Here is a 144,179-nt window from a genome sequence, read left to right on the forward strand (position 1 = left end):
AATATCTTCCAGTGCACATAACGACTGATAGTTAATGTAGCTGACTTCCTTTGTAAGGCAGTCTGAATACTGGTTCTGAATTCTGAATCAAGTAACCATCAATGTAATAATATACTTTTCCTTTCTTACGCATTGGGTTGTATCATATTCACCCTCCTTCCAAAAGGTCCCAAATAAAACACCTGGAACTCTGATAGCTTTACTAACAGACTTTGTTTTTTGCTGTACCACTTTCTGTATAGATTTTCTTCTTTTATACAAGACAAAAATTTACTCATCTCATTTTACATATGGGACAAAATCTTACTCTGTTTTGATTTTCTTGAGTTTCTTCTTTACTTTTTATTATTTCTTCTGGTCACTTTCCTATTTCTTTTCCATTTTAGTGTCACTCTAGGATCAGCTCAGTTGGTTAGAGTATGGTGCTAATAATATCAGGGTGATGAGTTCAATTCCTGTTACAGGCCATTTATTTAAGAGTTGAACTTGATGATCCTTGTGGGACTTTTCCAACTCAGAATATTCTTTGAATCCTTATCAACACTTTCTGTGAATCTTCACTCTGCTCATCTCCTGGTTTTTCTCATATCTGAATTTTCATTTGATCTATCACAGCCATTTATGCAGCAAAGCTAATTCTATTTGACTGTAGGAGCTTGACCTGTATCAGGGATGTGTTGGAAAAGGGTTTTTTAAATTGGACAGTTCAATACTGTCATTATTGATTCTCTAATCTGTTTTCTGCAAAAATTATGCTAACTCTGTCCTCCAAATTTTTATTTGACAGTGTAAGATGATCCCACTGAAAGAGATCTGTTGATACCCAAAGCCTCTTAGCACAGATAACCTGGTAGCCATGTCAGGTAATCCTTCTCATAAACTTCTTTTCTGTCTTTCTCATTTACCCATTTTCATTTTGTTCATGCTCAGTTTCAGTACTTCCTGTTCGAAAAATTCCACACACATGTAGTACTCATTCTTTATTTTTATTAAATTTCTTCTTAGGGAAAAGAGTACCAAAACCTGTAGGATTTTAGGATGTATTTATTAGATATAAAAAAGACCACAGAAAACCAGCACCTGCTTGTGAGTTTTAATTTTCAGTAATTTTGTCTGCCTGTTTAAACATCCAGCACAATATTTATTTTTTTTTTTAAAAGATGTCATAGCTATTAGGTTTGGCCAATCCCAACCTTATTATATTCCTTATTATATCCCTGTATTATATCCTTTCTTTTTTTTAAATTTTCACTTTTCAAATTTTTAAAACTTTCTTTTCCTTTCTGTCTCTACTCCATTCTGTTGGTCCCTGCTAACACAGCAATTTCCACTGACAAGACATTCAACAATATGTGCATAAGTGTGTAAAAGTGAAATTATTGCAATTATCATTTGCCATATCAGACATCAATATTTCAATATTTCAAGGAAAATTTCTTCACTACCTCAGTAACCATATTGAATTCATTCTTGCTTGTCTCCAATTTTGTATTAGTGGTTATTTTATTGTATTATTTTCCTGTGATTGTCACTAACACATTTCAATTTGAAACAGCATTAAGCATTAAGTAAGCCTCTTCATTTAAATATTTATTTATTGGAATGATACATAACACTTTATCACTAAAAATAATATAATTTGCCACACACTCTATGGCATAGTCTCATTCCAAAGCCTAAAGGGGTTTCCTTTTAAACATTTGGCTCAAAAGTTTCCAAGCAGAGGAAATTTAGTAAGTAGTTCATTACAAGAAAGATATCTTGTAATATAAAGTTTCTATCTCAGTCATGTCTCTTTTTTGCACACTGAGAATTATACTAAGTAGACCAGTGGAGTTAAAAGATTTCTTGGAGGTGATACAAATGAACAGTTGGTCTGAAGAGTTGTATTTCCAAAAACATAATTCACTTAACTAAGATAAAAAGGGCATTTTGGAATTTAAGAATTGAAATTGAAAAGAGCTCTGTTACTTGTTGAGAGAGAGTAATTTTTTTAGTGGTATATTGGAAAATATGGTGAAATATCCATACATTAAATAATGCACACCAGGCACACTGGAAAATGTACTTCTGTAAAAGAGAAGAAAATATGTTTCAGAAATATGTAGTTTACAAGTTGTTTTATGGGCTCATTTAGGGATTAGCTGGGGAATTTTTTTGCGATTCAAGAAATAATTTTAAAAGTTCTTCATCTCCAAATCCACTGGTTGCTTTCCTTAGTTCAACATTTTAAGGCATCAAAATCACATTATTTAAAAAGCTTTTTCTCTCTTTTCTACTTTTCTGCTGTAGCAGTTAAAAAATCTGAGTTCCCTATTTAATTACAACATAAAATTATATAATGTCACAGAGGTCATTATAAATTGTCTCTGAAACTCCATTTTTCATTGCTGTTCTTAAGAATGGAGTTGTTTTCTTTAGGAAAGAATGGAAACTGAGGGTAAAATCAGAAATTGATAAAGATAGGAAAGTTAGCTAATTTCCCCTATAGACCATTTAAATGTCTTAAGGAAGTCAGGTTGAAAGCTGAAAGAGTCAAAGAACTGATATAATCAGAATATCCTGTAGAACAGGAGCCCAGAGGACTATAAAAGCTAGAAAAGAAAGGAAGTTGCTGGAAAAGAAAATAAGAATGTCAGATCCAGTTTCTATTATTCTTCCTGAAGTGTAGTTACATGATGTGAATCAAATTAATGACAGTTTAACTGCAGCATGAAATAAAGATTTCTGAAGGCAGCAAAGCACACTGAGTGCAATGCTATTATTTCTTGAGTTTCTGCACAGAAATATGAAGCACCATAAGACAGATTCAAAACTTCAGAGACTGATTAGATCTTCAGTAGAACTTCTCATGCTGTGCTTATTTTTAAAGCATCAGTGTTTTACATCTGAGGAATAAAGCAAGCAACATTTTCTTTTATTTGTTTGTTTGAGCTAGGTATACCAATAGCTTTAAACCATCTGGGAAGCAGAAGCACTTGCAGCTAAGATTTCATTGATTCTATGTTTAACCCAGCTTAAATTTTTTCTAATTTTAATGCCAGTAAGAACATTAAGATTGCTAAATCAAACCCTCTGATTTAGGAAATGTCAGAATTAAGATGCAAGTTTAATTTGCTAACCTACTTTATGATATAATCTTTAATTTTTTTGATACAATCCTTTGTTCTACCACAGGAAAACTGCCTCACTCAGGGCACATATCTATACCTTAGACAATTTTTCAATATTTCTCTTTTCTCTTATCATTCAGTATGTGGCTTTGGAGTTTATTTACCACAAGTTATCTTGACTCTGCACTGAAACATGATTATTGACATCTTGATTTTTTATGTATTTCATTACCAGAACAGCTGGTCTTTATAAAACATTAATCAATTTGTCTTCACAACACTATTTTCATAAATTTTTTCAGGGTGGACCCATCTCACTTTGTCCCTTACCTTCTTGCCCTCCCCAGTCATCCCAGCTTTTTGCTCTGATTCTTCCCCATACTTACTCTCTTCTGCTCCAGTTTTCTTTCTCCCTCAGGAGACAGGACACTCCCATGCTACTTCTTCTGCATTGCTCTCTGAGTGCCAGCATGTTTTCTTCTTCCCCTCCAGGCCACACAACTCTCCTTTGTTCCCTCTTCCCTGTTCCAGACACACTCCTCACTGTCAGCACAGCAGCTCTCCTGCTTGTCTTTATGAATGTTGTCTTCTACCATGGCATCTTGGAAGCCAGATTCATATTTGGAAGCAAAGTCTTGGCCAAATTCTGCAATGTAAAACAGATCCCACTTTCAGCGAATTTCATTGGCAAACTTTAACAGACCTCTACAGCTTTTTTAAACACACATAAGGCAATTTTAGGAAGTGAGAAAATCAGGAAAAAAAAATGAGGACAGCAAAAGACATAATCTGCTGGATGATGGAAGGTGTTCCCAAATTAGCATTAGTACAAACACATACTGTGAGCAGTCCCATGTCTCAAGACACCCTTGTAGCCAGGAGTTTTATACAGCCCTATTTCTTTCAGGCTCAGACTTCCTCCAGATATCAAGAGAAACTCAAACTCATCACCACAAAGCAGGAAAAGTAGAATTCCTCAGGTAAACAGCAATACTTTGTAAAAAATGTATCAGTCCTTCAAGCCTTTTCTCAAGAAAAGATGCACAGGTTTTGATGAATACATTTCAAAAAACTGAATATAGAACAGTTCTGGTTAATGTTATTAAATTTTGGTGTGTTTATGGCAAGCATAAACTCTGAAAATTTTCCAGAAATTTAAACATAGGTGTTATTTCCAAGTCTTCATCTCATGCAAGTCTGAATATGATTTCATGTGTAGAATTGTATTAGTTATATAAATCCAAACTGGGAGGCTGGGACTAGAGAGAAAGTGTGGGAGGCAGGAAAGGAAAGAGGAAAGGAAAGGAAAGGAAAGGAAAGGAAAGGAAAGGAAAGGAAAGGAAAGGAAAGGAAAGGAAAGGAAAGGAAAGGAAAGGAAAGGAAAGGAAAGGAAAGGAAAGGAAAGGAAAGGAAAGGAAAGGAAAGGAAAGGAAAGGAAAGGAAAGGAAAGGAAAGGAAAGGAAAGGAAAGGAAAGGAAAGGAAAGGAAAGGAAAGGAAAGGAAAGGAAAGGAAAGGAAAGGAAAGGAAAGGAAAGGAAAGGAAAGGAAAGGAAAGGAAAGGAAAGGAAAGGAAAAGGGAAAGGAAAAGGGAAAGGGAAAGGGAAAGGGAAAGGGAAAGGGAAAGGGAAAGGGAAAGGGAAAGGGAAAGGGAAAGGGAAAGGGAAAGGGAAAGGGAAAGGGAAAGGGAAAGGGAAAGGATCCACATTGGACTGACAGGGACAGTACAGATCATGATCAGCCTTGAGTCAGACCCAGTCACAGATATTTTGATTCTTACTCAGAAGGGGGAAAGCATATTATTATTCAGCTTCACCAGGGAGTGTTTTCTTGAATAAATAAAAGTCTGGAAGGAACATTAAGCTTTGCAGTCAGCCCAGAATGAATTACATGAATGTAGCACCAGACATTGCACATGCAGTTTTTGAGTGATATTCCCACAAACCAGTGGATTTCAGTTATATCTCTAAATACTTATTATGTTGGGAGGGGAAGTGAAGAGAAGGATACCATATACTAGCAGTGTAGTTTTCTCCCAGATCTAATTAGAGGTTATTTGAGAGCTTCCATCTTACTCAAAGCTTGGAAGAAGAGCAGGCACATATCACTGGATTGTCTATGGAGTGCAGAAATCACAAACTGTCGACTGGGTGCTTTCACCCTACTTTGTCTTCTGGATAATATTGTCATCTTTACCTGTTGTTCTCTTTTTATTACAGGGATTTCAAAACGTATTTCTTAGACTGACTATTTATACAGACTAAGTGACTTAGGAATCTAAAAAATACAAATTATAGGATGCACAATTATAAGAATTTTAAAAATAGCCTTACTTTAATACAAAGATGACTATAGGAAAAGAACATAAGACAAGAAGAAGGGAAAAGGTTGGTGTTACTCACAATACCCAACTTGAGAAATTGATCATCATGGAATTTTCAGTCCTTTGTAATTCTGAGAGCAATATAAGGTTTTATTGAAGTTTTAAATCTGATAGATATCTTATGAATATAGAATTAACCAAAGATTCATAAGTTACCTGCATTTAAATGAATCAAAAGAAACTTTTGGAAATTCTTACTGACTGACAAAATAATCAAATTCAACCACTACAAATGGCTTTTTATCTTTATGGGACAGGACATTAACTTACTCAGAAAATGAGTCACACTCAGATTAGTAACTCTATCTAATACTTATTCTGAACCACGAAAGTTTTCCTTTCTTTTGTGTTTTTGGCCACTGTGAACAGAAAAAGCCTCACACAAAATTTGCTTGAAACTGACAGAATATACTAAGGCTTAAGAGTCTTAAAAACATATTGTAGGACCATTACAAATAACATCTAAATAATACATCAAAAGAATTTTTCTCTCCACCAATTGAACATATAGATATATCAGTGCTCTACATATTAATAATTTTAGTATGAAAACTGATAGAAAAATATATTTACTGTATACTATTACTGTGCACTTTAGGAGGTCTCCACTGAATTTTCTAACCCTTTAACATAATTTCAATAAAAACTTCTATGAATTCCCCATTCCAATCTTTTGCTAATTAACTCTGAGCAAATGACACAGAGATCAGAAGAGAATATTAAATTACAAAGGAGGCAATCCTTACAACTTTGTAGTGCCTTATGGAATATGATTAACATTTCAACCATGTCAGATCTGTGAAAGTCACCTTGCACAGCCTGAGCAGCAGGAAAACGTGAACTACCACCTTTAAAATGTAGAATATCACTGAAAAATAACATCCTCCAAGTAATATTTTTGTATTAATATATTGTCTGATATAGGCAGAATGTTTTAAAGCAACCTTTAAAATTGCAAAGGAATGTACTTAGATATTTCTCAAAGCCTTTAAAATTTTAGTAAAGTTAGACTTAGACTCCTCCCACAGTCTTATGCTGGAAGCAAGTCCTGTTATTCAGGAAAATACTTCTCCAAAATTTTTGATGGTCCAAAGTAAGACTGCAAGATTGTTTCTCTAGTAAATCTCAACAACTAATTTAACTATATAACTAGAAATATTTATATAATTCTCTTTGTATTTGCTATAAAGTTCACTCTGATGTTCATTAAGCTGGACTAGCAAATTAAAAACTGGTTGCCAAAATAATAATAGAAACCACTTTATTGCTAAATGGGCATTTAACATTTCTCTACTCCATTGCTGTGATTCAGATAATCTTTATCTTATTGTCCTTTCTCACAACATCTTGTCAAGAATGTTTCAGGAATTCCCAATAAGTTATTTTTCTTTTCCCTTTTTCTTTTGAATGTTTCAATTCCTGCAATATTCTCATTGAAGATATAGTAAAAAAGAACAACTTTTTCACAATTAGAGCTAATCATAATAAATAAGCTGAGTTTATGAATATAACATTCATTTTCCCCAAAAATACCAGTCTTATAAATTCTACTGAGGCACATATATTTTTTTCTTTTCTCCAGTCCTTCATTCTCTAATTTTATTGCTATTAAGAAAGAGATTATGCAAGCTAAATTAGACCCTAATTTACACATTCCAAAATTATATTTTGGAAGACAACCACAAGTTGATATTACTTCCAATAACAAATAACGTTTACTTTATTTTGATTTTAGAATACAAATAAATAGGGCATAAATTCCCAATTTTTTTAAGTGAAGTGCATTTGAGCAATTTTGGATTTGATTATTTTAAAACACATTGTATTACATTAAAATAATTTGGCCAAGGTTTGTAGTTTTTGGTAAAAATATTGCATAAATCTAGTAAACTTTGTCAGTAAATTGCTTATTAAGAATTATAAATTTTAACAGAAAATCTGAGAGCATCCATATAAGCATTTTAATCCTGTACTTCAACTTCTCATTTTAGAGTTAGTATTAAATTTTAGATTGTTTTGTAAGTAATATTCTAATCTCATGGTATACAGTGTTTAAGTTACTTTTGTAATATTAGGTGTTTTTTAATTCTTGGAGATGTTCTTTCCAGTTGCTCTGAAACTAAAAAAAAATTGTCCTCAATTGTTCATATTTCCAGTTATCAGCTTTCCAGGACACTTAGAAGTATCAACCCCCCAAATCACTAATAGGTGTCACCATGCAAAATGAAATAAAATGGAAACATAAGACACCAAAATTTTACTGTAAATTTGTAAATTAGGATTTTATCCTTTTACCTCCTACATGTCATATGTACAAACAAAAATGTGTGCAGGGCACTGTTCATCAGGTCTGTTGTAACATTATGCTAATGAGTAGGTGTGTTTGTGAAACACTCCACTCACCTTTGGACAAGAAGAGAGTTTGGATATAATACACACATTAAAAAAAAATATTTATGAGATATGTTTTATCAGTGCAGCATGTCTCAATTCTATGTAAATATCTTCCCTTGAATTTTCTTTTCATTTATTGGTATCTACAAAATATATCTGAAGAACAAGCACAATTGTTTTTTCCCTGTCCTAATGGTAGCACCTACTAGTAAACAGTGTGTCAAGTCCAATACAAGCACAGAAAGAAAAGTCAGTCCTTTCCACAAAGATTTACATTCACAGTATAAAACAGAAGATAAACAGAAATACTGCTGCAAAGTACTTTGTCTAGAATTGCAAAATACTTATTTTTCCTCCCACTAAATGGTGAAATAAAAGGTTGATAACGGGACCTCTATTATTATTGTTGATACTAATTATTTTTTTCATTATAACCACTGATACTTCTACTGCTACTATTATTTAAGCTTATATATAGCAGCTCACTAAAATAGACATTAATTGCAAGCAAGGAAATGTTGCACATCCGTAGTAACACATAAGCAATAATTTGTGTCCACCTGATCTACAGAAGGAAATGGATTTGTTATATATGGTATATCTGTTCTGCTGCTGATAGCAAAAGCAGATTCAGAAGCAGCAGTATGGCATATATTGATCAGTTTGCCATGGTTTAAATGTTGACAAAGGTTTAAATGTTTTGAATACTTAAGTTCATGCTGCTAGTGGGACAGTTTTAGTATCAAGGTGGTTGTATATTTGTATTTAGAGGAGGTAAATTGACATTTATAAAGGTATGTCTAAGTAAAATTAGAGCATACTCATTGGAATAATTTCTGTAGCCAGTAACATTTTAAGTGTACTCTACTCCCTCTGGGTCAGGCAGAGAGTTTAATTATCCAGCTGTTAACTTTTCTAGCAGATATAAACAGACTTAAAAGTAATTTCTTAATCAGTCTGGTAGTGTCTGTCCAGATGCATGATGATAATTTTTTCTCTTTTCTTACTTTATTCTTTCAGACTGGGGGTCATGAACTGAGCCTGATCAAAATGAATCCCAGAAGCAGAAAGATTTGTCCTAATGCCATTATCTAGTCAAAGTATTGTTTAACCTACACACTGCTCCTGCTTTTACCTACTTTCAATTAGCATGATTACCTGACTGCTTTACTTGATTTGTTCCTTCTTTTTGTCTGATCTCCACTATAGTGAGCTACAGGAAATCTTAATTCCTGTTTAAATAAAAACTAATATTTGCATTTACCCATCTTTCAAATTTGGAAATCTCAAATCTGCAGAGAGTTTGTGCAGTTTGGTCTATCCCAACTGCTGATGACAGAAATAGAGTTATTCCTCAATTTATTGTAAAGCTTATTGTAATACCTATGTATCTTCTGAGCAAAAGTAAGGAATGCTGCTAAAGAGGTTGCTGGTGGCCTTGGTGCTGCCACTGATATTTCTGGACTGAGAATTTGCAAGCTTACACACTCCTGAAGGATTAAGTTGGAGAAAGAACAGGATCTCAAAGAAGAGACTGTTGCAGTCAGAGGAAAAAATACAGATTTATTTCTTCTTTTACAGAAAAAACTATTCAACTTTTTCCCGACATAATTTAGACAATAAACAGGAGCACAGAGAACAGTACTGCTTAAAATAGTAACTTTACAAGTGGTGGAGAAAATGTTGTAATCTCCAGATCACACCAAAAGACAAGTAAAATACAAGAAGATCATTCAAGAGCTGCATCTGACAGAACCAGGAAAACCCCCTGGTCAGTAACAGGTAATAAGTAAAAGGTGGACAAACCCACATCAGATCTTATGCTGGAATTCTGGAGTACATGTATTGCTCTTCAGTCTCCCAGAATCAAGATGAATGCTCGCAGGCAGAAAGGATCTAGGAGAGCAGGAGGGGTGTAGGGACTTTCATGGCAAGCAAAAATTGTAAGGCTTCAAAGGTCTGGGCATGACAAAAGCTGAGACAGAAACAGGAGGTGGTCCCCACAGTGGTGGGACAGTCTTTGAGAAGCTGTTGTGGGGTGAAACAAAGAAGTGTGCATGATGGATAAAATCCTGAATGAGAACATCAATTTCTGTGCAAGAGATGTTGATTTGAAGATAAGCACAGCTGCCAGCTTCTGTGCATGTGAACAGCACATTCAGAAATTAATTCCTGTTTTAGATGTAAGAATTACTGCATATATTAGGAAGAACAGTACTAAAAAGAGAAACTAAGTACTCTGTTTGGGGTTGTAAGTGGATGGGGATAAAACATTACATGAAAACAAATAGGATAAAAACATCTGAAAATCTGAAATGGAAAAAGTACTAACCTTCCTATTTATATATGCAAATAACCAAGAGGTTAATGTTAATTTAGCTTTATTGTAATTTTTGGAATATTATAACCTTGTTAGGATGTCTCAGTAATTACTATGGGACCAATTCTTACTTTTTTAGTTGGATGGATCAATGTTTTTCTCTTTGAAGAGCCTTGATAAGGCCAGGTCCGTCAAAGTTCTGTTTAAACTCAATTATATTTTATTCCAGCTGAAGCAATATATCTGCACTTTTGAATTTTTTCATACAATATTCCTTTGAACATAGGTTTAAAATTAATTGAGATTCACATACACATAGTCTTGCAGATCATGAAAAGTGAAGGAAAGTCTACAGTATTAAATAATAAAAAGAAAAAAAGTATTAAGATAATGAAGCAACATGGCAAAAAATGCAAGGGACAAGGATTGATCACAGCCTTTATTAATGATGTTTAAGAGGACAGTCACTAGCAACAGCTACTCTTTCCAGCAATATAACTGTATGGAGAAGAAACAGCATCTTGAAGGGAAACAGAAATCTTTGTTTCTATTCCTCTTGGGTACCAGTGTTAAGTTGTTGCATGAAGAAAGAAAAACATTCCAAGAAACCAGGAATGGCAGGAACCTTAGAATACATTAGAAATCTAAGATAACTTAAATCAACTGAAGTAATGCATGTTTGTGTGGGCTAATTAAAGCACTTTAGAGTAAAAGGTTCATAATAGAGAACTAAAGGTGTATCATAGAGAACTACAGTGTTACTTTCTTAAAATGCAAATGTTTGGCAGGCAGTGCTGCTGTGATGAATACACTCCTCTTCTGGCTGTGGAGCTTTTTTCTGTGGATTCTGAGGCACAAACGGGGCAGGGAGGTTGTGGGGAGCAATCAGGCTGTGAATGAAGGCTGCAGAGTTTGAATCTTATTTTCTTCCCCCTCAAGGTGTCTATTTTTATTTCTCATTTACTTGTCTGGTGCCTCAGAGAAAGTGCAGACAGTATGCTTAGTATATCACAGCACGATCTGTCTGTGTTTTAATAATTACACTGTCTCTGGTAAAATAACTTTACAGTCGATTACCAAATTGTGCCTTCAGACAGCCCTGCCCTGCTCCCCCATGCAGAACCTTCACAGGCTGCTGGGATGGCTCCACATCACAGAGATGCCCTCACTGCAACAGGGAGCATCCATACCTTCAGAGGTCCAACCTGCAATACTTTCCCAGTCTGCTTTAAATGTGAAATCCCAAATAAGACATTGATCCTGACTCCAAAGAACATTTTACACCTGAGGGCCAAATTTCATCTAATCTTTCAGATGCACCAGGTTCCCTGACAACAGCAGACCTGACAACAACAAATGACAAAGACAAATAGGGGCAAGGGAACTTCCTAGTTAAAAAAAAAAAAAAAAAAAAAAAAAAAAAAAAAAACCCGAAAAAACCAAACAAACCCAAAAAACAAACAAAAAAATGAATGAACAAAAAACACCAAAAAACAAAAAAACCCCAAAAAACAAACACCCCCCAAAAAACAAAAAAAAGAAACAAAAAAAACAAAAAATAAGTAAAATAAAATAAAATAAAATAAAATAAAATAAAATAAAATAAAATAAAATAAAATATTTAATAAAGATGAGATTCTCCTATATGCTGACAGTGTCTTCTACAGATCCATACTTGCAGCAAGAATTTTGTCATTAGTGCATTGTTTTATTGCTTTCTGTATGACATGTGTCTACATTAGTTTTTTTGGTACCTAAGTAGGGAAAATCAAGGAATATAGTCACTGAATTATGACAGCAAAGATTGTCTCCCAGAGCACTACTCCACAAATGCTGAACAAATTCCCTCTACTATAAAAGCAAGTTATCTTGTTTAAATGCATTCTCTTTGATGCTGCAGTATTTCAGGAATTTGGTCACAGGGAAAGAATTCTCCTATTGCATTTTTTGTCAATTTGTAATCTAAGTATTTATGGGAAAGCAAGATTTATGCATCATGTACTTATAAATGTGAAAATGCTAATGCATTTCATTCTTCAAATTGAAAAAAAAAAAAAAAAAGCAGGCAAAATTCCACCTGTCTAGATCATTTCATTGACATATGCAATATAAGAAGCAGTTTACATTACTCACAGGACTGAACACTGTGAAGATTGTATAGATTTAGGAAATATCAGGAACATCAATCAACATCATTTCTTTTAAGTCTGCTCTTAGGAAAAACAGACCTAAAATATATTACTTTAGCACTAAGAGCTGATGTTATAAGGCAGAATAAAAACATTTCAAGAAAAGAATAAAGCAGACTAAAACCCACCTAAACTAACCAAACCCACAAAACTGTGTTTTGAAACATTAAAAGATGAGAATGCTACCCATGTATACCTGATCAGGATAAAAGATGGACTTCTTAGAAGCATATGAAACCATTTGCCTTTTTTTATGCACTTTTGATTGGCAAGATATAAATTATATTACTACAATCAGAAACAAGGTGGTTGCTGGTGGAGCTACCATTAAGTGCAGAGCATGTTGCATTTTCCCTCCAAAACCACTCATAAGTCATGTTCACCTAGAGTGATGATCCCTGTTTTTTTTCTTAGTGTCACCATAAAATGGTGACAGAATAGTAATAATAACAAATAGCAGTCTTTTGAGCTGACATCTGCCATATTTGCTGCTGAGCTCTTCCTCTGAGTTTTCAATATGAACTGGATTTGACCAAAGTAAGCTTTTTGTTCCCCTTTAAATATCCTTAAGATTGTTTAGCTTCCTGTATTTGAATTAGTATCTTATATTTGCAGGGTAAGTATATTTATAAGTACCAAATGAGAAAACAGATTGATTTGGATAAGGCCAGTGAAGATAATGATGCTAAGAACACAGATCCTCAAAAAATACCAAACAAGAGAGCAGCTCAGGAGTCTTGCTGTTGCTGTTGTTGCTGAGTATTTGCAGCAAGTTATTCACAAAGTCTCTTACCAGGACCCTTTGCTGTGTTTCTCCAACCCCAGCTACCCAGACACTTTCCTGGGTAGCACCAAAATTCCAAACTAATGTGCAAAGCCCATGACAGCTGGAGCACACACCCAGCATGGTTCTATGCAATTGTACTCAGTACTGGCAAATATATCTGCAGATATAACTTATGTATCAGTAAAAGACATTTATTCTTGCTGTGTCCCATTAAATTTAATTACCTTAGTTTTTTGAGGATTTTCCCCTTTTAGGGGAAAAGGAGGTCTACTGTTAGCTTACATAGACAAGTTCCTGGTAGAGGAACTTCACTTTTTTTTTTTTTTTTTTTTTTTTTTTTTTTTTTTTTTTTTGAGAAAAATCAGCAGAAAACTGGTTGTCAGTTAGCTGCCTGTTTTCCCTGTTTTCAGCTTTTCTTCTGTTTCAGTTTTTCCCATCTGTCAGACAAAGAAAATTTCTTTCAGTCTTAAAAATCAGGTTACAATTTTGATGCAGTCCAGTAAAAATAATTACATACACACTTTCCTTATGTCAAAACACACTATGATAATTTTGTACTTGGGAAAAAATTTAGAAAATACAAAAACAAAAGCAAAAGGAACCAAAATTCAGCCTTTACATTAGACTTGCAGAGACACTGTTGTGAGTACTCTATGCCAGAGACAAATGGAAGCATGTAAAAAATAGAATTTAAAAAATGTCAATTTTCCCTAGTAATGCTGCAGACTTGCAGCTTGCCTTAAACAAATCTTTAGCAAATTTCTGTTGTCTAATTCTGACATTATTATTCAGAAACAATGCTAAATGCAAGTGACATCCAAATTCTTCCAGCACATTTGGCTACAGACTTTGTTCTGCACCCCTAACTCTAGTGCCCTAACCAAAGCATCCTAATTAAGAGGTTAGTAGCTCTAGGCTCCTTTGCAATCTAGAGAGACAAGGACAGACTTTTCTGGGACAAACTACACCACAGGCAGATGCTTTTTTAAATAGTAGACTTTCTATATAAGTTCATTTTGGAGGAGTTTCAGCTTTGCCACCTGCTAGGTCTTCCTAAGCAGGTGGATGTGGATGTCACTGTTGCTTGCTGCTTCTTATTCTGGTCTCCAACACAACTGCTTAGCAATGCTATTGTGGGGGTCTAGGCTACAGAGGAGGCAGAAATTTGTATAAAGATAGGATTAAGAATTGAAGCCTTCCTCCTGGGTGACTTCAGTGACTTCTCTTCTTTTCCTTTCACCTTTTTGAGACACATAATACTTCCCACAACCTGGGAGAGCACAAGCTTGTCTCTAATACTCCTGGAGGACAGGTGGGATTGGGCTATTCCAGCATCTAATGTCTTGATGCCAAATCAGAATGCTGATGTTCAATCTTGATGCAATCAACATCAGTACTCGTATGTCAGGATGAAGGGCAAGACAATTCTAACCACCAAGACTATTTTATTTTTTTCTGGCGAGATTAGCATATTTCAGTGGGGGAGTGGAAAGCATGTGTGATTTCTTGTGGGACTAGTTTAGTATTCAGTATAGTAGCATGCCAGTCTGTCAGTCAGTCAGTCTTTGCTTGATAGAAGTGAATTTCCTTGGAGGGTTCTGGTTGAGATTGTTTGTTTTGTTTACTTGTTTTAAATATAATTTTACATAAATATTTTCTATCATTTCATATGAACAGGAATTCTACCAGTAATAGCTAAACACTCTGTTTAGACTTGGCTTCCTGAGGAGAGGGGAGAGATAAAGCAAAAATAAAGGCCTTTGTATGACTTCTGTAATCAATGGGCAAGGGCCACAGATGTCATTTATCTGGATTTCTTTAAAGCCTTATATATGGTCCCTCCAGAACATCCTTCTCTATAAATTGGGTGGGTTCAATGAGTGGGCTGTTAGATAAATAAGAAAATGGTTGGACAGACACCTCCAGAGAGTCATGGTCAGCTCAGCCTCCCAATGGACATCAGTGACAAGTGGTATCCTTCAGGGGTCTCTTCTGGGACCATTTACTATCCTCATTAGTGACACAGATGCAGGTATAGAGTGCACCCTCAGCAAGTTTGCAAACGACATCAAGCTGTTGTCAACACACCTGGACACACCTGGACAATGGGATGCAATCTGGAAGGCCTGGACAAGCTTGAGAACTGGCCATGGGAATCTCATATTGTTTAACAAGAGAAAGTGAAAGGGGCTGCACGTGGGTCAGGGCACCCCCCAGTGTAAACTCAGGAGGAACAGATGAAGAATAGCCCTGCCCAGAAGGACTTGGGGGTGCTGGTGGGTGAGAGGCTGCACCTGAGCTGGGAATGAGAATTTGCAGCCCAGAAAACCAGCAGTGTCCTGGTTTGCATCCAAAGCACTTGAGGGCAGCAGGGTGAGGAAGGGGATTCTGCCCCTCTGCTCTGCTGAGACCCAGCTGCAGGGCTGCCTCCAGCCCTGGGAACACGGACACATCTTCTTGGAGAAAAGGCTGAAGGAACTGAGATTGTTCAGCCTGGAGAAGAAAAGTTGTGGCCCTCCAGTACCCAGAGGGAGCCTACAAGAGAAATGGGATAAAGAGAGTGGGTTGGTTTAGATCAGATATTAGGAAGAAATTTTTTGCAGTGAGGGTAGTGAGGCACTGAAACAGGTTACTCAGAGAGACTGTGGATGTCCCATCCCCGGAAATGTTCAAGGCTGTGTTCAAGGGAAGTTTGAGCAAGTTGATCTAGCAAAAATTGCCTGCCAATGGTTAGAAATAGATTATATTTAACATCCCTTCCAACCCAAGCAATTGTAAAATTCTATAATTGTATGATTCTATTTCAGTGTTTGAGCTATATGACTTCTCCTCATGTGCCTATCTCTGCAAGCAAGCTGGGTAGAAACTGAGATTCTCTAAAATTTGATATCACATTGTTTCTGAGCATTATAACCCCACTCCCAGAATTTAAGTTTCAGTACTTATTTGTCAGATAAAATTTCTGCTTTAAAGAAACTGCCTAAAGTAAAAAGAAATGAAAATCTGAGTAGACATTTGTAAAAAGTCGTGGATATACTGAATAGTAGGGTCCTATCATGATTCCTTTATTTGTAAGGTATTTTTGTATATTATTACTGTATTTAATGACTTAGGAATCCTTCACACACTTAGAAATTGTGTTTTCCTCCTGCTGAAGTGTATCAGAGAACCTGAAATGACATTATTTCTAGTGCATCTAAACTAATGGTTATCAAGATAATTTTGGATTCATCTGTATTCAGGGGGATGCCACACTCTCCTCTGTCTGGATTCCTTTTATAACTGCTATTATAAACTCCTCCACTTTCTTCCTATTTCCAAAATTTGTGTAAAAAAAAAGGTTGAGTAGATTTCTTTCTTTCCTTCTTTCCTTCTTTCTTTCTTTCCTTCCTTTCTTCTTTCTTTCTTTTTTTTTTCTTCCTTTCTTTAAGGAAGACACTTAAGAAAACCTTACCTGAGAATAAACACAAGGTCAAATGTCAAAATCTGAAGATTCATAGAGGCAGGGAAGAGATGCAGGAAAAAGAAAAAAAAAATCCTTATTTTGATCTTTAGGCAGTAGTCCATTCCTTGTCCATTGTAAATCATTCCTGTTTAGTGAATGAGTGGCTGTACTCCCTTGCATGCAGACTTTAGTTCTGAGCTGCTGATACTTTCCAGGAATATTACAAAGGGTGAGTTTTGTGTAGCCTTTACACCAACTAGACAATGAAAACCTAGAAACCCCTCAGAAACCAAAATATCACCCTTTGAACACTGACAACTGCTTTCTACTTAATTATTTTTAGAAGAAAAATCAGGATTTATTAAAAGGAAAGGGAAAGAAAAATGGTCCCAGATCAGATACTATAATTCTCACCTGATTTTGATAGGTTTATTGGAATGCATAAATCAAATAGAAATTGCTGAGGATTGCTCATAAAATTGTATTTGTGTTTTGTTCAGAAGGTCAGAAGTTATTAAAAAGAAGAGGGAGAAATGATAACTTATCAAATTCAATGGATACACAGCCCTTTAATGTGTTATCTAATAATAAACTGAGAAACAAAAATAGTACAACATACTAACCTGTAAATCAATTAGTCTTATTGTGGGAAAAATAAACAAGAGGTTTTTTCATTAGAAAACAGATAGAAATCGACATTTTGGTGTATTGTGAGAATTATTAAATCCCTTTTTTCTTCCAGAATGGAATTCACCTACATACAAGTTTTCAGGAACTGATTGGCTTCAATTATTCTTTTGAACATCTAAGAAAGACAAACCATAGACATAAAAAGCTTCAGATATTTTGCATATTCATAATACCTTAGTGAATCACCAGGAGTGGCCATACTGCTCTCTGAATGTTAATGTAGAGCCAGCAGACAAGTTGAAGGGCAAAGTAACATAGAAATAAACCAAATTTTCACACTTGAATTCACCATTTATTTGTGAAAACTTCTTGTGTGTTTCTTTTTCCACTGTTACCACTTCCTCCCTTATCTTTTTTCATTAAAAATCTAATTATTTGATCTACAACACATATATGATAACGTGACTAATTTCATAGGATTTTTATGTCAACAATGGTCTCTACAAAAGATGTCATTTTTAGTGAGAAAACCAAAGATCCTCAATGATTGCAGACTGATGCTTATGTCTTAAGGGTTACTAGGTATGCTAATAGCATGGTACAACATCCCTTTTTACTCAGTCTAGCAAAGAATGCAGGCTCACAGCAGGAAATCTTAATCATCGTTTATCAGAGTAGCAGGTAGTTCTGTTTTCAAAATGTTACCTTCAGAGGACATATATCTAAACCATTTCTCAGAACCTATTTCTATTTTAGAATAAAATTAATTAGCCTTTTAGTTTCACTGAATATATTTCAGAATTTAACATGAAAAAGATGAAAAATGTACTTGATCTCTAATAGAGCAACATTTTTACACACAGATGAAAAAGAAAGCCAACACTGCAAAACAACTCTTTAAAAAATTTGAAAAGCATTTTCTTTTATGTCTGACAGCAGCTGTCATTTCAGTGATGCTTGGGAGGGACACATGTAAATTCAGGGTCATACTGTTTGCAATTCATTCCCTCAGATAACTTTGCAAATTACTAAGGCTTATTTAGAAGAATTCTCTAGAAGGGCACTGAGTATCTCAGAAGAATATATGTGATGAGTGATGGAAATGCTACGCTGGGCACTAACTGTGCCATTCTAACAAAGGGAGGAGCTGTCTCAGCCCCTATATAAACATGAGAACCCCGGCTTACATCTGTCTTAAACAGAAAACATATTTAATACACAAGTCAGGCTGAAAAGCCATTTACTGAAAAGGGTTGTGTTGATGAGCAGGCACTAAGAGCTGTGCAGTTTAATGGAGAAGAGTTTCAATGAGGATGTAAGGTCTCATTTGCCAGCTGTGGAGCACAAGCCTCTTCCAAACACACACAAGAGTCCTGTAGGTTTGATGGCCAAGTCTTTGCAAGTTCAGATTCATTCCATTCTCCATTCCAGAGGGCATCACAAAATATAATTCTTAGCACTTGCACCACAGAAAATTGTGGAAAGCTTTACCCAAGATTGTTACTAAAGTGATTAACATGATTCTTTGAGGTGCTGAGAGTCTCCCTGGAAATTTAATCAGAAGCAGAACTAAATTAATCTGTTCTGGTGCTTTGTGTCCTGAGGCTCAGTCATCTCAAGTGGCTCCTGCTGCCCATCTTAGAGCTACCCAGAAATGGGTTGGTATAGACCAATCCATTTCTGAGCAGACATTGAGTTATGCTTCTTTCTTGGACTTAGAGGAAATTTTGTTCATCCTTTCTAAGTATTGGCTTAAAAGGAGTGACATGATCAGAGAAGTTTATATGAGTGGGGTTTATCTGTAAGAAGTTAGGAAGAGCCCCACCAAGCTGGATCAGCAGAGCCCTGCAGTCTCAATGCTTCTGGCAATGGCAGAAGGAGAAGAAGGGTGGGAAGAGCACATCCTGCCTGCTCTGATTGTGTCTGCATTCCATTTCTCATTGCACTCCCCAGCATCTAGAGTAATTTTAGGGGTTTTAAATAGTAGATCCCTGCCTAGTCCCTTTACTTTCTGTTTGTTGCTCTGTCTTTCAAGGAGTTTATCTAATCCTTTTCACAACTAGTGATGTTTGCCTTTACAGCAGCCTACAGCACCAAGTAACAGAGATTCATTACATGATGTGAAAAGAAATGCTATCTTTTCCATGTCTGAAACTGAATTTCTGCCAGTTTCATTAGGAGAAGGGTGCCTTCAGTCCAAGCATTGTGAAAGTTGATGAATGAATGGTCCAGCATAAGCTTGTAAACCACTGTATTGCTTCTCAGTTTTTTCCTATATAAACTGAAACTCCCATCCCTGTGAGTCACTTTGTAAGTCACTGGATCACTTTGTTTCATCCATGCAACATTTTATTGACCATTTTTTACATTTTATTCATTTCAGATTTAGGTACTACTTCACTGCAAGTAATAGTGTTAACACAGCATAATTTTTGGTAAACTAAGACACTTCCTGAGGACCCCTAGTTATATCTTGAGATTTGTAAACTTTATATATTTGCAAACTCCAAAGTAGATTTATTGGTTTTGCTACTCAAAGAGTTCTTGTTTCAGCTTTCTGTTGGAGAAATGTCAGCTTAGGACAAATCAGATTTGTCTGTGACAGTATATTACAACCAGCTATGAAAGTGAACTTACTCCCCAGCCTTTTTCATGCACTGGGAAAGTACAAGCCACTCTGTGTGGGATTCACTGCAGCTAACTTTAGACATCTATAGTTTAGTCGTCTACATCTGAATTAGTCACTTTGGGTTCTCTTTATAGCTATCAGAGAGAAAAGGCCCTTTAGAGCATGATTCATCTGACCTATTTAGATATCTACTTAGGAATAAGATGAATCATGTCCTATAACTTTCTTCCCCATCCTTTGACTACAGAGGGAATTAAAATATTGACTTCTGCAAATAGAGTTCATTGCATATATTCCTCTCTATGTTATTTTGACACCATTTTCCTAACAAAAAGTTAGTCTGGGCATCACAAGATGACTCAATTTTTTCAGCAAGTTTTCAAGTGAGTTTCTGCTAAACTGCAAGCCACTGCTACAGCTGCTGTGGCAGGTATGATGCATTCAAGGACCTTCACATCTTTCTTAAATGATGGGACCCAGAATGCACAACAATCAAGGTGAGGCTGCACACTGAACAGAGCAGAATAATCACCTCTTTGATAAGCTGTTTGATGCATTCCTCTTTCAACCTACCCCTACAGGCAAGGGTAACTCAGGCACTTGTTAATAGATGCCTTGGGGAGGATTAGAGTGAAGTTACACTGAATGATCTGTGTTTTTATATATTTATATGCATGTATATGTAGGTAAGGCTTATTTTAGAACAATTTGGTTGAAATGGAAAGGGCATACATAGCCATTTCAGTTATTAATATCTATAGTAATACAGAACTAGAAAACTATAAAGATATCACTTAAGAAATATATACAGAAAAGAAAAAACAGGAAATTGTAAGAGGTGATACTGGAGATGAAAACTGTAACTATCCGTGGATCCACAATGAGACTTGATGCTGCATTTTTGATGTCTGTTGGTTGAAATGATGGTCTTGATCAGCCATGGGTGGGGGAAGCCCACAAAACACAGAATTTAATGGGTTAATATATGTCCAGGTTTTGGTGAGAACACCCAGGTACCTTTATGAACTAGAAACAGAAATAAAAGCTGGTTTGTTTGTTTGTTTGTTTGTTTGTTTTCAGATGGACTATCAGATAATATCAAACTATGATGAGTTTCAGTGAGATTTTAAAAGAATCTTCAGAGCTAATGGTGATATTGTATATATTAGTACTGGTGCCTACAAAGTGTTGTAGTGCAGAATAAGTCTTGCATATTTTTTCCAAACACTGTTATTTTCTCTTCACTCTTGTTATTTAGTCTTAACCTGTAAAGTGTCTTTTCTGTTTGTGCACTGCAGGACAGGTCCTGAAAAATCTTTGTGTCCAAGGTATCTCCTTCTAACAGATTTTAGACTCTTCAGTCTGGCAAGACAATGTAAGCATGGCCCATTCTTAACAAACTTCAATATACTATACATTTGCTTGTCAAATTCCATTCTTTGTTAAAAGTTACATCTCAATTTTATTGATCATTTTCAAGATTTAATTTTTTTCATTATCTCATCTGCAATAGATCTCTTAGGTCCAAACAAAGATCAGTCTGAAGACTTCCTGGTTCTTTCCCTTTCTGTAATAAGTATTTATTTTAAAACTCATCCTCAATTTTTTTGCATTGGGTGCTGCACTTCACATTTCTGTATAGGGAATTCCATGGCTAGTTTTCACTGCCTGACCCAAGTGAACACTGTCTAACAAACATCAAGAGCTTCAGATCCAGTTATTATAAGGATTGAAGCTTACTACCTTTTCCTTTACTTTCATTCATTTCTTGCAGTTACTGTTCAAAGAAATGTCTAAATCTTCTGTACTTGTCTTCACATTTCCAGACTTACAGTGTTGGTGAGACCAGGATTCTTCTTTTCAGAATATCTTAGTAATTTGCTTTATTTCTCATTATCACTGTTAAAAAAATAGTCAGAAGTGTCATTCCCATACTTCCTGTTTGGCTGCCATTCTTAGGATGACCTTTGGTTTGGCATTGTGACCCACAGAGCCCCTGGCTGATTATTGCCCCTTTGTGTTACCTTTAACAATCCTCTTTAACACAGCCTCCTTTTTCTTGGCTAATTCATGCCTTTTCTATTTTATGCTTTTTCAGGTGCAAAGCCTGCAGACTTTGGCCCTAAATCCATATTTAGGATTCCTCTTCCATTTTCTCTCATTAAAATCAATATTCTGAATGAGTCTCTATTAACTAGTGCCCTAATTTAGTTTTTCCTTTGCTCTCTTGTTTAATATTTTTTCCTTTCATTCATTCATTCATTCCAGCTATATCTCTAAAAGCTGATTTTCTGTTATTTAGGGACTTAATTTTTCCTAATTTTTAAATGAACTAAAAGATCTTTCAATACTTTCAGATTTCCTATAAAATGAGACATCTTTTAAGTTAATGTATACAGCACCAAGCAAAAAGATTTCGTGCTATGTGAAAAAAATTCTTAAATGCAAAAAAATTATTTTAAAATATAATTTTTATCTTATAAATATAATCTAAATAATAATAATTTTATATTTTAAAAAATTGAAATTAAATATTTGCATATTACTTTAATATTTCATTATTTTTAACTAACATCAGTAATCATGTGGTATTTCAACTATTACAGTCTTTTCTGTAATATATTGTCCTCTATCTATTATTTGGATAACCAGCTCAGAAATTAACATGAAAGACTAATGATGTGCAGACAGAGATGGAACTAGACTCTTTTCCCCACCTTTAAGGAAGATCTTTCAGTTATTAAGTGGAATTAATGGATATTAATTTGTGCACATTCTCTATGGAATGCCTGTACAAATTAAGAGCAAACAATGAAGGAAACTGCCCCTCTTCAAAAATAATAAATATGTCTAATTTGTTAGCATACCCAAATAAAAGAATCTGAGAGTTCTAATTTGTAAAATATTGTTCCTCAATAAATAAATGTTATTATATTTCACTGAACAGTAATTGGTAGGCATATTCAAATCACTGTTAACATTTCTCCTTCATCTTTTGTCATGACTCAATGAAAAATGACAATTATCTCTGTGATTTCTTCAGAAATTTCTGTAGGTTAAGGCTTATGCCAGTATTTAGAGTTTTGCATTCTAATGTGGATGAATTTAAGGTAATGCAATGAAACACAATGGGGTCAGGCAGAAAGTAACACTTTTAGTAAAATAATATAGCATAATAACATTTAACTTGAATTAGACTGAAGTGTCATATCTTACACCCAAAAGTGGCCTCCTTCCTTTTACCAGATTTTGAAGGACTACACACTGTTTTATTTAGCATCCCATCTTTGCCAGTCACCCTGGGTGCTCAGTTATAAATAAATAGAATTAATTCTGGTGAGGAACACATGTCACCACCAATTGGAAGATATATCAGGAAAGTATGAGCTGAACAGCAGCTCTGCTCACTTCACCAGGTTGTCTAACATTTCAGCAACTTTCAGTGTTTAAAATCTGCTAACAGTCAGAGGAATCTAAGCAAATATAATACCAGATCTACCAGTGTTGTGCTATCTGTGCTGCTTTCTTCCTGTGATCCTATTGGAAACCCATTTTACTAAACCTAGATTGAGCTGGGCTGTTTGAATTTGAAGAAGGACCATTTCAACAGTAAACTCCCTTGAAAAGATAACATTAAAATATGCTGGGAATTTGGCTTGGAGGTTGTTACCTATGCAGACTCCCTGGTTTGATGAATTACTCTTCTTCTACAAGGTTGTGACTGTAAAACTTTTCACAAATTACTTTTAGAATTAATAATCCCTCTCAAACATGGGTCGTGATGAGATTATTTCTGGGTAAAACCCACTTCGGTTCTTGTCCCAGTAAAGTCAGAATACTTTACAATCTTTTTTAACAGTTACAAAAATATTTCTACATATGTGCAGTCAAAACAATAGAGAAAGGCATTATGAGATTTCTGTCTGTCTGGTTGCACTATTCCAAAAACACACCCTGTGACCAGTGTGCAGCGTTTCCTTAGTCAAAAAAGGAAAAAGAATCTCAGTGAGACATCTCTGCTGCCTTGATACCAGCAACCAGTAGCATTACACTGTGTAACTTTGTCAGTCTAAAGGCATTGTCCATGTGTGGTGGAAATGAAATTACTCCTTCATGAAGTGGATTGGGTTCCACTCAACGTGTTGGGCCATTCAGTGTCTTGTGAGATCCTCCTCACATTGTCAGTGAGATCAGTGAAAGTTCAGTGAGCTACTTTGAAGTCTCATCACTTTGTCCTCTCCAAATATACTTCAGATATTACTGCAGAGAAATTTAATTTACTGACATTATCTGTTTAATTCTCCTGTGTGTCAGTCCTGTATGTCTGTGGTGCTCCCTGATGGTCATATTTTCAGGTTTGGTGGAACAGCTAGCTGAAAAGAGCCCTCTTTTGGTTTCCAGTCATTAAAAATGTGAAAGTACTGCCATGGTTCCCTTAAACAGTAGCTGATGTTCTGGGGTTTTATCATCAGAATAATTTTTTCCCCTTTATTTTCACTTTAACTGTGTAAACACTTAACATCAGTAAAGGAAAACATGGGATAGAGGACAAGATCTACTATCAAGAAACAGTTGATACCAGCTTTTATAGCTTAGAAAACAGAATTACTAAAGTGGGAAAATACCTCTAAGATCACCAAGTTCAACCATTAACCTAACACTGACAGATCCACCACTGAACTATGTCTCTAAGCAGCTCATCCACAGGTTTTTTGAGCACTTCCAAGACTGATGATTCCACTGTTTCCCTGTTCCAATACCTGACCATCCTTTCAGAGAAGAAATTTTTTCTTAGATTCAATCTAAACCTCTCCTGGTACAATTTGAGCTATTTCTTCTTGCCCTATCCCATGTTGCTGTCACTCTGTCATAGAAGGAGATGAGATTGGTCAAGCAGGACCTGCCTTTCACAAACCCATGCTGGCTGGGCTGGTGCCCATGTCCATGCCTGGCACAAGCAGACCTTGGGAAGTTTCCTTGAATGTGTCAATAGCTTTTTTGCAAGTGATTGAGGAGCCAGCAAGAGGTGCAATACTGGACCTGGTGCTCACCAGCAGCAAGAGCTGTGGGGAATGCACTGCCCCAAGGCAGCAGTGCTGCAGGACTGTGAGATGGTGGAGCTGGAGCTCCTCAGGGCAGTGAGGAGGGCCCACAATAAGCTCCTTGCCTGCAATTCAGGAGAGCAGCCTTTGGGCTTTTCAAGGACCTGCTTGGCAGAGTCCCATGGGATAGAGCCCTGGAAGACAGAGGGCTGGTTGAATTACAAGGATCACCTCCTGCCATCACAGGAGCAATGCATACACACAAGGTGGAAATCGGGCAAAAATACCAGAAAGCCTCCAGGGATGGATAAGGAGATGCTGCATACTCAGAGTGCAAAGAGAAGCTTGCAGAAAGTGGACATAAAATCCTATCAGGGTTTTACCAGGGTTTTCAGGAAACCTGAAGCCACACAGGTAGTGCCAAGTGCACTTACCTATGTTAATTGCATGTGAGAGAGGACTGTGTAAATTTATGTTTCCTAAAGCTCCCTCCACAAACCCACTTTGAGATAAATTTTCCTACTGACTTCATATTCGTTAAAGAGTCCTAACCTTTATATGGAAGTGCATCTGGGAGTAAGGTCTTTTGGGATTTTCATCTAGCTCACTGTGACAGGATACTTCTGTTTGAATTACACGTGCTCCAGGCTAATAAATTTTGATTGCTCTGCATTGTTAGCCATCTGCTCCCACCCCTTGGGATCTCAGTTCAAGATGGAAGTTAAAAGACAACAAACTGAACCCCCCAGCAGACATAGGGCAAGAGAGTTTGTACAGAAGATTAGCAAGCAAAGGAGCTAGTGAAAAGTGTTTGATTGAGACATGTACAGATGTGCACTGGCTTTTCACAAGGTCTGCGGATTTATTAGAAGTAGAATAGTACCTATAAATAAAGTTTTATATATCTTTATATTATACTACACTGTTTTCATATTTTTATGTATTTACCAAATTTTAAACAGTGGAAAAGACAAGGAATGAACCTTAAAACAGAGAAACATATGGGAGGCTGAACCGTAAAAAGAAACTCTCATTTATAATGCCAGCAAAAGTGGTCTATATTCCACTGCTTCCAGCAAATAAATTGGTCTGAGTGGCAAAATACATAAATAAACATCACATGTGACCAGCCAACTGGATTTAACTTCATTCCCCATCACTCTCTAGGCCCAGCAATCCAGACAGCTTTTTACCCAGCAAACAGTGCACCTGCTCAAGCTGTGAACAGTTTCTCCAGGAGAATGCTGTACAAAATTATTTTAAAGGCTTTACTGAAATCCACATAGACAACATCCACAGCCTTTCCTCTCCCACTAACAGGTCACTTTGGCATAGAAGGAGATCAGGTTGGTCAAGCAGAACCTGCCTTTTGTAAACCCTTCTTGAATGTGCCTGGTCCCCTTTTTGTCCTGCATGTGCCATATGGTAAATAAAAACTGTTTATTCACTAAATGAGATATAAACCTTTGGAAAATATAGGGTATTTCATGGTGTGCCTGCTATGTATTTGCTCATAAATGAGAGAGCTGTAGGAATTTATTTTGTCAGACATTTTCCATGACTCTAAAAGAATCCCCAGGAGACACTATTTTACAAAGAGTAGTTATTACAGTTTTAGCATACTCTCTAGTTTAAAGGAAGTAAGATAATTTCAAAGACATTAAAAGGTCATTGTATAGGGTTTCTTTCTTCATTGTGTAATGTACTCCTTGATCATTTTTTCTCACATTATCCTGTCTAAAATGAAAGATATAAAAAGGGGCCATGTTTTCATTTGAAACTGTTTTCATGTGTGTGTGTGTAACAGCTGATTACAACCCTAAGACCAGATAGCATACTGCTTGCTAAATAAATAAATGCAAAAAATAAGAACAGTAATGAACTATCATCTTTTTATCATCATGTTCAAGAATAAGTGTCTGAAATTGTGTTTAGTGGGGCTTTTTCTCTAATTGCCAAGAAAACCTCTGCCATATAGCAGTGTAATAGGAGTTAGTTGTTAAGTGATAGCTGGAATTTAGGAAAACTGTCTTTATGATACTTATTTGATGACTTAGATCAAGGAGAAATTTATATGGAATAAGTAAAGATAAATCCTTAATAAATTAGACCATTTTTATTTTACAGGCTTTACATTAATAGAAAAAAAAATTATTTTTAAACCTGCTTCCCTTTTGGGAGACAATGGAAGCAATTTTAAGAAGAATTGAGGTATGGGTTTTAATAAAACATAGAATTGTAGCTAAGAACTGAGTAATAACAAAAATATTTAGATGAATTGATTAACTAGGAAGACACAATTTGTTTTACAATTAGACACTTTGCTGGGCTATCACATATAATAACAATGTGCAAGGACACCTCATAAATGCTACTTTTCTTTCATTTTGTGCCTTACCTCCAAAAACCAAAGAAAGAAAAGAAACCAAACAAAAAACTAACCAACTAGCCAAACAAAAACAACCAAAATAATCCAAAAATCAAAAAAAGCCCAAAACCAAAAACCCCAAAACACCAAAAAAAACAAAGCCTCCCAAAACCACACATATACACACACAGAAAAAAACAGAAAACAAAAACACACACAAAAAAAAAAAACCAAAACCAAAACAAAACAAAAAAACCCATGAAACAAAAAAGAAACATTCCAAGAGCACTGTGCATTTTTTTTTTATGTGGTATAGAGATTTTAGAGAAGTTCATAAATAATGACTGTAAGCTTTTCCTTCCAAGATATTCTCCCTTTGTCCAAAATACTCATCCACTGTAGAGAGTAAAGAGGTGATATAAGGTCAGCATTAATATGTGGTTTTGAAACATTAATTTTAGAAAATTAGGATTTTAGTTACCTTGCTGAAAATAATTAGAAGTTAGAAGGGAGTAGTTACCTGAAACTTAAATAATTGATTGTCTGTCATTTCGTGTTTGCTCAGCTGTGCTTACAATGGGAAAAGACGAAACTAGTGAGGAGATCCAAAGGAACAGAGACAATGCAACCAGAAACCCATGCTTTGAAAATTGGACTATCCCCAGAAATCATTTGTATTGTCTTTGATAGAAAAGGTCAAGAGTTTAGGGTGAGCAAGACTCACCTTACTTACTCCTTTTAAGACCCCTCCCCACAGAAACGACCCCAGACTTAATCTAAGAATTCAATCACACATGCCTAATAACTATTCCAGCTAATTACCATAGGAAGGGAGGGATGGGAGGGATGTTATTATGAATATGTATTTGTTTGAATCCTTTGCTGATAAATAGACTTTGTGATCACCTGTGATTTCACAGTGCCTATTAGAGGATTGCCTCAGGCTGCTGCCAGCACTGAATAAACACACACTTTAAACTTTAAATTGTTAGAGAGTTTTTTGTCCCTCACAGTTGAGTATTGGTATTAGACCAATGCTCATATTTTGGTAAATCAGTTTACTCTATTTTCTGAGGGTTTTTTCCCCATGTTTTTACTTAAAATTTCTGATATCTGCTACCAAACTTTTAAATTATGAATTAGTGAAAAGCAAAATCTTCAGAAAAGAGATAAAAACTTTCAAATTAACAAGTAGGTTGTTACAAATTAATTTTGTTTTAGAGTGGAACACAGATTCTTGGTGAGTTTTTTTTGTTCTTTCAATCACTTCTACTGGAAAAAGGGAAGGGAGAGGAGGAGAGGAAAGGGAGAGGGAGAGGGAGAGGGAGAGGGAGAGGGAGAGGGAGAGGGAGAGGGAGAGGGAGAGGGAGAGGGAGAGGGAGAGGGAGAGGAAAACAAAATGTGACTTAAATAGTTACCAGAGATATTTGGCTGCTTACATTTGATCCACACTGGGTATTCCAAAATACAAGTTATGGCCTTATTCAAGACTGTACACATTTACTTGCATTATAACACAGCAGATTTTATTCCACTTCTATATATACTAAATAAAAAAAAAAAAAAAAGGAAAGGAGATTATCTAGGAATCACACTAAACTTTGATCTATGACCCTAACTGAAAGTGTTAATTAACACTCTTGAAATGGTTTTTCTGTGACTCAAATCCAGAGGAGCTTTAATACACCTTAAATATATCACAATAAATAAACCACATTTCTCCTGTGGTCAATAGATGGCACAACCATGAGAAAAAGCAGGATGAAAAAATGGTAAGTATGAAAAAGGCAAGGAAACAAAATAGGATGAAATTGAACTTACCACTTATTCTTTAAATGTGGATTTTTGTCCCATTAAGCTATTCATCCCCTCCCCTCCCCACTCCTCCCCCCAAAAAAAAAAAAAAAAAAAAAAAATTTTAGACATTTGAATATCCTTTTAGAGGACCCTTAGAACTGGGCATTGCAGTAGGCTCCTATCCCAGCAGCAATGATTTTGAATGAAATGTTATGTAAATAAACATGCAAATGCAATAGAAAAAAGTAATGTAAATTTTTGTACATCTGCAGGAAAATCTTTCCGCAGAGGTTGTAAAAAAGGGTATGTTAGAAATCTTCAGGTTTAGCAGCAAAACTGAGCTACATTTCAAACTTTGGACTTCTGCTGAGTTAAAAAATTTTAAAAAAGAAGATTAAATTTTGTGCAAAACTAGGAAATTGCAGGGAATGGTGGCCCAAATATGGATGGATGGACCTTCTTTATATTCTACTGCTGAAGAGGAAGGGCTGGTCCCAGAGCAGGTGGTTACATTGACCTCACCTGTGGAGAGATCAGTGCTCTCATGTCCATTTAAAAGGCAGTTCAGGCAATCAGACCTCTGCAGGAGTCAGATCCCAAATGACTGTTTCCATTTGGTGTTTCAGATGAAAAAATGAGATGGGGTCATGAGAATATTCCCTTCTTGCAATGGCCTGTGGAACTGCAACAGCAGTCAATGGCTTTTTGGAAAGCAGAAATTGCATCTTCTTTTTTTTCTCACTCTTCTCAGGGTGGGCCATAAAAAGAAACAGCCCAGTGACTTCATAAAATCTCAAAGGAAAGTTTGTTGTTGTCATTTACTCTCTCATGAAAATCTTCACATATATTGTTTGCAGATGACAGCAGAAAAGCTCAGGACAGAATGACTGATACATAGCTGCTATAAAAGCTCTGTCTGTGTCAGCAAGAATGCTTCATGACACTTGGAGAAGTGAATTTTTTGCACATTTTTGTGGATACTACCATAAAATAATTTGATTTTAATGAATTTGGGAATATTTTATTATGTATTTTACTCCTGTTATTTGAGAGACAGGAGAGAGAGTGGCTGCACTGTAATGAAAAGAACATGGTACACTTAACACTGTTTTTCTACACTGATGTTTTTGTCACATGTATTATTTATTCTCTATCTTTCTAAAATGGCTCCTTCGTTTGAGAAACATGTAATGCTTATCTTTACTGCTCAAGTCCTATGTCACCTGATTTTCTGGTTATTCTGTTTTGCTTACATATGACTTTGAAACCAAGACAGCTTTTTGCTCCTTTGATGTCTGGATAGCATATATTATAAATACTTGAAAGACCTATGCCATTTGCATTTTAGCTTAATATTTTTTATTCACATTTACTTAACTAAAGGTCCCATTAATGCAAAAATCTCAAAGATTCAGACGAGTGGAGCAGTTTTATAATACCCACAGATTTATCTTGAATCTTTTCAGTGAAGAACTCAGCCATCTTTTTATATTATTTGCCTATATTCAGAGATCTGTCGAAATTTATTGATCTACTGATATAAGTCAATCTATTCAGACATGATGCTCTTAAATAACAGTAAATGCAGGTTCAGAAATTGTTAGTATATCGGCCTAATAGGATAAGTAAATTGTGTAATATCTGTATAATTTTCACCACATATCTCTCAAAAACAAGAAATGCAAAGCATCCAGGTTTAGCAAAGACGATTTGCTAAGGGGTTTAGGAGAGTGTTTATAGAAGCATACTGAGCAATCACTATCTTGTGGTAAATGTTTTAGTTCCATCACAACTTTCCCAAAATCAACAGACACAAACCCAGACACAGAATTCGAAGAGCGTGAAAAAAAGCCTGAGAAGCACGATTTCATGGAATCATACAATGTTTTGTGTTGGGAGGGACCTTAAAAGACTGTGCAGTCCAACTCCTCCTGTCACAGTCAAGGACAGCTTTCCCTAGATCGGGTTTCTCAAAGCTTTGTCCAGTCTGACTTTGGGCACTACCAGGATTCGAGGGCCACCTCATATTCAGCCTCTCACCCACCAGCTCCCCCAGGCCACTCTTGGCAGGGCTGCTCTCCATCTGTTCATCTCCCAGTGCATCCTCATCCATTAGAAACTGTTTTTCTGTTCAGTGACTCTTTAGCATATCATATAGATTTCTGTCCATGCTGAAAAAAGTAAAGGTGTGCATACAAAATAGATCCTTTGTACCTGGAACTAACATGGGGGAAGTTGAGACATTTTTGACTCAAACTGCAATTTTATTACCTACATCCATAAGTTTTTGGAAGACCACTGCCTTTTGGAAAAAATATTTAGCATGTTCCAAAAAATAAGTAATATCCACCAAGAGTTGCTAAGTCACTTAAATATAGAGAGTTTCATGTTTTTTCAAGGCACTTTTGGAGGCCTCAAGAGACAGGCTCAGAGCCATAACTCAATATTTTATACTGGAGTTAAAGTTACTGAGAATGAACTCAGCTTCTATATTTCTTGCCTACAGTTATTTTTCAGTTATAAAAGAAGAAATCCTGCACTTGCATGTTGTTTGATTTTACTTTTTTTCTCTTTATATTTTTAAACAGCTCTAGTGCCAGAACAATTACAAGCAGAAAGCTGAAGCTTGACCTTCACTGGGAAGTACCTTTGCTCCTGCGAAAATCGATTTTGCTTTGACAAAGGGATTCTACAAATTGCAGTTCCAAAGAGCAAGCAGTTCTTTGTGTACAACTTTAATACTTTTTGTCTGACATTTGTAGTTAAACAAATTAATGGCAATTATGGCACAAGGCTTTCTGAGCTAAAACAGTGATATGTTTTCATGTAGCCTTCTCTATTTTAGTCTGTGGTTTCACTGGCAGTTTTCTTCTTACAATTCTAGTATCAGATAATTCTTTCTGGTTCTTTAAAGCACAAATTTAAAATGAAGATGCCAGTTCCTTTCACCTTTGATCTACAGATTTCTAGTCATGCAAGAAAGGTAGAATATTAGATCTGAAATATACCACACAAAGTTTTATACAAGTTTTGAGTTTCAAAGGTATTTTCAAAGACAGTTGCAAGGCTATTCATATATAACTATCACTTACACAGGAGTCCAGTACAAATGTACAAAATAAAAATATTTTATGCTTGAAATTGCATAATATTCTAAAAACTATTTTGTTTATCTTCTAATCAATTCAATTCCTTATTCCTTATGTGCTTCATGAGTAACAACACAAATACCTCTGTGAACAAGAAAAATGCCTTCTGGCCTTCTGTTCTTTCATATGTGTGTAATTGTCATAGTAACTAGCATGTTAATGAGTGCAAAAGAGGATATGGATCTATCTGGGTCTGAAGTGATAGTATTATTTTAACTTGTAAATTTGATAATGAAAACATTGATGTAGAGAATGTGTTTCTAGAAACAAAAACTATATATAAATATTTATGAGGAATAGTTCAGCAAGAACAGCAGAAAAACAAAATTCACCCTGCCTGCCGTTCACCCTGACTGACACTAAGAAATGAGAATTGTAATATTGAAATAGGCTATCAGAAAGACTAAGGTATCTTTTTATGTTACTTAAAACAGTGGGGGAACAAAAGGAAAGTAGGTAAATATCTGAACATTATGTTTCAATAAGCTTCACTAAATAATTTTAGTGAAGATTTTATCTGTTCATTGAGGCTTCACTTATTATTAAAGAATTGATGTTGGAAAAAACCTTTAAGAGAATGGAGTACAACTGTTAATCCAGCATCACCCTGTTCACTACTAAACCAAATCCCCATGTTTCACATCCACACATCTTTGAATGCTTCCAGGAATGGTGAAACTTCCCTGGACAGCCTATTTCACTGTCTGACCTTCCTTTCAGTGAAGAGGTGTTTCCCAAGATCCAACCTAAAACTGTCACTTGTTACCTAGAGAAGGGACCCACCCCCACCTGGCCACATCCTCCTTCCAGGTAATTGTAGAGAATGATGAGGTCTCTCTTCATCCTCCTTTTCTCTTGGGTTAACAATCCCAGCTCTACCAGCTGCTCCTCTTGGGGTTTCTGCTCCAGACCTTTCTCCAGCTCCATTTTCCTCCTCTGGACAAGTTCCAGCATCTCAATGCCTTTCTTGTAGTGAGGGACCCAAAACTGAACACAGGATTTGAGGTGTGGCCTCACCAGTGCCGGGTACAAGAGATCAAGTTTTGATTTTCAACTGTAAAGATCAGTTTTGATTTCCTGAATAACTATCTATTCCAATTTGCTAGAAACAAGTCAGCTCAAGATCCTAGGCCCTAAAACATGGTAGGTTTGATCATCAGTGATTTGGACTAGATTGAAGCAGATAATCATGTAAGACAAACATACAGCAAAAGCTTGATAATTTCAGTGTGGGTAAGCTGCACTTATACTTTTGGTTTTCATATTTTGATTCTCTTAACTAGGCTACATGTTTTTTCCAAAAGCAACTTTTTCAGAATATGATATGGATGTTTATTTAAACAACTAATAATCTATTTTACTCTACAGCAGAACAGACACAGCAGCCAACAAAAGAAGTTGATTCATTTTTAATAGCATATCAAGAAAATTCAAAATTCTGTAATAATGCCTGGATATGACTAATACTTGTCTAAGATATATTATTGCAGGATGTTATTCTCATATACTCTGAATTGCACCACTGACATTACTACTCAGCACTGGGAGCTCAATCAGCTGATGATGGAACAGTAATTCCTTTGAACTGATTAGCACTTAGAGATATATCTTCCCACTTATGTTTACAAGTAACTCCCTTATTTTTCATTAATGGGGGAAATACTGCTGGAAGATAGAACAAGATCATGAACTGGCTGACTTAGGATGTTCAGGCTGTAGCAATTAATTTTGTCCTATTGGATGCACTTCTTTTTACAAAAAACCTTGAATATCTGTGTCCAAATATGCACAGTTTAATATTGCATAAACCTCCCAGAGCTACTTACTCCACGTGTAGAGAAAAATCCTTCCTGTCTTAATCAATGAATCCACATGAAAGAACAAGAAAAATTATTAATTGACATGCCATGTTAGATAACAAAGTTTTGAAGGTACATAAACCACAGATTTTTCTTTTTAAAAAGTTTATAGATCAGGATGAATTTAGGACAATTAGTTCTAAACAGTAGTGGAGATATTCCCAAAAGCAAAAATATTCTCCCATATTCAAGGCATCATGTCCTATTATCTTCAAACTTGGAAATAATGTTTCCTGAGGACAGAAACCATGTGCAATCATTAGAAAATAAAAATCACAATGTGAGTGAAAAATAAAAAATATTATTTGCTGAGTTTCTGCCACAGCCTTTCCCAGAATTAGGGCTTCAGGGTCTAAAAGTCTTTATATTAACTTATTTTAGACAAGGAAGGCCATTGCTGAAAGTTTAAATTAGAAAACTATATAATTAAGAGAAGAAAAACAAAATATTCTTTAAAAAGGATACATTCATCCCCTCAAAAAAAACCAAAAAAAAACCAACAACAAAACACCAGATTATATATTTCATATTTTATAAGTCTTATACAGATTTCTTCTCTTGATTTGTCAAGGCATTTATTTGTCTAAAAATCAATTTGGAAGCACTAAAACAGCTCCAATGAGATTTTCCTGTGGCTTTCCTTCCTGATTTGTTGGAATCCAGCCAACTTCCTATTGGAAAGCTCCCTTTGAGACATCTCCCTATGCAACAATAGATCTGCCTGCTCAAGGAACCCTGGCAGATTTATCTTAGAACAATGCAAATTCCCACTGCAAGTTCCTTCTTTAATTGGTGCAAAGGGAAGGCACTGGTGATGTCCTGTGATTTCCTTTCAGTCTTTGTGGAAGGCTGGGTCATATCACACAAGATTCCTTTACCTCAAACAATAACTTCATAGTATCAAGAATACAAAATTCCATTGAGAAGTGCAGACTTTGTCAACACTTAATTCTGTGGAGGGATGTCACAACAAATCATTGTGACAAGGCTAGGAGACCAAACTTTTTGTGATTTACAAAAACTTATTGCTGTTGTTCACTAAATCTTGGAGCATCTCCAAAAAATGGATTTCTACCATTCTGACATTCAAACATCATAGTCCTGAAAACTCTCAGAATTATTTCAGACATGAAGACTTACCTGAGAATAGCAGATGCACCCTGAGCAGCTTTTTAACAGCAGCACAGACTATGTGACTGTTTCAAAACCAATTTCAGAAAATCCATATGAATATCACTGTACTGATAATTTGTGTCTCATCTTTGCTTTTTCAACATTCTCATTCTTCTTTGAGATCAGTGTATCACAGTCAGATATATTGAAACCAGTCACACTATGTACTTTCCTTTTCGACATTAATTTGGTTTCTAAAGGATGAATGACTAAAAGACTGACTAATCTGTCCTTTTACTCTATTATAATGCAATATTTTTCTCTTAATATGAATTTCTTTGTGATTATTCCATATTTTCATCAATGTAATTGACAGTGACAGTTTGCCCAAGACACAAACTTTTTTTTTCACCAAATCCTTTTCAATATTTCTAGTCTTTAAAGCTATGCCAGCATTTTCTCTCTATTTCACTCTCCCCCTCTCTCTCTCTATTTTATTAAAGCATCCACATTTTTAATAAGCTTTCTGCAGACTTAACTACCTCTTCCCCCAGGAAATAATTCCTGTTCTTAAGCCCCAATGATTTATTTCAGTGTTTCCATGGAATAATCTTGTAGACATTTATTCATGGCCAGTGAAGTCAGTAATGCATTTTAACTGCTCCATCCACCCCCATATCAGAGCAGAATATTATTAACACCTGTATTTCTAGTTATGTACATATTTCTTCCACATCAGTTCCACTGCATTGCTCCCTTAGGATCAGACTAATAAAGGTAGTGTAATGTTTACAAATTCTAAGAAGCTTTTCTCATATGAGTTTCCTAGTGATAAGCTAAATAATAAATGAGCATGACCTTTATGAATTTGAGTTGGCTGCATTTCCTGAAGAACCCCTTTATGCTCTTTATTGTGTCCTGATTCTCGGTGTTACTCCAATATGAGCTCCAACAAATAAAGCAAAGTCATATGAATTACAAGAGCAGCACCTGATATTGCCTTTCTTACAAATGCCAGGCCAGTGAAGGTGAGTGAGGTCAATGCCTCCAACTATGGATTTGAACGAGGCCTCTTTAAAAAGTGTAAATCTGTGATGAACAGCCTGCAGGAATTATTTTTTTCCTTTGGAAAAAAAATTGATGCAAATGATTAGGGAGACTAGAAATTTCTGTAATGCAATTTTTCACTCTAAAGAATTCGTAACATACAGACTACAAACCATTGTCTCAGTTGTGATCTTTGCTACAAGACCAGCTCACAATCCCTTATTCCCCATGCAGTTTTGTACATGTGGTGAATTAATAAATGTAATCTGACCATACATTCAATTCTATATCTGTCTTGTTAAAAACTATAAACTGTGTTAACCCACATCTATGTATAAAGATAGTTTCTACTTATATAATTTCTGTCTACCATATGTTTCATCTTGGCAGTCTTGTTATTTAATTTTAGAGTGTGTGGTTTCATAGTTACTGACAAGAAATGATACATATACCTTTTTTTGACTATTTGTTTCCCAAACACATATATATATAGTAGAAAATCAAGAAATGTAATAATAATTTGCCTTACCTATTGATATTTCTGACAGATAAGAACTTATGTAATTGAAATTCAGATACAATACATATAGTACTATCACATTAGTAGAAGTCAGCATTTTGTGAAGAGTGGTGCACCCCTCAGGGAAGTGACAGACAGATTGTAAACTGGTTTTTTTATTATTTAACATGATATAACTTAGTAGACCCATGTCATGCAGCAAAATGTGCTCTGCCTTTAGCTTCCATCAACGATGGGTCATACACCAAAAATGCCTTTGCCCATATCTATATTTCATTAAGCTAAAATACATTTATCTACAACTCCCTGATGTTTATTCAAACTCTACAGAATTAGTCAATAGTTCTTAAAATAAAATGAGTCCTAAATAACTTTGTGTAGCTTCTTTTTAGTAGCTGGCACAGTGCTGAGTTTTAAACTTAATACAAGAATAATGTTGATAACCCACTGATACTTTAGTTGTTGCTGAGCAGTGCTTACTCCTAATCAAGGACCTCTCAGTTTGCCATGCTCTGCCCATGCAGGTGCACAAGAGATCAGGACACAGCACAGCCAGGACAGGGGAGCTGAGCCACCCAAAGGGACATTCCACCCCACAGAGCACCATGCTCACCACACACTCTGGCAGGATTGTCTGGGGGTGGCCAGAGACAGACTGGGGTTTGGTCAGCAAGGGGTGAGCAGTTGTGCCTCTGGGTGTTTATTCACCATCACAACCTTTTCTCTACAATTTGAATAATTACTAAGTGCTAGGAAGCAGCGAAAGAATACAGCAATACAACTCCTCTTCTAAGTAGCAAGAAGGAGAGATTTATTGAAATGCCATGGCATTTATATAAGGGAGATCACAAAAAACCAAAATGGAAAAGACTCATTGGACAAAGAAAGCAACACCCCTTTGAAAAAATTCTTTCTGCAAAACATCACGAGACACTCACACAACTTGGTGGTCAATACCAGGTGTCTATCTGTGTTTTCTTTCTACCTTTCCTTGTTCTCTGAGAAAGATTTCCAGCCTGGGAAAGATTTGGGCTGGAGCTGAGAAAAGTCAACAACCTGGGAAAAAAACCAATTAGGTTCCCCACGAGCATTCAGCAGTGTCCACATTATTATTGCTATTTTTTTGTTTTGTTAGGGCTTTTTTTTTTTGTTGTTTTTCTTATCATTACTGTTAGAAATATTATTATTATATTTTATTTTTAAAAGATTATTAACCATTCTTTTATCAAACCATGAGTTTGACTTTTTCTTCTCCAGTTCTCCTCCCCACCTGTAATTCATTGCTGGTTCAGATTAAGCCATGACAAACTTGATTAAGCTAAGAAAGTATATTGATGGTTGAAGAAAAATGAGGAAAATGCAATTGAAATTTTAACATTAAGACTTTTTTTCTCTTTTGCATGGTTTGATACAGAACTGCAAGATAATATCAATAAATGAGTAAATGAATAAAGAAATTCTCCATGATTTCGTATTTTCCTCCATGAACTCCCTCATACCTCAGTTTTATGCCCTCTTCTCACAAATAGTAATTCTTAAACCACCTAGGTTTCTAAGCTCAGGAATAATGTCTATACAATCTAACTTTACTCAAAAAATAAAGTCCAGATGAGATAACCACAATATATTAAGAATTTCACTGACTAATACTTTAAAAAAATAGTGCTTTAGAAGGTAGCATTAAGAGAAATTATTTCAACTGACAATTTCCAAGGAAGTTTTCAAAATTTGATCAATTGTAAGAGAAAAAAAAAAAAAAAACCACTGAAAATTGTTTTGTCTTGATATACATATTGTGATTTGAGGAAAATAAAGCATTTTTCTTAATTTCAAACTTGAATTAATAAAGATTTATAACTATTTAACTAATTGTAATGAGTATTAAAATGAGTTCTTATTATTAAAAATAATTTCTTTCTTCAAGTTCTGAAATGGGCTCAGGGTTGAAAAGAAATGCTGTTACCTATCTGTGGTTGGGTTGAGACTTGTAATAGCATACTTATCTTTTAGCTTCCTTGAATCAGATCTTTGATCAGTATAAACCAAGGAAAAAGTACTGATGACAGTGGTTATATATGGACTATAGATGCTGAAAATCCATGTTTTTTGAGATCAGAAAAGGTCATGAATTAAAAAAGATCTTCTGAACAGTACAAGCCATAGAACTTCATGCAATAATTGTGGTAGTTACCTCAACAATTTACTGTGATGCCTCTTTTAAGACATCATCACATTCTGTCCCATTCCATTTTATTCCATCCTTTCTGTCTTGTTCTGAGTTCTGGGTTTTTCATACTGAAAATGCATAAAATATCACATACCTAGAGTACTGTTCAGTCCTGATTTGTATCAATACTTTTCCTGGTGACTACTTATTTATCAGCGTTAACTTCACTGATGAGCTGTCAGTCCCTTTCTCGCTGTGAAGGCAGAAAAATCATAGAAACCACAAACATCTTTGATACTCCAGGAGGTTGTTTCAGTTTAAAGCTTGTATTTTTACTGAAAATCAAATCTTGGAAAAAAAGATAATCACCAAAGCAAATATACTTGCTTGTTCTTCTTATATTACAAAAACCTCTATAATGTAGTTAAAGCAGCAAAAGAATGTTTTTGTCAGAACTTTGTGTCAGTTTCTTAAAACAGTTAATATATATACATTCTATTAATTTATTTTATCATTATGCACATCATACCACATTCTACTACCCCAACACAGAAAAAAAAGTCTCTCTTGCAAAAAGTTTAACAAACACTTGAATAAAGTAGAAAGCTTTCTTTCACCCTAATGAATTTTGGCAGAGAGATTATTCCCTGACAATAAGGAATTCTTTCCTATGCCAGAAATGTTCAGAAAGAAAATGTGACATTTAACTACAGAATAATAACCATGAAAATAAAAACTGAATTCACAATTGCATTGCTTTTAGAAAGTGATTTTCAAAATTATTATAATGTAAAAGTAAAGCTAAAACCATAGCCAGCAATTTTATGCACTATGTCAGCATTCATCAGATATTTCAGAACAGTGAATTATTTAAACTTTAATATTTAAAGTTTCCATAGACTTTTTAAGAAAATAATAGCAAAGAAATCAATAACAGAAAATTGTTAAATATAATAGTGAAACAGATTGCAGGTCCAAAGGAAAGTTGAAGAATAATTACAGCTCCAACAAATAATAATTGTGATTTTTCTTTACTTCAATCAATTAACAACTGATCAACTTACAATTCTAGGGCAAAGATTAAATATTTTAGTCCTTTAAAAATATCAGCATTTGTGGAGGAATTAGATCATTTGAAGACGCTTATTATGGAAAATAAACGTCTAAATAACTGCTAACTTTGGGCATCTCCATTTTTCCTCATTTCCTTTTCTAAATCCACCTTAAACCAGCTAAAATTAGACATATGAGTTCCACCATCATAATGTCCCAACTCCCCACTTCTGCTGTGTTAGAGAAATCCAGAGTAGCAGGGATAACTAAGGTTTCAGCAGCCTAATCACACCTAATTTCTACTTTTCCTTCCACCAGCTTATAAATTATTTCCCATTATAGCCCTGGAAAAGAGTTTGCAACACATGCCTGATAAATTCAGAAGGTACTGGCAGGCCAGCAGAGGCATGTTAAATAATGCTGCTTTTTATAAAAGTGACCTGCGTGAAAGTGCATAATAAAACAACAGAAAGATTGTAAATAACCCAAAGAACAGCAGAAACATTGTTCAGAATGGTATTTTATATTTACCATGCATCTCTCCATGACAGCTCAGTAGTGTGTCACGTTAATTGTGTTGATGACCCTTGGGCAAATGCTCCCATTGTATCTAACAGATTGGTTCCCCAATAAACAACCTGAGGTCAGAGGTCTGTTTTCATATCCTACAAATCTGCTTTTGAATGTGTGTTTAATTATTATTTTCATGGCCAAAACCACAGGACAAATAACAGAGATTAAATTGAAACAAGCAGATTAATAAAAACAGCATTATCTCAACAGTATTTATACAAACTGTGAGTGTCTATGAATAATTAACATGTTTTCGAAATCAAGTCTAACCAAAACCAAGACAAATCAGCATGAACTAGATTGCAGTTCAAGAACATTTGGGGTTAAATCCTTTGGGACTCTGGTCTGTTCCAGGGCATTTTAAACTCTGTTACCTTCATTCCTTCCTGCTGAGAATGAATCTGATCTCTGACACCAACAGCTGCTCAAAGCACTTAGAGCTCATTATTTACCAGTTTAATCAGTAACAGCAATGCACCACTGGACCCTGTGCAGCCCCACATGCCATGATCCTTTCTTTGTCCCAACCCAAGTCTCTCTAAATGATGCCTTCATCTGCTTCATGTAATTTTACCACAGGGCTCAATGGGTACAGAGGTGCTCACACTGGCCCTCACAGCACAGAAAAATGCTGCTCAAGAATTAAGGTATTTTTCACAGCAGACTGCTAAGCATTGTCATTCTTTAACCTTCAATCTCTTTTCATGCTTACTCTTCAACTTTTTAGAGCAGTAGGTCATAAAAAAGCTTGAAGCTGAAATACTGCCTTAAGCTGTTTAATTGTGATTTTTAATGGGTCGCTGTGCTTTTAAACTTGCCATGTACATAGACTAATAAAAAAAGAAGAAAAAGTTCTAGAATTCTCTTATTAAAAAAAAGCCTGCTTTTTAATATGATGCTATGGTTGGAAGATCTAATGAGAGAATGATGTGAAGGAAGTGGCTGAGGAGGTGACAGAAAAGCTTCAATTGGCATAAAGGATGCCTTTACTGTGGAGAGCACAAGTGGCTCACATGGGGAGACTTTTCTAGGTAAAGAAGTGTGGTTGCTGTCCTAAGAAGGGGATTTTTACATAGTCATGTCAAGAAACCAAGTTTCTTATATTCTGCTAAGTTGTTTCTATTAATCTTGAATAAATTATTCTCTAAAGCAAGGAAAGGTGTCCCTTGATGCTATTGTGCAACTCAGAACTTTTTTTCTTTCTATTTCAAAGGACGCCCTGTGAGTCACTTGCATGAAATCACATTCTTCCAGCTTATTAAGGCTTCCTCTATAAAGAAACCATTTCAGAACAACTAACCGAAAATCACTGTTCTGAGTTACAAGATAAAAGATACATTTATTTGCTTTTAAGTAATGTGTTCTTTGTTAAAGCTTTACACATTCATTCCAACAAACAATATTTTTTTAATTTGCACATTTCTCATAAAAAATCCATCTAACCAAAACATTTAAATTTCTTCTACAGCTTTTAATGATTTAATATATTTATTTAAATGCATTTTTTAAATGTATTTCTGTGTATACAAATTGTTTTAATTTTGTCCTCTGTTCTCATTAATACATATGTAATGACATTACAACAAGGAAATTATAGGAAATAAAAAGGTGGGAGAGTGTTTGATCTTCTTCAGATCAATTTATCACCCAGTCCAAGGAGCAGGAGCCTGGCATGTAGCCTCAATTTCTGCAGAGCTTCACTGATTTCCACTGATTTTTCTGTGAATGCAGAAAATATTTCATTATTCTAGTTAAAGTAATATTTTTCCCAGAAAGAGGAAAGTTTTCTGTTGAAAATAAACAAAATACTTAGCTGTTTTTAATTATAGTAAAGTGAATGTTTCATATTATTAACCACAGAAAGTTATTTACTTTTCTGCTACTGTAATGAAACTTGACATGGATTGCAGAAAAAAAGCCTTATACTATATGGTGTTATTCTAGATTGAGGATGGGTACAACTCCAAAGGAGAATCAGAATTATACACTGGAATTGAAATTTGCTTTTTTGGCTTTCACAGCTGGATGGATCTTGAAAAGCTTTCACAGCTGACTGAATTCAAGGGCATCCTAATGTATGAAAACACACAAAATTTTTTTTTTTTTTTTTTTTTTTTTTTCTTTAAAGGAAGATGTTTAGTAACTAATTCTGTAGGTCGAATAAATCTCCCTCTGCTGGACATGCACTATGTGAGCCTGTTTGGACACTTCATAATAACTCTGGAGCTCTTTTGTCTTTACTGAAAGAAATAAACTGCAATTTTCAAGAGTTGTCACTTCTGTCTCTCTCCCTCCCTCTTTCACTCCCTCTCTTTCCATGCCTTCCTTTTGTTCTCATCCGAACAAACATAATGTGGGTCCCTCTGAACACTCTCCATGTTCTGTTGAACTTCTCTTGTAAATATTAAACCCTTTTGTCTTTCTCTGTGGGGATTCCCTTGCCTCCAAATTTCTTTATGCAGACAGAAGTGGTCAAATTATTTTGCAGAAAATTTTTGTCAACATAATCTCCCAGTTTACATATCAAATGTAAAATACAATTTCCTTTTTTCTAAGTAAGTTGTTTGAAGACTGTATTTCAAGATAAAAATCCAAGTGAGAGGTATTTTCTCCAAAACAAAGAAGCAAGAAAATGACAACAATTTCTTTATAACCATTCTTCGAGTCCTAGATTCTGCATATATATTAGTGTCCCAAAATTTTAGCCGAATAAACACAAAAATATAAGCAAGTGTCCATGCAAAATGGACCAGAAGGTCAACACAAAATATCTTGACATGCCTTCCTTTTGATACACCATCTACTTGAAAGAGACAGGGAAAAACAGTTCCACTTCTTGTAAGAGAATTTATAAAGTAATGCATGGAAATCCCTGGAAGTTTTCAAGGCCAGATTGGATGGGATTTTGGGCAACCTGACCTCGTGGAAGATGTGTCTGCCCATGGCAAAGGGGTTGGAACTAGATGGTCTTTAAGATCACATTTAACTAAAATCATCCTTCAGTTCCATGATCAGTGGTTAAGGAGCTCAGAGGAACAAAGCTTGTACAAAACTGTGCATAAGAGGCATCCTCATAAATTTAAATTCTTGAAGACACATAAGTGTTCCACAAATAAGAAAGAGCAGTAGAAATGATTCAGTGTATTTGGGTAACAGTAGTTGATTCCGTAAGAAGTCGTACTTTAATATTTCTAACCCAAAACAAAAGTTAAATTTTGTATGATAAACACTATATTAGAATGTTATTATAGAAGAAAGCATCTAGCTGTGAAATCTGATGAATGTGTATGGAATTAGCATAGTACTGCAGGATGTCAGAATCTGTCTTCTAGCGAGTCTTCCACTGGGTCAGGTTTAATACAGGATTAAAGGGATCTTAATTTTATGACCTCCTGAACACAATTTTGTTATGAATCTTTTTATTATGTTTTTGGGGTTTGATTGGTTTGTTGGATTCTTTTGCCATCCTACAAGATTGCTTCTGTCTTTCAGTTTCTTAAACTTCCTACTCTCCACAACAAAGTCTCAGCCTGTCGCTTCTGATCAGATTTGTTTTCAATACACTTCCTTTTGCTCTCCAGCACTCAGGCTTGTCCTTCTAAATGTTCATCAGTTTGACCTTGTGTCTTTTTCTTGTCTGATTCTTTGCCTGGCATGTTCAATTCCATTTAAACCAGTACCTTCCCAGTCAGTCCAATTGATCATTATAGGTCAAAACTATAAACTTTTTTTGACTCAGAAAACTGAACAGAAAATATAATATAAGTATTTCATAAATTTGTATTAAAAAAAAATCATTATATCTATATAATGGGAGATTCAGCCTCCAAATGGGACTAATAGTTCATTCATCAATGTTTCTGTGGCACATGCAAGAAATTAGACAAACAAAAATTGCTTGGTTCAGAAATGGCAAGAAAATGTCTGATAGTTAAATATAAAAAAAAAACATAAAAAGTATTTTACTCACTGTTTTCTATTATTACAGTGAATAGGGATATACAAAGAAAAATAAAAACTTATTTTTGTATTAATATTTATCTCACTAGATGTGTATGTACTGATATGTAGAATCCAGTTCCAAGACTTCAGTGCAATTTTATTTTCCTATTTTTATCAAAACCATTAGAATTTTTTTATTTTACCTAAATAATTACATTCTAAAAGCCACTGGGAAAATGTCAGTTTGTACCCATACAAAATTGTGACATTGTTTAATTTTCTGCTACAAAGAACAGAAAAAAAGGCTTGTGTGCTCCAGTAATAATCACAAAATAAATTCAATAGGAAACTGTCTACTGATGCTGCAAGCATTCTGCAAAGTCCTCCACAAGAAAGAAAGGCAATAAAAATGCCTTTCAGTAGGTCAACACCTTTAACACTAAACAGATAAACACATTCACTTTCTGTCTATCACAGAGCATTTTCTGATGGATCTTTAAAACACTGGCATGTAAAACCTCCATGTCCTTAAAACTGTTAAACATTTGGCAGCATGTTATTAGCCCTGTACATACCAAAAATAAACCTTGTTCTTTCCTTCCTGCTTTCATGCTCACATATTTCAAACAACCAAAGCATATGTAATAACATTGCAAAGGGTTAGAGTTTAACACAGCATATTATTGTTAGCATTCTACCTTGCATATATTCCTTTCCTCATTTTGCATCCTAAATGCAGCAAGACATGGGTGTGCATTCTGAAAGAACAAAAAAACTACTAAATTAAAGCCAAATCATGTTTTACATTACTCTTTGATGACATTTTTCTGTATAAGGACCTAAAACTTCACACTGAAACTGTGCACATGCATTTATTTTTTTGTTATTTCTCTCCATAATTTAATCTGTAAGAGCATTGCTCAGCAATAACTAAAACATCCCTTTGTTCCCAACACTGGTTTTGTCATGAACCCAAATCATAGCCTCATGCAAACAACTACCAAGAAAATTACGACTACTGTAGTCAAAATTAAACTCTAGGTTTTAGTTAAATTTTAATGACTGTTCAGTAATGTTGCTTTGCTGTGACTTAGACCACAGAGATTCACTGCAGTGCAAACAAGTCATTGATACCTCTATGGGCCAATGGACTGTGGGACACTTTAATGCTGAGGACAGTGTACGTACATGGTATCTTTCTGTAGTTTCTGAGATCATCTCTATAAAATCTCTGCTCAAATGGGAGAATCTACTGCCAGGCTGTTCATTTTCCCACCTTGCAAAGTAGGCCTGAGATTGATTTATATTTTCAGATATTGAAAGGAAATGCTCAAGAAACTGAGAATATTGCTGCCTCTTGCACCACCTTAAGATATTGCTTGGTTATGCACAAACAGTTACTTATCAAGGTAACAGCTAGTAAATTGGCCTTAGTATGAGTGTGGGCAGCAGAGCACTACTTCAACATTTACATTTAGTTTTCACTTTTATTTCCATTGCCTCTAATTATGGTGAGCTGGTAACAAGAGAGAAAAAAAATAATTATTAGCTGTAAAATCAATGCTGTAGAAAATGGATTTTAAAGGACAATCTAAATGCAGTGTTAGATGCAGTTAACATTTGAATGCTGAATTTTCATTGCTAAATGTGATAAAAATGTATTAGCTCATACTATCCTATATATAATTAGACTAGCACACTATTAAGGAGTTGTACAAACAGAGTCCTGTTGGGGTTCTTCAATATTTTTAAGCTATTGTGCTCTAAGTATAATCTGTCACTTGGTGATTCTCTCAGTTCTGTAGAATACCCTGATAATCTTGCTATTCTATTCCATATACCTTTGTCATAAAGCTCTATGTGTGTCTATGCTTATGACAGAGCAGAACATCTTTATTTTTATATATCTGATAATCCCAATGGAACTGCTTTGCAGATCTCCTTGTAGTTTGTAGTTTCCATATTTTTCCAAGCGTAGTCAGTTGATTCCTTACTCATCTGCTACACATAAAAGGTTGCTAATAAATTGCTGGAGGGAGCACAGCCTTCTCAGTTTGCTTTCAGACATATTTGCAACAAAATCATTGCAAACAGTGACCAAGTCCAATAGTGACTCCTGTCAATATCAAGCAAGGGATCACTATTAGAGGGAATTATGTATGTATTTCTAAAGGAGCAAGTATTCTAAGATTTTAAGAAATCTATTAAAAAAAAAAAAAACTAGAAATTTTATAATTGTAAGCCAAGATCACATGTCCATTAATTCTGGAAAATCACAGACTTCATGTTCATCAGGAAAAGGACGTTCTCAGAAAGCACTTTCACCTCTTGATTGAGTTCTCCGTTGGTTTGCTGAAATGTTCTTATCCTTAGTCAATGACGTAATGTCTGTACAGCATCTTAAACAACTTTCTAGATTTGGCTGAGTGAGTTGGGAATAGGGATGTATGGTGATACTGGACTTGAACACATTTTTGTTGGGTCTTAGTTGGTTTTGTGTTCATTTTTTTGTTTTGGGATTTTTTTATTTGCTTGTTAATAAAAAGAACAAAGTAAGCCATCACTAATATCACACAAAATGTTGATAACTGACCTGATACAGGTTACATTAATACATTAGCAATAAAAATACCCAAATTTAAGACATTTTTTCAAAAGTAAGACAACCAAAATAGAAAATAAGTTGGATACTGTGCAGACAATGTCAATCAATAGGAAGCTAACCAGAGCAGGACCATGATCATAGAAAATCAAATTCAGTAATATAAAAATAATATTATCATAAAATAACTTTTTCTTGCAATAAAACACATCTTTTAAAATCGAATCTTACATTTTTATAAACATGGAAGGTGAGGAATTGTCAATAACAGTGAAGGAGTTTGATGGTGTGGTGGGCTGATGTTGGCTGGATATCAGGTGTACACCAAGCTGTTCTATCATTCAGCAGAAAAATGGGGGGCAGAAAATGAGAGAAAAACATCAGTCCTCATGGATGTAGATAAAGACAATTTTAAAAGCAAAATAAAAGGTCAAGCATAGAAGGGAAGGAAAATTCTGTACCTCTCATCAGCAGGTGATGCCCTGCCACTTCTGAGAAGCAGGACTTCAGCCCTGCAGGAGCTGCTACAAAGGGAAAATATCATTACAGTAAATTTGTAGCCCTCTCCTCCTCTTTTCTCAGCATTTATATCTGAGCAGACATCATGTGGTATGGAATATCTCTTTGCCCTGGGTGTGTGCTCTCCTAGGATCTTTCCCACCCTCAGGTTACTGATGGAGGGAATGATGAGAGTCATTCTTGGTGCTGTGCGAGCCCTGCTCAGCAGCAGCCTAAGCTCTGGTGTGGTATCAACACCTTTCCAGCCACCAGTGCAAAGCACAGCACTCTGAGGGCTGCTGTCCATCTCAGACAGACTCAGTATAGGTGCAAAATTTGCTATCCTAATTTTAGCAATTATTTTGTATACATAATGAAGACATTTTCTGTGAAGAGAATGAAGACCCAGAGAAATAAAGAAAAATTCTGAGACGTTATCCTCTCCCAGTTTACAACTCTGAAACATCTTAGCTTAAAAATGTTTTCAGAATGAAGTAGAGAATTTTTATAGAAGCAGTGGAGAGAAATTTCCTCTGAACGCTTCTTCCTAGGCAGGTGTTCCTTCTCCACCCTGTAGAGACAGAAAAAAAAAACCAAACAAAAAAACTTTAAATGAAATCCAAACACGATAATGATTACTTATTAGCTGCTGTTTACTCACCCTGCAGATAGATGCTTCTATATCCAAAGTCATTCAGCCCTCATGAGATAATAACAATTAACATTCCTACAGCAGATTAAAATTTTAATTAAATTTTTTTAAAAAGCTGAAATGAGTGAGCTGAACACAAGTGCTAAGGATTACTTTCTATGATTCTAAGGAACCTAGCCTTTGCCAGTCTGTTGCTGTGAGATTTGTGGGAAAAAAAGTTATGACTGTTTACTTTGTGATTTAACTGTAATTCAAAAATTGCCTAGATTGTCTTTTTTATCAATATTTTATTTCAAATTGAAAATCAAAATTTGCGTAATTTTAATGCTATAAAAACAGTGAAAGCACTTAAATAAAGTTTTAATTTCTATAAGTTTAAATACTTTCAAAAATACTAAACTTATTTTATCTTTACCAAATAAACAAATATGTGATATTTAATGTATGTTTTACTTTTTTCTACTATACACAAATGAATTAGAAATAGAGTACAGTTTATTAAGTCTGTTCTTTACTTTTTCTTTTTTTTCTCATCATTATTCCCTTTCTAATGGTGAGAATAATTTGTGATAATGACATGAATCTCTTGTTTGAGTTATTCCCCTTTCATCCAACCATTTAAGCACTTCTGTTTTATGTGTGGATAATGAGAAATAACAAGTAAAGATTTGCAAGGATGAGCAAATACATGTACTGTCTGCCTGCTCAGACACAAAAGGAATATTTTCAAAACTGTAGCTGAAAATATTCAATTTATAATTCTGTATCTGCACAAAACAATTTGCACATTTTCTTAAGAAAAAGATAAAAAAAGAAAAAAGAAAATTTGGGGGCGAACACAAAAATGGTATAGGGAGGAATCCTTTAGGCACTATGTATATTCAGCTGCTGAAGAATTGTGTGACTGAAGGACTTTCAGGATTTGAATGGTCAGGTGTGAAGTATGTATGTTTAATTTTGAAGGAAATGTTTTTGCCTCAGGTTTTTGTTCTAGTTTTTCATACTCCATTGTGTTAAGCAAGAATTATTTACAGTTTGTCCATGAGGTATGTTGAATAATTTTAAAATAAGGAAAAATTTAAATAAAAATATTGTATTTGCTTTTCAAAGTATTCCGTCATTGACATCGTTGAGATTTGCAGATGCTCCTCAGGTTGTAGAATTTGTAATGCTCTGGGAAAAAATCAGAATCAGAATAGGAAAAAAAATAGTATGTATTTTTGGTGGTGATAAAGTTAATTTATTCATGGTAGCTGCCTTGGTGCTGTGTTTATAATTTGATAACATGGATGTTGTAGGTTCTGCTGAGCAGTGCTCACACAGGGTCAAGGCCTTTTTCACTTTTCACACACCCAGGAGCGATCTGGGAGTGCCCAATGAGCTGGGAGGGCACAGAGCCAGGAAAGCTGGCCCCAGTGCCCAGCAGGATACCCCAGACCATATCAGGGATCAGGGATCAGGCTCAGCAATAAAAGCTGGGTGAAGGAGAAGAAAGAGGGAGACACATCTGGAATGATGGTTGTCTTGCCAAGCCCCTGTTATGCAGGATGGAGATCAGCTTTCCTGGAGTTTGCCAAACTGCCTACCTTTGGGAAGTGATGAATGAACTGCTGACTTTGCTTGTGTGCACAGCTTTTGCTTTACCTGTTAATGTCTTTAGTGGCACTCATGAATTTTCTCAATTTAAACTTCTTTTTCTCTCATCCCACTGAAGGGCAAGTATTGAGCTCTTCTGTGGGGCTGAGCTGCCCACCTGGGATTAAACTACAAAAATATGGTAAAAATGGCCATTTCACAGGGAACTCCAGAAGAAAATTAGACACATTTTAAAAACTTTAAGTAAAACTTGAATATTTGTTTTGGGCATATATATTTTTTTTTTTAATTTAGCTCTGGTGGAAAGTGCAGGTACCATAAAATGCCTTATCTGTTTTTAAATCCCCTGTTCTTTTATCTAAAGGGGAAGATAAATCTATCACACTGTTCCTTTATGCCTGATCTCTTTTGACTTTTTCCAGCTATTTCCTGACGTTGATCCTCATGATTAATATCCTTGTCAGGAACAGCACTGCTGTTTTTCTTTGTGCTGCCATCCCTTTCAGCTTTGGCTGTTTATTCTCAACATTCCCCCACTGATGTGGGGCTCTGAGGAGCCACTTGTGTCCAATGTCCAGAAGTTGCTGAGGTGCAAGTGACCTTATCAGTGAGTCAGACTTCACTTGGGAGGTGTTAGGCACCACACTGATTTTTAAAACAGATGTTCAATCACACAGGCACATCAACTGAGATGGAAGATGGAATTGATAATAGGTGGCTGTCTACCCCTGTGGCATTTCCACTATGAGATGATGGTCTACTTATATCAATATATTTTCTGTATCAGAACATGTTGAAATCAAGAGCACTGAGATACACTCTCATGGTAAACCTTTACAATTGTTTCAGCCAGATCTTGCCTTTGTTACACACTATTGAATTTGTATGTACATAAACACATGACAGAGATGACAGAGGCAGAAGGAAGTAGGAGGTGGAAAATAGACAGATTAGTGGAAGAAAATATAACAGGACACAAAGAAAGCAAAAGCTGAGGGGTTTCTGGTATCTCACTTGGTTTATTTTTTTATATATGTTAGGAAGAAGATTAAGAGTCAGAGAGTTTCAGAGCAGAGGATGGTTGGGGTTACACAACTCTTTAGAGTTTTGTGTGATTACTGGCTGCAGGAACAGCAGACACCTACCTTGTCTCACTTTTGGCACTGAGGGCAGGTGACAAAATCAGTGACTCAGGACTGTGCACCCTTATGTAAGCTCTTGGCCTCCTGTGCTGGTTCCACATGGAAGGGTGGAGGGCAGAGCCACCTGGGGGAATGGAGGGGCTGTCCCCCCTCTGGGAGCTTCCCCTGTGGGATGCAGGACCAGTCGGAGGGCTGGTTTGGTGGTTGTTATCCCAGGTGGCCAATGAGAGAGTTGTTTTGTTTTCATAAATCACATTGGCGGCAAGTGGGCCGCTCTTTCGGCTTCCGGCCTCCCTGGAGGTGCGGTGGCTCTGGCCGGGCCCGGCCCCCGGCCCGGCTCCAGGCTCGGCCTCGGGCCCAGGCCCGGCTCCAGGCTCGGCCTCGGGCCCAGGCCCGGCTCCAGGCTCGGCTTGGCCTCAGCCATGGCCTGGTGGCCCCCGGCCCTGCACGCTCCCGGCTCGGCTCGGCTCGGCTCGGCTCGGCTCGGCTCGGCTCGGCTCGGCTCAGCTCGGCTCTGCTCTGCTTGGCTCCCCTCTCCACGTGGCGTGGCCGAGCGGGGGGATCGGGGAGCCACCAAAGCTCTCCCTCCCCCTGCTTGTTCTGAGAAAAGAGGCCTCCAGCTGACCACGGGGCTTCTTCACATTCTGGATGCAATTTTAACTCTTTTAATATCTGGATAAGATTCTCGATCTCCTGAGCTCCCCTGAATGAGAAGAAATATAGCATGGAGTCTACAGAGGTCAGCGAAATGAAGATACAGCTCCTGGTGGGAAGAGATTGAAAAGATGCAACTGATGAGTAGCTGAAAACCATTTTTTTTTTTTTTCTGAGGCTATAAGGGGACTGTGACTTCACTAAAATTCCTTTAAACTGTGAAATATACTTGGGGAGGTTTGGGTGCTTGAGAAGAAGACCTTTTGCCTCAGGGAAATGGAGCTCTCTCTGTTCTGGGACTGGAATATGAACAGAGACATTTGATAGAGAAGGAGATGAAGAGAATTTTGATTTTCAGCAGCCTGCCTTTAATAGTGGCACCCCATGTGTGCATCATAATCCATAAAACGGCTCTGGAAGGACTGTGGGAATGGGAGGAAATCATAGTTTACAGGTCTGGGCGGATGCAAATTGTGGGAGTGGAAACATCCCCTAAGCCTAAAGCCAAAAAAGGGACTTTTCTCTCTAGAGTGAACTGAAATGATTATTTAAGTAGATAAATGACTGAAGTGTTTTCTGTATGTTGTTGTTAAGAAATGTGGAATGAAGGGAGGAGGGAATAATCTAGAAATCTTATTCTGAATTATTTTTGTGTTATTAATAAATTTCTTCTTATATCTTTTTAAGTTTTAAGCCTGCCTTGTCTATACTCCTAAACCTATCTCTAAAGGAAACTAAATATATTAAAATTGGCAAACCCAAGTCACACTGTGACACCTCCTCAGGCACAACCAGTCTGCACATCACCACCTGCTCAGATAGACTCTCTCAGGAGCCAGTTTGCCTCCTGTGTGCCTGGTCTGCTCTCCATGAGATGCTGACAGATATAGTGGCCATGGACATGGCTAACAGTGGTTTTGCTCCTACTTTATTAGTACCTATAGGGATATTCCAAAGGTAAAAGTACTATGAAGAATTAATTAATCGGTTATGTCTATGATATATGTGCTTATTTGTAAACTATGAAGATTGTATAAAATCCACAGGGATAATGGCATTCATGTATTTCTCTCTCTCACACACACGCGCTGCCCTTACACACCTCAAGGAGAACTGTATTATTCAGTTCAATTTATTTCTCAGAAATCTTAATTTCTTTCTGTCCGATTTACAATATCACCTCAGAGATTGTTCACAGTAAGTTTTACACTTTTGTGAAATTCCATGGAGAGAGATTAATTGGAGGAGACTCATTGCAATATATTACCCCAAGAAGAAGACAGATACTTTATTACTACATCAGTGTCAATTCAGAGTATCCTGCTTTTTCCAAAATACAGGTCAGCTGAGTATGTGGCTGTTTATTATTTCCTCCGTGCTATTGCTACTTTCCAAGTGTAACATCTAAGTTCAAGCACAGAAAACTCATAGCTTTTCAGAAAAGCCCAGCATGGGGAACAACCGCTTCCAGAAATCTGGAGCAGTTGTCCTGTCCTGTTTTGAGAATGATGGAAAAGTATACTCTGAGTTCTCATGTAAGAAACTCAGGTTGGATGTCACTACTGATGCTGCTTCAAGGAGACTTTCAAAGGGTTGCTAACAGATCTAGTTGACTTTGACTTCACTTCAAAAATTTGGGGTAAATAACCACAGGATCAAGCATTAAGAGATATATAGAGGAAGAGGTAATGGCACATCAGAGGAAATGTTACAAGATCATTTGCATCTTGATGTCACAAGAATTTAAGCAAAATTCTTATGTCAAACACGTAAATTTATTTGAGGAAAAACAGATGACATAACAAGACAACAGTGATAAATGAGTAGCATAACCAAGCTAAGAGGCAAGCAAAGATGTTAAGTAAGATAGTGTAATGCCATCTTCAGTTAATCAGTAATATTTTTAATCTGGAACTTTTTTCCTTCATGTTTCAAAGAGAGAAAGACAGAGTGGAATTATATTAAATTTGCATATTTTACCTGGTAAATATAACCTTGAATAAAGCAGTGCAAGAATAGCATCATTACACCAGAACCCAAATCACATAAATGTAATTTTTTTCATTCAAACATTCAATCTATTTCAGGGAACCAATTTCTGATTTCAGATATAACACTGTGACTTCAGCAGCTTACCCAAAACGAAAAAAATATATTTTTAAAAATCAAATTATACTTCTTTCTTATTATTCTTTAGCTGCGACTTATTAGTAATTGCATATTAATAATTTATACTAGTTTAGTTCAATATGCTTTATCAGTCATTTTATTCTTTTAACCAGGGGATCTATATGTTCTCAGTAATTAAGGTTAATCTCTGGTCCCTCATCTTTGTTTCTGTTAAGTATTTGTTTCAAATTTCCAAGGCCACACAGCTGTGGTACCTAGAATTTATTTAGATTAGTTAGATTTAGATTATAAAATTTCTTAGTCACCAGGATCACAGAATAATGTAGATTACAAATGGTATATGATTCAATAGTGTTGTGGTGATGGGTGGATGCCGAGCAGTACTTGAGTTTCTTCAGAGCCATTTGCTTGTTCCCTCACCCTTGGCGGGATCAGGGAAGAAAACAGAAGAACGAAAGTGAGAAGACATCTGATTTGAGATAAAGATAGATTAATATGTAAAAGGAAAGGGGGAGAGGGAAGGGGACAGAGACAAACACATGGAACAAAAGAAATCAGACCAACATCTAGTCAGTCTCCAAGCAATAGCCTACTTGAAATCCAAAATGTTTCTACTCCCCCTCTCTGTAAGGATGAAATCATATGATATTAAATGTCCCTTTGGCCAGTTTGGGTTATTTCTCCCAGCTCTGTTTCCTGCCAACCTATTACCCATTCATGCTTGATAGGCAGGGAGCAGAGTAAGAAAAAGATAAAGCCTTGACACTGTGTCAGTACTGTTTGCAAGCATTGATGTGTTACCAACACTGTTTTAGCCAAAATATCCAAAGCATACAGGCTGCTATGAAAGACAACTAGCCCAGTCAGACCAAGTGTTTGGGATCCAACACATTTAATCCAAAACAAAGTGTGTTTTCCATCAATTTATTCAGCTTTAGTGCTCATTTGGCTTTGAATTTTATATATTGACTTATATCTTTACATGGATATATCAAGCCTCTTTCTAAATAGGGCCTATGCAAAGTCATCAAAGTGTATGCTCTGAAGATTGTTTTCAGTTAAAACTAGTCACATGTTAAAAGAAAGTATTGCAAGATTTTTAGTTTTTAGGTTTCAAGTACAGCAATTTATATGAAGATTGTCTGTTGGTTATCTAATGGCTGTACAAGCTGAATGTTTAATAAGCACAATTACATCACATAGTTGCATAAGAATAGCTGTGTGGGATTAGACAAAATCTTATATCAGAAACAATACTGAAAGGAATAGAATGGAAATAGTATTCTATTCTTGCCATATATCCATAAGGGACAAAGAGAAATTATTAAAAATGTGGCAATAATTATATGACATTATTTTCTTTCTAGTTGTGTGTGCATAATCTTACCAATGTACCCTGCTTAACCAGCATAAGGCAAAAGAATAATGAAGTTTTGTAGATTAATATGTAATGTAATCATGGCAATCATGATTACAAACATGAGGTACTGTTTGCAAGACATTGCTATTGTCACCATAGTTTCTACTTTTCTGCTTCAGAAGGCAAGATATTAATATTTTTATATTGTGACTGACACAGCAATATGTAAATCACACGATTGACACAGAATCTGTTCCAAGATTATTTTTTCTGTAATCACATGCACCTGAGCATGGCACCAAGGGTGATTTTTGTTCATGTGTCACATAAATGCAAACCCCACAGAAGCATGACCAAATTTCAACTATGACTTTCATAGCTGTGGGATAGTGCACAGCCAGATATTCCTCACTCAAGTAAATTTTGTTTCCTCTTAATGGGAAGCACTGCAGGTGCATTGTTTGCAATTAAGAGGATTTATGATGATAAGTTTTTTTCCTAAGTGCAAGAGTTTCATTTAAGGGGTTCCACTCTGAATAGACTTTTGCCTTTCTCCAGATTTTCCGACCCAGATTTTAATCTCCTCTGATATAATGTTTAAAGGCAAACATCTTCTAGTCTCCAAACAAACAAACAGAAAACAAACAACTAATGTAATATAAATTTGCTCATTTTTTTTTTTTCTAGAGGAGATAACATCTGCTTGAAAGATCCTGCAAAAATACCTGGATAGGGTATTTCCTGTTATTTGTAAAATAAATCTCTGTCATTCACTGAACTAGGAGAAGGAGACAGTAATGTTCTGTAGTGTTATTTTAGTAGTTATTTCAATAGTATTCTTGCTTTATAAATTTGGAAAGCAGTACGATGTTGCAGTGAGTAAACCATTAGCAAATGGTGCCTAAAAGTAGACAGGCAAAGATGATTAGGCAATTCAGCTTTGACAACTGATTTATATGTTGCTGTAAAAGCTAGAGGAGGCTAGATATCTCTTTTGAAATCAGAAAAAGGAAATACTAAAAGTAGATGACATTTCAAGATGTTATCTAAAGAGATATCATATTTCCTCTTAATTTCCTATAGGGATTATCTTTCCAAATCAGATTTTGCTGCACAGCCTTCCTCTTTTCCCATCCTTAAAGTAGTCAGCATAAGATGCTTCAAGTAGAAGGAGAGCATAACTGGCATAACTTACAGATGAAGCTTGATCTAAACTGGATAAAATTTATTCTTCTGATCATAATTTAATGACTTTTAGTTATTTTCTCCACCTAAATATTTATCAACCATGATTATGTTCTGTCTGAACTACTTGTAAGCTACTGGCTTCAATACCATATTGAGCTAAAATAATGTAAAGTTGTATTTATTTTCACAACTTTTATTTTTCTGTTTCTTTTTCTTTGGGTTTCAGAACTACAGAATGAAAAAAGAGGCATTTTATAATCCATTTAAAAAATATGTACCTGTATTTTTAACTGTGTAAATCAGTTTTAAAGTACTCTGATGCTTTCTGTATTTCTAATTTTTATCACCAAACTCATCCACTGCAATATAAAGGTGTTCTTATAATTGCATCCATCATTAGAAAGGTGTGGTTACTAACTTTATTTTTCCTCATACAGCCTAACATAGATTCTTTCCTAACCACTGGTGGTCACCGGTTTTACACTGATGATATCATGGACTTGATAATTTCCCCTATTTGATTCAGCTAATTTAACATGATTGATGTGTACAATTTTTTGATGACATCTCTTGTTATGTATGCTGCTGTGCATTTATCCCTAAAGAATTTTGACTACTATCCCATTCATATCTGCTTACCATTAGGTCCCCTACTAGTCTTCATAACTTTCTATGATTAATGTATATTTTTGTGGTATGCTATTTTGTCAGTTTTTTTTCTAGATTGTTAATTGCACATTCAACACAATCCTAGCAATCCTATATAAGTCTTCTTCTAAGGTAAGATTTACTGACTGATGTTTGGGTCTTAGGCAGTGCTCTGCTTAATAAGGCCAGAAGTATCCTCACTGTCACTCATTCCAAGTTTCCAGGCTAAGTGAAAACCTCTGGAGGCCCTTCCAAAAGCCTTTAACTCACTTGTTTGCTACTTGTCTGCAGCTCTGTGTGAAGTATTACACATTCAGGTCTGAAACATATTCCTTGGCAGCATTCCAGTGACAATTCCATTCCCTACCTTTCCATTCACAGAAGTGGTGAGTGAGCCCTTCACACACTCTAACACACACACAAAACCCAGTGTTTTGGGTGCAAAGCAACATAAATTATAAGATTCAAAATGGCACCAGACCTTAGAAACAAATTTCATTGCTTCATTTGATCAAAGCTCAGAAAAAGAACTTGTTCTTGAAAAACTAATATACTAGAAAGGGATTTTAATTTTTTCTAAATTTTTTTACTCAAAAATTTTTTCTGTGTTAGCAAACAGCAATCATAATTATAATTGGAGACAGACATGAAATCAAACATGAGGGTGCAAAGTGTTGCTAAAATGAGTCTGTTTCTTGCATTTAATGAACAACATAGGAAGAACTCCTGTAAGAACCCAAATCATTAAATGCAAATGACTGTTTTTGACTGAATATACTGTAATTTAACTGTAGTCTACTGATTTCAGTGTTACCTAAAGAGAATCATGAATATGTTGGGGTGTACATTTTCATCACCCTCGTCAATATAAATATGAATCAAGGAAAGCTATGTAATGCCTGTGAAAATATTTTACTTATTTTACATTCTTCAAAATCCATATTTTCCTCCTATTTCTTATTTGCACATTTCTTGCTTCTGATATAATCCACTGATTTATTTATTATTTGAGTGTCTCTAGACAGATATTTCTATTCTGATTCTCCCTCCACAGTTTCAAAAGACATTCACTTTTTTCTTTGCTGTTCTGCGAGGGTTTTTTCCTCCTTTTTTTCCACTGCCATGAGTGTATTTGGGGATCTTTTACTTTCATTTGGAAAATATTGCTTCTTATTTAAAAGCTATCAGATTGGATCAGAACCTTCTAATTATTTTTCTTTGCTCTTGCTTCCTTCCTATTTTATTTTTGTTTAAGGGTATGCAATTCTGTTCCAACTTAATTTTTGCTATACACATTTTAATTAGCTGGTGTTCCAAATCCAAGAAGTTAAATTACCTTATGTTTCATTAAGAAATTTTAATTTGCATTGTTACTTGCCATTAATTATCTTCTGTTGTTTTAAATTCCCCTTTGGAATTGTTATCTCACAAAGTTAAATTTTGCCATGTTTAAACACAACACTGAACTCAATATTCAAACCCAGTGTTTGACTACATACTTCAAAAACCTACATGATTTATATTTAAGGACACTCTTTTTTGTGCTCTAATTTATAATAAATGAAGAGGACTAAAAACCTGGTCCATGAGCCCCACTACTCTGTGTATGCTTAAAATTGCAAAGAATAGTAGGCAGAGTAAATTGGTTTGTGCATAAATGGAATGAAAAATATCTAAATATAATATATATATTGGAAATTTTGGAAAGAAATATATCAGATTTTGTCTTCTACACATCTGAGCAAAATCTTTTCTATCCACACATATATTTATTCTTTTAATTGTTCTTCATATAAAATATATCAGTCTCATACCCTTCTATGGAAAGGGTTTTTTTTTGTTTTCAGTTTTTTAGTAAGATGAAAATAATTGGTAAGCCCAAGCACTTTTTTGTTCAAGGTTACAAGAAAAAAGAATATAGTTTATACATTTTCATTCTATCTAATTTAACATAAAAACATCTCAGAATTTTTGTAAACACTTTTACCTGAATGATACCTTGAGAGTGACTAAGTTGATTATTAAATAAATTTTTCACTTTATTCAAATCAAGGAGCATTTGATTACACTGAGTTCCTTTTTATAATATTGAATTTCTATTACCTTACCTCACTTTTTTATGTTTTGCTGCTTTTATAAATACTTTCTCATTAGTTTCTTTTAAGCAAATATACCCTAATAATAATCATTCAATGGCCACTGTAACATTATTACAGCATTAGAGTTGCTGGCATTCATATAAATGCATGGAAATTGAGATCAAATCTTGTGTTCCCAAATAATCACAAAAACTTCCTGAGATTTCTGACAGAACCTAATCTGGTATATACAAAGCTGGGCTCGAAAAAGCTCATAAATGCAGTTTCAAGTTTCCACCATAAAAATCCTGAGCTACTTCAAAAATATTGAAATATAGCCATTGTTTCCCTCTGTTTTAACCCAGACTAAGAGTGGCCACCGTCTTCAAAAAGCTGACCAAAATGGATAGCCAGATAAATATTTCTGATTGTATTGGTTATATGCATTATATAAAATCAATATATTGATAACATTGATTATATGCACTCTGAAATTCTATCAGCTTTGCTGGTTCACATCAGGACTTCTGCTTTTTCTTTAGTATATCTTGAGACAGAAATCTGATCATTTCAGGTAACATGAAATGAAACTTGACCTGGCTTTTAAGGCTTCTTCTCTAAATGTTATGCATGCATTTCTCTTTTCAACTCCTGTGTAAATGTTCCACCTAGATTGACAAAGCCTGAGGAAAGTCACTATGAGATAAATGCACCATATATTTACCTTCTCAGATTTCCTCGGACCTTTTATAAATATCTCAGCATTTCTGAGCAAATGATTGTCCGAATTTTTGTTTCTTCGAATTTTAGTCAATCTTTGTTTAAATTTTATAAATTTGTTTTATAAATGTAAGCAAAAATCCAAACTAAAAAAGGCTGCAAATCCTATTTGTCCTATTTTTCTCACCAAGGTTATCAATAATAGATTCAATCAGAAGCTAAAACTGAGAGCATTAACACTGATACCCACATCACTCTGCAAAATGTCAATATCGCAGAGAGAATCAAAAGACAAATTTGAGTAGCTGTGTAAGTGAACTCCCTCTTCAGTAAATGTAGAGCCCAAAGTGAGTTTCAGTGTTCAGAAGATAAACACCAAAGCATTTCACATTTCATAAGTAATTTTCCTGCATTCATTAGTATAAATACATGCAGGGTTGAATTCTCTAATATAAATATTACAATTTTTGTGGATTTCATCAACCATTGCTCATGTATGTAGTCTTAGCAACATCAGTTAATAAACTGCCTGTGTAAATATCAATATGCACAGCTCTAAACAATTCTGAATGATCAAAAGAAATGCTTCTACATGAAATTATTTGATTTTAAAATATGCAAAAGATTCTTCACAAAAATAAAGAATTATTAAATAGATGACTTTTGCTGCTGTTATATATTTCATATCAAATTTATTAGCTGTCAAACTGAATCAATTATCCCACAATACATTTATATGTCTTTTATTGATATTCTAGAATCTGAACAGGATTTAATGAATGGACCAGAATATATCCAGTAAAAGAAATTAACTTTATTTTATAAAATTATAAAAATGTTAGCACTTATTATGCCTCTTGTAAATACTTATGCATTTTATTCATTCAAATGGAAAATAAATATGGACAGAAAATATCTCTAAGTTAATTATTAATGTATTTGTTTCTATTTCACATGACATAATATTCTCCTTGTAGATATACCAATCTATTACAAAATAATTTTAACATCAGGGAGGGTTCAACATCACTTGTATCAGCAGAATGCCAAGGGATGCTCTGGAGTCTCTATCACAGCAGGTTTTTAAGAGTATGTTTGACAAACCTGCTAGGAACAGTTTAGGTAGAGTTTATCTTGCCTTAGGGCAGCAGGTAGAATGAGATGACCCCTTGAATTTGCTTCCAATCCTAATTTTAGAGATTCCTAGCACCTTCAGCATCATCATCTCTTGCAACAGTAAGTATATTCCAGGAAGTGGAATGATCTATATCAACAATTTCCAAGATCCTTTCCAAAGCCTTTACTGTTTACTAAGATTTCATTTGCTTGGAATTGCAGGAAACAAATTTGAATAGATTTTTTGTACATGTACATATGCTTGTGTACTTGTCAGCAGCTGTTGGCACTGAATTTACTGTTCTCTATACATTTATTCTTCCCTTTTGTGTTTCAGGTGTGGGGAGGACCCACTAGAAAAGAATGCTCACTTACCCTCCTGTGACTTTTCTGTGCTCTGGTGCTAAGACTGAAGGTCTGCTTGCACTGGGGGTAAGTTGTGGTGAGACAGCCCCAAAGGCAGGAGGCAACTGGCACATGGCTCAATGGCCATTGTCCTTCCCAGGATGTGCTCTTTAAACCTCACCCATCAGCCTCTCCCCACCCTGTCCCCCCTGCAGGACCTCTCCTTGCTCGGAGCTGCAGCATCTTCTCAGCACCCAAATTGTCATCAAGCTTTTTTTCATGCAGTTCAAAGAAGTAGGAGGGAAGAAGTAGCTCTAACTCCATTATATTACTGTTCACATTAAAGTCCTAGCACAGTTTGCTGCTCAGTGACAGATTTCTAATCAAACAGAAACTTCAACTGCTCCATTTCTCTTCTATTTTATTCTGCACTAGCAGGTTCTTGTCTTCTGCCTTACAGAAATATTTTAATGACACTTTTTCAGTCTAAACATTTCAGACTCACAGAAATCTACTCTTTCAACTCAAATGCTGTCTTCCCCTCACCTTCTTTTTTTTTTTTTAATTCATTACTCTATCAATTAAATGATACTTTGAAAATCATGAGTGGTACTTAGACACTAAGCTCCACTGACTTTTAATTGAAGCTGGGTGACTAATTGCCCAGAGTGAAACTGAAATCTACCCAGAAGCCTTTCTTACACATACTCCTTCCTTTATCAATCTCAGATGCCTTCTTCCCATACAGTAAGTTCAGAACATAATTTTCTTGAAAAAATCCCTAACAATTTTCACTCAAAGCTGAACAAAAGACACAAGAGCACAAAGGCCACCAGGACCTTCACACTTCTCCAAATTTCTCTGTTAGTGTAGTATGCCATTCATAGAGGAGGTGTGCTCTGCTGCTGTAGGTATCATTGAAAATATTCACTTGATTTGAATAACATATAATCAGTCCCATAAATGGTATAAATCCTCTCAGAAATTATAATAATAATGATGTCAATAGTTTGTTCCTACTAACTATCTCAGATCTTCCTTTAAGCTTATTAGAAGTACTGAATATATACCTAAATATACCTAAATTCATCATGGACTTTTGAGAAATTATATTCAGTTCTGCCTTACAGATCACCTTAGGGATATACACTTATTAGTATGGACATGAAATAACACAAACATGTTTGGATGAACAGAAAATGGTTTATATTCCTACATTACACTCAAACCAGGTCAAATATAAGAAGAGAAAGAACTAACTTTCTACACAAAGCTTGAAGGTTTCTAGGAGATTATAGAATCCTAGAATAATTTAGGTGGAAAACACCTTTTAGATCCAACCATTAACAAAAGACTACCAAGTTCATCACTAAACCATGTCCCTAAAGTGCCAAATCTGCAGGTTTTTAAAATACCTTCAGGGTGATGACACCATCACTTCTCTGGGCAGCCTCTCCCAGTGTTTCCTAATCTTTTTGGTGAATAACTATTTTCCTAATATCCAGTCTAAACCTCCCCTGGTGCAGCGTGGAGTCATTTTTACTCATCCCATCTCTTGCTGCTTGGGAGAAGATGCCAAAATCTGCCTCACAATAACCTCATTTCAAGTAGTTGTAGAGAACTATTACAGCCCCCCTGAACCTTCTTTCCTCAGCTTTTTCAGTGACTCCTCATAGGACTTTTTCTCTAGATCCTTCACCAGCTTCATTGCTCTTCTTTGGATACAATGAGAGAACAGAAAAAATGAAATTGCTTTATTCAGCAAGGATCCCCTATGTGTTTGGAAAAGATCAATGCCCACTTTCTGCAGAGAGCTCCTCCAGCCTTTGAAGAAACCTGCCATTTGTTAATTGTGGCCAAAATACAGCTGGATTAGCAATGAAATTCTCAGTGCTCTCTGAGTTCTCTGAGTGATACCAAGCAATTCTTCTGTCAGTTATCAAGCTTTGCTTCATATAACCGTGATGAAGTATAGCTCCTGCAGGAAAGAATTAGGAGATAGCTGTCATGAGGGAAAGGAAGGAAGACTTAAAGAGAAACATCAAAAAGTGTTCCATGAGTTCAAGATTTAAAAAGATGTCTTGCAAAGAAAGAAACACAACTACAATTACTCAAAGTGTGTATATATATATATATATATATATTTCTTTAAAAACAACCACAAACCTAACCACCAAACAAACAAACCAACACCCCACAAAAAACCAACTCAAAACACCACTGATGCAGTGCCAGAAGGTTATTTATTAGGCAATTATTTTTTGCCCAAAATGATTGTAAGAAGCTAATACAACACTAAACAGTATTAATATCTATTTAATAGCTGTTGTTAGGAAACTTATTTTAACTATCATATATTGGCTTTTTCACTACAAGCTGCTGCTTTTTCAATGAGGAAAACACAGGGTTTTTATTTAATGGAGACAGTAGTGGAAAAAATTGAATGTTGAAGAGAAGCAGTAATTGGGAAGAGTAAATGATCAAAACAGCCCAAATTTATTAGTGATTCAATTTTTCTGACTATAGTTTTTCAACGAAATATTTGCCAAATTTATAATTGTCACATATAAACTTGTTAATATTGCAGACGTTGTGGGGGTTTTGTAAGAGAAAACTGATTTTTGAAAATTTCAAATTCTGTGTTTATCATAGTCAAAATAGTGGAAAACAATTGCAGAATCCAATTAGTATTAAGAGAGCCCAACAAGCATCCTGATCTGTTATTTGCATATGATGGATTTTACTAGGCATTTATGAATTCTATTCTTCCTTTAATCTCCATCTCATCTTACATAAAAATTATGACTTCTTTATTAAGTATTCATTTTTATTTGGTTTTCAAAAAAAAATAGTAGCACGATAGGTGAAAATAATTGTGATGATCAACTAGAGAATTTCCCTAACCACATCAATTCCACTGCTAATTTCTCCAGTGCCAACAGAATGCCTGCTTTAAAACTGCTCCCAAAAGCACAAAATCCTTGCTTTGTTTTACTGTACCAGTGATGATTTTTTTTGTTTACTGTACCAGTAATGTCCTCTGCAATTAAAAGAATTTAAAAAATCAACTGACAGAGCTGCTTTCTTTTGGTGAACAATTTTGTTTGGAACATCTCTTTTCCTATAATGTAACTGTGAAAATTTACTTCAGTCTAGCTAAATTTGTATAAAGTAATCAATCCCTGCCCTCTATAGAATGCAAAATTAATGGAAAATCTTATGTATTTAAGGGTTTCTTAGAACTTTTACACTAATATTAAAATGGGATGAATTAAAGTTTAAAGGCTTGCAATACTTTATTTAATTCCTCCCAGCTGCTCGGGATTTAACCTTGGTAGGCAGCTCAGCCCCACACCTCTACTTGCTCACTCCCTTATGTTGAGATTGGGGAGAGTTTTAGAAGGGCTAACTTGACAAAACTTGTGGTTTGAGACAAAGACAGTTTAATGTGTAAAACAAACTCTGCATGCAAAGGAAAGCAAAACAGGGATTCATTCATGCTTCCCACGGGCAGGCAGGTGCTCAGCCATCTCCAGGGAAGCCAGGATTCCTCACATGTAACTTGGCAAGACAAAACAATCTAACTGAACCTCCCTCTTCTATATTTCCCCCAGATTTTTCGTGGAGCATGAGGCCATAGGGTATGAGCTGTGCCTCTGGTCTGCAGGGCTCAGCTGTCTGAGCTGTGTCCCCTCCCAGCCTGGGTCCCCTGGGGCAAGGGTCCCCTCCCCTTGTGCACCCCCAGCCTGCTCTCTGGTGAGCACCAGAAAAGGCCTTGACTCTGTACAGGTACTGTTCAGCAATAACTAAAACATCCCTGTGTGGTCAACACATCACAAACCAAAACATCCCACCTAATTGAAGGAAAACAGCTCCTTCTTAGCTGTAACATCTACAGCAGCAAATGTAAATATGATTTTTAGCAATTTGTCGTCAATTCAGACCTTTCAAAATTATTTATTTCTTACTGAAATTAATTTACTTCCCAATAGATCTCACCATTTAAAAGACCTACTCTGTGCTTTTCACTATCCTGTTTTTAGTATTGTGTTGAGCAATGCCAAATAGTCTCCTTCTATTTTTGTGTATATAATTAAACCCCAGACCAGGTTGTAATGCAGGGTGTTTATGTACCATAAACTTTTCTGCTTATCACCATATTGGGTCCATGCTGTGTTGTGGGGAGGTGCACATTTTATTTTGCTTTGAAATCTTATTTTCTACTGACATCCATAAGGTGATCATCCAGCATATGAAGTTGGTGTACTCTTAAGAACATAAATTGTGATATTTTTTAAAGTTTGCCTTCATCTTAAAAAATGAAAATACTACATACAGTTTTAAATTTCTTTTTAGAGCTCTCCTTTACCATCCCACTGTATTATCTCTATTTTCTACTGCACTTGCTACTCCCTGTATCTTTTTATTAATTTGAAAGGGGAGAAAAGGCCCACTAAAGGTCAAAGTCAGTGAAGCTGTGCCAACTGGAAAAACTTCCTGTTTCTGATTATAACACATCTAATTAAGAAACAGTGAATCTGCAAAGAAATAATTATTGCTGTTATAATTTATAATGCCTCACATGGTTCTGGTTTCAAGTGATAGCTATTGACATCCATGCTTCCACTCCTAATTGTGTTCCAGGTATAATTGAAAGGTTTCATTTCTCTATCAGTATGATATGGAGTGGTTATTATTAGTAAAAGTACTCTTTAATACATTTTTGTGTATAATGTACATTTTCACTTTTCTTAGGGCTTGTTGGCAGATTATGTTTTATTCCATTATGCAATTCTAATTTGTGGAGTGGGATTAAAAAACATTATTCTAACCTAACACTCTGGGGTAGATCAGAACAAAATACAAAATATTTCTGTGTTTGGTTTGCTTTCCTCTGCTGGAGCCACACCCTGATTCATCTTTTCAGAACACAGAAAAGTATAGTATGACTTGGGATTTTAACATGCATACATTTAAGAAAGCCAAAGTTTCTGCTGTCAACTTCATCATGCTTTGTACATTGATGAAACCTGCTTGTACCAGGAGTGTGAAATTATTTTTCATTTCATATAGCAAAGTGCCAAAGCAACGCAGATGTTCCATTCAGGAGTCTGGACTTAAATTTTCTTTTCGGAGAAGAAAAATGTTAATTTCATTTTATACAATGAAGAGGAAACATCTGTCATCTAACACATTTGTCTTAAAGTATATGCTGCATTTTTAAAATATATTTCCTATAAAACATTAAATCCAAGGTTTAAGAGAATATAGACAAATTTATTGGGTAAGAGTAGCATAAAAATTTCTTAAATATGAATCCCTGAATATATCTCCATCCAAGAATTTAAATGGTTATGGGAAGAATAAGCTTTCAAAGGGGCATCTTAATATATTCTTCTTCATTTTTATTTTTTGTTTTAAATATCACTGCTTTTGCATATTGCTATTGTTTTTCTACTATTATATTTGAAATTTCATTCCCCACTTTCAATACTGTAATATACTATATTAATGGTTCCTGGTCTAATTGTCAATCTATTGCCTGTACCTGTTGCAGGTATTAGAATTACTTATGAATGCTGTTTTCAAGGGAGACACCTTATTGGTCAATATTGTCTAAATTACCTGCTATCTCTGAGTCTTAATATTTTTTTGTTTTTTGTTAGGAGCACTGTGTAAGTAAGAGGACCATTAATGTAAAGGCACCATTAGGTGGAGGTGCTGCTCATAATGTGCTGAGGAAGTCTGTTACTTGGAGTGCATTTTAGAAATGAAACATAACTTGACCTGAATATTTTGACCAATTTCCTGCCTGACAGTCGTGACATCTGGGAAAGGTTTCTGTTTCTGAGTAAGACTGCTAACAAAACACTACAAAACACAATCTCTCTGCTGGAAATATTCCAATCTTCTTGACTTTTGTCTGTCTAAGTTGACCCAGTAACTCTTCACTGGTTCTGATTTTCCTCAAAATAAACATCAAACATAAGTTAGAATGTGACTTGATCTACTGAGAAAGTTCGATGTCCATGACTTTCAGGCACTGCTGGTAGTCTTAAGTGCTTTAGTATGAGTAGCAGTTGTGTTACCAAGACTTTGTCTTTTCTTGGTCTCTTGAAGAGGCTGGGAAATAATCAAAACAGATTATCTTCCACAAGGCAAAGCAGCTTCTTTAAAAAAAATTATCAGCCTTTTTGTACAATGCTTTTAGGCAGAATAGCTGGCAGGAATAGTGTTAAACATGAGTTTATTCTACAGTGCTACTGTTTCATCTATTGTTTCCTCTGACTTCAATGGTATGAAACGACAAAACTGACAAAAAAAAAGTGCTATGAAAGAAAAGCTATTACCAGGCAGCTCAATAGGAAAAGTAATGGTGATCATTTTAACTAAATGGCAACTGTTGACCGTTAGTTACCAAAGTCTACAGTGAAAGGATAATAGTGATTTAAAATGTATTAAATTGCAGGAGTTCAAAATGTTTCTTTTCATGTCTACACTTTGTTCTCCCTGATTTTCTTTGCTCTTTATTATTTTTTTTCCCCTTAAGAAAATCTGAGCTGTCTTTTCACAGAAAGAATGGTAGGGATGGACATAGCAGATCTATCTAATGAGGTAGGTGTTATAGGACATGACATAGTGAGTGTATGAACACTAGAATGCTGTGAATTGCATTTTCTTTTTCTCATTTTCCACACAGATATCAAACTGAGAAACCTTCGAGTCTCAAAGTTTATTCTTTTCCAGTCTGATATAATTAGTGATCCAATTGTTGGAGGTGCAGGCGGAGAGAATCTTTCCAGGAGAGTCATCCTCTGCAATTTGCTTTCATATTTTTATTGTGATTTCGCTGAAATTTGGGTTCCTGTCTATGTGGGAAGAGGAGTACTCATGTGCAGGCATGGGAATTTTCCTGCACTAGAGTATTTATCAGGCAGACAACTGTGGCACACCATGACTTTGAGTCCTTAATCTGGGAAATTGCAATTTCAAAAAGCTCATGATATAGCAGTCCACTTTTTAAGGTGTGCTGGGTCTTTGGATCCTGCAATGCTGCCTGAAATAGATGGAATCTCCCTTCACAGCAATTCCTATGTAGACAGGTGCCATCTAAGTAGTAGTAGTCATCAAGTAGTCTGGTACCCTTTTACCTCCAGTTTGTTCTCTCTTGTGTTAGCTAAAGCAGATACTAGTAGACAAATTAATGTAGTTTTAAGGAAAACCTATTTATCAGGAGAACTTTTTTCCCTCAGCCAGTTCTTTGGTCAAAAGTTTTATTATGCACAAACATATCTCTCTACTGCTCAAAATCTGAGAAACAGGAGATTATAGCAGGACAATAAACTGAAAAAATACGGTTCAGTAACATGCAGAAAAAAAAGGAGGAGGAAAAAAGCAAAGAAATGTTTTTTCTATCAATCAAACACATTACGAAGAATTTAATTAGTTAATCTGGCATCTTTCAGCTTTCACATATTTCTCTATATTTATTATGACTTTTAAATGCTTATTTTCTGCCAAATGATTCATAACAAGTTTAGAGAACAAGTTCTGTCGTTTTTAATGTAAAATGTTTAGAGAGAAAGTACTGAAGGAATACTAAGTGAATTTAAAAGAACCTGCCTATTTGGAGAATATTTAACTAAGGAAAGAATCACATTGTAAATTGATAGTTGAAAGAAGCACAAAACATATTGCAGATCTTCACTGTTCCCAGAAATTTACATTTCCAAGGTAAAACCTTTACATTTGCTTCACTTCTTGCCCTACATTTGAAGCCCACAGACATTTTAACAATGACCTCAAGAGACTCCAGTCATGCTGCAGGCCACAAGATCCTTGCTAATGCCACGTAAGGGTTTGGCACTGCCTGGCAACTCAGCCAAGCAATATCTCCCTCCCAATGGGCACCTGTTATAAAGGGTGACATCCTTACCTGGTTTACTGAAATCTGGGAGTTCACCTCTAATTAAAGCTGACAAAAGCTTGACACCATCAGCAGCACTGGGAACCAAAATGCAGTTTCTTGAGCATAACAAAGCCTCCAGTTCTTTCCTTTTAACATCATTAAGAGCCCTGAGGATAGCAACAGAATGTGAGGGAAGGATAATATGATCAAAAAGATGGAATCCTCTGCTGTCTTTTTCTCTGGCAGGAACCAGGTTTTAACAAAAATAAATTTCAGGCTCTGATACAGTAATAGTAGAAATGAGGAATAAAATTTTCGTAAAACTGAGGAAATACTAAACAGAATGCTCCAAATACAAACTTCTATTTAAAGAGAACTAATTTTTAAAAATATTTTAGAAACATAATGGAGAGAAGTCAATATATAATTGCAGTTTTGATGAAGCAAATACACTACTTATTTAGAAGTATTCATAAAAACATGCAAAATATACAGACAATCTGTATTTATGGTAAATGTAAATTTTCAGTCAACTTTTCCAAGACTCTGGCTTAGTGCTGCAAAGTAAAATACTTTTTAATCTGTACTTTTTAAATGAAAACTACTATTCCAAAACTGTCCTTGTCCATAAGCACTGGCTGACCCTTCTTGAGAAGATTGGAGTAGATGTTCTCAAAAGATGCCCTCCAGTCTCAACAATTCTGTGAATAAATAAATAAAAGTAGATCAGGAAGTTAAGGAGCTAATCCTTAAACTCAGCATTATGCCTCTGGATTTGATCTAAAATGAAGATACTTTTGATATTCATGTACTTGTATTGCTGCCCATGAAGTAAAACCAATATACACTGCTGGTTGCATGATGAGCATGTGGTGTTTTTCTTATCTGGACAGGAGAAGAGGCTGTCAACAGCTGAAGCTATCTATCTGGATAGCTCCAAGTGGATTGATAAGAAAGCTCAAGGAAAGGTCAGGACATGCCTTGGACTCCCTGCCACGAGTATGCAAATGGAGCTGTTTGTTACTTGTGGTGTTTTAGAACCATGCCCAGAGATTTCAAGATGTCAGTAATAATCTGAAAAAAAAAAGCATTTGAGTCAGATTTATTGCCACTAAGGATATAATGGAGTAGGGAAGAAATGGCTGGAACACATTGCCAAGCTAGTACCCCTTAGTACTTGTGTCAAGGTACAGGTGATTGAACTCAGTTATATCGCTAAATGCAGATAGAAGCTTGAGATAAACCTGTTTGATAGGTGCTACAGGGCACTCTTGCTGGACTAGAGCCTAAAAAAATTCATGTGTATTTATTTTGAAAAATTATGCAATTTTAAAAGGAAATACCATTATTAATGTTAAAAATAACCAGTGTCCTGGTTTGAAGGACAGATGTCTGCAAATAAAGACAGAAGCTTCTCTTTGAAATGGAGAATGTAAACCCCTCCCTTCAAATTATTATAATTTTGAAATTAAGGGAGTCTCAGACAAAGATATGGGAATTAGGAATAACAGTTCTTTACTAGGAAAATTAAAATAGAAATACAGTAGTACAAAGAACAATGCCAAAACACTGACAGAGTCAGAATACAACCTGACACCCTGTCAGTCAGTCAGGGTGTTGGTAGCAGTCCCATTAAATGGTGACTGCAGTCTCCCTGCAGTGGCAGATGTGGTTCAGCTGAAGCTGTGGTTCTGTAGAAGGTGCAGTCTTCCTCTGAAGGTCCAAAGATGATGTAGAAAGGTCCGGATTTCCTCTGGAATCCAGTGGAAAGAAGGTATCTTGGTGATCAAAATTTCAGTTTTTATCGAGATGGGAAAGTCTTGGCTCCTCCCCCTGGCTGGAGCATCTCCCAATGGAATGATGTAATTTTATCACTCATACAGTGGGACTTAATGTTCCATTAACAGCAGATGATATCTTCCTGGAGTGAGGATGGGGTGTTGATAAGATAAAGATGATTACCCCACCTGGTTTTAAAGATGGCCCATTAGCAGATGGTATGTGCCATGGAGATAAGGAATCACTGCCCCACCCAGCCTCAACAGATGGTGATAAAATACACATTTCTGGTCACATCCTGTATTGCAACCCAAGACAGCAGTTTTCATTTATATGTGAGTGACATGACCAAAAGTCAGATGTGGGGCAGGTGCTTCCAACCACACTGTATGCTTATTTCTGTATAGGATTAGAGGAGAAAAACAGGCCAGAAGAATCTCTTGGACATTAAAGTTAAGTCTCTGTAATAGCAAGCAGCTATAAAATATACATCAATTCAGAATAATCCATGGCACTATATTACTTGTGGGGTTTTTTTTCAGACATGTCTTCTGTATTATTAACAGACCAGAACAATTAGTTCAATGTTTGGATTGATTCAGTGAGAAGTAAAGTTTTTGACATCGTCAGTGAAAGACTTTTACCTCTGAAATCCTTTGCTGAAGGAAAACAGAAGCTATTCTCTGAGTACAACTCAAAACATTCTTCTTTTTTCAGCAGGCAAAAATACAACCGTTTAACAGATGGATATAGTAACCATAATAGGATTTACTCCATGGAGAAAGCAAAATGTCCTAGTCTCTGAGCCAATTAGTCTATCTTCACTTATTCTGTGTCTCAGAGGAAGACTGTTGATTCAGGAATCCAATTCCCACTTGAGTTTATTTAACTTCAGGCCATTTTCTAAAGTTTGACCATTCCATCAAACTGCTTTAAGACTAACTAATATTATAGGATTATATACCATTGTGGGAAATGTATTATTTCTATCTGTGCACAACTGTTCTATTCCAATTTTGAACATACTTCATAACATTAAAAAAAAAACAAAAAAAAAAAAAACAAAAAAAAAAAAAAAAAAAAAAAAAAAAACCAACAACAACAACAAAAAAACCTAAATCCAAAGCACTTTGCAATACATGGAAAGTGAATATATCCTTTCTCTAACAAACTGGAGGGGAAAACACATTATTATGGTTTTGATTTTGTGAAAACAAAGGAGGTAGTTTAAGAGAGAGGATGGGAGCCTGAGGAAGTTTATGATAACAGAATAAAGGCACCTCACCAAAATTCTCACCCCATGACCTATAGGTCTGTGTCAGGTGAACCGTGTCAGTGTCTCTTCCCAGTGGAGAGTGAGTGAGAACCCAGGCTGAATTAATATTTTAAAGTATACAGTACTGAAATGAAGAAAGTAAGTGCTTACATATACTTTAGGATAAATAGACACAAGCTGTTTAAAAGTATTCCCTAATAATTTCCTTGTCTTGATTCCCTTTCTCCCCTCCCCTTCCACCCATGGTGCTTCACTTTCCAGCTTGGCATCTTAGCACTGGCTCTTGCCAAGCTTATCTTTTCCTTCTCCATTTTAATCCTTTATCTAGTAGCTCTAGGCTTGCCTAGGATTTAACCTTGTTAATATCTTTGATACATTCATTTAGTGCTGACAAATCTTTGCAGAACCTCCACATCAACAACTTAGATTTTCAGATTGTGGCTCTTTTCTTAAGAGTAAATGAAGATTTTTTTTCCCCCCTGGAAATAAATTTTAAAGGTCAAAATATATGTTTTTTAAAAAACCAAAATACACAGACCACAAATGAAAAATATGTGGTAACTCTAAGGGTAGTGTTTTTATTAATATGAAATGTTGGGATGCCATTCAAATGAGGGCATAATATTTTTTGAATATCTTTTAACTGGAAAATGTTTGTGACTTCTTCAGTACATTAAGCATTTTGTCGTTCCAAAAAATTGAATTCTTTATCATAATAAGTTATTAATTTGTTTCCAACATACAAGCTGCTAAGAAATGTAGGCACTTAGAGGATAAAAGGAGAGATTAACTATTAATACAACGTGTCATCAATATTTGACACTCTACTTAGCATGACTATTATCTACTACAATCTACAGAAAATATTCTCCATGCTCCCACTGCATTGCTCGAGTGCCATATGGCCATGCTTGTTTTTCTTCAAATAATTTTTACATAAACAGCTGGTGAGCTGTTTTCTTTGTAGCATGGCACATATTTTTCAAGACAGTTAGGAAGGGCTGATGTAACACCAGTGTCTGCACTGCTTTTCATGTCAGGGTTGTAAGGAACCTCCTATTTATTATTCAAAAATTCCAAGCTCATTCTGTGTTTTGGTTGCTTTGTGGGGAGCCTTTTTTTTTTTTTTTTTTAAAGTGACTGCTGAACAAGAAGACTACATTTTCTTACTTTCTGCTGATATAATCTTTGAAATAAGACTAGGTGTAAATGAATGCTTAATCACACAATAGACAGTCAAATTATAAAGTCTTGTGGAAGCTCTTTAATATCCATTTAATTAAAAGTCGTGTTCAGCTAGCCTAGAATTTGACCTCTGTCACCTTAGATAAAGGTAAATCTGAGCTGACTGGCAGCACAGGGATTATTCCACTTACATGGTACTAAATTTATTCAATTTATTGTCTTATCCTATGCAATTCTAGGGAACAGTACTGCATAAACAATAACAAAAACTGATTAAAAGATGGATTTTAAATCTTTTCATTAGATATCAGTGATGCTTTTTCAAGACTATGTACCAAAGTCTGTTTCACCCAGTGATATTAGTTTGCAATAAGCTTTATGTGAAATTTAACTTTCCCAGCGTATTCACCTGAAAAGCTTTTCAGCAATCCTTCCTCTTACCTGTAAAGACAAAGTATAAAATCAAAACTTTTAGTGACAGGACTAAAGGATAAGAAAATGCCTTACAGATTTTTTTTTAAGGCTTTCTGTTGTTTTCACAATATAAGGAGTGATAAATATTTTATATGTTTTAGTAGTGGCCAAAGCAACCATTTGTGAAGAAAACACCACGTGGTATTTGACAGCTGTTGAAAACTCTTTACTGAGATTTGTGGAGAATATAAAATTTCAGGTGAGCCAACTGCTGTCAGAAATGAAGGGTTAGTTTTCCTGCCTCGTGTCATAATGTCACAGTGTTTCACATAACACCAGGAGGAATTCTGGAGGAATACAGGGGTGTAGGACTACACTGAAATGGTTACTCAATGGGAAGTGAGCAGATTAGCTCCTGACAGCAAGAACCTGTAATAAATTCTTCAGTTCGTGGATCTGGCACTTGATTAACATTTGATGTAGGGTTTCCTGCATGTTCCAAAAGACATTATCTGCAGATTAAAGCAGTAAACTGATGGATAAATTTGCATGATCTTGAATTTTACAGGGAATTACAAACACTCCTGAAAATAAATTATAATGCTTATCCATAGCAAACAGTTAAAAAAAAGATGTACTTCTTGTGGAATGCTTAGAAACTCCTGTTGGGTTTATCTTTGGGTTTTTTTCTTATTTGCTTTGTTAATGGATTTTTTGGGTTTTTTTTTTTTAGGAGTGGGGGGTTGGTTGATTTGGTTTGGGCTGGTTTTGGTTTGGTTTTTTGTTTATTTCCCCCTGTTATCTGGCTGCACCTCGTACTTGAAGCAATTTCCCATTATAAATTAATTTCAAGAATTAGGACTTAATTAGTTAATTTTACCTGAATTTAATCAATTTTAGGTACAGTCAGTGACAGATTAAGAAAGTGTCAGACCTGTTTAGACAGATATGAGCAGAAGTTATTCAACAGCTAGCTGAAATGAATGAATGAATGAAAATTTATCAACTCCAGGGAGCAAAAATTGAATTTCCCCACTGCTATTCTTATTCACCCTGTTCCAAATCCAACATTCCCTGGTAAGCCCTGCTGCACAGAGATCTATATCAATTTTTCCTTGTCAAAGACTTAGACTCTAGACTTAGGCCTGAAGCTGTCTCCTATCTCTGCTTCCAGATGCTGAACAACTGATGGACAAAAAAAATAAAATCTCCTGGATTTCTATCCCAAAAGTCTACCAAATAAAAGGATGAACTCTACAAATGGCATCTCTCCAACTGCATGTATTCCTGAGCAAGTAGAGGAGGGCCAAAGAGAGGCATGAACACCAGGAATGACACAGAGTCACCATCAGGATGTGACACAGACCCCAATGGAGCTTCTGCTCAATGGGGAAGTGTTTGCAAGCTCAGAGCTAAGGGGGTCAAAGATATCAACTGCATACTCTACACACATGTCCCAATTTTCTGTATTAGTACAGAACATTGTTATAACCACTCAGTGTAATTATTTTGTCCCATAAAACCGAATATATTCAATAATATTTTGCCCTATTTCCTTTTTTTATTCCCCTCAAATTACTTATTACATATTTGCTATGTTTTCTTATTGAAATTGTGCAGTAATACTGCCTTAGAGTGGTAATAATGTTTGTATGGGAGACCACTTTGCATTGTTGAAATTGCCTTTTATGAGACTGCTTTGATCTGATACTCATATTCTGCTGTTTAACTTGTGTTTGCAAAACAGATATTGCTTCTTCTGTTATACCATACCAGTTGTGAAAGAATTAGCACTCAAGTGATAAAAAGTCTGTCAAACTCTTTATTATAGCAGTAATAATAATAATAATAATAATAATAATAATAATAATAATATATTTCTTAAATAATGGAAAATTATTACAAGAAATGTTTGTTGAGGGAGTTAGTGAATACAAGAACACTGAAAACGTCTCTGAATACTGAGTTTTAGACTAGATTTGATTTGTATCCCCACAAAGAAATCTATTTTGGAAAATAAAAGCTATTTAAACTTTGAACATCTGCTGTATCTGTACAAGGTGTTATATATGAACAGTTAAGAAGTATTTTGTTTCACTGAGTCTTTTAGTGAAAACCTAATTATTCCTGTGAAACATAGAAAAAAATGGGCAGGCCATCCTTTAGCTTTGGTTTTAATCAGGGAATGTGTATTTTAAATGAACCTTTAAATGTACTACTCTAACAAGCCTGTAAACATTCACCTTTTAAACAAGATACATTCACTTGAATAAATATTTTGACACGTCAGTCAGGCATTGATTAAATTAGTTCTCTAAATCATCATCTGAATACTTCACTGAAACAGGGTAAAGTGATTACATCTTCCACACAGTAAATTCTCATTTAGTTCCAATACTAAAGGGAAAAAAAAAGTCTTTGCTCTGCAAAATTTGAAGTTAAGGTAAAGATTAAAGGACTGATCACCGAGCAAATCTTCTCTAACCTTGCACTGGCAGGCACTGGAATTGCCTCTGTTTAATATTGTTTGAAAAGAGCTCTGACTTTGATGAGGAGCAGCCCATGGATGTGAGAAAAAAGACCATGCATTTTCAGAGACAAGAAAAAAAGCTCCCTGAATATATTGTTGAGACATTTATTTGCATTTTTTGTTGTGACAAAACTTCAGGACAAGTGGAAGTGCATGTAGACACACACACAGACACAAGGTGTATGCATGTTCCTCTTTCATTATATGATAAATATCAAATCATAATATTATATCACATGACTCAAGAGAGCTCACTATTTTTCCTCTAAGAATCCTTCATTAGGATAATTTATACTTTCCTTGATATTCATAGAAGAGCTTTTTATTCACAGGCCTTTACACTCAGCCACAGGTCAGAATAAGCCTCTGAAGGAGCATGTCCCATGTTCTTAAGATACTTGAGAATATCTAAGACATGATTCCATCTAGGATGGCTTTTTAGATCTGATCTTGATAGGTGACTTCTCCTGTCCAATAACTTTAAAATAAATAAATTAAATATATAAAAAAATTAATTTCTACAATAAAGAAAACTGAAGCTGAAAAACCTTTTATAAAGAAGATAAAATAATTTTTATTCTGAAAAATTATATCAGATTCAATAATTTAAATCCAAATGTAAATGTTACTGATGCTGAAAAAAATGAGTTAACGAATTTTGCCTCAGAAATGTTTCAATCTGTGCATGTTTTACTTACACCATATGTTTTTGTAGCTGAAAGATATTCAAAATTTAATCAATGTTATAACAGAAAATGAAGTTCTACCAGTTTATTAGGCAGTAGGAAAATGGGTTTCTAAAAATCTACTCAAAGAAAAGTTTCACATTAAAAAGGTCATATCGTGCTATTTGGCTACATTAAATACAAATTCACTTGTGTGATGTGTGAAAATCACTGGGTATTCTGAACTTTGCAGAGGTGGGGATGTGACAAAGTAATTGAAGTAAGAGCACAGGAAGATTCTCTGATCTATTGCGCAAAACTTGAGGCTCCTTTTTCACACCTCTTGACCAAAACGTGTTTTATCCACAATTTCTACTGCAGCAAAGGGTCATTTGCTGTGTCTTTTGGGCTGAAGAGGCAGCAGGTGACACCTTGAGCACAGGTACCTGCTCCTCTCAGGAGCCTGGGGAGCTGCAGCAGCAGCTGGGAGGGCAAGAGCTCTGAGCACTTTGCAGCCTGGACCAGGAGGGAACAGCCCCAGGCTCCTTGAAATAAAAAAAAAAAAAACAGACCAAAGCCACGTGGAAATGCTGGACTGTTCTCTTCTACAAATGTTTGACCCTTGCAAGGGGACTTATGAGCACACACATTTTTGACATTGGTGTCTTTATTGCTGGCAGAAGTAGGCAGCTGTCTTTATCTCAAGATAAAGAGAGGATCTTTGAAAAATAGAGGAAATAGGCAAGTAACACCTTGTGATAGGCTGGTGAAAACCAAGTGAAAGCAGCACTCACTTTTTCTTCTTAGTCAATAACATTCCTTCTCAGTCACTTTGTAAGCTGCATGTGTGGAAAGGAAAGCTTGATGGATCAGCTCAGGGTGCCATTATGTGGAGATCAGGCAGGACTGGGCCACCCATCCTACTGTGGCTTTCACAGCTTTCTGGAAATCTTATTTTTAACTCGCTCTTTTAATATATGTATATAAAACAGTTTAGGGAAGCAATCTCTGAATTTAGGAATTTTATGTTTGCAAGGTCACCCCATCAGTGAATTCAAGAGTCAAAACACCTGGATAAGATTTTCTTTATGAGCATTGATCCAAGTGGAAGAAACAGTCAAAGAAGATGGGAACCACTGCTGCAGAAACCAACAGAAATTATATGATTAGTGCTATTTTGGACAAAAATCATGCCCTTTTCACAGACCTGCAATACTTCCAGATAGTTTTGAGGACAATTCCATAGGGTTTACTGTAGAGAAAGCAATATCAAACTGTATTTGATTTAATTACACAGTTTTACCTCAAGAGCAATATATCAGTTGATTTAAGGCTGTTTGAGAATCTAGAATAGTGCTGTGGTTTTATATTGGACAAAGGAACCATTTAATAAAATATCATCTCAGAATTAACATAGCTAAACAACAACCAAAAAAGATCAGGAATTAAATTAATAAAAAATTAAAATCAAAACACAAGACAATAAAAATTGTATAAGAATAGAAATTACAGAATCAGCTAGGCTGGGAAAAATCTTTGTGATCATTGAGTCCGACCTGTAAAGGCATTTAGCTTTCCTAAAAGGAGAAAGAAAGTTTTGAAATAAAATGTCAATTTTTTTAATTGATAAAATTATTTTCTATTTTGTGAGTAGTGGATTTTTTTATTTCTGTCTCCAAATATTTATTTTTCTGCTAAAAATTTTAAATGTCTAAACAGAAACACTCATCAATATAGACAGGAAAGTAGAGAACTGAAGTTGTTCTTGGTCAAATAATTTGAAAAACTTTTTTGTTAATACATCTTCCATTAACACTATGGTTGAAGATATGCTGTACAATACTTCAATGAAATTGTCACTCTAATCAATATAAATTAGAATTTATATTTGGAGTGAAATTACAAGATGAAGAGAGAATCTTTAAAAGGGCCATTTTCAAAGATAAACAGATAAGAAGTGTAAAAACATTTTTCCAGGTTTTATGTTCTGCATAAAAAAAAATTATTGATAATGAACACTGTCAGTGTTGGGAATAGGCAAAAAAAGCCCAAAACACGAGGATGTCAGATGTAGGTAGTTGTAGTTACTGTTTCTAGAAGCAGACCATGCAGTTCTTGAAAGTACAATACTAAATTTAAAAAATCATGCAGCAGTGACTCCTTTCTATTGACTGTAGTATAAAACCCCAAGCATCCATCAACTTGAGAGATTTTCTTGTATACTTTCATGAAATACAGTGGTAGATCATCCACTGAAACTTTACAAGAGAGACTGCATGAATGGAAAATGTGAGTTGAGAGCTCAATTCTAGACAGCTAAAGAAATAACAAAAGTTAAACACCAATAATGCCAGGTTATTTAAAAAAAAAAAAAGTCAAATAGAAATATATTTTTAGGGGAATTCTTCACATCCAGAATAAAACAGACATCAGTATTGACTGTCATCTATTCTTTCTGAAGTGATCAGGACTTTGGCCAAAGCCTTCCCAACAGCTGCAGTTCTTATGCAGGAAGATGATTAGAGGGGTGGAGCACCTTTCTTATGAGGAAAAAGCCAAGAGAGTAGGGGGGTGGTTATCCTGGAGAAGAAAAGTCTTCAAGGAGACTTTATTCCTGTACTAAAGGGAGTCCACAAGTGAGCTGGAGAGGGACTTCTTACAAGGGCATTAGTAACAGGACAAAGGACAATGGCTTTAAACTGAAACAGGGCAGGCTTAGATTAGATGTAAGGAAGAAGTTTTTACAGTCTGGATGGTGAAACACTGGAACAGCTTGTCCAGAGAGTTGGTGGGTGCCCTGTGCCATGAAACATGCAGGGCTGGTCTGGGCTGTAAGGAATCTGACCTAGCTGGAGATGCAGCGATGCTCATCACAGGGCTGGTGTGCTCAGTGACCTTTAAAGATCCCTTCCAACCCTAACTCTTCCATGATTCTATGATTAATGGAAACATTCTCAAAGGTTGTGAGTTAAATATAAAAACTGTTTTTGTTGTGGCTGAAAGGGAAGCTCTATCTTCTTCCTCTTATCTCTCACTTTGAAACATGACAGATGGAACATAATTAATCTAGTTGTGAATGTCTACAAAGAGATGCTCAGTTTTGAACCAGACACCTCAGCTCTGTATCTATCTTTTTAAAATCAATGGAGAGACAGGGTGCTTTTGCAGCACAAATCACATGGAGTAATTTAAATACCTATTTTAGATTAAAATAGTCATGCATTGTTTCTTTCCACTGCTAACACAGGGAACCTGAGGAGATTCTTGTAGCTCTTAGTCCCACTTATTCAAATTAGATCAATTTAATTATATGCTAAGCGTGTGCACATATTCATGAAGAAACTTCATGAGTATAAAGAAAACACCAAGTTTTATTTCCTTTGAAAAGATTCAAACTGCTCAGTTGTGTGTGTTAGTGATGACATCAAGAAAGAACTTTTATTAAACTGAATTGTCTTCACTTATTGATGAATATAAATGTTATTGGACATTGTGGTTGAAATATCACTGTTACTTGCTGGGCAGTAGGAAGAGACAGTGTAACATGAAATGGGATGTCCTGTTGAGTTAGGAGGAAAAGAATGTGATCCCTACTGATTTCACAGACAAGGATGGGTGTGCACACTACAGACACAAGAGGGAACAGCAGAGACCCCAGCTGAGTGCTTCTTGTTTCTCTTTTAAAACAAAGCTTTATATTTTCCATTTTCCCTATATCCTTTTCCTTTTCTTTTTTTTTAATAAATACATAAATCAGTTTAGCTCTAGGTTAAAAGTAGAGGCCTCAAAGCTGTTGGAGGGCTCTATAAATAAACCAAAGGGAATTGTAGGGATATGGCAAGAGTTCCTGCTGAAATAGTGGGATTGTCATTTTTGGGGTATATGCTGAAACCCTGGCAGAAACAAGACAAGCAGAAAAATATCTTCATTCAGACTTGAGCTTGTGGGTCAGGGGCACAAACTGTGCTAGGAAAAAGAATACTCTAACTGCAGCAGAATGTCATGCAATACATATGCAAATACTTTAATGCTTACAAAATCCATCATCATCTGTGCTGGTTTCTGTCACTATTCTATATTACATACATTTATATTGCCAACACTGCCTCAGGCATCAATGACAAAACCTTTATTTTGTAGGAATATATTAGGGCAAGCTTACCTATAAATAGCTAACTTATAATTGCAGAGAATGCATACAGCAGTAAATATATATACATTTGTGCTCTGGTTTACATAGTTTTTAGTTTCTATTGAAAATATAAGCAATTTTATTCATAATAAACAGTGCATATCTTTAACATAAACATATATACACAGACTGACAGATCCCCTTTAATTAAATAATTGGCACAAGCTGTGTTTTCCGCTCAGGAGAAAGTTTAAAGTTCTAGGTAGGTTTTGACCTACCACCCACTCAGAGTGGCAAAAAAACATGTAGACTTGTAGAAAAGATGTAGAATATTAGGATCTACATAGAACAAATATTTTGCTATGAACAAGGGAGGTGGGACTGTATGATGAATAATTAACTTTTTATAGATCTTTGTGAAATACGAACACTTTATTTTGTTTAGAAGAGTACATGGCAAGATAAACAGTTTTCAGCACTTTTTTTCATGTAGGATGGGAACTGACTGTGTAGAGTTTAACCACAAATGGAACAACAGCAAAAAAGAAATATCAGCGTTACAACTAAAACTGTGTGAATTGTTTTCTTCTCAAGACAATAAACAACTTTCCCTACAGGTGTGTGAAAGGGAAATATTTCATACTGAGGTTTAGCAATGAGAGACTCCACAGAAGTCAAGGAAGCCTTGACTGGGAGAAATGTGTCTGAAATAATGGTTTACCTGGTGCTCCAGGAGGACAAAATTGCTCTTTAGGGAAAAGAAATTTCAGGCAGGATTTCGTGTACTATTGCTTCTTTGCCAAAGGTGGGAGATTGATTTTATTGCCCAAATTGCAAACTGATTTCTGCTGTTGTTGCTTACAACAACCTCTAAAAATCCATCTTCTCCTTTCAGGTGTTGAATCTGGAAAAATCTGCAGAAATAAGCCACAAGACATGTTTGAAACTCAGGGATTTGGGTGAAGATGCCATGGAGATGTCAGTGGTGATCTCTGCAGGTCTACTGCAGTTGGCACACAGGGGCCCTTTACTATTAAGGGGAATTAAGACACAAATCAATGCCTAGGAATGGTGCCAGTGAAATTACAAAAGAAGGAGAAAAGCTTAGAACCAGGAAACCTTACAGAGAGATGGAGTGTTATACACCACAAACAAATCTGGTAATGCTCCAGGAGAAAAGCCTAAGCCACCACTCAAAACTGACATTTGTGATTAGTTTATATAGTCTGAAGGAAAGGGGGATGGCCAAGATTTTGCATAATTAGATGTATTTCAATAGCCCATCTGCAAGCTTTTAAAACTGTGAGAAATATTTGTGCACACAGTGAGCTTCTGATGAATTTCAAATTGAAATATTTGTTCTTGGGAAAACTACTGTGCTCCTATCTTGGCAATTTATCTGGTGCAGGCTCTTTGCAATTCATCCATGTAATCACAGTATAACAGGTGAGAATTAGTGGATCAAAGTGAAATGTTCAGGAACACACAACCTATCTTTTGAGAGAAATAAAAACAAATTGCCTCTCAGCTTACTACTAGCAGAGATAGCTGCTCTTTATTTACTGTCCAGTGAACCACATGCAGTATTTAGCAAAAAAAACCAGGTTTTCAAGAAATCTCGTTCTTTGCAACATTATTCGACTATGATTTGATTTTAATTTCCTGAAATTAATAGCAATTACTACTTGAAAAATTCTTACCAGTATCTCCTGATATCTTTGTAGTGCTGGCTTAAAAAAAAATTAAAGCTTTCCAGGAGTAAATTTTGCATCCTAGAAGTGCATTTCTAGAAAATTAATGTCTCACAGATTTTCTATTCAGAGGACTTTCTCTGTGCAAAAGAATCCTCAAAACCCAAACAAAGAGCAAAACAAACCTACATACAAAACCCCAAACCAAACTAAAATAATCGACCTTCATTTTAATTAAAGACAGGAAAAGAAAGCAATCCTAAGACATATGTCTGTGGATGAAAAAGGAAAAGTAAATAATTCAAAATGTTATTTAGTTTTCACTATATGTTCAGTATATATTCCATATCTGATTCCTGGTTTAATGTTTTAATATTTCTGGAATATTTTATGTGGTGCAGTCAGAGTCGAGAGAAAGGTATGACACCACCTTGCACATATTTTCAGAGTGTCTGCAAGAATGTAAAATAGTACACACATTAATGTAAAATATTTTAAATTTTTCAAGAATTACTTTGATATCTAAGTGTGGTATATATTCATGGGAACAGAAGTTTTAAATCTCTGCCCTTTTCACCTTAAACCAGCTCTTTATGCTGACAAAAGTTAGTGGCTTTTAAAAGCATAAACAAAAACACTGGACAGAAAACATGTATTTGAAAATTCTCTGATAGGAATACCCTGCTTAAAAACTGAAATATTTCAGAGAAAAAAAAAAAAATTATCAATTTGGAAGGAGAAGCATTTTGAAAATTATAATATTTCCTGTAAGGAGTACATTTTTGGCCTATCAAATTATATAATAAAAGCATGAAGCATAGAAATAATCCTGACTCCCACATTGTCTTCCCCAGAAGTAGACCTGCTTTCCCTCATATTTGAAATACAAATCAGATAAAATAGATTTTAAGGTCCACCAACAAGGTCTTCCTTCTCCAAACACATTAACTTAACCATCACAGATGTGATTTTTAATGTTACTTATTTTCTTCTCTGCTTTAATTCTCTTGCACTGAAATTAAGAAGAAAGGAATAAATTATAATGCTATTTTAAAATAAAAGCCCAAACAACAATAATTTTTTTAAAAAGTTACAAAATTATCCCTCTAACCCCCCTTTTTCTTTTCTATAGAGTCACTAAGTGTGTCAACTCTTGTTTAGATTCTCTATTCCTTCTGCTTATCATCATCCCCCTTCCCCACTGTGCAGCCTCACAGATACAACTTCATCAGCTGCTATTTACACCCAAGCTTCTTTCAGAATCTTTCTGTACATCTAAATCAGAAAGATGAGGAAAGATATTTAATACATGCAGAGGGCTTCATGGAGTAAAAGTGCAATGCTGGAGCTATGTTCAATGCACTGCATAAGAAGGGCTCAGGAATTCTTCCTTCATAGCTGTCACTGGAGGTGAGGTCATCTCCTAGAAAGATATTTCCTCTCTGATTTAAACACTTGAGAAAGTGAGGGTCCATTCAACCAGCCAGCATTCCAATCTCAGATTGCTAGATTTAAGGTCAAACTCAAGTTTTCTCTCACATCTCATCCTATCCTCAATATACAGAATCCTGTTCTTTTTCTACTTGTATGGGATTGTGTCAGACATCAGCCATAAGTGCAAAATACTAGACAGGAGAATATAATTTAAAGAGGAGATTAATCTTTAGAGGCTTTTGGGTTTTCTGTTCTATCAAAATATCAGAAAGTGTCTGGTGGCTTTGCCCTGGAAAGAAATAATCTCAGACTGGTATCATGACTAGACCATCATCACCTCCAAGTCCTATATACATTAAATGCATTCAGGCTTCACAAAGCCCATCCTGCATCTCACCAGTACTTATTTTCTCAATTTCTTCTAAAATTACCTATTTTTGCATCTGCAGTACTAAAAGGGAGAGGAAGGAATACCAGCTATTTCAATGGGCTGCAGCTATTATAATGTGCTATTACAATGTATAAAATAAAACCCTGTTCTGGTAGAGCCCATGGATGTTATGATATAATGGAAGGATGCCAAATGTGTTTCTGTATACCTAATGACTTCTATTCTTCTCAAAGAACTAAACATCTGTAAAAGGATATTAGAATTTTATATTAGAAAAAAAAAAAAAAAAAAAAGAAAATGGTAAAAGGCTTGGTTTACCTTGCATTCACATTCAATGAAGCAGTAGATTATAAAACTCAGAACAAATTAAGATTATGTAGTTGCTTCCAGAATTTAAGAAATCTTCAGATATTGAGAAAACTTTGCAGTATCTACAGCCAGGTTTTAAGAAATTGCAGGACATTTAAAATCAATGAACTGTTTAAATTTTCTGTACATTCATGTGGAAATCATTACAGTGAGTGCTATTTTTGTAATGCAAGACAGTAGCAATTAAGGAAAAGAATTTAAATACAGAAATAAAAATTCAACCAATGCAATTAAACATAAAAGAGTGTTCAAGTAAACATCCCACATTAGTGCAAAATCAAAGAATGTTTGCTAATTATTAGAAAATAAAGAAGGTTCATTTTCCACTTGTTTTATGTCTAGGTTTTATCTGTGCTTCTTACACTCTACACTGAGCTAGCAATTAGTACCAGAAGTCAATACAAGAGCTTGAAAACCTACTCTTGTTAACTAAATATAGAAACTGCAACTTTGCTTCTTTAGTGATATTTAGAAGTTTAGAAGTTTCTGGTAATAATGCTAGCAGCTGGGATAGAAAATGAAAATTCACAGGGGAAAAAAATAACTTGAGAAGAAATTAGGAAGGACACAATTCCTCTTCAAAGAACGCTGTAATGATGGTGATGTGACAGTGAGTGTTTGTTTTCCCTTATTGCTTTCTCCATGCAAAAAAATCCAGACTTACCTTCTGAACAACTGATTAAAATCATCACTCTCTGATGTTAATTCCAGCTAATTCTGAAGTCAAAACTTTGTTATTGCCTGTTATTACAAATCTTGGCAAATTTTTGCAGCGTTAGGGTTTTCTTTGCTCCACGTACAGGAAGCTAAGTGCAGGAAATCTGGAATGCATTGCTTGCTCATTCTGAAGTAACATTGCTTACTTTTTCATCAGAATAGATAGATTAGATAGATAGATAGATAGATAGATAGATAGATAGATAGATAGATAGATAGATAGATAGATAGATGGATGGATGTATACCTTAGATATAAAAATATAATGGGTTTCAGTTGCTTTCTCTGTCTTCTGAGATAGCCTAGCATCCAGAATTTCAGTGCCTGTATTTGACAAAACACTTCAATGGCTATGTCAGACTTTAAACTAGGTTTTATACTTTATTAATCTTGGAGTAATTAGTTTCTGTCTTCCTCATTCCTAAAATCTTACCAAATCTCCATGCTTCTCTTCCAAGGCAACATTCATCTTCTCCTAAGGATGCTGAACAGGTCTGGGAAAAAAAAGGGTATTTGAAACAGAATATAAAGTCTGACTCTATCCCAGCTCTCAACATAATTACTTATGCTGAGTTCTGCATCTATGCTACTAGCTAGATAGCTACATGTATTTTAAATGCCTTTTTTCTTAAAGATAAAATCCATTATAGTGGGTTTGAATTTAAATATAAGCAGAATTAGGTAAGTCAAGTAATTGGGGAGAAATATTTGTCAGGGCAGAATGGGTTTTATGAATGCAGTTTCCCATTTATGAAAATGTAGGGTGCAAGAGTTTCCACCCTATAGATTTTAATAAGTGATTTCAGTCATACTGTCTTTTTTTTTAGCTTTATTATCTAAAAGTTAATAACCACTTTTCTAAAAAACATTAATTATTTACAAATGTAAGGAATTAAAGAGCTTATCTTATGTTTTGCTGTTTCAGGTTATGTATATTTAATGTTGAAAAAAGGTGAATTTAAAATGTTATTAAAAATATTTTTGCTGTGATTTGTACCAATTTGCTTCTGAAAAGAAACTCTAATTAAAAGTGTGGAAAACTAATCTAATATTTGATTGCTGTTTTTTAAAATATAATTTAAAAATGCTGTATACAATACAAATGCAAAATATGTGTTTTCAAAAAACCTGAAGTACTTAAAATAAAATATTAATGAATTAATTTCTTTTTGAGATAGTTGGGTTATTTCCAGTTTTATCAACACATAATTCTACAAACTTCATGTCTCAGCATTTCTAACCCACTTTTTATTCATGGATCAGGAAAGGAAAGCAAGCTTTCATATTTTGTCTGTTAACAAGATGGTTTAAAGCTAAAAGGAAGCAAAGAAATGTCTGTATCTGAAGAAGAGTCTATGGCTATCAAAAACTGGATTGTGCAGTCAATGATGTTCTTAATTTGCACAGTTTATTTCTTTAAAACTACAGTGGTTTAAATGTATTTCCTGGATAATATTTTTGTTAAATTTAAAATTTTACCAAGGATAATAGAATAATTTTGCACTAAAATATATTTGGCTTGTAATTACCTTTTTATTGTGACATTTTTGCGGGGGTTTTTTTAAACAAGAAAGTGTGCATTCAATTGAAGAAAAAAAATCTGCATGTTTTCTTTCTATTCCTCTCCACCATATATATTTCAAACTTTTTATTAGAAACATTGACATCAATTAACATCTTATTTTTTATATTCTGTTATTTTCATTTACTATTCTAAATTTGTTCGGTGAATCATTTTCTATTGAATGGAAATTATTGGAAAGAAATCCAGAGAATAAAACAGAAGTTTAACTACTTGTGAAATAAAGAAAAAACCCTGAATTTGCAGAAATACATTTGCTATTTTGTCACAGCAGTGAATAACCCTATTTTCTTCAGAAATATGGTGTCTGGATCAAAATAAATGAATGTAGGTTAAAAAAAATGTATAAAATTATAGACACTGTGTAAATCCATATTGCATCTGAGTGCCAGCCTGACTATAAATGTGGAGATGGGTAACACTGGAGAAGTTCAGGTTTGAGCCCGGCTGTTCACCACCAAGTCCTGCCATCTGTGCTTCAAACATTGGAATGAAGTGTGTGGGACTCCTCTTGGATGTGCAGGGATGCAGCTGCCTGTGCAGGAGCAGCACAGAGAGATGTGGCCCAACTCTGTGGCATGGTGTGTGCCAAGCAATCCCCACACCACAGAAAGGCAAGACACAGATTTGGAGCACAACATTGGAACTGCTTCAGAGCTGCATACAGGTTTTATCTACTCTCTTCTACATGTTGGAGTTTTCTAAGATTTTGAAATGCTTTGGGCCACTTACACATCTTCAGTTTTTAGACGGAACATGTATTGTCACCAGTAGCTTCAGAAATGAATTTACTTCTATGTGTTGTGAAAAAGGAGAATCAGACATGCACAATTCTGTTTCTCTTTGCATACCTTCATGAGAATATTGGTGAATAATCAGCTAAGCCTGAGTCCTGTGTCTGACTAATATTAAAATGTCAGGACTTCATGGAAATGCCAGTGTTCTTTGCTCTGTTCTTCAGTGACACAGTGGTTTAAACATCCTTCTTGCTTTCAAAAAAAGGACTGTGTGTCTTGACAACAACATGATGTAGAAATGTGGAAAGGTCCTGGAGCAGGCATTCCAAACTATCCAGGTGAGGGTACAGGACTAATAAAAGCCTGGTGGTTTGTGCTCTGTCTTATCCATATGTAGCCCCCACAATGTTCCCATGAAAATACCAGTCATAGTCAAAGAGAAGGTCAGGACACTCATGCAATTTGTCTTCAAAAGTACTTACAGAATGTTATAAAATGTCTGCAAGTTTTGCATCCCAGTGAAGGCTTTACTTTACTCTTTTTAATTTGCAGAATGGTCATTTATATGAAGGTCGAATAGTTCTGGCAAATTAATTGCAGAATTGCCTTTAGCCAGAAAAAAAAATTAGGTAAATACTTCTTACTTGTTTGGCTTTGTGTTTTACCTCATGTAATTCTTACAAAGTCTTTTATGGGTAAAAATGTAAATCACAGGTAAGTAGCAAACAGTTCTAATCAATCTTATCAGTGAGTAACAGGGATTTAATACCTTTTTAGCTGAATATTTTTTTTCTGCTTTTATAATCAATCAATTGGAATTGTAATTATAGTTTCATTAGCATGACTATAGCTTAAATCTGTCAATTTTTCCATTAAATAAATAAGTATATATTCATACACGTACCCCTATTTTTACCACGGTCTACAATTAAGCCCATGAAAATAACTTCAGACAGAAATTTCAACTGAGTTTTTTCCTCTTTTATTGTTGTTCTTGAAATTTCATCATTTTGAGCTTACTTTCAGACATTCTGGCCATTTCTACTATGAAGAACATGGTCTTTAAAATTTAATTGAAACCTCCATATTTTCATTCTGTTCAAGTGATTGTGTCATTCCAGAATAGTTTTATTCAGCTAATTAAGAGCAAGTAATTTTTATTGAATAAGTATTTTCTCATTCTATTAAAAATTTGTTAACAAAAAGTAAATTCACTTCAAGCAATCAGCACATTATTTCATTTTGAAAACTTTGTCATGATTATTAGTGAGTCAGATGAATGCTTGTGGGTAACACTGACCTTGACAAAGCAGAGATGTCATTACAGGACTATAAAGAATAGAAAAACATCCCTTATTTGCAAAAACCTCCAGAGAGACATTGTGGCCATTGCATCAGAAAGAAAAAAGCCCAAATAATGAATCAAAATTTTAAAAACCACCCCAAATAAAAAACATTATTAAGAGCATACTTGAAATCATTGTTGTTCACTAATAGTGTAAGTCATCACTGTCAGTGAATGTACAAATTTTCCCATATGATATCACACAGCATGGGCAAAGTGCTGAATTAGAAGTAAAGATAAGGAGTCTGCAATTCAGAAAGGGTTCCTTCTTAAATTTAAGGTAAAAATAAATCTATAATAAAAATGTCTCTTTTTTGTTAATAATTTGAAAGCTGGGAAAAGTCTTGAGAAAATGTTATATTCAGCACTTCTCTGACATATATTATGAAAGGTGACAACCTCAAAAGCTGTAGGTGGGATGTAATTAGGCTTTATTATCCCCATTTTACAGATGGCAATCTGAGACATATAGCAATCAAAAGCTACAGAAGACAGAGATTATAACACAGAAGCCTTTTCTTTTTTTTTTTCTTCCTGGCATAAAAAAACTTCCAATGATTTTATTAAGCATTATTTGTATCTCACTGGGAAAAAAAAAAAACAAAAAAAAAAAAACAAAAAAAAAAAAACAAAGGAACAAAAGAAACGCTCAATTTTACCAATCCTCAGTCCTACACTAGATGCTCCAGCAGTTTGTACTGCCTTCAGGCAAGTCGCTTGTCGGGAGAGTTGAAGATGCTTTACACGGGTTTTAGGTGTTGCACCGCAATGAGATGATCATCGGGGGGTCCCGCCGGGCTCTGGGCATCCCACACAGCCGAATTCCTCAGCAGTGGTAACTGCGAGCTCCATCCTTTCTGGAGGATCCAGGTGTGAGAACTCAGTAAATTCTGCAACCTTGATGAGCCATCAGGGAGTCTGAAAGGACGAGGGTGTGTCCAGCTGCATTTTTAAGGAGAGGGTGCTGGAGAGCACATTGTACACGAAGCTGTGCTAGACAGCTACACACAGCAGGATTTTGGTTAGAACAGGGTCTACTTGTTTAAAACATCCCAACAAATTGAACATATTTCAAATCCTGGCGGATGTGTCTGTGATTATTAACACCTAACTGGCATTCTGAATGGGGAAGAAAGAGAGATTATCTTTCTTAGAATTTCTCTGCTTAAGACTTGTGTGCATCTAACCATAGTTTTCCTGGTTGTCCAAAATACATATTTTTTAGGGTCTTTACAAGAAGGAGAGAAAAAGGACAAACAAATGCTAAATTTGGTATATGGAAATTAACTACTTCTGTGAAGCTGAAGAAGACATAAAGTATTGCAGATGCTGCTCATAAATTGTTTTCTATATTCTTCTGACATTGAATCTCTCTAGGTTTTGGATGTTTTTTGGTTTTACAAGGAAATGTTTCCCAGGTTATGCAATGTTTTTTGGTCAGACAGTTACTGTTCTTTGCTCTGTTTCACCCAGAAATATAAATTTGTGCCTGAGCTGTCATCGGAAGGCATTGCACCCATTAGAAAACACACTTTGAACTTTGTGGTAAACACGTTTTTGTATAGTTCTTTAGAGTTACAGGCCCCATAATTGGTATGTCCTATGTAAATGAAGTGTAATAACAGCATCTCTTCATTCACTGCTGAAATGCAGCCACCCTCAGCAGGGAGATGAGGTTCAGCAGAGCACAGCAGGACAGCTCCTGCCAGCTGGAATTCAGGGTAGGCTGTGTGTAATTACTTGCATTGAAATTTGCTAGACACTGCAAACCTCCTACACCTTTTGTTTTGTAGATCCACATTATGAGCAGCACCTGAAGATGATATTAGCACTTCTTTCTTCTTATTGCTAAAAAAACCCCAAACTAACTAACAAACAAACAAACAAGAAACCCAAACCCAAAAAGGTACTAAACTCTTCTTACTCATAGAATAACCTGCCCAAAGCAAGACAAAGCATATTCTGGCTACAGCAAGTCCTCTCTGTTCTGCTGAACTGCCACAGAAATTATTCTATTAACACTGCTCAGTCATAACACTTAAGGGAAGAAATACATTGCTACCATTGGATTATTCTTGAGAAAGTTTCAAGAGTATCATCGAGTAGCATTTAATATCAGTTTCCTAAAAATGTCTGGTCACTTGGCAGTTACACTCAAATCAGTCTGGGTCACTTAAAATAAAAATGTGAAGAAGTTTTAAAATCATGTCTAAAAGTTTCCTTTCCTTCTAGATTTACTTGAACCTTCTCAAAGTATTTAATTTAAATGGCATGAATTCAGTCTTCTTATATTTTGACTGGTAAGCCTACATGTCTGAAGAGGCAGATTTATTCAATTCCTAAGGCAAAGATTTAGGAGTGTTCCTGCATTTTAGAGGTGCTCAGACAGGATTAGACCTGTAGTCCAATTTTTTTTCTCTTTTGCTCCCTAAGTTGTTTTCCCCTTTTTTTTTCTAATCCATCTTTATATATTCCTAGTGCCAAGTTGGCCCTTTTCTAACTTACCCAGCAGAACCTTTGGGCCTGACATGATGCTTACAGTTTTCCTTCAGGCTCAACATCCCACTCAATGATGTCAATCTGAATGTCAAATCTGAACAGGGTTTGGTTATTTTGGATCCTCCCTTGAAAATTTTAGATGCCACAGTCACCTGCAGTGATTGCCCCTTAAACTGGCATTTGTTGTCAGAAAGACTATTGCCTTGTGTAAAAAAATACTTCTCTCTTTTCCCCTGTCCAACTTATGCCTGCATATAATTTATTCTTCTATCAGGAAAAAATATATTTACTTATATCAATTTTTTTTGATTTCTTATAGTAATTTCTATATACATTATATTGTATAGTATTAACTGAATTTAAATGTTAGTATTGGTAATTAAATTCCCACATAAAGATGTGTAGATGCACATTTTTTCTTAGATGTGCTTATAAAAACAGTTAATTATCTTTTTCTGTGTTTGAGCATTATTGTAATGTCATCAATGGCCACATAAATTAGAACCAGTGCTGCTAAAATCTGGTGGTACCCTGCACAGACTATAAGAGTTCTGTAAGAATTGAAAATTCTATGCAAAGTATAGGTAAGTAAACAAATTTTAGAGAGAAACTTCCAGCAGCTTTTGTGATTCATAATAGAAGTTAATATAGTTTTAATCCTAATTTTCAGTTTCAAAACATTGTCTTTTGGGGTTTTTGATTGGTTTGATTTTTTTGTTGTTTCCTTTTATGTTATTTTTAAAGAACTAGTTTGAAATATATTTTAGGATGTGGATATAGAATTTAATTAACACTTGGTAAACAATCATGAAGCAATCAAGCCAAGCAAAAAAAAATGCCTCACTTTTCATTGGTTTAAAAAATCTCTCATATTCTAGTCTCTTACTTAAATTCAGGTAGATTATCCTTAAAGTTTGCCTGTTATATTATGAACTTAACCTTCCAAGTGGAGTAATTTCTCCTAAGGTATCATCTGTTTACATCCATTTTCTACTAGTGGTAATAAACTGATTTTCATTCTTTTATATACCTGTTCAGTTTTTATTTTTAATTTTGTCTTCATTGTTCTCAGCTGTCTTAATTCAAGACCTTAAATAGAGCAAAAATTAAACAATGCAACTTCAAAAATTACCATTGTTTACTCCATGAATGTCTCTGTGACTAATCAAACACTAGATAAAGCTTGATTCAAACTAACTGTGTTCTGCAGCCCCTGGGCTGGGAATGCTCTGTCTGTCTTGGATGTTCCTTGTTTTCAGAATTGTCTTTATTTCCATTTGAAACCCTACTGCTTTTATGCATTTAAAGTTCCTGCCACAATTATTCTTTAAAAAACAAATAGAAAGAAAACAACAATGTTACATTATGCATGTAATTAACATATGTTAATAATGTTAAAAAGTTCTTGCTAACAAAGTTTTAACAAATGCTGAGTTTCAAATATGAATTGTGTTTACATATATGATTTTGAGAAACAGAACAGATATTCTGTTACTAGATTATGTGAACAGTGCCCAGAGGAACATGTTCCACCAAAATTTCTGTACTTCATAAGTTTGCTAGCTCAGTAGAATTAAAAATATTGGTCAATGAAATCCAATAATTCAGCCAAGGTTTGTTTTTTTTTTTTTTTCTGATGGATGCATAAATTGAGACTGCCAGGATATATAAATATTGAAATATAAGAAAGGTGCCCAATTATATCAGTCTGATGCTGAAAGAATCTAGCTTTTGTTTTGTTTTTAATGGGGTCAGGAAGAGCTCTGAAAATTTCTTCAAATATTCACATGACAAAAGAATTGATAAATAAAGTGATTAATGAACACTACAATGTCAGTGACCATGTCAACTTATTTGTGGCAAAGTGTCTAAGTCTATAAATTGTATGTTAGGTGCTTGAACTGGGGGCTAAAGGCAGAGAGAGAAATGTACACAGTATTTTGCTTCCTTTGTAATGCATTAAAGATCAAGAGCACACAGCTGACTGGCATCAGATTTTGGAGAGCAGGATGTTCCTTGAGGAGTGTCTGCCCCACTCAGTACCAGAGTCCTTGAGACACCTCCAAGTATTTTGTTACAATACTTTGCCTTGAACAGCTTCTCTACTCTTTTTATTGGTGATGCCTCTTCCACATTGGATCCTGTTTTCTTTGGAAGTAATGTATAACATTCTGTCAATTTACTGTCACACATGATGAAAATGTATTTATTGAGTGTGAAACAAGCTCCACAGACACCACTCTTCAGCAATCATGTTCATACTCCTCTGAGGTCTATGGCTGGGAAACAAATCACAGCTATTCTATGACATCCAAGTAGATATATGTGAAAACATGTATTACTGCAACACAAATATTTAGATTAATTTTTGCAGCATTTTAAAAATAAAAATCAGTTTGCTGATACAATATTGAGTAAAGATTTTTTAAACTTCAAGTTAATGGAGAATTATAAATAAAGAGTTGTTTGCATTTTAATTTGAGAGGAGGCAAAATTTCAAATTACATTATCATATTTTTGATATGCATGCAAAATTAATATAGGGTAATTGGGCACAGGAGTCAACAGATTTAGAATAAAACTCTGATGAGTTTGAGATGTTATTGTATTGTCTTAATTATCAAAGTAGTTTTTTCAGATTCAAGAACAATATATCACAATCCACATATTAAACCAAACAAAGAAACAAAGGTACCAATAATCCAGTTGAACAGGCAACAATTCCTTGATTAATTTATAGAGGATACATAAAAATGAATGAAGCTACATTCTGTGACTTCAGGTATTTCACTTTACCTCTTTCAACATTATTCTATTTATCTGCAGCCCAGTGTAACAAGACTGCAGTGGAGAAAAATATGCTTTATCCTCATTATTATTCATGGGTGTATAAAATTAAAATGTGTGAATAGCAATGATTATGTATTGTTTAAATATGAAAGAGCTATCCTAAAAACTCACTGTATTGATATATAAGCATTAAGGACTATTTACTCAAACTAATGGCAGATAAGCTTGGTGTCACAAAGGACATGAAGGAATTTCTAGCCATTGCAAAATTAAAAAGACCAAGTATGGAAACATTTTGATGAGAGTTCCAGGAATTCTATGTAAGAATTTCCAAATAACGATTTTTTTTATATTAATAGTAAAATTAATAGTGAGTATTGAGAGAAACTTTGTCCTTGCATTGGAGCAGTTAATTAGGCAACTAGAGCTGTTAAAAAATAACCTTAGACTAACTCAGAGGAACAGCATCCCAAGTCTCAGAAGTAAAGGATAGAAAACATAAGGTATTCTTAAGAACAATTTTTAGCTACCTCTTTGAATATCAGATTAGGTCTTTTGTCACCCTAGTTCCTGCATTACCTGCTACTGAGTGAGCACATCAATAATCGAACAAATACACAGTTTAAAACTCTGAAATACCACTTATATATGTTGTCAATATGATTTCATAAGATATATATATATATATATATATATATCAGAGAAATACTTAATTTCCTTATCTTTTATTTCAAAAACATCATGAATACCTGAATTTTCTCTTGGTTTCTTTTTAATTTTGCTGTTTTGTTTTGGGTTTTTTTGTGCTACAAATAAGTTTTTCTTTACTAAAATTAAATATCTTTGTAATCATACTTGAAGTGAGACTTTAGATAAGAATGATGGACTACATAGTATGTCTAAGTATATTTGGACATTTTTTGGCTCTGAGACTGGGATTTCTGGACCTGAAGTTTAGGATGACATTTAGCACCTTGTCTGGAACTGCAAATTGCTGTTTTCTTTTTTTAATCAAGGACCATTAAACATCTATTTACTCTGTCTCAACCAACGAAGCCTTTTTGTCTTGGGATATTTCATTTTCTGGCCAGATGAGGGTTAGGTTCTTCAGTGGAATCTTGGTTAAATGCATCATGTCAGGAAGCAGAGGAGGTGCTGCTCCATGGGACAGGTGCCAGGAAAGGCATCCAGCAGCATCCTCACAGGCTCCAGGTACCCCCATGAGGGTAGCAGAACAGCTCAGCGATGACAAACTCATGGGAGTTTGAGTCAGAACTTTCAGCAACTCCAGCAGGATGACACCAAGGACCATCTGAGAAGTCAGCCTCTGGTCTGGGTCCAACCACACCGTGTTTCAGGTGCTGCACTTCCAACTCTGTGTTAGCCATCACAGTTGTTGATTTTCCTTTTGGAAGAGTTATACAGAGGGTGTTTACCAGGCAAACCTGAAGGAAATTGTTTACATAGCAAAGAGTCATGGAAAGAGGATACATAAACACAGAAATAGATATTTTCTGTAAAAAGAGTCCATACACTGATTTAATGTTTAATTTCTACTATTCCTTTCATTATTAGAAAAAAAATGTCTTTGTTTTCAGGAGTCCTCAATCCCATTCCAATTATTTTAGAAACTCTGAATGCAAGACTGATGATTTCCTTTTCTCTATGGGTGAAGAGGGTGTTGTCAAAGAGGGTATTTCTAATTATTGAGGTTCCTACTAATTTTCCCATATTCTGACAACTCTGACCTCAAGGATTCCCAAAGCATCTGAATAAATATGATTAACTGCCTTTATTATTATTTTAAAATCAAGTTCATGCATGTGCTAACACCTCAAAGCACCCAATCAAAAGTGATGTTCATAAGATATATCTAGAGCTACCTATTATATATTCTTATCTATTTTAAGACAGATCCACTTTAAACTAAGCACCAAGTACTCACCTAACACCCACTTAGCAGAAGTGGGTTCTTGTGGTGAGCATACTGTGTTCTGTATAAAATTTTATTGCACAAAATCCTAATTTGTGTTGTTGTAGAAAATTCAGTTGTTTTCTCAGTGTGAGTGTAGTAAATATGTAATGCATGAATCAAGTGTATAATGCTAACAAATGAAGCTAATGATCACTTTGGCTAGTCCTTAAAACTGAATAGAATACTTATTATGTATATTTTTTCCCCTCCTAAATGCAGGCTATTACTGTAAACAGTAATGACCATCTTCTGAGCATTCTGTTATAAATGTAAGCTACTTAATGAGTACAGATCTACTAATCACCATCCAATAAATGGAGCCTGTGATTTCATAGCTTCTAAGGATACCCAGATAATTCCATTGAAAATCAAAATGTACACCTGATTTTTAAACTCCTGGAAATTTGAGGTTTTTAATAAAATCCCCAATAAGGACAGCATGTGAAAGGCAGAGAAAAGTGTTGGACAGGTGCCACTAAACATCCAGGGCTACTACTACTTAAAAATATAACTTTACAACCAGAAGTTCAAACAAGGTCTAGTCTGCCTGCATTTGAAGAGAAGTTGTGCCCAGAAACTGCTTGGAAAACAGGGCACACTCTTAGAGCGTGTTCCAGCTACAGACCTTAGAAGTGTGCTTATCAGTTTGAAACAGACACTTTTGTAGAGAACTGAATGCACAAATATTTCTGGTACCTAGCCTATTAGAATTATAATAAAACTAGTCTGTCAGTATTTAATAAGGAAGTGTTTATTTAAAATTCCTATCTTCAAATGCTACAAGTACAGACCAGTGAATCTCCATGAATCTTATGATACAGCTAGTTAAGCATGACTACTATCTTTTATGCCTAAAGTAAAGCTGCTGGTGAGATTCAGTGGCTTGACACGGGCCACACCAAAAGAATCAGTATTGGAGCTGATGAGATTAAAAATGGTCCCTTGGTTTTGTTCATGCTTCGGAACAATTTTGTACTTCCCTTGTTTTGTAACAATTTTTTACCCGTGTCTATCTGAATGTGTGACTTTCTGTACAGCTGCTGCTTGACTTGCAGTGCTCTATATCTAAATATCCTCCTGGATGAAGAGACAATGGCAAAATCTCTGCATGAGAGCTCTGTCACATAAATGTTACATTTTCCTTTAGTTGTGGTCTAGGACTATGTTCTATAAACATGGCTTTTCTCTCTGTCATGAGAAACTATAAATCTCTGAAAGATTTTTTATTCTTTAGTGATTGAGGGCTGTTGTATGTATCATGGCCAAAGGGAAAGAGCTTGTACAACCCTTTATTAAACTGGGAATGTCAAATTTTCAAAAGTACACAGAAGCAAAATACAGTTTTCTTGGGTAAATATTTATTTGGTTTGGAAGAGATGTCTTTCAGCATCCAGTAAAGAAGCACGTTCTGGAAAATACAGTCCTTTGCTTGTATTGATTTATTTCATGAAGCCTGAGAACAGACATAAGAATGACTTGATGCTGTTGACTGGAATAAGTAAGTTGTAACTGGTATTACAAATACTGGTGGAACTCAAAAAAATGAAATAACATTGAGAAATCATAAATGTGCCATTCAGCCAAGGATGGATATTTCTGGAATTGTGTTGAGTGGGGATTGCCTCATCATAAAGCAAAATGGTTCCTTTTGGAACACTGCCCAGACTTACCTAACTATATTAACTCCAAGAAGATATTGCTGCATAAATGTCAGGGCAAAATGAGCAATGGTAGACTAGGCAGGCCTCTGAGACAAGTGTTTTAAATAAGAAATGTTTCACACCACCACCAAATCTGACTTAAGGGAGAAAATTAGATACTAGGATACCATGAGTAAAAATTTTCATAAATAAAAGTTTGATCAGAAGTATTATCTTGTGTGATTTATTGAAAGGAGCAAGATTGTTTTACCAAAAATGGACATTTCAATGGGTCTTCCAAAACATCCAAATGCAATTTAAAATATTAGAAATGTTTTGGAATTTGAATGTCTTCTTTTAAAGTAACTTATGATATATTATTGAAAAATAGCAAAAAGAATATACAGTAAATATGGCTTTCATTTGGGATTTTTTTGTGTTAAATCTGATGGAATATATCATTCAATATATCATTGCAAGTTACTGAGGATAGAACTCCCTGCAAAAACCGTTATTCTAACACATACCTTATAATAATGGAAATCTTTCACACCAATTCCTTCCACAGCTTTCCTCAGGTGATGTTTGATATAGTTTTAGTTATCAAAAGAAAAGCAGTGTTCTAGCTGTAATTCATCTCTGTTCCACTCTAGATCCAGGACTGATATAAATATAGAAGGTAAGTTACCCTTGCTTCAGACACTTCCATTGATGCAAAACTACATTTTTTGACTCAGATGCAGGAACTCAAATCTAAGCTTTTCAGCACATTTTGGTTTAGTAAGGATTTTAACATGAGTTCTCCTATTTCCCACTTGTGTCATGGTTTAACCTCATTCAGCCACAAAATACCATGCAGCCACTTGCTCAGTCCCCCACCAGCAGGATCAGGGAAAGAGCAGAAAGAGCAAAAGCTGGAAAACTTGTGGGTTAACATAAAGACAGCTCAGTAGGCAAAGAAATAGCTGCACACACAAGCAAAGCAAACCAAGAAATTCAGTCACTGTTTCTCATGGGCAGGCAGGGGTCCAGCCATCTCCAGGAAAGCCAGGATCCAAATGTGTAACAGTGACTTGGGGAGACAAAGCATCACCCTCCCAAATGTCCTCCCCTTTCCTCCTTCTCCCCTCCACTTTATACACTGAGCATGATGCCACATGTCTGGAATATCCCCTGGTCAGTGGGGGTCACCTGTCCTGGCTGAGTCTCCTCCCAATTTCCCACCAGCGTGGCAGCAAAAATCAGGAAACACGTTTGGCTCTTGCTTGGCTCTGTGCAAGCTCTGCTCAAATTATCAACCCTGTGTGTTGTGTGTATTAACACAAATCCAAAGCACATCCCCACACCAGCCACTGGGAAGGAAATTAACTCTACCCCAGCCAAAACCAGCACCATTGTCATATAGAAAAAGCAGTTCCATAAAAAGACTGAAGAGTAAGAGTAAACAAATAAAAATTTTATTCAATTCATTTTAGCTATGTTTGGTTTTAAGTTTGGGGGTTTTTTTTCATAATTTCAAATGAAGGTTGCAACACAAAAAAAAGCAACAAACAAAACCATATATTTCTATTTTTGTGTGCATTATACCATTTTTTCATCTTTTTTAGGTATGTGATATCTACAGGATTAATAGGAAGGATAGAAACTTCCTTCAGCCTTTTTAAACTTTCGTAAAGTAGCAGATCTATTTTTTTATATCACATTCCACACCTATTGCAAATATATAAATGTATTCATTTAAATTGATTTATTTAATATAATATTCTGAAGTTTAGAAAGTACTGAGATGGCTATTTTTAGGATTGATTTATTAAACATGTCATACATTTCCATGATACATAGACTGAATCTTTGCACCTTAATCTAAAACACAAAGGACACATCAAAAGGAGAGAACATAGTGTATAACTATTCATGTGTGTGAAGAAAAATTATTTGTGAAAGTATTTCTTTATGAGACAGGAGACTGTTCTAAGAATAGAAGCAAAAGGTTTATCAGAGCAGAAGCAAAGGTCTTAATCTGAGAGTTGAAAACTACCATAAAGCTTCTGAGAATTAGTAAAAGTAAAAGATGTGGAGAAAACATTGTATGCAGGGGAAATACATGCAAAAAGAATGGAGGGACAGTTTGATTTATGTCCTTGATGATCAACAACCTTGCAAATTTAAAGAAACAAATTTAGTGAATGATATAGGACTGACAAAGAGCAAATTCAGATACAGCAGTAACTAATGATAAAACCCTTCTGAAAGAGGAAAAGTTGGCACTCAAGTGGAAACTGAAGTAAATGTATTCTTTTCAATAGAGTCTCAAACTGAAGACATTGTCCAGCAGCAACCCTTAACTTATGCTTCAGCTTAGCTATAAACTACAGCATTTCTGGCCAATTTGTTGGGTAATCAATAAATACAAACCACAAATAAGTAAATCCACTGAACTGCAGACATTTTTGGTACTAACCTCTACTTGAACACTGTATTTTGCCATATACCCACAGGTCATTGACTCATATAGGAGTTTCATCAAAACCTGGACATTCCAGGTTCATGTTGAAGAATTTCCAAGTATTTTAACACTGCTGATACATTTTCCAAAACTCCACTTTACATTTTAAATAGTCTGGTCTAAAACTACTTATAACAGGTTTTTGAAGATATAGAATAGAGTTTTGTTGGTCTCTGGGAATAGAACTCTTCTGCCAGCACAGAAAGGGAGGCTTTCTTTCCTGACTGGTAGCTCTGTCTGGTTTCACCAAAAGCTTTACATGACTAATTGTCTCATTACCAGTCACACCAGTGTCCAGGAGGACAAGCAATAAAAGGAACCCTGTCATATTATTATCTCTGTCAAACAGTGCATGCCAGGGTAAAATAATAAGATACAATGAAAAGTTATATTACTCAGATAACAATTTTATCTCTTCAACTTAGGAAAAAAAATAAAATAAAATAAATTAAATAAGCAACAAAAGTAAGTGGTTTGTCCCTAGAGAACAGCTCTACTGACCTCAAAGCTGAGGAGGAGCCAGATGTGGGTTCCAGTGAGACATCTGGTCCAAGTGACCCTGACCCATGGTGCTCCACCAAAAGTTGAGGGGTAATAGTGGTGACTCCCTGCAGCAAGGCAGAGGAACCTCTCTGCCAGCCTGACCTGCTGTCTAAAGAACTTTGCTGCTTATGAAAGCCTGGATCCAAGGTGTTGCACGGAGACTGCTGAAGTGTGTCCAGCAACTGTATGCCAACAACTGTTTGCAGAGCTGGTGCCAGAAACTGGGTTTAGTTTTTATGCCCCTATAAACTATTTAAGAATGAGCATCTGGTTAGGATAAAAATCATTTTGTGGCACATGAAGCACAAGAAGGTCATCAGGAGTAGTCAGCTTCATCTGACTACTGGGGGAGGTCATGACTGACCAACTGAGAAACTTCAACAATGAAAGGTCTTGGTAAGTATCAGCAGAGCAGTGGATTTTTTTGTCTTGATTTCAGTAAGGAATTTGACACTGTCTCCAGGAAGACTGTCTCAGACACAGCCTGTAGATGTATGGACTGGCTGAGAAGACAGTAAGGTGGATTGGAAATTAATGGTAGGGCCTAGAGGATGGTGTTCAGTGGCACAAAGTCTAATTGGAGGCCAGAAATTAACAATATAGACCAGAGCTCAATCTGGTTCAACATCTCCCTAAATGGTCTGGGTGAGGGACCAGAGTACACCTGCAGGAGATTTGCTGCAGACACTAAACTGGGAGGAGCAGCTGACAGGTCAGAGCTGTGCTGCCATCCAGAGGGATCTTGACAGACTGGAGAAATGAGCTGGGCTGTTGGGAGCCTCATGTCATTCAACATAGGGAAGTGCAGAGTCCCAAACCTGGGAAGAAAAGAACTTATACACCAGTACATGCTGGAGGCCAACAAGCTGGACAGCAGTTTTGCCCTCCTTTGAACTCTCTTGACTGTTATTTTTGGTATACCAGAAAAAGATTATCTAGTAAATTTTAGATGCACCAAGTCTGAGACACGTATTGAGTTCAAATATTGTGTGTGGGTCTCTCAGTGACAGTTACAGAGTCACAGTAGGTCTGTGATTATTTGTAATGAAAAATATTGTTTAGTATTTGAGAAACAAGCTTGTAGGCCTGAGAAGTGACTTGCAGAATTTCTTCAGAATTATGCACACTTTCTTCTATCTTTGCCTTGTCAGCACTCAGTTTTCATGCCCGGATAAACCAAATCTAAAGGAGAAGGTCCTTCAATGATCTTGAAAATGTGTCCTGCTTGAAAATGGGTTTCTGCTGCCTGTTCTCTGTTGGTAACAGATGAGCACAAAGACAGTACACAGACAGGAATCATTCCTGTATCTCTATTTCTTTGAAAGAAAGAGATTTGACACCCCTTGGACCTTGCTCCTACATCTGAGTAAGTAACTATTGGTCACTGTGGGCTGTGTCCTCAGTACAGCACTTGCACATGTAGTACCTGATTGCCAAATTTCTCTGCAGAAATCTCATTCAGATCCTTCCTTATGATTCATTTCTGCATACTCACAGCTGTAGAATTGCTGTAATTATTCAGGGTGGGCTTTAGGGTTTCTGGGGACAAGTGTCACTGTTCAATACCCTCATCCTCTCTAGTGGTTACATTGTGAAGGAACGTGGGAAAATGTGCCAGTTATTCCAGAGCTCCACACAGACAAATCTTCACTGAAATGCTCTCACTGCCTCTGTGTGCAACCTCCCCCAAGTTTCTAGTTTTCAAAAGTCAAGTTTTTGATAACTGCTCCTTCCAAGAATTTTTTTTCACAATCTCCCCCTTCAGTTAAGCTTTGCACTTAACAACTTTCATTTAACTGCAATCTCAGAATTGTAACACATCTACTCTAATTCTGTTTATGAATATGTTTTTCTATGCTTGGCATAACTTATGTCTTCCTAGAGGCAGCAATCCTCTTTTTTTTTGTCTTTTTTTTTTTTTTTTTAATGTAAACTAGGAGTTTTATCCCAGAACTAAGATATTTTACTGTAAGAGAGAAAAAGCACAGTCTTTTTTCCCCTTCTTTTCTCCTCAGTCTAGCTATGGTGTCACTTGTGTCTGCCTAGAGTGACAACAAATTCACTTCTGCATACAACAGGGGCAGCTGCCTTTCTCTGTGTTGTGACATCAGTTTCTGTTAGAGACATGGAATTAGATTCAGTTTCCTAACTGAAAACACCTGGTGCTATTTTAGGTGTCCTATGACCTTTATCTACAGGTCTAGAAATATGCAAATATTTTGTAGGTGTTCTGTGTCATAAACATCAGCTCCATGGGCATGTCCATGGCATGTCAAAATATCAATTGATGTGTGTATTTAGGGAACAAGATACTCATGACATGGCAGAGGATCTCACTTATGGAATTTGCCTTTATGGGACCCCTTGAAATCCCTGATTTCTTTTCAGGTGTAATTACACACCACTCCATCTCCAGTAAGACAAAATTTACTAGCCTTGCTTTGCTGGTATTGCTGTGTAATTCTAAGAAATGTATACCTGACTCCACAGAGTTTTAATTTATTTTTAAAAAATATTTTTCATACTGTTTCCTTCTCACTCACTGAATTGAATATGACAGTGACAAGTTGGTATGCAGATATACATTTATATTTGCACTTCTTTGCAAAATGCTTGAACCTAAAATTCTAAACTTTTCTGTTCTTTTCAGATATTATTCACTTCAGTATAGCACTTCTAGGAGACAAAGAACTCAACCACACAGAAACAATAACAGAAAACCCAAAATAAACACACAATCTCCCCTATTTTGTATGTACAGTATTATGTTTAGTTCTAGTATCCTTCAGTAAAGTTCTTGAAAAGTCAAAATGAAATTAGGAAGTAGGTGTGCTTCCCTTGCAGTTAACAAACACAGAGCCACCCTATTCTGCTACAGGCTGAAATCTTTGACTTGTGGCTCATTGATTGCATGTGTACAATATCATTTCTGTACCACTCAAAATATCTCTTCCATTCATTTGATCTTTTTAATTGCTAAAGTGACCTTCATGTTACTGGTTTTATATACATAATCCACTTAAGCTGGTCTCCTCATTTGAGTTGGTTTGGAATGTAGGGAACCCTTTCATGCATCTGGCACCCTCAATGCTTAAGTGGGATAAGTTTATTGTTAAAAATAGTATGAACGACAATAATTTGTTAAAGATTTTTTCTTCACTGCATATTTTTGCACTGTTTTGTGAGGTTGTTCAAAGTCACTCTGTCCCCTCTTAATTTTTATGACATTTGTGATATGGAACAAATTTCTTTGTATTCAGTAATGAATATTCATTTCAAGTAATGAAATTCAGTTTTCTATTAATTTTTCATTGATTCTCTGCCTGCTCTCTTTCTATGCACAGCCATGACACTCAGCACAAGACAACAGGAGCCAAGGCTAATCCAGGCTGCAAGTCTGTGACTGACAAACACTGAAAATTAACTGATTTTGCACCTGTTGGTTATCATCTTGTTTCATGGTTGAAGAGTTTTACACTAATTCTGACTCACAGATGCCTATCAGTCTAAAATATATACTAGCATTTTTTAAATCAGATTAACAGAAATTCTAGACTGAGAAAGACCTTTATTAGTCATGTCTTCCACTTGCAGGTCTTCTTTTGAGGGCTAAGAAACATCAAGAATGTCAACTTTCTCCAAACAGCAGCAGATATTGATGCAAAGGCATTCGCAGTGTTTCTGGACCACCTTCTCCAGCTTCATGTCATCTAAATATTGCAAAGTTCTTTTGTGATATAGGTGGTAAAAAATGCCAATTCCTTTATTTCCATGATAAATCACAGTTATTTAAACAGCAATTACATCTAGATTTAAAGACTGCAAAATTAGCTTTCAGAATTTTTAAACAAGGCTTTGTCAATCAAGAACTGGTTTAGATGAGAACTCTTCTATGTGAAACAAATATATGCATAATAATAATTTAAAATAAATAAATATTAATAATTTCATAAACCAGCCAGCTGTTTAAATCTTTCCTGGATATCAATCTTTCAACCATAACTATTCTTGTCAGAGCTATCTGTCTATCTGCTGCAAGTGTCCAGTGGCTCTAGAACAAAGCATCCATACTTCCTCCTTGATATGGAACTATCACCACAGCTATCACCAGCAGGCAATACCCACCAAAGCTCTCACATACAGACTGAACCTGTAATGTCTGAGTCCATCAGCATGTATTCTGCTCTTCCCCTCCTGTATGGCCTGGGATGCTGAAGCCCCACTGTGTCCTGGAAACTTACAGGAGGTAATTTCTAGACTATCTCAATGAGAGTTTGGTCAACAGCTGCAAGTTATGACTGAAAGGGATCAAATACAATGCCTGGAAACCTTTATACTTGAATTCAACAAATTCAAGTAACAGTGGATCAGGAAGATGCATTCACTCCTTTTGGAGCTACATAAGACACCTGAGGGTAATGTATTTGGGGTTTTTTTTAGCTCCCCACTGCAGAATTATCTTATATCCTTTCCATCCTCACTACTGGAGAATGACAATGATAAAATCATATCACTGAGATGCTGGGCCTGGCCAGCCAGTGAGACTTATAACTAAAATCTAGAATATAATAGGATCAGAAAGTGCAAAGGGGAAATATTTTGTAGAGTACAAGGACCAGATAATAATTTTGTTCTCACTTGAGCACTAGGCTTGGCTCTCCCAGTTCTTACCTAGGCAGAAATCTGAACCTGCATTTTGTGGAAGAGGAATAGGCACTTTGCCTGAGTGCAAAGATGGTTGGAGAAATTTGCAGAGCCAAGAATATTTAAAGAATGTATAAAGATCTCTCTAAAGAGCTCTAACCAAGATATAAGGAAATTTTTTATCAGAACTGAATGTCCCAGACACTATGGACAATGTGATGGAGAGAAATCCCTCTACCTACATGAAAGCAATGAGAGATGAAGAAGGGTTTTGAAGGGGGAAGGGGGCTTGTGGGCAGAGGTTTATGGAGAACTGTGCTGTGGAATGAAATGAAGACAAAAGTCTGAATAATACAAGTGGGATGGACTTTGCAGTGTGGATGTGAATGGTGTCAGATAGACAGAGGTCACAGTGACTCCCAGCAGCTTTATTTTGGGACTGTTCAGGGGTCCTTTCAGCACAGCTTCATGTGGTGATGCTGTTCATTATGTACACTTATGTTGATAAGAAAACAGGTACCTAGGTGCTGGGTTATCTGATAAAAGTCTGTACACAACAAGGCATAAAGGGTGACCCCAGTCACAAGTGGGATTATGGATCCTCAGCACCCTCACCTCTGCCAGGCTACCAGATCTGGCAGTTCCTAACACTGAGAATCTGCAGCTGACTCTTGTACATCAAGTTATTAATTCAATTTCAGCAACTGAGGATGCATGAGATCTACTTTTGGGGACAGTAAGGATGATAGGATAAAGCACTATCACCAATACTGCAACTAATTAAACAGCTTCTAATCTCAGATTTTGATAGAATTTTGTAGAATATTGACCTGAAACATTAACACTGTATCTTTGAAACCACTGCCAATCCAAAGGACATTTTAGCCAGCACTGGAAAGAACAAATGGCCACTACTGACTGACAAAAAACTGAAGCCCAGTAGAGTGCACCTTATAGAGCCATTTAAAATTTAAAAAAATTGCCAGCTTGCTCCTGTATATAATGTATTGGTGGTTTCAAAGTGGATTTACTGAGGCTAAACCATTGTTTCACAAACCAGTAAGTGTCTAATGAATCTGGCTTTCAGAAGGCACTGATTGCACTTTCCAAGGCTACAATGATGTAACAGAAAGAAGTGTACTGCCCTGCTTCATCTGTCTTTCAATACCCTGAAATCAGCTGAAGGCTGTTGCTCACCTCACCTTGGCAAAAACAAGAATCTTTGAAGCATGACCTGAGCTGTGAAGGCTCAGTCCTAGCAGAGTGTCAGCAGCATCTCCAGCAACCTGGCAAGAACCTACTAGAAAGCTGAAGAATAGAGAGGTATTGCTCTTTATTATGGCAATTCTAATCACAATTGATAGAAGAAGAGCTTGACGAGCAAGGCAAAAAATGAGTTAGAAGGTGCTATTTTCCAGATTTAGTTTCTTCTCCTGAGTTCCCTTTTTCTTCCAATTTTCTCAACCTTGTAAGGTTTTTCAAGGACAGTGGCACATGGGGCCTGTTTTAAAGGACTGCATGTCAGAGCTAAAGGCATAAATGAAGTAAGAATTCTGTTAAGTAAGTCCTCCAGCTCAGCTAACACAGTGGGAAAGCCTCTTGTGAACATCACTGAGTGCTCCAGCATGAGAAAGCAGTTTTGTGGAGCAAAGATCATGAAATTTCTTCTAGTCTGTGATATTAAGTAGTGAAATTTGCTAAAAGCTGACAGTTTCACAAGCTATGAATAAGACATTCCACTTGCCCACACTGCCACAATATCTGAACAGCCTGTTCTATATATTTCTTTAGTCCTTTGTACAACCAGATGCCATACATATATTATTTGTGAAAAAAATGCATTCTTTTTATAGAGGTCTTTCCCATATTCTGTCAGAGTTAATTGCAACACAGCATTCTTCGTTTACTTAGAACTTGGTTAAATGTGTTTGCATACTTTTTGTGCATATTGGTTGCTGATTTTTTTAAGGTGTAATAAAGTCTGGGAATCCTTTCTTTGTCATGCTAGTTTTAGTACTTTTATTTCCATATGTATGTAGTTAACATGGGATTTAACATATTTTCTTATGCAATGGTTATAACAGGCAATGCATGTGTCAGCAGAACTAAAGTTTCTGTGAAAAGATCTCATAAAATAATAGCATGATACAGCAAAAAATATTCAAATGAACTCGAAATAGGATGAATTTACCAAATTTTTTATTTAAATTCTCCACAATGGAAGATTCTGTGGCTTAAGAGATGATGTATTTTTTAATATTTTCCCTTGACTCATTTAACCAGATTTGTTGCTCTTATAAAAAGGTTTAATTTTACTCTTCCTGTGTTGATGTAAACATGCATTTTCCATTATGCTGCCTTAATTGAGTCAATAGAAATTTTATAGATCTGTTTTAAGTATCACACTTTTGCCTCTTGGTGGCTTTTCCTACAAAAGTATTTATTTTCCAATACAGCACAGTTTCTTAATTTAATATATGTTAATTGTAGCTTCTCCAATTAATTTCTTGGCAGGAATGCCATTTAGGCTAGCAGCACCCATTTTCACTTTATATCTGTGCCATTTGTATAAAATTAACTCAATAAAAACTGTAAAGACAACATAAGTATTTGTATAAAAAGTTACAATTTTCTAGCATTTGAATTAATAAAGTTATTTCAATGTAATTTTCCTAGAATACTCAAAACAGTATTAATAAATAAAGTAGTATAATAAATTTCAGTTTCATAAGGAAGGGAGTTTAATATATAATATTATTATATATTATATTGATATATGAATATTATATATTATTAATGTATTATTTATTAATTTGCAGTTAATTATTTAACAAATAATGAAAAAGGAGACTTTTTTCTTATTCATGTGATTATATATTTTTCCATTTAAGAAACAAAAATGATAGCATTTTTACAGTTAAAACATTGAAAGCTTTTAATTTGACTCAATTTAATGTCTTTTGCTTATTTTTTCCCATGACTTTGACACAAAATCTGAATTCTTACTAAGGTAATATAATCCAACCAGTAGACCAGAAAAACTAAATACAAATTTTAATGAGACCTCGTGACTGAACCTACCACTATTTTTAAGAGAATGGAGCCAGGTTCAGTTAATTAGAGCAAATCGACTGAAACTAAAATAAATAAACTGAATATAAGTAAAATAAATTAACTGAAATAAACTGAAACACAGGAGGTTTTAGACTGTGAGGGTGATCAAGTCCTGGCACAGATTGCCCAAGAAAATTGTGAAAGTTGTAAATATCTAAATATTTTGGGGTATCAAAGGCATCTGGACATGACTGTGACCTGCTGTTAGGCAGCCCTGCTCAGGCTGGGTGGTTGGACATGATTTCCAGGGATGCCTTTAAACTCAGCTCTTCTGTGATTCCCTGAGTATGTTCATAGGACATTTTTTTCAAGTGAGATGCATCATTAGCATGGATTTGGAGATCGGTGCCCTCAGCCCCAAATTTTATTTCTCTAAAAACATCTCAAAAGTTTTTCTAAACAAGACGAACTGAATAGAAGTAATTTGTAATGGACAAGTCTAATTTAAGGAGTAATTGTGTTTGTCATCAGTTTTGAGGACAGAAAGGGTAATGTAAAAGCCAAGTGGCTTCTTCTACCTGCAGAGTGTTACATCTTTGTCCAAAACTGCATATTGAAAAGACTAAACTAGTACTGGTGAAAAAACACCCAATACCAATACTAAAGCAAAACATTTTGAATGTCTAGCTTTACTTCCTTTCTTTTTTCTTTGTTTTTCTACAATAGTAAAGCTCAATATTTTAGTAATTTGTTACATAGACAAGTTTTTTTGAGGGTAAGTTTTTTTGAGGGTATAGGATGCTTCTTAAATTCTTGGCCTAAAAATCTGTTCTGTGTTTCTGTGAGCAGCTCAGTAAGGAGGGGGCCAGGGTGAATTAGTCACGGTCTCTTATGTGACTTTCTGTCCTTTAGCACTTTGCAAACTGAGGTAGGTCTAAAACCATCCATCAGCTGACATATCCCAAATGTCTCAGTGCTCCCAGGTTATCCACTTACCTTTGTTTTATTATTCATCATCCTAGCTTTACTTTCTCTTGCTCTATTTCCTTTTCAGAAATTTACTGCTAACAATGCATATATCTTGCTGTAGTATCTTGATTTTGTCCAAAACACTTAATGATTACTTCTATACTTCAAAATTTTAAAGAATCATTTATAAGACCTTCTGTTTAGTTGAAATAAATTTCATTTTATCTACTTTGTTTATGATGAGCTTATAACATTTACATTTTCTGGGCAAAAGTCACTTGGCTTTTTCTTTTTTACATATTCAAAAACCTTTGAAAGGAACAAAATTTTTCTCAATCAGAAGTTTTCCTCAATCAAAAGCTTTCAGGAAAAAGAATGTGATGCAGGGTCCACCATGCCAAACAGACAATGGAACTGGAGTCAGTCTGTAGAGGTTCAATTCTAACAATTTGTGCACATTTGTTATTTCACTTTTTTTATACTACACAGCAAACTATTAAGTTGGCCTTTTCATCCTCATATGAGATGTGAACAAAATTCTCCGTAAATAAGAGGAAGAAAATTTGAGGAACTAAATAGAAGTTTCAGTGCATGACAGAGACAGCAGGCTTCTTTGAAGCAATGGGAGGAGACATATTTTTAAAAGAAGTCTGTTTTAATAAAAGGCATTGATGGAGTCTCCAGCAGTGGGAAGAATGGGAAATATCCACAAGGAGGAAAACCTGTCATAATCAGAATTCCCTGCTAATAACAAACTCCAGGAAAAAAAGAAAAAGTGACACAGACTAGTATTTCAGATGATGTGCTAATATGAAATAATATTAAATCTGTAAGTCTAAGGAAAAAAAAGAGATGCTGAATTAACATGTAGTGGTCCTGTGGAGCTGAGTGAAATTACAGTGACTGAAACACCTGAATTCAGTTTTGAGCTACAACTTGGAACTTAGACTATCCATACAAAATTCTTTTACTCCTTTGGAGCCTTTGTACCTTATGAGTAAGCACACCATTTGACATTACAGCCACAGCAGTATTAGCTCCCTTTTTCCCTGGTTATAATGACAAGAATATGTGTTAATTGGTGTCAGAGTTTTGTTAAAGCTTCATATAGTGTAAAATGTCAGCAGAGCCAGTCGTGTTCAAACAAACCCATTATTTTAGAAAAATTACCTTCTGTAGTCTCCTATTTGAGATAAAACAGAAGAGAGCACAGCAGGTTATTTTGGTTCTGTAGTGCTTATGTTAAACAATTAGCTGGAATTGTTGATTGCCCCCATAGAAATAGTCAGGTACAGTTATCTTATGACACATTTCTACCTTTGTTTTCATGTAGAATATACCCCATGGCTTCGCATCTTGGATAGAGAAAACCTGTTTTTCTGCCTGCTCCAATATCATTCCTATTTCAGACTGTAATAGATCATCATTGTGTGCCAGTACTTGATGTTGTGATGAGCTCTGGAGCACAGTTTGTGCATGCCTGCAGGAACTGGAAGATGCAGACGTGCAGAGTCAAGAGCCAAAAAGTCTCTCCAGGAAAGCCCTTGAATGACTGAGGCTTCTGATGCCACAAGGTACCCTGTACATGAAATTATGGAAATGTTTTCCAAACCTCTCTTTTGTTACCACTGAAGAAGAGTAAATCTTCACTAAATCATCACAAAATCCCATGGCTCTGTCTAGAAGCTCTTAAATGGCATAAAAAGGAAAAGCCATTTATTCACTGAAGTTGTGGTTGTATATTTAAATAACTAGACAGATCAGAATGTCTTGCACATAAAATGAAGCAATTATGTTTATTGGAGGTGGAAGAGGGAAATCTGAAGATTACTTTGAAAATTTCTGTATGCTAAAGATTTTTCCTTATTCTATGATAAATTTCAGCCTCCTGTGAGGACACATGTTCACCACAAAATAATAGGTTATATTGTCCTTATATATATGGAGACACTAAGAATTACAGTTACAGAATTACCAAAGAATGAAATAATAGACTCTTAATTTCATCAGTTCCTGCCTGTGATGTGTTCACCAGAATTGTGAAGCAGAGCCATTTTTTCTCCTTATTGTTTCCTATCTCTACACAAATCTCTATATCAGTAACTACCATAGTATCTGACTCTATCATGCTTAAAAACAGTTTTATCAATCGACTTTCATAGAAAGTCTTGAAAATCAAGAAAATTTTGCATTAAAAAATCTTTTATTTTTGTAAAATGTATTTTGAACAAATAATTGTTTATTAAAAACTATTTTTTTCCTGAAAATAAATGTTGAAAATGCAAATACTTTCAGACTTCAGTTTCTGACACAAATACAAAAAAAACCCAACAAACCAAACAAAACAAAAAACAAAACACAACCAAAAAACCCCGAAAAACAAAAAAACTGAAAAATAAAAAAAGACACCTAAAAATCCCATCAAATTAAAAAGTTTTAAAATAAGAGGGTTTAGGCTAATTCTTTTTTCCCTTTTGCTCAGAGTCACAGAAGAAGTTCTGGTAATAGTTGAATTGATTCAAGGTTAATCTGAATGAATGCTGACCTCAGTAAAAATAAGAGTTACTCTTAGCAGCAACTTCCAGTGGTACTTCCCAGAAGTGAAAGCCTTGCAGGCTTAACCAATGACAGATGATGCACCTTACTGAAAGGCATTTATTAGCTTGTTTGCTTGCTTTCAACATTTCAACACTGCATCTCTGACAGTTTATGTTTAGTCCTGCCATGTATTGTCAGAGGAAGACAAACCATTAGAAGTAAAAGATCTATTTCTTCCTCAGATAAGAAGAAAATGAGAAAGATAAAGAAAGATAAAATGCAGAATTTGAATTTGAATGTTTAATGTTTGACAAGTCAAAATGGCCTTTTTCTTGACTTCTACCATTTCCCTTCAGATATGGTTGAAATATTTCCTTTTATTCCCTGCTCCAGGTCATTTGTATATATTTTCTTTGAAATTATTGGTAGAATCATTTAATAGTGCTTAATTTATTTGCTTTGGGAAAAAAAAGAAAAACAAAAAAAAAAAACCCCAAAAAGGATTAAAACACATTCCTTTTTCTAAAAAAAAAAAAAAAAAACAAAAAAAAAAAAACTAAAAGAGAAACCATTCCAATCTTATACCAATTTATATGCTTTATTACCTTCCCAGGAGTTTAATCTCTGCTATGTTTTACATTTCTTTCTGGGTGATTGAGTCAATTACAATCTCTCCACTGGCCTCACTTGTGAAAGCTGTAGCATTCCTTCCTAGTGATCATTTTTATGGGACAAAGAACATCAATTAAAAATCAGGAGCAGAGGGACAAAATAGCAAAATAGCAAACACAAACTTTGACTACTAAAGAATTCAAGCTGAAAGGTTTAGAATTTCATGGTCATTTAGAACAGTTTTGGTTCTGTCATAGAACAATTGCTCAGTAAATTTGAAGCTGTTTTTCTCTTAATATGGATCACATAATAGGTTAATTGTGGTTTATTCCCTCTTTCTATTTCAAAATGACATTTTAAAAAATATTTGCATATTTTGAAAACAAATGTCATGCTCCCTCTCTGTCACTTTGTCTCTTTTTCTGTCACAATAAATATTTTATAATCACACAAGATATTATTGTATTGCCTGGTGGGTTACTGTCACTGCTGGAGTTATTATCATTTGTCCTTATAAACTCTGCTTGCAAAGTCAAAACAACTGAGAAAAACTCTTGTTAATACTACATCATCTTTAGCAATTGTAGTATGAAACTAATTTTAAAATTTGATTAAGAATCAAAGAACTTACTCATGGTAGGATTGTTCACTTAAAGTGGTTCTTCTTGAGCCAATGTGTGAAAGTTCCATTTTCTAGCCTAGGGTTAGTATATGTACCTGGCTGAAGCCAGAAATCAGGACACTTAGTTATGCCTTTCATAATTCCAAGACTGATAATTCATCCATTTATGTAAAAACACTGGAAAGAAGAAAAATCTGTTTTCATTTTGGGTTGGTCCTACCAAGAAGTGACTTCTGGGAGGTCAAAATGGCACCAAGTAATATAATGGTGTTACAGCTGACTAGTATGAATAATAGCATTTTTAAAATGTTATTTCCAGAAGACTAATATTTCAAAAGTAATTTCCACAGGAGTACATGTCACATGGTGAACTCCAAAATCCATTATACAAGTGGAAATATACCAGTGATTTCCAGGAGTGGTAGGTCAGCCACAACCCTTCATGACAGTCTCTTGACCAAGTAATGACTTGTGTACATGTTCTTCTTGGACATAAAAACAAACAGTTTAAATTTCTAAATAATAACAGGACTTCTTTTTCCTAGCTTTGTTCCATGTCTCCATGTCAAGAAAATGTCTCCTTTGATCCATATTGAGATTTAATTTGGGATAATATGAAGCATTAAAATCCTCTACTGTGAAAACGTTATCCTCTTTATTTTTTAACAGGCAAAAAAAGAAAAAAATTATAACGTTGTTACTGTAGCTAACTTGCACCTCATATATTTCCCTAAAATTTCTCTGATTAGGTCAAAGACCTCCCCCTTTTAATTTAGTTTACTTGATGCCTTGGAATAGAGGCTATAACAGAGGCTAGACAGAGCTAGAGAATAAAGTAGATATTTATTAAATGTCTTCAATAGATGCATTCTGGGCAGTGCAGGAGCCTCACAGAGGCCACACCCAAATGGGCAATGGCCACGAGTTTTTCAGACAGATTTAAGTTTGGTCTATTTGCATATCAGGGGTTAATTGTCCAATTACAGCTTCAGGTAATAAAGCCATATTTCCCCAGTTTGCTCTTCTTCCTGATTCACTTTGGTTTATACTTTTCAGGGCCTGAGGCCAAGGGTGTCCTTGGTTCTCAGGCTTAGAAGGATTATTTAGTCTGACCAAAATATAAAGAGAGCTTATTAACACTGTATATGGAGCTCAGAATTATGCACTGTGTACTATGCAGTGCAAGATCTGAAAAATATATAAGTTAAAAACTTAAGGCATCATTCTCAAATTTTAGGTTTGTAGTAAAACTTCAGAACACCTGCATTCCATGTCTGTGATCTCTGTCCATCCAATTCTTTTAATACCAACCACAGGAAAATTATAAAATAGTGCTTGTCTGTCCTGCACTTTAGCAAGGGGGCTACCAAAAACCACCACTAACAAGTATTTCTGTGATTATATTGATCTATACCAAGATATTACAAATTAACATGGCAATCAATTATACAGTCTGTTATATAGTCTATTATAATCTTTATCCAGTATCAATCAGTATCAATATCCAGCAATAAATAACAGCAAAACCAAGGAGGTGTAGACTTTTCTAGGACAGCAAAACACAGAAGGTATTTTACAGGTTACTGAAAACTTACTGTTTGTGAATCAGCTTTATCACCAGTATAAGAGCACATATCCTCAAGGCTGTGCAGTGTGGGAAGTTCCCACAGACAGAGGCTCAACTTTGCATAAAAATTTATCCCTTTTCAAATCCTTGATATACAACATGACATAAGGCATCACCAGTTTGAACAGTCAATATATGCTGTTAATTTTCATTTTACACTTGTCATGACATTTTCTATTCTTTCCCATTTTATATTCCCAGATTATTTCCAGCTTTTCAGAAAACAAATTGTCATTACAATTGCTTGATTCTGCACTTTTTAATGGTATCTGAGGGTATCTCTGGTTTCTAGGTAACCCATATGTATTTCAGAGAGGCCACCTGTGTTTTTCCAGTTTCTGGCTCTCAGGAATAGTCCTGGACTCAAGATTCCAGGTTATAAGGCAACTTCTCTGTCACTATATTTCAGTTTACAGTTCCTTCTGTTCAGGATGCTTGTCCTTTTAACAGGCCAAATTTAAGGCTATTTACATAAATCTTATTTTACATATTTAATGACACCTCTCTATAAGTACATCATTGACCTTCAGTTCAATATTTCAATTAGCATTTTTAACTTCCATGATCTAACATTCAACCTTAGGAAGTCTTAGCAAATCATGCAAAAACCTATTATTTGAAAATGCAGACCTAGATTTGATTTCTAAACACTATAATTTGTGGCTTGATTTTTTCATACTGAAATCTAATTTTTAAAATAAAATGTTTCAACACATATTCTGAGAGTTTTTAAGAACTTGTTGTGCAAAAGAATAGTGTGATTCATTCAGTGTATTCCTTCCTGGTATTTGAAGGGTGGGAGGTTGATTACTTGTTTAATGGATCTTCAATCATTCTGCATAGAAAACTTGAAGACATGTTCAGTTTGTTGCTATATTAATGTCTTTCAAATGTATCTACTGCTTGTTCTGCATACACCTCCTCCTCGCTCCTTTCAACAAAACTCTGGGTAAACAGGAATTTTTGAGTATAGGAAGCATGCAGTACATTAAAAATAAAATGTCTTGCACGGGATGTGAGTGAAAAAGTTCCTCAGAGTACCTGAATGTAAGTTTGCTATATTCTATATTTTCTTACATGTGCATGACAGCTTGTAACGTCAAATTTTGGTGGAACACTGACTCATGCCAATGATTGTTCTATATTCTCCTCTAACATGTGTTCTCATGATAAGAAATATGACAAGTACCAACACCAAATGCTACTCTTCTTTTTCTAATTTGATGACAGGAAAACTAGGTTGGGATTATAGCCACAGCCAGAAAAAAATTTGCATTTGGGACAGGGAGAAAAAGCTGTCTGGATCAGCAGCAGGGTTAGGATGAGGGAAAGTCTCTGCTTTTAAATGTCCTCACCTTTCAGCAGCTGGGGTTTATGAGGACTCTTTGTATCAGCAATGTCTCCAAACAGGATGAATGGTTGAAATGCTTTTGTTATGAACTGAGGTTTCTCAGAGAAGCAGATTGCCAGAGCATCCATCCTAGAGGGTTTTGAATTATCAAGAAAGATGCTGGAATGTCTGCTGATGTCTGCTGATACACCTGCACCAGGTTCACCTCAAAGACCATGAAGCTGGGGCAGTGTAAAGCCAGACAAGGAGAGCAGGAAGAAAACACCTCAATTAGCAAAGGTGAATCAATCCAGTGAATTAGAAAGAACAAGGACTTGAATTTAGCTCCATCAGGGAGTGATCTTACCATTTTAAGCTATTACTCTCTGGAATTCCTGTCCAGGTTTGACCACAAATCCTTTTCTAGGAAAGAAAACCTATTAGACATGTCAATCAGACATGCTTGTTGTCAATGGATTCTCTTTTGAAAAGACAACATAATCTAAATGAGAGACATTTCTGTTTTCAGATATCAATAAGCTCCCAGTACCTTTCCCCCAAAGAAAAAGAAGCATGCAAAATTACAGGAAATGAATGCTCAAGATGGCAGTGTGGTTTTCTTTTCTGAAGAATTTTTCCCCTAGTAGTCACAGAGAATGATGTGGAACATATTTCTCACAAAATCTACCTGATAATTATACTGCATCCATAACAGTACACACAAATGGTATTACATTATTCATGTGAAAAACACATTTCTTGTCTTGCAGAGCACTAGCATTTATTTAAAAATACTATTATTTCAATTATTTACCTCCTGTTGTTACGCTTCATCATTATTAGTCCACAGAAATAAATCCAAGGACTGTCAGTGACAGTAGCAACACAGCAGCTGAAGAACCAGGAGGTTCATTTTTGATTCAAAACTATCATGTCAAACCACTGAATCAATTATAAAGAAAAGGCCATGATTTCATTAATGTCCCTGTTGAACAGAAGGTACCTTGGAAATGAAATTCTCTGGCTAGAATTTGACATAAACCTGTGAGTAGACATTTCATTCAGGATTGAAGATCACTAAATAACCTTTTTCCTGCTGAGTCTGGCCCTAATCTTGTATTCTAGGGATGCTGAGGAAGAGTGTTACTCTGCATGTCCTCTCTGAGCAAGTTTTCTTACACTCTGCAGCTGCCTAAGAAGTTAATGACATGTTGTGCTCTGTCCCCGAATGGATGCAGAAATTTAACTCTTGGTCACTTGGATCAGAATCCAGTCTGCAGAAATTCAGCAGGTTTTAATTGCAATGAAACTACATTTTATGAGCTATTGATCCAGCATGGTATCACTAGGTGTCAAGAAAGAGTGTTCAAACAGAATTAGCCCCATTATGCTGCACATTGGTGGTCTGAGCTGAAGAGATTTATTTATTCTTCATTTCTATAGTGCATTACTCTTCTATAGTCAATTTTCACATGTGGGCTTTGCACTGAGATACTTCAGCCACTGATGGAGAATTTTGTAAACTTTGATTTCTGCCTGCTATGGACTAAATAGTAAGGTCATAACCTGATTCTTACCAGTCTCTTCTTGAGAGATAAAAATCCCACACGTTTTCTATCTCCTTCATAAAAATATATCTTGGAAATTCCCATAACAATTATGAAAAATATTATTGCATTTGCAAAAAGAAAAAGATAAAGAAAGCAAAACCTAGAAATGGAAGTATCATGAAAGAACAGCAAACACTTTCTCTGATCTTTTGCCTTTTAGAGGTACCGGAGCAGAGCCTAAGCAAAATTTAAAATTTTATTTCTGTAGTTGATCCTTGTTTAATTAGAGCATGAATTCCAAAACAGGTGAAGATGAAAGTGAGACCATAAGATGTGTTAGTTCTTGATATAGTTAATTCCAAATTTTTTTCCCTGAAAGTTGATTCTACCCTGGAATGAGACTGAGAATGGCATATTTGTTGCATCTGCCATGTAACTATGGCTACAACAAATTACTTTGTTTTATGCATGATGTTTTTAAAAGCTATTTCTACCAATTTCGACAACATTTCTGAAAACTACATGTTTTTAATAAGAGTGGGAAATGTTCTAAATAGCAAAGGTTCATCTACATTAGTATTTTGTCTTGTATCAAATGTACCATTTGAATCAAATCACTTAGTTTTGACACTCATTTTAGAACACATCATAGAGTAGTCTCAGAATGCACTATTTGGATTTCCTTGGGTTGCAGGTGAATCAGATGTTTTCCAACAGCACCCATAGAGCAATTCCACTACTCATATCTATCAAAAGAAGGCTAGAAAGAGCAGTAGTAAAACTCTCAGTAATTCTGATAGCATGAATGTCATGTCATTAGCACTAACATTTTATTATCCAGACAGTTTTATTGGTTGCCACTAATTTTCCTCATTGCTAGATCAGAAGTAAAGCAGGCCTGCAATCTCATAATGGACCAGTCTAACTCCAAGGGAAGAATAATTGTATCTTTTAAATGAATACATGTAAGTTTTAGCCGTGGCCATCTCCCAGAAACACCATGAGAAATGCTGACCACGTGGGGTTCTTTCCCTTTATCAGAAATCTGTATATTTGAATAACAGAGTACTTTGGAATAACTCCCCAGGCTCACTCCAATGGACTAAACAGCTTTCATATAATGAATAACATTAATTCCCCCAAAGAAACCAAAACCAAACCAGCAAGAATACTGGTGCTGTTGTTTTCACTGCAAGATGTTATTCTTGCTTCTGTACTCATTATTCAAACCAATACTGGCCAAATTGCTGAAATGTTCCATGCTGATTATGTGTATAAGCATTTCTTTTTTTTCTTTTTTTTTTTGGGGAGTGGGGAAGGGTTGTGCTCTGGGTTTTTTGTTTGTTTTTCTCTTTTTGGTAATTTTTATTTTCCTGATTTTTATTCTGATTGCTCCATGAATATTCTGTTCTCTCTGTTGTTATGAAAATATACCTGAAATCACTAATCACTGCCAAAAACTGGCACATTTTTATTTTTACAAAACACTACTGCTAAGTGCTTTATACTGCTGAGCACACATGCATCTATCCTTTTGTGCAGGGTTTTATCACTCACACAGACAAAGCTTGGCTAATCCTATAATGTATCTTTTAGTGCTAAACCTCACCTCCTCAAGTTGTAAAAATAATAGTGTTTACTTCTTTTGTAGAATGACACTTGGAACAGTTTGTTATCCTTAAGAAATTAGGTTTTCCAAAATACTTATTTTGTGATTACTTACAAGAACTAGAGGTCTATTTTTCACTAATCAAATGCTATTCACACAGAACCCACCAGCTTTGAAATATTTGACAAAAAGGTCAAAAAGGTAATTGTAAGAGTTTGGCCCACTTGACACCTTGCAGTAATCTGGGCTTTTTTCTTTTTTTTTTTTTTTTTTTTTTTTTGAGGCTGTTCTTAATCCAGTTACAATCCTCTTTGTGTTTTTCAAAATCAAGAAAGAAACAAGGAGAAATTTTTCTCAGGTTTTTTCATCACTCAGAGAATGAGGTTTTCTTCTCAGTAGAAGAGAAGCAATAGCAGATTACCAGCACAAATGGAAGAATGCTTAAAGAAATGTTTTTTCATCAAAATATGCTGAGGATAAGTTATTGGGCTTTGAAAGCTCATGACACTCAACAAGGTTTAAAAAACTGTCTGAGGCCCAAATCAAAATCTCTATGCCACTTCTCATGAAAGAACTGAGTGAAAACACTGGGTTTTGGTTGCTTTATTTTTTTTTTTTTTTTTTTTTTTTTTTTTTTTTTTTTTTTTGTTATTCTGGAGGTTTACAATTCAAATATATTCCATTTTATGAAAATATAGCAATGTTAGTTTGTGTTGGTTTGGGTTTTTTGGAGGGAGGGCAGGGATGAAAACTAAACAAACAAAGAAATAAAAAGCTTTAAAGCAATAGTTTCTTGATAAAGTGTAAGGAAACACAGTTTTCATTCTCTGGCTTGTTCTAAAATATCTAATTTATTTAGAGATGTTTTTGATCCAAGAATGAAATTTGCATATAAGGAGTAGACCATTGTATTCATTTAGATTGCTATTATTTGTTATTCTGCTCCTTAAATAAGCCATCTTTTACATAAAAAAAAAAACAAATAATAATAATTTTTGGAGAAAACCAGAGCCTATAGCTATCCAAAATAAGTACAGCATTGCAAAACTGAATAACAGATTCTCAACACAAAGGATGGTTAAATTTCCTCTTTCTTTCAGACCTGCAGAAATAAATAGGCATAGAATTAAACAATTGCACTGTGATGATTTCCTCTGTGTAGAAGACATTTAAGGTTGATATTGCAACAGTAACTCAAAAGATTTAACTCTAATATTATATTGTTGATATGTTATTGTTTGTTTTTTTTAAGAAAGGGAAAAATGGCATTGCTTGCTAATAAATATACTTAACAATCACCACAATAGAAATGGTCAGAGTAAATAAAAGTGTGATTATCTTTCAACAGATGTTATTACAGACAAACACATAAAACACGGTTCATTGGAGAAAATTACATTTTCTTCATTGCCAAATCACCTGCAAAACCACAACACATATTATAAAACAGTTTGTTGGGGTTTTTTTTTCCCTGGGAAAATTATGATAACTACTTCTGCACCAGCTGTTTGATACCTTCCCTTCTTGCAAATTGATTTAAGTAGTCATATGGCAAAAGCATTCCCTTTCCCAAATTTACATATGTAAATTATGAACTTCCCACCCTCAAGTGGCATCTCTACTTACTTATTGCTGTCTTTATAGCATCCAGACTGACACAAAAGTGGGGACTCTTCTGAATTTGGTTTTGTAGAAATAAAAAAGAAAATATTTTTTCTGCTTCAAAGGGCACAGCAACAAATGTTAGAAGAACAGAAATTAATGGAATAACAGCACCTCTGGACAAGGAATTGCATATAATCATGTGAATTGTGTTGGCTACTTAAACATACATACATCCATATATATATATATATATACATATTTCACTCTTTTTCTGTGGTAACTGCAATTACATATGGTTCATAAGTGTCTAACATAAGCAGAATAATAAGCAGAGACCTCTCTGCAAACAAGGTTTTATGCAAAATTCACTTTGGATTGAGGAGATAAGATTGAGTGATTCAGGCTAGCAGCACTCACCAGAACATATTTAGTAGAACATCTAAACTAGCATTAGAAATAGAGCTATGATAGATAATACTACACAACAAAATAAAAGATGTCAAGCTTGGGTAAACCTGCATCTAAGGTTAGCAAGAAAAAGGAAGATATAAGTTAAGAACATTGTGTCCAATTTTGGAGGAAAGGCATTGAGGGGCTGGAACAAGTCCAGGGAAGGGCAGTGGAGCTGTTGAAGGAGCACAAGTGTGATGAGGAGCAGCTGAGAGAGCTGGGAGAGTTTATCCTGGAGAAAAGGAAGCTCAGGGGTGACCTCATTGTGCTCTACAATTGCCTGAAAAGAGGCTGTGGAGAGATACACCTCTACTTCAGACAGACAGAACAAAGGGGCATGGCCTCATGTTAATCCAATGGATATTTATGTTGGATATATGGAAAAAATTCTACCCTGAAAGAGTGGTTAAGTTTTTGAACAGGCTGCCCACGGTGGTGGTGGAGCCACCATTGCTGGAAATGTTAAAAAAATTAGTGGATGTGACACTTCATGATATGTTTAGTGAGTATGATGGTATTCAATCAAAAGTTTGACTTGATGATCTTGGTCTTTCCAGCTCAGTGATTCTGTGTGGACAGCTGTGAATTGTTCACATGGCTGTTGTTGTTTGCTCCAAATAAAAAAATTAAATCTGCAGAATTACTGTCTTTGTAGCATTCAGGATTTCTGCAGAGTGTGTGTGAATCAATGGAGCAGGAGCCAAAGAGATGGATTATCAGGGAAAATTATGGTGTCAATAAAGAAAAAAAGAACCCACAAAAATGTAAACTGTGATATTTTTTAAACAAATACCATCAGTGCTTCCTTTTTCATAATGTTAAATGTAACTTCCTGAAGAAGTCTCCAGTAGATGTGAAAAGTGAGGAGATGGTTGGGAGGCTTGAGGTTAGGAAACTAGAGTAGGGAGAGTTCAAACAGCTGTAGAAACAATATTGGAAAAAATGATCATGACAATACCAGCATTCTCCTAGCAGAGAAAGACCAGAGGGAAGACTCATATCAGACATGCAGATGAGACACATATATTAATTAAAGAGGGTTTTCCTTTTATACATAAAAATTAAAATATAACATACAGTTGCATTAGGGCATAAACTACTTTTGATGCAGACTGTGAAATTCTCAGTTGTGAGACCAAAGGTTAAGGCTGCCTTGTGTATCCAAGAATGCACACAGGCATGTGTTCTTCCTTAGTGATCCCATAAATTCTTTTTGACTCAAATTTAAGCATTGGAATGCATTCATTAGCATTTACAGCTGACTGGTTTAAATTTATTGAGATAACTCTAATTTTATTTTGTTTAATAACACTTCAGACATGACCGGGGTGTAAAAAAATTATTTCAATTACTTTTACATCTGGGCATCCTAGTGCAAAACTGACCAAATGAAACAATTAATGAAACAATTGTAATTAGTAGTTTCCTGCATTATTTGGCATAAAAATCCTCTGACAGTTGTAGGAGTCAAAAATGCTCTATGGAAGATGTCATTTATTGGCAGTTAAATATTCTAGGTCTTGTAAAAAATTTTGGAGAGCACCAGTAGATGCATTGCAGCACTTACCAGCGCCCTTTGTTCAGGCATGAAGACAGAAACTACCCAAGCAGAATACACCTAAGGGAAAAGCACACAGAAATACACAGAGATAATGATATAGGAAGATAAGGATTAATATTGTGACCCACTGCAGTGAGATTGCCATGGAGCTGGGAAAGAATTCCAAAACGTGCCTGAAATGTGCTGAGACTTGATGATGCTAAACTGCCAACTTTGAATTCTACCTATTTTTTCCACAATGTATTTCATGTCTGTATTTTTCCCCTTGAATCTGTAAGGACCTAAATGCCCTCTCAGCGACTGTTTGTATTTGTGGTTTTGTGTTTTTCTATTATGCCAGGCTTCAGCCTGCACACCTCACACTGCAACTATAATTTTATCACCAAAACTGAGGCATGGTCAGACTATGTGTGTCAAACTAAACCTTTGATCACCAGGACCTGAATTAAAGGGATGAAGATTGCATCAAGGTTTTTAGACATACAGAAAATGGATTTTTGCTGAAAACAGTATTTTTTTGAGAGAGTAATTTCCTTTTCTCATTCTCTTTGTTGTTGCTCACTCTAATTCCAACAAAAACTCAGTAATTTCCCACTCTTCTCTCTAAGCAGTAGCTTCTCCACCTCTCAAAAGCTTAACACATAAATTTGGAGCACTTTAGTAAGAAACAAGTTTAAAAAAGTCAGTGTCTTTGTGTAGCTACAAGTTTATTCTGACTGATATGAAACTTCCAATTTCTGAACTGTCTTTTCCTCCATTTTTAAATTTTGTTGCTAATGCATTTTACTTAAATTCATTGCATTCTGTGTTATGATAGATTTATGATCTCTTCTACTTTTAATTCTGATTGATTCAGTTCTAAGCAGCACATGATGAAAAACATTTAGACAAGCCTGTCCAGAATCATAGTTTCCTAAACAGGTTAAGTGAACTTATGGAGTACTTCCTGCATCACATATCTAGACATTTCTGGTCTCTTCTAGCAGAGTTACTTTGCTTTATTTCAAATGCTCTTCCCTGGAGTTCTGTGTTCTACTCTTCAAAAAAAACCCTCAGGCCCGCTGACCCCACCCCCAAAAAAAAAACAAACAACAAAACTAACTAACAAACCAAAACCAAAAGCAAACAAAAAAAAAAAAAAAAAAAAAAAAAAAAGAGACCCTCTCTTATGTTCCTTGTTCCCTAAATAAAAATATAAAGTTATGTGCACTACTGGGTAAATAAACAAATAAACAAACAAGAAAACCACTTTGATAAAGTAACTTTGGGATATATAGATGGAATAATGCCAAAGTAGAAAGTGTTCTTCACTAAAAAAAAATGAGAAAAAAAAAAGTATAACTGGAGGAAATATTTGCTTCTTCTTAATCAGTAGCAAGTGGTGAGATAAGAGAACCAGGGAAAGGGCAACTGTGTGGGCCTGTGCCCTGTGCCTTCCAGGTGATGTGAGTAAAGGATCTGAAGGAGCAGTTTGTTCTCTTTCTGCTTCTCTCCTGCATAGAATTGCATTTCATCAAGAAATGGACAGTCACAAAGACAACTCATTGAAATATCCCTGGGAAATCTTAAGAAGGTTATGACTTCCACAATGACAGGAATGAGAAGTAGTACAGAAGGAAATGGGACACCTGAAAATTACAATAGTCAAAGTAAGGAAGAATAATGAGCTGCTCTCCATCACTTTTCTAGAAAAGTTTCATAGTCAAAGAATAGTTTCATAGTCAAAGCAGTTGTTCATTGCTTTAAAATTTCTTTAAGTCCTTGTTGTTTGTTTTTGTTTTTTTTTTTTTTTAACAGTTGAGAGATACCAACCTATATCCCAAAAGTTGATTGAAAACAAACAGAAAATTATATCATGCAAAGAAGAGCTTTAGTAACTATGCCAGCTGGAATTGTACCACTTTCTCATAAGAAGCTATTCTTCCCTCAATTTCTGTTTCAAAACTAATCTCCAGGATCCTTGAGCTATGCTATTAAAATAGAATAAATTATGTCTTGTATGAAGAACACATACACGTTAGGAGTAAAAATGGAATTATACAAATGGGGCACATGCCCATGAGAATATTCAAATTATTTCCAGACTGAGACTTTGAGGGGTAATTAGGAATGCCTTCATACTGCTTTGTGACCACAAACTGGGAAGAAGTGAATTACTTTGTGCCAGTAAATCTCACAGTGCCAAATGTCCCAATAACTTCTGGCTATCTTACAGACAGGCATGAGCATGCATGAAAAGTGTTTTGCATATACCCTGCATGTCTGCTGCCTTATTTAAATTGAATTCAGTTCCATTAAATTGAATTAAGCACAAATTGCTTACTTTATAACTGCTAATTTATAAGTTGGCTTAAGGATGGGATGAGATGGAAGAGGATCACTAGGAGAATAGAAACAGGAGAAAAATTAGAACATTCTACAGGTTTTTTGCTGTTCAAAAATAGGCTGTTGAGGACATTTTTTTGTTCTTTTTCTTATATCTGACCTGCAAGAAGAAAAGAACATGTTTTATTCAAAGTAATTTCCACAATGTTTTCTTCAAAAAAATTTTTATCACAAGTATATCTTTCAGGTTGGTGTGAGTTAGAATGTATTTAATTCATCAAAAATAAATCTCAAGGGAATACACTTGCCCACTTTATTCTTGTTTTAAAGTTGCATTGTTTTTTGGAGTTATTAGTTCTTGGTGGGCTTGAGGATTTTTTTGTTTCTTTTAACATTATTCTGGCATGGTTTGTATTGTAAAGGCATCTTTTAAAGTAATCTTATATTATCTCAATTATTTTCTTGCACAAAAGGCATAATTAGCACTGTGTAAACTGAGTGCTTCCAGCTCTGTCAGTCCTGTGAAGAATGCAGGTGCATGTAAACAACTCTAGGCTCATTGAGGAGTTAGCGCCTCTCTCACTTGACTGTTGGACTACAGGCTGAATAATGAATGTGCTGTGTTTTATTGCTGTGCCAAAAATGGGGTTTGTTACAGAACTACAAAGGAATTTCAGAGAAATGACAGATCTCTACTACAACACTTACTAAGTCCATTGATTTCTTAAGTTTGATTGGGTGTATGCTGCTTAAATTTTTTAATATATTGTTGAGCAGAACAGCAATTCAGAGACATTACATATTATATGTGTTCAGTTTGAAAATGATTAATTCTTGTTGGTTTTGTAAGAGGTAGCAAATGCACTTGAACTCTGCTTGGCAGAGGAGAAAACAAAAAAAAAAAAACTTTAATTCAATTATGTTATATTTAGGCATTAAGTCCAGGAAAGCATCTCCCAAAAGACACTTTTAATGTCTATGACCAGGTAGCCCTAGAAGAAAAAAATTGCATTGACAGAGATGTAGCCATTTGAACATTGTCTTAAAGGTTATTCCTGCTGCTTACAGAGTTTCATGGTACCACTGAGTCTTCAAAAATGTTCCATTCCCTTATTAATGCAATTAAACAGCAAAGGGTACATTTTATCATTTAGGCACTAAGTTTGGAGAAAAGGTAAAATTGTTTGGCTGTACTGAAATGTGAGTAGGAGGGGCACAGGCTGTCATGGGTACCAGCCACTTGCAGCTGTCCAACATCTGCTCACACCATCCAGCCTGAAATCCTCCTTGCACACTCACATGCTCTCTTCTAAATCTGCATGTAGTTGTAAGTAATTAAAGAAGCAAGGTTGATTATGTCAGATTTCTTGCCCTTGTTTGTCACTGGATCTCAAGAAACTAGGTATTTCTATGGGTCAGAATTAATTTTCAGTGGAGACAGAGAGTTTGAGTATTGCAATTTTTAAATGTTTAAAGAAGATATTTGGGCAAAAAAAAAGTTGCTTCATTTTTCAGCAATTTTTAGCTTTTGAAAAGCAAAATTTTATTGCTTATTTCTAAGCAAGCCTCCAAGACCCAAGAAAAGAACAAAATCTTCCTGTTTCTTCCTCTGCTTCATATAATTTATATCAACAAATATTACATAGTATAAATTGCTTAACTTAGTCCCTTTTGATATAGACAAAATTTGATGAAAGTTCTTATCACATGGAGCAAGCTAAATCAGTACTAAGCTACTGGCATGTGATTATTAATGATGGAAAAGAGATTTTGCAAGAATTTATTACTTAGAAAGATAGAGCTGTTGATAAGAAATAATTTTCTAAAGTAAATATGCATATTTACGGTCCTAGAAGAAATTCTACCTGGATATTTTCACATACTACTTTAAATATGCTTTTTCTATTAGACTGCAAGTTCTTTATCTAAGATAGCACTGTCTTTGTAAACCTGGTTGAAAATTTGAACAACATTCCTTACTTCTTTCCAAAATTTCACATTTATAGAAACAAAGCAATTTGCCAAACTTATTTACTTCTTAAGCTTACCTTCTAACTTACTCCTGTAGTTGAATCAATCACATTTTGTCTTCTATGGGAAAACATTATGGAAGAGAAAAAGAAATCAGATTACAGGAATAAGAGCATTATAAAATAAAAGACCCTTTTCCAAAGTCTGTGGAGATTTCCAGTAGCATACTTCATTAGATTATTTTTAGAAGACAATAATTACTTCTGGAAACCTGGTTACCTATTGTGCATAATGGGCTTCACATTTTTCTGCCCAATGTCCAATCATTAAATGTCACTTGGGGATATTTGCCATGACTTGCTTCTCTGGGCAGTATAAGGGACCATATAAAGCTATAAAGGACCATATAAATCAAAATATGTTTTAGCATCAGGCCAGTAAACAACAATTTTTTTTTAATTTTTTTTTTTTTGTGTATGCATGCTTAAGTAGCTTGTGAGAGAGATGATCAACTATTGGAGAGTATTACTTTGTTGAAGCTAGTGCTGAATTATTTGCCTTATTTATTAAATTTGAGCATGGTTAAAATGACAGCATTTAAAAATTAGGACCTGGTATACACAGATTTATAGCTGTCTTCTAATAAATGCACAGTTTGCATACAAGACTGTGTGTTCTCTAAGCAACTGAGATTCATATTCACTCAGACAAGAACAAAAACACCAGACACTTTAAATATGCCACATTAAAAGCAAATGCTGTTGACAGCAATTCCTCCTGTAGCTCAGTATGTGAAATTGTGAAGAGTGACAAAGAAACTATCTCTATTGTGAAAAAAAAAAAAAAATAAAAATGAAATTACACTAAAAAAATAAATCCAAGGAAATATTTTTATGAAAATCCTAGGAAAACACCAGATCTCTATTCCTTCAGTTACATAAAAGGCTTATCTATTTATGTGGGTGCAATTTTGCAATCATTGAAAACAAGTTGTTTAGCTAATAAAACAATCAGCCTTTCCAGATGGGATTTATTCAGGGGTTGTCACTTAATCTGCAAATGATACTCCTATAGTTATGTCATGTTGTATGCAGTGATATTGAATTACCTCAATAGTGATTTTTATTTCCAGATCCTTACAGATACTAAACCTCTTCCCTTTAAATCTTCTCTCCATTATTAGGAGAATAACACTGTGACTGTGATACTGCACTTTTCAAACTGAGAGAGAGCCACTGAACTATTATTTTGTTGAAATTGTTCAACATTCTGGTTTAGATAACTATAGATTTGTTTAAAGTGGCTCTTTCCAAAGTGTAGTTTGGTGATGAAAACCCAACAAACTCATAGTCACACTATGACTAGGACAGAACGAGGTAGTGAAGGACAATTAATTTATTTTCAGATTATCTACTCTGAAACTGGAACCAGGTGCATTTTATTGACATAAAGAGTCACTACATGTTTGGTGGGTTTGGGAGCTTTTTGGTTTGGTTTGGGTTTTTTTTTTTCTTTGTTTTTTTGTGTTTGTTTGTTTGTTTGTTTGGCTTTTTGGGTTTTTTGTTTGTTTGTTTGTTTGTTTGTTTTTGGTTTCTTTTGTTGTTGTTTTTGTTTTTGTTTTTTTTTTTTTGTTTTGTTTTGTTTTTTTTTGCTTGTTTTGTTTCGTTTTGGATTTTTTCAGGAGGGAGGTTAATAAACATTTTGCAGCTGGGGTTGAAAAGAGTAAAATAATTTTCTTCTCAATCAGTCTTACCAAGGTTCTGCACCCTGAGTTTAGATTTCTGGATGGAAGTGCCAGTTATGCTCCTGCATATCCATCCTCTCCTTACTCCTGGTGGAGATCAAATCATGGTTGACAATACATCCTAGAGGAAAATATTCATCTATGTACAGGTGGATAATTGAGTAGCCACTTAACCAAATGCCTTTTGGATAAATTGAATATCTCACTGAAGGTAACAGAGGCATAAAGACTGTACCCACTTGTAGCCACACCTACATTGATGGTACCTAAATTCAGCTTTCCACACGGGAAGGTGAAAGTCAAAGATGAAAGAATTCTGTAATCAGACAAAACTTCCTCATCAGAATACTTGACCATTCACAAAGTGTCCTCATCACTATTCTAATGATGATGCCAGGTCAGATGATACTTCAGTTTTCAGTGGCATTTACACCATTAAACCCTGCAGAAGCAATTTAAAACAAAATTTAATTTATTATATGTATCTGGAATGTATTATTATGAAATAAGTTATTACACTCAACACAAAACAAATTATTTAAAACACTTATCAGTGTCTTATTTGCTGTTGAACAGACTTGTGAAAGATCAGACAGTTATAGAAGAAACTAAAAATATTTCCACATGTAAATACTGATTAAATTATCCATATTTCACATCTGTCATAGTCTATGATCTTTTATTTCCAGTAAGAAATATGTATTTCTTGTTCTGTTTTAATACATTGTAGCAATTATCATTATAGTCTAGGTACTTAATTTCCACAGGTATGTTTCATTCAAATGAATTATATTGATTTACACTTAGATAATTTCTTTACTTTGACTGCAATAAACTTTCAATCTAAATTTCAGCAATATAAGTTCTGTTTTGGCAAGTGATAAAGATCTTACATACAGTTTGGTCTGATATTTTTTTAATCAAGTAATTTTGGAATAAAAATTTACATGTTTATGGATAAACTGCTACTTAATATCTGCTCTTCACAGACGTAGCTTCAACACAGGAGATATTTAGTTCCAATTTTTTTTCCACCATTTCAGAGTTATTAATAGAGAATGATTTCATTATACAAATGTATCTATTGCTTTGATACAAATAAAAGTATCAAAGTGATAATTTACAAGTGTAAGTATCAAAGTAACAAGTGTAAGTGTCAAAGTATCAAGTGTAAAGTATCAAAAATGAAAATTAATGTATCTTTACCTAGTATATCTTTGTTATTCTTAACGAGACTGGAAAAGATATCAGAAAGGCTCCAGAGAAAAAGTCACTGAATTTTTTTTGCTAACATTGTATAAATAAATCTTTATTTTATTCTCTATAAAGAAAATCTTCAATATGAAGTCAAAATCAGGCTGTTTTACAATTTCCTTAGAAACTGTTTTAAGGCTTGAAAACTTCTGCCTAGGAATAAAAAAATTAATTCTGTTCATTCATATTTTGTGCATCTATATGTATAATCCTGGGATAGTAGAAGAGATCATACAGGTAACTTGATGTGTATATGACAAAAGGAAAAATATCATTTTAATAATTTCATAAAATTACCATAAAGGGTCTTCTTGCCTGTATCTATAAACAGTTATGAATAGCCAAGGTTTTTCTTAAAATATTATTTCAATAGTTTTTTTTTTTTAAGTAAATATCCAAATAATCTTCTGGCTTTACTTATAGAAGTTACACAAATTCCTTTTGATATCTAATTAATTTAAGTTCCATACATCATTATGACCATCTCTGCAATTCTCTGAAAATCTCATTATTTTCAAATTAAGAACACACCAAAAAAAAAAAAAAAAAAAATTGGAGGATTGTTAAGTTGGCAAATATCTTGGGAAAATCTTACTTTGAGACCTTATGTAGTCAGTACATGAGTTATGTTTTTTAATAGAATGCATGTCTATCTTAAAAAATAAAGGAAAATTATTTTCATGTACATATGTTGATATTTATTTTTAAACATTCAAAGTATTATTCTTTACCATATTCTGAAAATGCCATTCCTGATCAACCTTCCTTAGCCATGCAGTTGTGAAAATTTTGGCAATAATCTGTGGCTGTTCTTGTCAGATATATTGTTTGCTTTTCACTTGTTTTGTGCAGAGATAATTCATCATTCATACAAAAGTGTTTAAAGTCCGTTTTGCTTCATTTCACATTTGCCTTATTAAAATCACAAGCTTAGGTTTCCATGTGCATGGGCCAGAAGAATATGTAATATATAATCCTGGAAATAATTTAATCTCACGCCCAGGGTTGGAAGAAAATTACCTGAAACTATTATGAATCTTGTGTGTGTGTGTGTAAGAGAGAGAGAGAGATTATTTTAATATTCTATTTGAAACTACAACTAAGTGTTAGTAGACAAAATATGTTATAATTTTAAATTAATTTTCAGACTAGTATATGATAGAAAGGGCTTCTGCTACCACTTAAAATGAAAAGAGATCACCCTGGAATATCTTTATAGTAAGTATCCAATTCCAAACATTTCTGTTCTAAACCAGAAAATTATAAGTAATCTACATATATATTAGAAGAAATATATATTTCTATTTCTACTTTTATTAAACAGAATGAATGCAAGTTTTTGCTCTTGAATACCTCATATTTATGCATAAGTCCACTGGATTTTTGAAATTTCTATATTACATATTCTAATTCTAATATAACTTCAGATAGAGTAGGATATAATACATTTCTTTTCCCTGATGACATTCTTCACCCAGATGACCAGGCTCTTCAGGCAATATTTTGGTTCCTGACTGAAGTTAACATCTTTTCTTATTCACCACTGCATGAGATTCAGATGCAATACAGACTATGTTGGTTATACTTTGCTGACTATATTGACTTTCCTTCACCATCTTGTACAAAGCAAAGTTTAATTTCTAAATTCCTACTTTAAATTTGCATTGTAAAATTCTCTGTTTAGTAAAAAAGTCATGTGTCTCCTTCCTAATCAACAGATTATTAATATAAATCTTCTCTATAAACTACTACTTAATTGTTTATATTTCTACTGGAGTTAACTGTTTTCATAAACCTGTCTGAATTTTTTCTGAAATCTAAATTCCATAGACATGGGTATACTGACAATATTTTTAATCTTAAATACCAATTGTATCTTGTTTAAACTACATGCTTTTCTCCTTTTTCAGCAAGCTCTTGCAGACTACCAAGGACTTTGAAATTATCCTATTGCCCTTTGTACTGATCACAGATATGAAAGGAAAAAAAAACCTAAACTCCCTCAGTTAGTCATGTAAATTTGGATCCCTAGACATATCAAGTTGATTTTAGATAATTATGAAAGTTGATCCCACTTGAGCAACTCAAATATGGTGTAACATTTCAAATTATAAAGCATATGTGAAATATAGTTTATTAAAACAAGAGTTATACTGTATCTTTCTTTCTAATTATGCTTTCCCTTAGATAAAAATATGACTGCAAGTTTAAATCAAGTATTTGCTCTTGGTTTTACAAAGCCATAAGCTTCTGTTTCAAACTTACATCACTTGTCTGTACTTCCATCCAATTATCCTTCTAAAATTAATGCATAAGGCAGTAGGTTACTTTTTCACACAGCTCTAGCTGATATAGCTCTGAGAATAGGAATAGACTTGATGTTAGGAAGAAATTCTTACTGTGAGGCACTGGAGCAGTTTTCCCAGAGAAGCTGTGAATGCCCCATTCCTGGAAGTGTTCAAGGCCAGGCTGGATGGGGCTCTGAGCACCTGGCCCAGTGGAAAGTGTCTCTGTCCATGTCAGAGCAGTGGGAATTAGGTGACCTTTAAGGTACCTTCCAACCCAAACCATTCTGTGATTCTATCCCAGGGGAATTGTTTTACAGTCTTTGTTCAATACCAAACCCAATTGAACAGAACATGACACAAGGACAGAGGGAGCTGAGGCTCTCAGCTGGGTGGGTCCAGCTCTTGCCACATCCAGCAGGTCTGAGCTCCTTTGTCTCTGTTTCAAGCATCCTACACTGATGAGAAACAATTTCATCTGTGAAACTCCCTTTCATCAGGATGTTCCTAGTCCCTTTCCTCTCAATGCCCTCCCTCTGGGAATGAGTCAATATAATCATGGAATCATTAAGGTTTGAAAGCACCTCTAGGAACATCCAGTCCAACCATGAATATAATACCACTGACATCTTCACACTAAATAATGTTCCCAAGTGCCACATACAGATATTCTTTAACTTTTTCAGGAACCACTTCTCTGGGTAGTGTGTTTCCATGCTTAACTACTCTTTTAGTGAAGAAATTTATCCCAATATCCAACCTGAATCTCCTGTGGCACTCCTTGACAACCGTTTGGCTTACTTAGAGTTGTGAGATTTGCACATGATTTGGTTACTGAATCTAAGTCTTATTAGGTTCACTCTAATGACAAAACCATCTTCCTATCCACAATAATAACTGCATTTGCTTTGCTCTAATTTCTTTTCTATCTGCTTATCTGGGGGCAGAAGGTGGTGGCTTATCCCACAATATTCAGCTGGCAAAAGTCAATTATGTCATAGTCAAAACAAATGTAAGTGTTGCAATTGAGACTGAGAAGCACAAAATGGCAGTAAAATTGTTGAGCCCAGCTCTAAAAGGCTACCAATAGGAAAATCACATTAAATATCACTGTAGCAGACAGACCTCACTCTTCTGACTATGCCAGTCATGGGTCTCAGAAATTTACTTTGCACTGGGAACTCACAGATGACTGGTGAGCAGAGTGCCTGTCTTTGTGAGGACAGTGGCAGGCTGTGTTCTGCACAGTTTGAGCCTGAGGTCTCTGGATTGAATGTTGCTTCAAGACACTCAGTGGAGAGAATCAGCCACATTTACTAGTGAAGATATTACTGGTGCAATTACTGTTGGAGATATGAAAAAATAAGATAGGGCAAGGTGAATTGTGTGAATAATGTGAATATTCCCAAAACTAGCATTTCAACATCTCTCTCTAGTTAAATTTTCCATGTAACTCTTCAGAATATGTTTTCCTTTATTCATAGGGTTTATTGCACTCTTTCCTAACTTTCAGTCATATACACATATCAAGAAACTGAGAACTAGTAATTTTCAAAATGGCTTTATTTGGTAAATAATATTCCTATATTGGAAAAGAAATTAAATTATTCATTTTGCATTACAAAAGTTGGTGTAAATAGAGATGAGAATGAGTAGTAAACAATATGGGGCTTATTTGGCTATTACAGCTATTGAGCTTTAAGAATTAAAGGTTTCACATTTTAATTTTCTAAAACCTACCCCCCCATATACAAATGTATCAATTTATCTGTGCATTGCATTGCTGTAATATTCACTCAACACATCATTAGTTGTCTGACTTCTTTCAACAAGCTAAAAAAACGGGCCCAGAGGAAAGATTGTGTTGCAGTGAGGAGGGAGGTCAGCTGAAAGAGGAACGTCAGAGTGGTGAACTCGAGATAACCTTGGTAGCACTTGTGTGCCTGCTTCATCAAGTACACCACATTGCAGCAGCAAATGAAACAAAATGTTTCAAAGTAATGCCAGCTGTAAGAAAGACCTCTCAAGGCAGTGTAAGTTGCCATACTCTCATCTCTCAAAACAGTGTGGCTGATAAACTCTTCACATATATTACACAATTTTTTGTTTTTGTTAATCTGCTTAAGGACACAGTGAAGTGTTTTCATTCCTTGATTATATATAATACAGAAAAACTGTTAAGAAAGAAAAAAAAGGAAGAGGAGAGGAGAGGAGAGGAGAGGAGAGGAGAGGAGAGGAGAGGAGAGGAGAGGAGAGGAGAGGAGAGGAGAGGAGAGGAGAGGAGAGGAGAGGAGAGGAGAGGAGAGGAGAGGAGAGGAGAGGAGAGGAGAGGAGAGGAGAGGAGAGGAGAGGAGAGGAGAGGAGAGGAGAGGAGAGGAGAGGAGAGGAGAGGAGAGGAGAGGAGAGGAGAGGAGAGGAGAGGAGAGGAGAGGAGAGGAGAGGAGAGGAGAGGAGAGGAGAGGAGAGATACTTAAATTTAGATGTTGCAGGAAGTGGACAGATAGTCCAAACTGGATGTCTTGAAAAAGTCTTGATCTCCCAGTTCAGGAGATCCTGGAAGTCACATCTTTTCACCTTAATACCTTTTTAAAAAAAAAAATTTAAAAAAAGTTTTTACTTTTCCTTTTGAGTTAGGATAAAAGAACTTCAGATTTGATAAATTATGGCTAACACACATCCTCAAGGATGTTTCAGGGTGTGTGATTAGAAATCAGTGGATTTCAATCTTTTTATACTTTCAGCTAAATTCGAGCAACACTGACAACCACATTCATCACCCTGCAGTGTTAGTCTGCAAATGAAGTACATGGGAATGCTTTGTGCTAAAGTTCCAGTGGTAGATAGGCATACATTTTTGTAGAAATCATATGCCTACATTAGTGTAAACTGCCAAATAATCATGCCCTGCTGTTTACTGCTGCAAAATTTTCAAGCAAAATGCAGTTTGCATTCAGGCAGAGCAAACTCAGATATTTGCACCACTTCTGCTTGGAATTACCTAGGATAATGCTGATATACAAATGTCACTAGTAAAAGACATTCCCAACATAAAAGAGCCCTTAAATTCCATCTTAAAGAAATGCAGAACTCTTAGGAGCAAACCATGAATATTAAACTTGAAGCTGAAAGATGAGTATGTGAAATTTTTCTCCAGGTTTACTGTTAATCAACACTGAGGTTGCTGGGCTAATATTTTAGTTATTACACTGTTTTCAAAGGCTATCTCAGATTTCTTTTTCTTCCAGAAATATCTTAAATAGACTGAAATCTCATGTTGCTGGGAAAAAATTGTGCAGGTGTTTTTCAAAGGGTGCACCTTGAGTGACACAAGCAGGAATTTGCTGAGGAAGAATCAGACTCAGGTCCAAGTTTGTCCATCCTGTCTGCTGTCAGTTATGCTGATGCCTTTCAGTTGGATTTAGCATTTGGTAACTGAGTTCCAGTTCTATTATTCTGTCACCTAATTTTTAGCTTTGTCCTCTCTTTCTTCATTTTTCCCCCTATGTAATCATCTTTGCAAACTTCTGAGCAATCCTTTCCTGCACAACTCCAATATTTTGACAATATTTGTTTCCTCTGAGGATTTCTTGATGGTTTCAATATAGTAAAGAAAAAAAGCAGCCTTTGTTACCACACCAGTAGTCTTGCAATCTGCACCATAAAGCTCCTGCAACAATTGTACAGTTAAAAAGCTCAAATGTGAAGCCCTAAGTTTTTCTTCAAAATAATCAAAGGATACAGACACTTAGTGAAAAAATTATGAACACAGAATTTATTTTTGGGTAATTAGCCTTCTAATTCTGGTCAGAATTCTTAGGTAGAAGAAAAAAATAAGAGGGGAAAAATGAAATTATAAATAGAGGAATCCTTTATTGATTCTAACTTCTACTTCCCATAAATATTATCTGCAATAATCACTAGTTCATTGTTGTGAGGTTTTCCCTAAGGTCATTAAAACACTGACCAAAATAATGTACATGTGTGACAACAGAGACACTGTCGTGGAGCATCTTATTGCTCCCACCATTACTAGATGAATGTCCTTTATCTCATATTAAAACCAAGAAACAGAAAAATATTTTCCAACTTACTCATTTTTTTAATGTAAAGGAACTTATATTATGATTTTATGGGGAAATGTATTAGCTGACCCCTACATGTTTCTTGTGGAAAGAGGGTATTACTTACCATCTATATGACTACTACTGTTAATGTCTGAGACTCTTGCAGCCTTAAAAATGCACAGTTCATTCTGCAGATGGTGATAGCTCTACTAACACTTCTATTGTTAGTTTGAAAGTCAAGTGATGATATGTGTAGGCGTATGTGTGGGAGCAGTGCAAAGAATTACAAGGATTTTCTCCCACACTAACGATCCACATGGAAAAAAGGGCCTTATGAAACAATGTTCTGTTCCCCTGGTATTTTTAATCAGTCTGATATTTTGTTAGAATAGCATTTTATTACACAGCTTGTCATTTTTCTATCTATGGACTATCTTTTTAAATTAAAAAAAAATCCTCTATGGTTTTTCTTCACACTTTCATATGTCACGATTTAAAAAAAAAAATAAGCTGTGTCAGAGCAGAAAAAATAGCTGGAAAATTAATGATTTATTCTGACACACATGTAATTTACTCTTCTAGCTTTTTTCATAATTATTCATTTGTTGGACCTGCTAGTAATTGGAATTTCCTTAAAAGACAGTGCCTGTCAGTTTTGCCATCTCTGCAAATTCGGTGGTGGCTACAAAAGAGGAAATATATCAGTATTTGACTGTAAACACATCCTTCATGGTGCAGTCAGATGAGGATAAGGCAGTTGACCTGGATAAGCCAGGTACATACTTCAGCTCCAAAGGGCTACTGTTTGATTCCTACAGCTCATCCAGCACATTTTAATATCCTGTATGGATTTTATTGTTTCTGGTTACCCACCCAAATTACCTGTTCACTCTCAGGAAAAATGATTTTTTTCCAAGTAGGGTATGAACTGCTTCTGCCCCATTCACTGGGTTTTTTGCTTGTTTGTTTGTGGGTTTTTGCTTTTTGGGTTTTTGCTTGATTTTATACACATACAGATAAACATATCTGTATGAGTATGTTCAAATGTATTTGTATATGCATACACAAATATTTTGTACATAGACAAGCATGTCTGTGCACATTCATATATATGTCTAAATTTTGCATAGTTTAGGTTCTTCTTCAGGTATTACATAAACTCAGGTAACAGAAAAAAATTGCTCCATCCAAATCTTTCCCTGTCCTCCCCTATGTCATTCTTCTCCTTTTCTTCCTGAATCCAGACATTTTTATCTCTATGCTCAGAAAAAAAAACACCTTATCTGTGCATTTTGAATAATGAGGGCTCAGAAAATCAGCCTTGGCTTATCTTTAGCACTCTAATTATTTTATTCTTTTGATGGCAACTGTGATTACACCTGCTGATAAATGTCCAACAAAAAGTTATCCTCTATTAGAACTAAAAGAAATAATCCAACTACATACCTCCATGTAACTATATCTATTTTAGATTTGAGTCTTTGGTTAAAAGGTTTACCCCAAGTCCATTCAAAATAGTCTTTTCCATGCCCATTACTCTGACATGAAACATGTGCTTTACTGTTTATATGGAAATGTCTTTTGCTTTTTTATTTTTCTGAAATTACCATTCTGTTATTTAGAAAAAGTCAGTTTTCTTTACATTGGTGTTTCTATTGGAAAACTTTCTTTAGGAAATGTATTGTTCATTTAACCACAAACTCAAAAAATGCAGAAAACTTGCAAATTACCTTTTACTTGAATGGCCAGAACATGAACAGGGTGGGGATCCTCTCCTGGTGCACACATTGTTAGTGGTACAAAGTAACAGAGTACTTAAAAATGATGATACAAATCTGAATGATTCACTGTATATTGCATATCCACCCCTTTTGTGGACTCACTGAATCAGGTTTCTGGTGCTACATAGGGATTCTTGGGAATTTTGAATGTGATCTTTCATAAGGGAATTATTTCACTTATTCTATATACTTTTTAATTCTCCTACTTGTCTAATTCAGTAGAACTCAATGTCTTTACATTTTCATAATTAATTAATTACATAATAAAATATATCTATGACTTTTCTGACTGTAACAAACATAATTTTCATTTGATCCTACCAATTATAACTTCTAACTTTGCATTTAAATTTACACTTTGAGTTTTATTTTGCATCATTATTTTTTTCTACTACTATTGACTCAGTGCAATGATTTAGGAAGGGCTTAGAAGAAAAAAAAATGATAGGAAATAATTTTGAGTAGCAGGTTGATAATGTATACATAAAAATTATGTGTGTTAGGATATGTGGAGAAAAGTTAAAATATGGTGCTACCTGACTAAGAGATTAGAATTATATCTAGGCATAGGGTTTGTGGCTTCAAGGGTATTTTGTGTATGGTTTAGTGATTTGTTAAAAAATTATTATTGGGAGGGGGGATTTTTTATTTTTAGAGTTTTTTTGTTGTTGTTTTTGTTTGTTTGTGGACTTGGTTTTTTGTTGGTTTTTTTTTTGTTTTGTTTTGTTTTAGTTGGGTTTTTCTAAATATTTCATTGTAAGGAAAGAAATATTGTGGAAAAAACAGTAGAATTCTAAATGAAACAATATTTATCAGTTAAAGAGTTTCTAAAGGTTCCCATCCTTCACAATAGCCTTGTCAGTAATGTGAAACCAACCCAATCTGCATCCTTTGTCTTTTACTGCACAGTGCTGTATTTTTACAGAGGGTGACCAGAGAATAATAACTATTGTGTTTTCTAATCACTTATGAAGTTTTGATTGACTCTCTCTGTTTGCCCTTTTTGTCTGTCTGAAAGTAAAGGCCTTCAGGGAAAGAGGATCAAAGAAGGATGGTGTATGTTCTGAGATGCAGGCAAAATGAGAATAATTTTATAATTGTCTTCAATTTCCCAATAGTCCACAACTAAAGTGATGTAAATAAAACATTTTAATAAGTCTTGAGTTATATTTCAGTGTTAAGATTTAAGGAGAAATTAAAACAAGCAAATGAAAATCAAATGAAATAGTTTGAAGAAATGGAAAATAGGAGTCATCTGACAAAAAAGATCAATATTAAGGAATATGATTTTTTAATAGATCAGAATTAGCATCCTGATTTCTTGTTCATTATACATGTGCTTTAGAGATGAAATTGAGATCCTGTCTCCTGGCACTAAGCACTATGTAAATGCAGAGTGAGAGGGCTGAAGGTGAGAGTTTAGTCCTCTACAAGTACCTGGCTAGAGAGGAGAGAGATGGAAAACACCATCCCTTCTGCCCCTTGCCAGCTGCATCCCAGACTGAAGTGGGAGAGAAACACTTAGAGACAGTAAAATAGCAAGGGAAGACCAGGCAATAACCAGTGAAGACCCAGACACTGAAGGGTTAATCTACATCAATGGTCTGAGACAGGTAACATGTCTCAGCTCAGAGTAGCAGAGAGGAATGTGACTGATATTAGTAAAACTCTTGTTTATCCTTCTGTTTGGCCTAGTGCAAAATCTAGAATACAAACATTGTAACATAATCCAGACAAAACAGGGGAAATATAGTTGTCTTCTATTTTCCCCACAGTGAAGCAAGGCTCTCTGAGTGTGGGGACTTGTAATAGAAGCCTGTGACACCTGTGAAAAAGTTCAACTACAATACATTCAATTATTCTTATGCCTGAACCTAGAAATATTTTACCTCTCCTCTGGCTTCAGATGTTTGTCACCTTGCCAAAAATCACAGAACCTTGCAGATGAGAAAAAAGTGTATAATGCCCACCAGATCCTCCCTTATCTTATCTTAGTTTTTCTGAATTATTTCCAGCTAATATACCATTTTTGTGAAAAATTTTATTGATACTCATTTTTGCAACTTATAAGTAGTAGGAAATGAGCCCAAATAGAAATTACTGTGTTTAGAAAAGTGGCTCAGAAATTCTTGTCAGAAGCATCTGGGCTTTATTTTGTTTTGCCTTGGTGTGATATTCATATGTTCTGCAGATAAAGCAGAACTTAGTTTTATCTCCATTCTTGTGTTTTATATTTCATTTCTTTGTATTGGTTACAACTGTTACTTGCTGCTCCTTTGTGAAATGAAAAGGAGTTCTGATACAACAACTTGCAGATATGAAACTATAAAGGCTTAGAACATCAGTGACAGAATACTACCCTTGATCACAGTTCATTGAAGTTGTCTAATTTTTGGTTTTTAGAAAAAAAAATTTAAAAGAAATTTCACTATTGAATTTTCGGTGACTTTTCTGATCTGAATAAAATCGAGTTTTGTTGGTGATCCTGTTGCCTTCCTTTTTGCTTTGCAAATGAAAGTCTCATTGCATCCTTCTACATTATTCAGTATGATAAGAAAGACAATTTTAATGCTTACACTACCCCATGATTCTGTGTGTAACTTTTAAAATCCTGTCCTTGGCTGCAATGCAGAGAATAAGCTGAGGCCATTGTTTGCATGATTTAATAATTCTGCTACTGGCAAATAAGTTAGACAGAGACTTGATTATTCTGGGAGAGTTTTCTTGTTTCTACAGTTCTGACAGGAGTGAGAAAATTAAAAAGAACTTTTAGTTTTTTCTGTCAGTTGTGAAAAAGTTGGATCTTTTAATGATAAAAAATGTGGTGCTTACATGATTTAGTAAGAACTGCCTTTTGAGATTTAATGCAGAATGCATTTTGGAGATAAATGTGCAGATGTTCTTATGCTTTTATTTGGAGTTTTGTGTCAGGTTTAGGGTTTACTTCAGTGAGAGAAGACCTTAAACAACAAAAAAAATTACAACAAATGATTAAAATGTCTAGAAGTGCAGTGAACAGAGTGAGGGTGCTGATAATGAAGCTTATATTCTTCCAGTATTTGATCTCCAGATTAATTCTGTTTTCTTTTTATAAGAGATACAGTCAACTTTCATTTCTTTATAATATTTTATTAATTTTTGTACTATATGTCCACATTATAATGCTTTCAGGACTTAATTGGTAGCTACTATAATATAATTTTGTTTTATTTAAATAGATTTGTCCTGTTCAAAATAACCATCAGTCAAAGCAAAGCTTTCATAAATGGTTCCATTTGGATATACTGTGAATTGACTGAAAATATTAAGGTTGAAAATCATAGTCATGTGTTTGAGTGCTTTGTGCCAATAGTTACCTATAGAAATATTTGTAGGGAGAGGTAAAAGGTAAAAAAGATACTATAGATCACTCTTTGATCTTTCTCTCGAATAATATTTACATATTCTAACAAAGTTCTCCATTTTCTTCCAACTTATTGAAAAAGTTAAGTAAGGGATTTACCCTGGTAAAACACTGGAAAATTGTCCATCTACTTGAATGTCTAGACTAATACTTGCTGCTGTAGGTATTACATATTTTTTCAATTTATATTTTACATTAATTCAATTTACGTTTTTAAAAATAAAGTATTTGAAAATTATACAATTTTCCTGTTTATTAATAACAGTCTTGGACATTCAAAAAGTGAAGAAGTAAGGTTTGAGATTTTTAAGTTGAAATCTATACAAAAATTCCTCTAGTTAAGATCCAAGACTATAAAAAATATTCAGGACATTCTAGGTAATAGGCACAGAACCAACCTTATTCCCTGTGGCATTTTAAATTTCAAATCTATTAAACTGAAAACTGTCTCCCTAATTCATAGCAAATTAACTCTCAATGATATGTCCAGTTGCCAACATAAAGGGCAAATTTTGCAAGTGAGATGAGACTTCCAGAATGTGTTTTTATTTTTTTATAATATTGTTTATCTTATAGACAAGATTAACATAATTTAGCAAAAATATATTGCATTGTCGGTTCAGGAGAGAAAATAGGATACTGAGATGCTAAGTAGAAACAGGTCAACAAATTCTGTTAGGAATTAAACAAAAACAAAATAGCACTTTTCTCTTCCACATATTTTGCAATTTCTTTTTTTTCCAATTTTTTTCCAATTCCTCTGAAGTATACATCAGTTTTAACTGAATAAGAAAAACAAAAAAATCAAAACCAAATTACTACTACTACTACTACTACTACTAATAATAATAATAATAATGACCCAACCCTGAGTTTATTTTAGAATGAGAAAATAAAATTTAGTTTTAAATTAGTTCTAATGTTTAAAAGACCAATACAAACACAAGATCTAAAGGCCTAATTTCTGTCTTCCTTAGACAACTTAAGGATAATTCTACAAGTGTTAACCAGTACACACATAGTGTGAGAGAAAAAACAACTCCCTATTCTCCTAAAGGTTCCTGTGATATTTTGAGCATCATTTTCTTTAGCCATTGCATTTTGTCCCACCCACTAGCTTAGTTCTCTGTGGAACAGAGTATGAGGTCCATTTAGTCCCCAGTGTATAATTTTAGATGATTAGTTACCCAGGAAAAATATTCAGAAGTAATCCCAATGGATTTTAGGCAACTGGAAGGAAAAAAAAAAGCTAGCAAGACCAGACAGAATGTGAGATATAATCAGATCATTTCCCACAAGCTTTGAAAATGTTTTTTGAAGGTAATTTTGATTGTAGATACCTTTTTCCACAACTCTGGTCCTGCTGAAGTGCAACAGGCACTTTCCTTAATGGCTGACATAAACATGGGTTTTCTGTCTGAATGCAGCAAAAGGCAAATAAACACAGTCTGCCTTTTACTGCATTCAACACATGCATGTTCTTTCCTCCCTGAGAAGAATATATGCTGCAAACATTTTCATACTGCCTTGCCTAACACATCTTATAAATACTATTAATTTTGTACATTACTACTAATTTCATCTAGCAATGCATTTTAAATATCTTGGTTGTTTATTTAAATTGTATGGCTACACTTCTGGTGTTGATTAAAGCACACCTGTTCTCAAAAATGGCAGAAACCTTTAATTGCATTTTTCATTGGCAATGCCTCAGTTAAGCCTCACCAAGCAAGCCTAGAAGAGAGATGATTCTGTATTTTACCTCCTTTGTCCAAAGAGGGTTAGAAGTATTTTAGCATTAGCAAAATAGAATTTTAATCCCATTC

At 35.1% G+C, this 144,179-nt stretch overlaps 1 protein-coding gene across 1 annotated transcript; it reads right to left on the reverse strand.

Moving 5' to 3' along the window:
* Positions 1 to 47,974: 47,974 nt before the first annotated feature.
* On the reverse strand, positions 47,975 to 116,900 carry LOC130253407 (uncharacterized). The gene is made up of 3 exons (XM_056491969.1): positions 116,777 to 116,900; positions 51,011 to 51,416; positions 47,975 to 48,188 (listed from the first exon to the last, which is right to left on the reverse strand). Exons 1-3 carry the CDS (start codon positions 116,898 to 116,900, stop codon positions 47,975 to 47,977), a joined length of 744 nt encoding a protein of 247 aa, XP_056347944.1.
* Positions 116,901 to 144,179: the final 27,279 nt, after the last annotated feature.

The sequence above is a fragment of the Oenanthe melanoleuca genome, chromosome 1 (assembly GCF_029582105.1).
Source record: "Oenanthe melanoleuca isolate GR-GAL-2019-014 chromosome 1, OMel1.0, whole genome shotgun sequence".
Classification (NCBI taxonomy): Eukaryota; Metazoa; Chordata; class Aves; order Passeriformes; family Muscicapidae; genus Oenanthe; species Oenanthe melanoleuca.

Bases quoted from the DNA above. Each gene is read 5' to 3' on its own strand.
- LOC130253407 (XM_056491969.1), bottom strand. From the start codon at position 116,900: ATGGATGCTCTGGCAATCTGCTTCTCTGAGAAACCTCAGTTCATAACA. The intron at 51,417-116,776 runs GTGAGGACATTT...GCTGAGGCCAAG, and splicing joins TAAACCCCAGCTGCTGAAAG to CCGAGCCTGGAGCCGGGCCT. The intron at 48,189-51,010 runs GTAGGTGTCTGC...CTGTCTCTACAG, and splicing joins AGTGCCAAAAGTGAGACAAG to GGTGGAGAAGGAACACCTGC.